The 120,450-nt window shown below is 39.4% G+C and overlaps 3 protein-coding genes across 13 annotated transcripts in view; 1 reads left to right on the top strand and 2 right to left on the bottom strand.

Moving 5' to 3' along the window:
* Nucleotides 1-19,529: 19,529 nt before the first annotated feature.
* Nucleotides 19,530-53,502, bottom strand: LOC121860349 (short coiled-coil protein homolog). 4 transcript variants are annotated; one of them, XR_006087863.1, is made up of 8 exons: nt 53,360-53,502; nt 51,469-51,541; nt 46,357-46,473; nt 45,962-46,048; nt 42,460-42,598; nt 38,672-38,721; nt 26,338-26,370; nt 19,530-20,301 (listed from the first exon to the last, which is right to left on the bottom strand). XR_006087863.1 is itself a non-coding variant. In XM_042357441.1 (7 exons), exons 2-6 carry the CDS (start codon nt 51,521-51,523, stop codon nt 38,694-38,696), a joined length of 426 nt encoding a protein of 141 aa, XP_042213375.1. In that variant the 5' UTR covers nt 51,524-51,541; nt 53,360-53,502; the 3' UTR covers nt 19,530-20,301; nt 38,672-38,693. The 4 variants fall into 4 exon arrangements, 3 of the variants coding, with proteins under 3 accessions (XP_042213375.1, XP_042213377.1, XP_042213376.1); XM_042357441.1 differs by lacking the exon at nt 26,338-26,370; XM_042357443.1 differs by lacking the exon at nt 38,672-38,721.
* Nucleotides 53,503-53,577: 75 nt separating this feature from the next.
* On the top strand, nt 53,578-60,976 carry LOC121860348 (zinc finger BED domain-containing protein 4-like). Of its 4 annotated transcripts, none has more exons than XM_042357438.1 (3): nt 53,578-53,652; nt 58,190-58,610; nt 59,039-60,976. In XM_042357438.1, the coding sequence occupies exons 2-3, from the start codon at nt 58,461-58,463 to the stop codon at nt 60,704-60,706; spliced, it is 1,818 nt and encodes a 605-aa protein (XP_042213372.1). In that variant the 5' UTR covers nt 53,578-53,652; nt 58,190-58,460; the 3' UTR covers nt 60,707-60,976. The 4 variants fall into 4 exon arrangements, with proteins under 4 accessions (XP_042213372.1, XP_042213371.1, XP_042213373.1 ...); XM_042357437.1 differs by lacking the exon at nt 53,578-53,652 and adding an exon at nt 53,774-53,939; XM_042357439.1 differs by lacking the exon at nt 53,578-53,652 and adding an exon at nt 53,774-54,012 and having other exon boundaries at nt 58,511-58,610.
* Nucleotides 60,977-76,337: 15,361 nt separating this feature from the next.
* The window catches only part of LOC121860347 (ubiquitin-like modifier-activating enzyme 1), a 70,201-nt gene continuing 26,088 nt past the window's right edge, over nt 76,338-120,450 (bottom strand). For 2 of the 5 annotated variants that reach the window (XM_042357432.1, XM_042357434.1), the window contains exons 2-8: nt 105,067-105,207; nt 97,146-97,383; nt 93,646-93,830; nt 89,376-89,498; nt 87,143-89,170; nt 78,378-78,562; nt 76,338-77,818 (exon numbers count right to left, since the gene is read on the bottom strand). In XM_042357432.1, the coding sequence (XP_042213366.1) occupies nt 77,680-77,818; nt 78,378-78,562; nt 87,143-89,170; nt 89,376-89,498; nt 93,646-93,830; nt 97,146-97,383; nt 105,067-105,207 (3,039 nt within the window). In that variant the 3' untranslated portion in view covers nt 76,338-77,679. Of the gene's footprint in view, nt 77,819-78,377; nt 78,563-87,142; nt 89,171-89,375; nt 89,499-93,645; nt 93,831-97,145; nt 97,384-105,066; nt 105,208-108,018; nt 108,208-116,203; nt 116,214-116,865; nt 116,929-120,450 lie in introns of those variants that run through there. The other 3 variants (XM_042357435.1, XM_042357433.1, XM_042357430.1) reach the window with 3 other exon arrangements.

Raw genomic sequence — 120,450 nt, 5'->3', positions numbered from 1 at the left:
ATAAACAGGCAGTGTACCGTCACTACAAGTCCATGGTTAACGAAACATAATGAGTGTACGATAAATTTTATCCCTCAATAAATTTTCTGAAGTGCGGAAGCCAGAACTGATGAGCACGCATAAATAACCTGTAGTGTTGATATTTTATGATTATCCTCAGCCTGGAATCTCCTTGAATATTAAATAAATTGAGGGATGATACATTACTAAGCAGTGGCCCTTTAACTTACGCATTTATACAAACATATGCTGATAACCACAAGGAAAGAAGAAAACACGAAATTCCCAAGCGCTTTCGTGTAATTCACATCTTCAGGGGTGAGTACAGACTAAGGAGGGGTTGGTTGGTTATACGGAGAGAAGAGAGCACTAGCTCTGAAGGTGCAAGAAGGGTACAGTACAAGGTAAAGTTAAGAAGTGGGAAATAGAGGAGGAGGTTGACAGCAGGTGGGCTATCCACCTTGCTGAGACGGGTTTTTTTGTCTTCCGTCAACAGTGCTGCCTTAGTGGCTCATGCGGTTAGGGAAGGCCGGTATCAGCCAAGCTAAGCTAAGTTATTCTATTTGATGTTTCCTTGGGGGGTTCCTCCAGGTCCTTGTGGCACTGGAGGGATGATCCCCATCTTTTTCGTTTGTAAACTATTTAGGTCTTTGTTTATTTGTGAGGTCCCTCCAGGTCCTTGTGTGACTGGAGAGTTGTGCCCATCTTTTGGTTCTTTTTTATTGTGTATATAGAGGCTCTGGTTCTTCGTTATCATTTTTCCTGCTTCTAGGCCACCATCTGTGTGATGTGTTGTTGTTTTCCTCAATTAGTTGGTTTAGTATGGGATCCTGTTCTTGATGGATGTTTCCCATATTACATTTGCTTGGGTGTGTATTCTGGTGTTGAGTGGGTCTATGCCGTGTTCTGTGTGTATGTCTTGTACTGTTTGTGTGTATGGTGGTTGGTGTTTTGCCGCTCTTCTGAGGGCTATATTTTGCACTGCTTGAAATTTAAGTTGATTTGTTCTTGCGATTGTGTTCAGAGGTATCGGAGGATATTCTAAGTGTGGTCTGATCAGTGCTTTGTATAGGTGCAATTGCGTGTTGGTGTTTAATTGGCGGGATCTTCTGAGCTTTGTAAGTTGTGATTTTGCCATAGCTATTCTGTCGTTGATGTGGGGGATTATTCCGGTTCTGGATATCTTGAGTCCTAGTATTTTTCCGTTGGCAGCATATGGTATTTGTTGGTTGTTGACAATAATAGGGTAGGGGTTTGTTTTTGCGATGTGAATTATTTTGAGTTTTTGGACATTGGTTTTTATCTTCCATTTTCGTTCATAGTTGTTTATTATCTCTATTTCTCTGCTTGTTCTGATAGCCATCATTTGTTTGGATTTTCCCGGGTACCTGACTATCTGCGTGACATCATCTGCGTATGCTATATACTCTGATTGCCGTGGTTGCGGCATGTCTGCTGTGTATACAGTGTATAATGTCGGCGATATATTACTGCCTTGGGGAACTCCACTATGAAGGTTAAAAGTTTGTCCTAGATGGTTGTCGATGATTAATTTGGCCTTTCTGTTGTCTAAGAAATTGCATAGTAGTGTTGTGATATTGGTAGGCCTGTCCTAAGTAAAACATATTACATTCCTTGCAAGGAACTTTATAAATGCAACCAATTGTGTTGTTGGGGGAGTTCTTGATTAACATTTGTTTAACAGTGCATGAGTTTTTAAATGCCACATTGACGTTCCAGGTTTTTAGTTGTAAAGGAATTTGAGAGAAATTTTTGTGAAATGGTAATACTAAGAGATTCTTATGGTCATAGGTGGACCTGATCTCACCCTCCTCTGTATATATACACCTTGTTTTGTACTTCTCCTTAGTCTGTACTCACCCCTGAAGATGTGAATTACACGAAAGCGCTTGGGAACTTCGTGTTTTCTTCTTTCCTTGTAGTTATCAGCATATATATATATATATATCAAATTTTCAACAGGTGGTTACTAGAGCGCTGGACAGTCCGTGACGTAGGCTAATATTTCCAAAGATAGCTAGTGATTCTTACAAAACCTTTCAAGATAACATCATATAATACGAACGAACTAAGCCTAACCTAACACTCCGAATATCGTTCTGAATGTTAGGATGATTGAGTTACATTTAGTTGATTAATGTACCTGGTTTTCTACATAATTATACTGTACACCATAAGAAACATGACCATCACACATTCCAACCAGTCACAGGCTGCCAGGCGGGAGTCCTCTAACAACGTCTGATATTACGTATGATAATTTTAAACCAAGGCTTCATGCATTTATGGAAAAGGTACCTCATTTACTTCACCGTCGAGTCCATATACTTAACCGATACAACAAATATTATAGTTTAAAAGTTGGATGTTTTCAAACTCTTTTAGTTTAGTTCTGCTTTACTGTAAACGTTTACAGTACACAAGTTTTATGAAAGCCTGTGTGAACAAACATTATTAATACTGAAAATTAATTGCAAGTTTTATGGCAACAGTACTGTATATCAGCTACAATATACACTAATCGCCTGTCTACTTGTTGTCATGGGACACTATCTGGCACTTTGACCCAGCGTTTACATAAGGCTCATGTTGCAGTGAACAGCAAAATGGGGGGTCCAGACACATATTTTTAACAGCAGTAAGCTGGAACCATCACAATATGAGAAACAAATATTTCAACCAAAAAAACTATAGACCCAACCTCCCTCCTCCCCCTACACTCATCCCATAACCGACACTTAACCCTCGCCCATCGGGCCATCCAACACATAGTAACGATCACCTCACGGCTCAACCTACTAATTAATATGAAATTCAGGGCCGGATTCAGGAGTGGGCAAAGTGGGCAGCTGCTCAGGGGCCCCCACAATCTGGGGGCCTCCACACATTGCAATATTTTATTTATTTGTTTATTCATTTGGATTATTTTTTTCATTCTTTAAAATTCATGGGAATTTGTACACTATCAATAAATATACAGCTAATTAAAAATTTCTCAATGTTCTAATTTCCTCAATATAACTGCATATGGCTTCAAAATTCTCCAAAGAAGTGTTCAAATTTCAAAAATTTCCCGGGGGAGCTTACAGCGCCCCCCGGAACTCCCAAATGTTTAGGGTCGCTTCACTCGCCACCCCACCCTCTTGGGTAGTTATAATGAGGGGGGCCTCCACAAAGAGGCTGCCCATGGGCCTCCACAGTACCGGTAATCCTTACATACCGAAATTAATACTGTATATCATAACTCACCGGAAACTTATGCGTTTATCGTTATACAAGAAGTAAGCGTCACCGCAAGCATCAGTGAACCTGTTAACTGGGTATATGGAAAATATTCTCTGAGAATCTTTTTATTGTAAGCTGATTATTGGTAATTAGATGTGACTGACCAACTGCACAGTACCAAGGTAAGGGTTTAATCTGATATGACGGTTACGGACATAGTTCAAAATCCCACAACAAAAAACACAGAAGAAACAATTAATATTCTGTCAGTCTGTTTAGGTAAGGTCAGAGTGGCCGGGAATTTGTGCTATGACATGTGTGCTGCATAATAAACGACCGACTTTTTTTTATAGTGACTAGACTGTTGTAGGGGTATCGAGTCCACTAGACTGTCGTCCCGAGTCCTGTAACCACACAAGTTATCTATGCTATAATGCTTCAGATACAGATGCCAAACTAAACGGTACAGTAAGCAATGCATTTTTAGACAGTGAAGTCACATTTTTCCTCTGCCACAATTAATAAACTAATTTTCAATCTATTACCAAAACAATATGATTTTTTCGTGTCCTTGCAAGCTTCTGACCGTCACTATCACAAAGAATATGCGTCGAGACTTCTGGTAAATGACAAAAGTTTATGGAAACAAGTGAAAATAATAAATAATGAATACTGCATTAGTGCAAATATAATAAGTTTCATGAGTTCAAGTACAACTTTTGATATACAGGGTATCTGTAATTAGTCTGACATGTAACAGGCAATTAATCTTTAATATTGCTGAATGTAATAAGTGTAAGTATTGGATATACAATTAGTAATTTAGTAAATGCACAAAACATAATGAACTTAAAGCATACTGTTAGCAATAAGTTATTTGGTCCCAAGAAATGTACAATAGAATATTTTAGGAGCCAGTAAATATTCACTTACCAAAAATTTACAGACATACAAGATACATCTCTACTGTTTCAAGTTTGGTGGTTGATATACATCCACTAATAGAATATGGAATAAAACCGTATCACCGTTACCGGCAGATTCCTCCACGAACAGTTCACGTGATCTAACGGGAGCAGTGTTGCCACTTTTGAAAAGTTGTGATAAAGGTATGATAAAATGATTCTTGCACCATTGAAGATACAATATTTTATTTTAGATTCAGGATATTAAGTAAAATACAGCAGTCAAACAAAAGAATGAACAAAAGAAAATGAAACCTACAGTACTCGTGGAACACGAAACTTAAGTATACTGCTAACCAACCATCATCAGTCAATCTGATTAAATACATATAACACTTCTTTCAATAAAAGAAGGTGAGAATCATTGGAAGAAAGTATGCATCAAAGCATTTTCGTCTCTACTACTTAATCTGCTGCTTGTAGTGTTACTATGTTTTCTTGTTATATCCCCTGGAGACTCCCAGTGTATCTTCGGTGACATCGTCCTTGTTTTACATCTTCTAGTACACGTTTTAATGGATTCCATGAATAGCACTCAGCCCTCCGGCGATAAATATCCTGCTTGGCTATTAGTCTATTCGTCTGTTTTGTTTTCACAAAATTTAACTGAAAATACTCTCTCCGCGCAAGCGGATGAGTGTGGCAATGCCAATAGTCCATCCATGAATTTTGTGATCATCCCCATCCTTAATAGACCGCCTGTACCAGAAGACAGGTAGTTCAAGGGTGAGAAGAAGACCAACTGCCTCCTTTGCATAAAGTAGCGCATGCCACTCATCCTGTAATTTGTCAAACTGATCCTCAGACACTAATGGTGGGAAGTGTGGCAAGGATGATTGATTTCAGCTGTCTGTTGCTACTAGTTGCTTCATTGGGTTTCATATTGCTTAAAAGAGCATTGTCATTTATAAGTGTCAAAACAGAAGATCAATAAAAATGAATGTATAGAACTTTAAAGATTTTCAAACTTTCCTCCGAATCTTTTAAGGCTGGGTTCAAAATTTCAAGATCTAGCTAAATTTTTCAAGCAGTGCTGCAGTGACAGCTACAGAAAGATCTCAAAGCGAACTGCCAAATGTACGACGTGGATTTATACAAATGGCGGTCAACAAGAACTTGCCCAAACTCAAAAATTAAGTCATTCAGTTATTTTTGCACATTGCTGCTGAACTTACTGGCGACTGCCCCATATGTACAGATAGATAGTATACTGTACACTGTACAGCATACATAATATGACTAATGTCTGTTGTCTGCAAAACAACACATTGTAGTGGATACTCTCCAAAACAACTGCTGGTTGATCACTTTCCGTCCGCTTACAGTGGGCTCGTAACACACGTCTTGCACGCGGTGCCCACCATTTCTCTGTGGATGTCGGTCACACTAGATTAGAATAACCCGCTATAGTACGTCCTTCTTTCCTCAAACAGACAAACTGTGGAATGCTCTGCCTTCTGTTTCTCCACATTCATACAATGTCTCACTTTAAAAAGCTGGTTTTCCGGCATCTTCGTGGTGTAGATTAATATAACCTTTTCCTTTTCTATTTATAATTTATTTTTATTCTTATTTTTTCGCCCCCTAGGCCCCGTTGTGGGTCTATGACCTGTGCCCGGGTGGACAATTCCCCGAAAAAAAGAAAGAGTAAAGAAGGTTCGTTCAGATTTTTTTACGGCCATTAGCCCACCCGGGCACAGGTCATTTTATGATCCACATCAAGGCCTGGGGGGCGAAAATATAATAAAATAATAATAAAATTGATAACATTAATATAAATTATAATTACAATAATAATAATAATAATAATAATAATAGTAATAATAAAGAGCCATATATAAATACAAAAAAATCTAAATATATCAATAGTGAGAAATGATATACGGGGTATGTATGTTGTGTTGTCAATAGTATGAGAAACTATTGAGAGCCTGCAATTGTGTGTAAATGAGGCAGAAAGTCAGATCGGCAACCTGGGACTCAGTCACAATTTTCGTGATGCCATATGGCAGCAGGGTCTACCATTAGACAATACAGTATGCTTCCAATATCTTCCCAGACGGTAATACCTCCCGGTTTGGTAGCTTCCTACTGCCTACTACCCTCGTAACGTTCTTCAAGAGTAGGTGCTTCCCCGTCTGGAGTACTGTCACCCCGTCCAAGCAGCTAACGAGCCGATCAGTGTATCTGACAAGATTGTGAACGAATTCTATTGGTCGGAGTTTTGTATGAGTGACCCCTGACAATCACGGGGTGCCAGGTAACCTGAACACCCGCTGTGGTAGACATGGAGAGCTGATAAGTAGGTCACACAAACATGCCTTGCCCTCAAGTGGTAATGTGACAGAGATAAGATAATTAAAAAATACTCTGACCAATTTTTTTTTAATGTTAAAACCTCGCTAAGTGTCAAACAGAACGAATATAAGAATTTATTCGTGCTGAGGGTGGCAAACTTTTGGAGCAGTCTACAAACAGAAGCCGCGGACACATAACAGTATTGAATTTTAAAATACTAAAAAAGAATAAAGGGATCCTATACAGGCCAGCGACCTCCTTCGCACAAAGTGACTATCACTAATATTATTTTGGAGAACTTTAGGTAAATTACTTAATCATTATACCTGAGAAACAATATCCAAGAGTGGTCTGCAACATGACGTGATCAATCATATGACACGAAATCTGTGGGAGAAGCAAAGGGAGAAGGAGGGTTGTAGATACGAGAAGGTTAAACGGCGGGAGGAACAGGCGAGGAAGGTGGTGCTTCTCTCGCGGCAGGTACAAAGTCTTCTGGGGCGCCGGGTGGGGTGTCTGGGTCCACAGGGCAGAATGCAGGATCAGGAGCAGTAAGTGCCTGAGGGAGAAAATAGGGTGCTGCAGGCGGCAATGGTGACCAGACAGGTGAAGGGGGACGCAAACGTGGTTTGCTGTGGGGAATGTGATGTTTTTTTGGCGGCAGGTGTACAGTCCTTGGGAGCACTGGGTGGGATGTCTGGGTCCACAGGGCTAGGTGCATGATCCTCATCAGGAGCAGTAGGTACCTGAGAATGAAAGGAGGGCACATAGAACTGTTGTGGACAAGGTGGTGCTGCAAGTCACAACTGTGGGCAGACTGGTGCAGGTGTGGTTTGTTGTAGGTAATGCTGGGCTGGGGGCCCATCGGGTAAGGTGGCCGGCTTCACTCGATCGATGCTGACGGTGTCGTGTCTGCCATGGCGAATGATCGTCAGGAACTTCGCTGATAGTGCAAAAACCGGGAAGGGTCCGTCGTAGGGGCGTTGAAGTGGGTTGCGGTGAGCATCGCGCCTGACCAAGACATACTCGGCATTGAGTAGTGCAGGAGGGATGTGTTCAGGGCGATGGGAAGGCTGGCGTAAGGCAGTACCTTTGAATGCAGAAACTGCTTGCCGTAGTGTTTGCAGTAGGTCGTGACGGGCAGCAGGAGTGAAGTGGTCAAGGTCAGGAGTAAATGAGAAGTCCCCGGGTAGGAGAAGGGGCTCGCCTAGGGTGAGATCTGCTGGGCTGCAGTCCATATCCTCTTTGTGTGATGCACGTATGCCAAGGAGCACTAAGGGTGGAGCATCCGTCCAGCTATAGGGGTCATGCTGTGCCTTGATGGCGTCCTTCAGCTGCCGATGAAACCGCTCTACCATGCTGTTGGATTGAGGATGGTAAGAAGTAGTACAGTGCCTGGAAGTGCCGAGGAACTGCAGGACACTATGCCAGAGTTGTGACTCAAACTGGGCTCCTCGGTCAGTGATGACAGTCGTGGAGGACCGAAACGGGAGACCCAACCAGACAGGAAGGCGCGAGCAGCTGATTCTGCTGTAGCACTAGGCATGGGAATGGCTTCTGTCCACCTGGTGAAATGGTCAATGCAGGTGAAGATGTAGGTATTGCCGCAGAATGCTGGAAGAGGTCCCACAATGTCGAGGTGCACTACCTGGAAGCGTCCTATGGGTACAGGAAAGGTTTCTAAGGGAGCCTGTGTGTGTCGATGTATCTTAGAGGACTGGCAGGTCAGACACTGGGCAGCCCAATTCCGAATATCAGCCTTCATGCCGGGCCAGACGACACATTGCGTGAGAAGGCGCTGGGAGGCCCGTACACCTGGGTGGCTGAGACCATGGATGCGGTCGAAGATGGCGCGGCGGTGGATGTGAGGCACGAACGTTCTGGGCTGCCCACAGGACAAGTCGCACCACAACTTGATGTTTGTGCCGGGAACGGGGAGTTCTTGGAGGGCGAGACCTGAGGGAGATGTCTTGTATGCTGCAAGGTCTTTGTCGTTCTCTTGAGCTACGGCGAGCTGTCTGCAATCCATTGGGTGGAGATGAGGGAAGAATGCTGGATATACAACGAGAGAGTGTGTCGGCGATCTCGTTGTGGCTGCCCTTGATGTGTTGGATGTCGCTGGTGAACTCCGAGATGTAAGCCAAGTGGCGAAGAACACGAAGTGCATGTGTCTGGGAGGCTGAAGCAAAGGCGTGGATGAGGGGCTTGTGATCAGTTGAGACGGTGAACTGACGGGCCTCAAGGAAGTGCTGGAAATGCTTGACAGCAAGATATATGGCCAGGAGCTCTCGATCGAAGGCGCTGTACTTGAGTTTAGGTGGTTGATGTGTGAGAAGGCAATGGACATGAGAGTTCCGTTGATCTCCTGTTGTAAGATGGCACCCACGGCAGTAGAAGAAGTGTCTGTTGTGAGAGTGGTCCGGGCATTGGGGGCAGGGTGAGCCAGCAGGGTAAGGCATGTGATGTGTTGCTTGATAGTGTTGAATGCTGTAAAACCCTCTTGAGTCCATATGAGAGGCTTGTGAGACGTCTTGGAGAGTCCCTTGAGAAGATCGTGGAGAGGAGCGAGGATGTTAGCAGCCTGGGCAATGAAGCAGTGGTAGTAGTTGACTAAACCCAGGAATTCTTGGAGCTTCTTTGCTGTTTCAGGTTTGGGGAACTGCTTGATGGCAGTTACCTTTTGTGGTAGGGGTTGGATGCCACTCGATGAGACTCTGTGACCGAGGAAGTCGATGGAGGAGGTTCTGAAGACGCACTTGGCGGGATGAACTTTCATGTTGTTGTTCTGCAGGCGTTGGAGAAAGAGCCGTAGGTGGTGATGATGCTCGGCAATTGTCGGAGATGAGACGAGATATGTCGTCTATGTAGACAGTGACAAAGTCGAGGTCGTGAAGCATGTGGTCCATGTACCTCTGGAAGGTCTGAGCTGCATTGCGTAGTCCAGAACTCATGGAGGCATACCAGAAGAGACTGAACGGAGTGGTGAGGGCAGTCTTCTGGATATCTACAGGTGCCACTGGAATCTGATGGAAAGCACGCTCCAAGTCTCCAAGTCGATCTTCGAGTAGATGGTCTTGCCGCGGAGTTTGTGGTAAAGTCCTGGACATGCAGGATAGGGTACCTGTCAGGTTTGGTGACGAGGTTCAGGGCTCTGTAGTCACCACATATCCTCCAGTCATTGGATGATGGCTTTGGAACCACGTGAAGAGGAGATGCCCATGAACTCTTTGAAGGTCGAATGATACCGTCTTGCAGGAGTCTGTTGAATTCCGCCTTGGCTGCGTTCAGAAGTTCAGGGCGAAGTCGGCGAGGGCGTGAGAAGACTGGAGGTTCTGTAGTCTCGATGTGGTGGACGATTCCCGACGTTGGTGGTGGTGGAGAGACTCGGGGTGAGAAAAGTTCCTTGAACTCTTTGAGCAGGGAGTAAACTCGTTGGACGATGAGAGACAGGAGATAGTGTTGGCGACTGCGGCATGTGTACCCCAGATCGTGTGTACTGTAGGCTCATGGATGAGGCAGAGGTTGCTTGGGTCGACGACGAGCTTGTGGAAGGTGAAGAAGCCGAAGCCAAGGATGGGTTGAGAAACATCTGCCACCGCGAAGGACCAGCACAGAGTCTTGGGAAGACCAAGGTCTAAGGAGAGGATGTGTGCGCCATGGGAGGCGATGGGGGTACCGTTGGCGGCGAACAGGTCATATGGGGGTTGCTTCAATGTGTCTTGTGGTGAGGGAGGGATGATGCTGACCGATGCCCCTGTGTCAACGAGAAATTTCCAGCTGGAGATGTGGTCGGTGATATGCAGCAATGAGACGCCTGACGTGACAGAGGTTGTGGTGTTTATCAATCCCGTCAATGCCTTTTCCCGAGTAGTTGCAGGGAGCCTCACAACCTCTAGCGTTAGCACCGTAGCGTTGATGGTACCAGCAGAGGGTAGGTGTACTGTTCTGGGAGCTGGCAGCGGTGTCCAAGGCAGGACGAAGACGTCGGGGTCGGTGGGACACAGTGCGTGGGGCAGGGACAGGAGCAGCAGCAAGCATGGAGGAGCAGAGCTGCTCGAGGGTGTCCATCATGCGGTGTAGAGACTGTAGCAGGACCCTCATATCTTGTGAGATGTTGCTCGTCTGATGAGCTTTGATCCGGTTGACAAGATCGGAGGTAAGTGATGGTGTGGCCACTGAGTTGTCCGCGGCAGCATGGTACACAGCAGTGTATTCATGGAATACTTTGTCTACCGTGGCTGCGTAGGTCGCCGAGGTTGTACAGTAGTCCAGTGCTGATAGGGCTAGGCCAACTTCTGCGGGTGAGCTTCTGGGCGTGAAGCTGGCGCAGGACAGTGTCAGGAAGCCTGTCGGTGTGGTGGGAGTTCAGTCTACGCATCTCGTCCCAGAGACATGCAGGCGTTGAGTTGCCGAGGGGCAGACTTGATAGGTCTTGCAGGAGACTGGTGCCAGACCGCTGGTATTGCCTCTTCAGAGCATCTCATAGAGCTGCGAATTTGTTGTCAGCTGGAGGGTTGGTGATGACTTCTGAGACTTGCATGGCGACTTCTGTGGGCAAGGAACAGACCAGGGCGACGTACTTTTGCTCGTCTTTAGCTGTTGAGCCGGCGAGAGCTGCCCCCACATGAATTACCCAGTCCTCGATGTTGTGGTTGAAGACTGGAAGAGAGATCTGTTTTCATCCATCCTTGTGCGAGTGCGTCACTCCGTGGGTCACCAATTGTAGCATAGTGTATGTGGCCAGTTGTCCAATTTCTGTGTGTGTTTCTATTTTCTCTTTGTTAGGCTCACATACATACGTACATCCCTGACCACCGTAGGGTCATGACCTATTCAGGCGTTGCTCCTGCTGAGCAGTGGCCCCCCTTGGCCAATGTTCAGCCCATTCCCCAAGTCCCTCTCCCCGACCCATCCTCACCACCGGGATATCAACATAATCAAAAGTGACAATTTCGTTTCGGAAAGAAGTGGGACCAGTGTTTAAGCCAGTGAATTCAGCACTAGACAATACCAGTGAGAACCGTGACCCACCAATGAGATAAGCACCACTGGGAACTGACCGCCATCTTCTGACAAGGAGGTGCTAATCAGTCCACCCTGGGAACATCAGTGGGTCGGCTTCACACCTGACTCCGAAATAACACAGCACCACCCAGTAGGGTGGGGTACTGCGACACCACCCGGTGTCCCCATGACAACGTGAGGTCCTTCATAACAACACCCGAGGACGAGTTACTGCACCACGAGAACACCACACCACCCAGTGTGACCACGTGAGGTCCTTCATAACAACACCCGAGGACGAGTTACTACACCATGTGAACACCACACCACCTGGTGTCTCCATGACCGGTCCAGGCCGGGGCCATCAACTGTAAGCTATAATAATTTGCATGTTCAATTCATGTTCCTTCTTCTTTCAGTAATGAAAGCTTTTGTTAAACGACCCACCCACCCCATGTCTTTGTATGTAATAAGTCATTTTTGTCAAATGTATATTTTCAGTCTTTAGGATGCCGACTTTATCAACAAACCGTTAATTATTATTATTATTATAGATCTCGCACTAAGGATGGAGGTGAGAAAGGAAACTCACAATGGTGTTTTCTTTATATATATATTATATGTACAGATCAGTCTGGTGATGAGAAGTTGCTGCATAGTAGAGGAGTTGCTGTGGAGGAGTTTCTTTAGAGGAGGTCTTCTCTGCTTAAGAGTGTGGTGTTGTCTGCCCTCACGGCTGTGTTGTTGTTGTTGAGATTGTCGGACCGTAGTCCGACATGGGCCTTTGCCTGTAGGCGGCCCGTTTGGTGGTTCCAGCTGGAGCTCTTGGAGCAGCCAGACTGGATTTGGGATGGAGGTTGTCCTACCTGCAGATATGAAAGGATACTACAGGTTGCAAGTGTGAGTGGACCCTCGGTCAGTGAACACTTACCACCAACCCCAACTCTTGGACATGGTTAGTTTTGGAGTGGAGCGCCCCCCGAACTGGGGTCCGCACTTCCTGGGGGAGGATACTTCCTTAGCTATCTGGGTGGTGGGTATCGTGTGATGACCCGGAGAAGGTGGTGAATGTGGTTTGTTTGGGCCTTTCGGGTTAGAGTGGCCGCTGGTATTGTGTTTTCTTCTTGGAAGTTTCGAATTCTGTTTCTGAGACCTTGTGTGACTTCGCAGTCGAGGAGATAGTGTTCCAGTGGGTTGGCCGATGGCTCATGACAGTAGGTGCATTCCCTGACGACATTTCCGATTGTCTGCCAGGTGCACTTGTACCCTAGTCGTAGTCGATGAAGGCTAACTTGGGTTTGTCTTAGTGTTTTTTTGTCCGCGAATGGTGGTTCCCCTTTTGTAGCCGCCAGGTACCATTTGACTGATTGGGAACCAGCGTTGAATGTGTCAAGGAAGCTCTTTTGGATGTGGAGCTTGGTAGTCTTTCTCAGGTGTTTCTTGATCTGTTGCACACTTGCTGGAACTTGAATGTGTACGCTTCTTGAACGTGTGGCTGCCTTGGCTGCTTTGTCTGCCATGTCATTTCCCCCAATCCCTACATGACTGGGAATCCAGTGTAAGACGACTGGGCGATTTTGTCTTTGGAAGGCCTGTAGCTGTGCTAGGATCGAGGTTATGATGTGGACGTTGTCTCTTGGATGACTGTTGCAGTGCCCGCATGGCCGTTTTCGAGTCCGTGTGAATTATGATGGACTTGTTGTGTTGTGTTGCAGTGTGTTGTAGGGCCTTTGAGATTGCTACCAACTCTGTTTGTAGGGTGGAGCAGTCATTAGAAAGTCTCCATCGGAGGGTCTGACCTTGGGTGTAGTAGGCCGCTCCGGATCTGTGATGTTTTGGGTCTACCGAGCCGTCTGTGAAGTATGATGCTGCATCAGCCGGTGTCTTGGTGGCTATGGCTTTCTGAGTTCTTCTTTTGAGGTCCTCCTTCTGGAGGTTGGCTTTGCTATCACCTAGTTCGGTGATTTTGAATGTGGCTGATGGAGGGCTCCATGGTGGTGGAACTACATAATCACTGTCTCGTATGTCTTGGGTGTTCTTGATGAGTGTTTCTGCTTGCAGGTGCCTGATGACCTCGCTTGCCTCGTGCGACCAGGTGGCCCATCACACACTGTGGTGGAGGTGGAGGGAGGCACTGATTCGCATTTTGGCAGCTGTGGGCTTATCTGATCTACAGATTTTGGCGAGGAGACCAGCTGTCACCTGCTTGACTCGTACTGCCAGGGGTGGTAGTTCAGTTTCCATTTGCAAATTGCAAATTCTGGTTCACATGGGTGCTCCGAGCATGGTCCTGAGAGCATTATTTTGGATAACTTCAAGCTTAGTTATCTGGTCTTCTCTCAGTCCAATGAGCGCTGGAGCACTGTAATCTACCAGCGATCTGATGGCGGCCGTGTAGTAGGCTTTGAGCACGTGTATGTTCGCTCCTGTGGTTGTGCTGGTGAGCGACCTCATTATGTTGTGTCTGCTCTTCGTCCTGTGCCTGAGATACTCGAGTTGCGACTTGAAAGTGAGTTTCTGGCCGAACCAGATTCCAAGACACCGGTGGGTGTTGGTCCAGACTACCGGCGTGTTTTGTATGGAGAGCATCATGTCTGGTGTGTCTGTGCAGATGGCCATCGTTTTCAACTTGGCTGGATTTATCTTGAGTCCAAGTCTGTTGCACTCCTCTTCTATAAGTTGGAGTGCGTGTTACGTGTTGCCTGTTCTGTTTGCTCCTCTTACTAGGAGCTGTAAGTCATCTGCATAGCAGAGGAGCTTGGCTGTTTGTCTGAAAGGAAGTCTGACTAGATTTTCCATCAGGACATTGAACAGCGTTGGACTGAGGATGCCTCCTTGTGGGGTTACGTTTTCGAGGGCCCTGTAGCGTGACGTTGCCCCCTAAAAGCATACTCTTGCTTCTCTCTGTGTAAGGTAGTTCTGGATCCATCCCAGCAACCTTCCTTTGACGCCTTTTTCGGCAAGCATCGTTATAATGGCCATTGGATTTGCTAGTTCGAAGGCCTTCTCCAAGTCGAGGAAGACCACCAAAGCAGGTTTATTGTCCACTGTGCTGATTATCTCGGCAATGTTGTTGCCTGTGCCGGTGTTCTCGGTGTAAGCAAAAATGTGAGGGTGTGGGCTGCCTACTTTCCACTTGAGTCTGCTGAGAGCCATTCTTTCTCCCGTCTTCGCTATGCAGCTGAGGAGGGAGATGGGTCTTGGTTTGTCTGGTTCTCTGGGCTTCGAAATGGGCTGTATATCTGCCTTCTTCCATTCTGGTGGAAGTCTCTGTGCTATCCACGAAGCATTGATGACTTGCAGCAAAGCCTCGTGCCCGGCTTCTCCGGCATGGGAAAGCATGGAATGGGTTATCCTGTCGGCCCCTGGTGCTGTGTCTTTGCTTCGTTTTATCAACTTCTGGAGTTCTTGCTGGTTGAAAGGTCTGTCGGTGTCATCTTCACTGTTGCAGGCCTCTTCGATCATCTGGAGTCTGACCTGTCGCAGACGCCGTTGTGTCTCCTCCGCATGTCTCGGGAGGTTTTTCGTCGCTTCTCGGTCGGAGAACAGTTTTGCAAGTCTCTCGGCTTCCTCTTCTGAGTTGGGATGGGTTGGTGGTGGTGGTGGTGTTACCTTCCCAGATGCCCTTCGGATCTGGGCCCACAGTTTACCGAGGGAGGTGTGCTCGTTCAGTTCGGAGCACCACTTGAGCCAGCTTACGCTTTTGATTTCTTCCTTCTCTTACCTGGTATCCTTGACTATATCTTGCAGGAGATGTCTGTTTGTGTCCGTGGAATGTCTTCTGTAGTTTCTTCGGGCCATGTTCACTCTGTGGTTGAGTTCTTTCACCCTAGGACAGCAGTAAAAGTAATCTTTGTACTGTCTTCTCTTGTGATAACATTTATCTGGCCATAAATATGACTTAAATAAGCTGTAACTTTTTTGTTTGAAGTCAGTGTAAAAAAAACTGTACTAGTGTAGTAGGTGCACCGATTTTCATTAAAATCCGCTGCTAGACCCCAAACGGAAAAGACCCCTTCTGCTTTTACTGTAAACTAATATAGTCATTTCTGTAGAACAAATAAATATTAAATGTTTTTAGTACAATATTAGAGCTAAGAGTTTGAGTGTGTTCCTACACCTCCTGAGGAAACCTGTCTCTCCAAATGGCCAACCTATATAACCTATAGCAAACCTATCCACCAATCATGTCGATCGTTAAACGACCAATGTCCCATGCATTGATAAATAATTATAATACGACTGCAACGTTGCCATTTAGAGATACTGTTTACCACAGGGGGTGTAGGAACTTTTTTGTACAAAATAATTAATTCATTTACTGCATCTATTGTTTAAATGTGATGCAGCAGTTTGGAGTCTTTCTGTCCAGCTGCAAAGTGACTAGTAACTGTGAGAAGTGAGAGGCAGTAGCCGATACACCAGAATTATGCAGGAAGAGACATCAATTGACAAACACTAGGCACCTGACAGATATTTAATTTGTAAATTGATGGTGAAAGATTTAAGATTTGTTTTGTTAATAGGTTCAAATCTACTTTTTGCTGAAATTTGTTTAAAGCTACCAACTTTCCAACAGGTTTGAATGGACCAATAAACAAATATAAATACTGTATTAAATTTTCATGAAGACTTTGTTTTGTGAATAATTAGAGGGATATCTACATTCTAACTTGGTTAACTGGGTTCATACTATATATCCTCATCCACTGTTTCTCTTAAATGGTCAGCTCTTTGGCTGGTAAATACAAATTCTATGACCATAATGTATTGTGCTCCAACCTGTTTTTTCTGTATATGCTTAATGCAAGTTATTTGGGTAATTGAAAACTTGTTTGTATCATTACTGTACTGTACTGTACTTTATTTTATCCTCTTTGCCATTGATTGGCCTGTTAGCCATTTGGGCAGTCAGTCACGTGTCTGTTACGCACTGTTGTCAGGTACTGTACAGGTATCCCTCACTTTACAAATATTCAATATACTGTACAAAAAATTTGCTTAAACGAATTTCTTAATTTAACACCTCTTTCTTATCTAACAAAAGTTACCTTTGCTTATACAAAATTTGGTCTGAACAAATATCCTGTATTCGAATCGTGCACCCCCAGGAGTCAGCCAAGGTAACAATCTTGGAGAGATGAGCAGAAAAGTATTCTCGCCCACTGATCATAACCCCCCCCTTCCCGTATCTCCCCCCGGCTCACGTTTATTGCTCTGCCATCCCCCACCTCGTGATGAGCCCCGACTGCCCTACCTTAAGGTAATTACTCCTGCCATTCAGCTCGTTTGTTTGAATTCACAGCGAAGGGCGATAGTGTGCTTATTTGTTACACTTAATATTGCTGGTAACACTGTTACCAAGTTAGACTTGTCACTTGCCACATCCCCCAGCTCTCTCCTTCCCAGGCCAAAGTATGAGCTGTTATGGTTATTTTTCAACTCCTAATTTTGAGTTGATATACGTAACTTACTTCACTTTTTTATTACGTTACATGCACACACAATCCTTCATACATACAGTATGTGCCAAAAAAAGGTAAAAGAAATAAATGTAAGGTCAAATCAAAGGAATAAATAATTCTTCATTTGCCAGCAAGAGTTACCAGGCTGAGCAGGGCAGCAGTGTGTGCTTCCCAGCTGGACTGCATTGCTCTTTGACAAGCCAAGTTTTGAGGCCAAGCAGCCAAGGTCATATGCAAATGACAGTTGTATTAAACTTTCATTTCGCTTTTCCTGAATGGTTTTAGCTGCATATTTTCATCTACATAGTATTTTATTAATGCTTTTAATGTGTAAAGTATGTACTGTAGTAAATTACAGTAGCTGGGTACTATTTTTCATTAGTTGGGCAGGTTTTTGTTGTTCAAGAACCGATTTCATGTTTTTGGGGTATAATTTGGGGTTTTCTTGTTGTTGGGGAACCAAGCCCTATTTTTTTTTCCATTTGTTCTGTTATTTGAGATACAAATATTCACCCAACGAATAGTTTTCCAGGATTCTAACCCATTCATTAAGTGCGGGATATCTGTACTGGGCATCCACTGGCTCGAGAATGTATCAGAACCTGCACCTGTGTTGGTTCAAGCCTGTTCTTCAACAAGTTCACGCTCAGTTCTGTCACAACATACTCTCTGTTACGTTATTCCAAGAGTTTACAAATAACATTAAAAAAAAGTTAACTATGACAATTTGCAGAACTTGAAGCGGTGACCTTTTGTAAAGTGAGCATCAGCTAGTTTTAAGTACAGTACTGTATTTTATAATTTGTATTTGGATCCAGACAAGTACAGTATTCTATTTGTCTGACATTCTGGGTTTATGGTCCCAATGGTATAGTGCACCAGTTGTACTGTAAGTAACTCATTATCTTAACAATTTCTCAAGTTGCTTTAATGAGCTATTTAAAAATAAGTACAGTACTGTACTTATATTCTGCATTATCTTTTAATTGTAACCTACTGTGTTTACAGAGGAAAATCTTTCTATTAATTTAGCAAAATTTATAATTTATCATTTAATTCACTTTCATATTTAATACAGGTTGTACCTCTCTAGTCCGGCATTCTGTGGTCCGGAAACTCCCGTGGTCCGGAACGATTTTAGTTTGTCCAATAAGAAGATAGGCAGTTTTTTTTTTTTATCTGAATTATTATTATTATTATTATTATTACAGGAGTATTAAATTTTTGCCCCTCAGGCCCCAATGTGGGTCAGTGACCTATGCCCGGGTGGGCTAATCCCCTTAAAAAAAAAAACCGCCGCGGGAAATTAAGGTTTGTTTACATCCGGCAGTTCGGCTGCTCTCTCTCTCTCTGCTTGTCTATACAGAGTACAACATTTAACCCTTCAATATATATGAGCAGTAAATAAGTGTTGCTTTCATATTCTTATGTAGAGTAATGACGATATATTTTCACATGTGCGCACTTACATACGAGCAGTCTCACTTTTTTTTTACCATTAATGGTTAGCTACTTATATTGTTCCATTTATTAACATTAAATAACATTACAGGTACTTCAAGCAACCATATTCATTTTTTACATTAATTTTACTACAGCTAAACTCAGGGTCTTATTTTCTTCAGTTTTATATGTAGAACCAATCAGTCACTGGTTTCGTAAGCTTTAACATAAACAATGCCGGCAGCCGTCTCGTCTCCTCTAATATTCCACGTATTATTAATAAATTGTATTGTTAATTTTGCACACACGTACATTAATTCAATAAAAACAAATTCAGAAACATTAATTAAAATATATATGAACAGTAAATAAGTGTTGCTTTCATATTCTTATGTAAAGTAATGACGATATGTTTTCACGTGTGCGCATGCGCACTTACATATGCGATCTCTCTTTTTCTTTACCATTATCGTTAGCTACTTCTATTGTTCCATTTATTAACATTAAATAACATTACTTAAAACAACCATATTAATTTTACTACAGCTACAACCAAGGTCTTATTTTCTTCAGTTTTATATGTAGAACCAGTCAGTCACTGGTTTTGTAATCAACGAAAACAATGCTGTGTCATTTCCTCGTGTGTTTTAATATTCTACGTATTATTAATGAATTGTATTGCTCATTTTGCACACATAAACATTAATTCAATAAAAAAGACATTCAGTAATGAACAATAATGAATCTTTTGTACATAAGAGAAATGACGCTGTTTACACGATTATGCACGTCGTCTGCACGTTGGCGGGCGTTCAAACCCGTCGAAATTCAAGTTTCCGCCGTCAAAATTTTTATTTATTTATTTTTTGTGTTCCAATAAAATACGTTAAGAATTAAAAACTCGCGAAATTTGAGAAGCTACTATACGACATTTAACCCTTCAATATGTCTTCAAAGAGACCATGACGCAGAGAAAGTGGTGCTAGTGCTTCCAGGCATAAGCACAAGTCACTATCTATCCAGGAAAAGGGTGAATTTCCATGGTCCGGCACCGGTCAGGTCCCGAGGTTGCCGGACTAGAGAGGTACAACCTGTATTAATAAATCAATTATATTACTTTTATATTTAACATTTTGGAGGCTTAAGCCACCTTTACAGGTTTGAGTGGGAAAATATAGTAATACAGCACTACTGAACATACAATACAAATAAGAATATGATAGGATTACCGGTAAACACAACTACTTTTCATTTACCTTGAGAAGAATAATAAACTCAATATCCATCACAATAAGACAAGACACTTTAGCTATACAAATTAACATTTTATTAGTCTGAATGTTGCATCTTAGATGGGTATGGAATGGGATGTTCTAAATGACAGTTTTGACTCTACCTTTGAAACTATTGTAAACAAGCTGCTTCACAACCATTATCCAATTAAAGGGCTCTGTTGCAAGTACACTCGCTGCAAAAAGTATTTTGTGCGAGATAATACTGTACACAACGGACGAAGGATTTTGACAACCCTACTGAGACAACAGGAGACACAGCGTGTACACCTTTCCCTAATAAAAGCAGTCGCAAGGGTAAGACAATTTTCTCAATGATTTAATGCTAGAGATTCAAATTTCAATTTGCTCTCATCTTCCTGAAATCAAACAAAATATATGAACTCTGCATACTGTACAGACCAATACAAAAAACACATTTAAAGTCAACACATTGTATTATAGCATAAAATAAAAGCTACCATGTAATTTAAATATTCACACTAAATTTATAGCAATAAGAGTACAATAGTGGCATTTTGTTGTAGGTTGACAGTTGAACAGCAGTGCCAAACGAGCATGGCTGGGAGCTAAAGCAAGCGTTCAGATCTGTGGAGAATATAAAAACATTTTAAATATTGGGTATGTTCTTTGAACTTCAAATGCTGGTAAAAGATTTAAACAAACAGGTGGGATGATTATATTAAGAAGTAAAGTACTAAAGATATATTCCAAATACAGTAGAGTACTGTAAAGTCTACATTAACAATAATATCAATACATCTGTCTCATGATTACAAAGTAATTCTGGAATAGTAGTTTGCATTTAATTGTTTTTTGTTAATTTTATAGGTGTCAGACACCTAAAGATAACAGAGCCCCATTTAATTAGTAGAGTGTGCCACAGAGGTCTGTCATATCCCTATTACATTTCCCCCCGTGGTTATTTATGAATACATTACCATCCTTAAATCATCATCATCATTTTTAAAGTTTTTATATATTTTTTAACAACACACTTTGTTAGCCACCACTTGCTACAGCAATGTCCCCAAGAAACAGGAGGTTACAGTAAATCTCAAGTGATACTTATGTTGAAGGAGTGTGGCATCCAAGTACATACAGCACTTGCTTCTTGTCATATGGGTCACTGGTCTATGACCAGGGCAACCCCAGTTTGTCCAGCTGTAAATGGGTTCTAATCTTAACTTTACATCTGGGAATACAACTAAGGTATTAAAATGGTCATACCTGGTATGTAGTGTGGGACACACTGCTTCCTTATGATCTGAAGGCTTAGTATTTAGTAAACTATATCTGCACTGCCTTTAATGAGCTGTTGGCCTACGAGACCCACTGTAGCACTTTGTTATATCTAACATGTGACAATCCCAACCAATCAGTATTTTCTGACATTTACTGTATAGGCATCAACATGTGTGTGTGTGGAGACTGGAGAACCTGCTGGTGCAAAACATCTATACAGTATTCCACTTATCCAGTACTGAACAGGGGTACTTGTTAAATTATATGAAATTATCATAACTCGTATGTTTTACATGTACAATTCTCTTCAGTAACTCACTCACAATGTTATAGACCAGTGGTTCTCAACCTTGTTTGCCCCATGCACTCCTTTCACCATGTCAGAATGTCATTCCCCCCTCCTTTCCAAGATTGTCTGCCTCAAAAAGTGCATTCCAAATAATATGCATATAATACTGAAAATCCTTTATTTTTTCCATATTAGTATCAGTTTTCCCCCCCCCCCCTGAAAACCTGAGGGGGGGAAATTCCCCCCCGGTTGAGAACCCGTTATAGACATTTTCACAAGTAATGGAGGAAATACAGGGAGAATATGAGTGTGGAGTCAGGGAGAGTGAGTGACCCATGCAAGGTGTTAAAATGCTAATGTTACAATGGAGACCTTGAGACACCACTACACAAAACTTGAGAAAGTGGGTCCCATAGGCTTTGATGGCCCATTAGAGACAGTGAGATGACAACGCATGTACTGTACTACGTATATTAAGCATTTAGTATACAAGTGGGCAGTGTGGCCAGCACTGCACTCAACTACCTTCACTTCCTAACTGTAAAGTTCAAAATACAAATACAGCTGGTTAGTTCCTGGAATACTCCAGGAACTACCTAACAAGTGATTTTAAGGACAGCAGGCAAGTGCTGTATTGCCCCAGTTGCACCACTCCTACAGAAAGCATATATTGTACTAAGATATTAATCTGAAAAACAAATATAGGCAGTTCTCAATACATGTGCTCCCCTATACAGCTCAGTACGAGGCACCGAGTGTGACAAGGAGCCAAGCGCCACCCCCCCCACCCCCAATTATTTTTTTTAATTACTAGTTATGGTATTACATTATCTGGATTCCCAAAACCTTCCTATCTGCAGAAAAAACTATCCTGGTAGTGCAATGTTTGTAAGGCTGAGAGCCATACTAGAGAAGGTAGGTAAAAGCGCCTCTACAGCACCAGATCTGCGCCTTGAGGCGGAGTGTCCTCCAGGGGGGGAGACAAGCGCCCGCAGCCCTCATAGCGACTCATTATTTTTCCGGTTTCTTACCTAACAGAAGTCCATGCTTCTACAAAAATGTCATAGGAATTCTATGTAATAATACTTGAACCTCTTTTTTATTTTCCAACTGGCAAAAAGGAAGGAGTGAGTGCCACAGAGAAAAATAAACAAAACAGAGGGAAAGGAGGGCAAGGAGGGTGGGAGTGGGGGAGTGGCATCTGACAGCCTGTCCAAGTGACGAGTCTTATGACACCAAAGGGGGAAAACAGGGAGGAGAAGGAGGAGGCGGCGGCAGCTGGGAGCGAGGGTAGGTGGTAATACTGTTAATACAAGTCATTGTTTACTGTAATTTTTCTAATAATTACTAAGACTTAAATACCAGCATTTTTTTTATTATACTTTTTGGCACTTGACCCCCGGTCGAAATATTGGTAATACCTTGTATTGTTTGCTTTTATGCAAACAGTATAATGACCTTTGACTTTCTGGTATTGTCATAAAACATTATTGCTTCCATGTAATGAAAATTATACCTCAACAATGCATATTAACGAAACTGCAAACACTACCCATCAAAACAATGCAATTTTTACCATAAACCATCTTTTCAATTAATATCACTTTAGTATCTGTGAAACCAGCTTTAAGAGCTCTACACACTGCTAGTTGAATTAACCAAATATCTTCATTGGTTCAAAAGTTGTATTTTTTTTACTTTTTTCCAAACTTTAAGAACGTTTTTCTCGATTGTGATTTTAGGCGCTTGGCTCCCTTGGTGCACTCGGTGCCTTATATATTCTCTGGTATCCATCCATGCAAATTTAAAAGTCATGCCAAAGCTTCTCTTTCTCACTCACAGGGTATTATCACTACTCCTTTATTCCTGTGACTACATCCATTATTGGCTTGTGAGTAAACAGGACAGGACAGGACAGGACAGGACTTGCTCATGTCTATATTGTACACATCCATCACTGTATCCTCATTTAATATTGTACATGTTTTTGTCTTCCATGATTAGTTTGTAAAGAACACTGAAAGAAACTCTCTTATAGTTTTTCAAGAGAGTAAATTTTGAAATAATATTTTAAAACTGTATTTTCATTTTAATAAAGTGCTCAAAACTAACAGCATTTAATGTTCAGGCATGTGTACGAATGTTGAACTCTGATTTAATGTGCCTGAAAACAAAATTCATCAGCAGAAATCCTGTCAGATGAGATCAAATTTTCTCTTAATTTTCCGGGAAATTACGGCTTTGGGAACGATTTTCCGAGAAAATTTCAACTCTGGCTATCGGAGAGTTCCAGGTTTAAGGGATTCTGGCTAATGGAGATATTACTGTATTTTCTGGAGATACAAAGCTTCCAATACAAGTGCAGTAATTAGATTCATCAACAGTAATAAATTAGAGGATGTTATACTGTAGTGGATTCCTCCCCTACAAACGCTTGTCGCTGAGTAGCCGACTCCGCGAATTCCCCAGTGTATGCCTCATGGTCTAGGTCAACCAGCGCCGCCTTACATGACGGAGGTCAACTATTAAGCCACGCCTACCTCCGCTATATAAGACCTGACCTCGTGGTGACCTGTCTCTTTCTACCTACAGCCAGTCTTCAAGTAACACCACCTCCTCCTCCTCCTGCCTGGCAGCCCTCGCTCCCGCCAGCGACCATGGCGACCCACAAGCTGGTCCTCTGAGCACCCTCACCAACCAGCTCTCTCTACTCAACGCTTGTAACCATGCTGCCTTCCCAGCACCAAGCTGCATTGTACATCCAATACAATATGTATACAGGGAGCACATTGTGAGTTTCCTTTCTCCATCCCATCCTGAGTGTGAACCAAACATCTCGTACCCCACAATACCAAATCTGTGGGTTGTATTAAAGATAATGGTGGGGGTGTTGGCGGTACTGTACAGTGGTAAAACGTGCCAAAAATTTCACCCGTCCAATAGTGATTGGAGGTTGGCAATGGAGTTGAATACTATTTGTTAAAATATCATCTCAGAGAAAATACAAATAAGGATTAATATTATTCTCAACAATTTGTTTACCTAAATTTTTTTAAGAACTTTAGTTACTGTTAATACCGCCTCCACCCTTCCAGTAACTCCAATGCCAGTTCTCACAGCCACTAGCACTATTTCTGGTGAGTTGAAGTCTTATATTACATTACAGTATACAAATAAATGTTTTTTTTTTTTTCATTTAACATGTGTTTGAAGAGATTTTTTTTCATCAGTATTATGTCTTTTGGTTGAAAAATATCCATAAGAACACATCTCCAATTAGCACTGAATACACTATAAGAACTTTTGAACGATAATGACAATGAACAGGAGGAACAATTTATTTATATTCACAGCCTGAGCCTACCACACTGAAGATGAGAGACAGTTTATGTTTCCACTATATCCAGAGTGAAACACACATTGTTTGATGGAAATAGCAGAACACTGTACTCATAACTAAAAACACACGATCACAACTACAGTAAGTCCTCGTATAACGTCGGCCCGCTTAACGTTGTTTTGGAACTATGTTGCCAATCTTTAGATACCAAAATTCGTTTAATGTCCCGATGACTCAATATAACGTCATTTTGCGTCGTCACGAACTACTTTTTACGGCATATCACCCTCTTTCGTCTGGCTGCACTACACTCTCTCGGCAGCCGCAGAGTCTCAGTGACTCACCACCCTCCTCCTCTCCCGCCCTCCTCCACTCCTGCCATCCGCCTCCTCTACTTCACTACCCACCACACACTCACTCTACCACCTCCACCCATCGGTGAGTACCAATACAAACTTAGAAGTTGTACATACAGTATATGCACTATTTTCTATAGAAATGACAATGATTTTCTGTATATGCAATGTATTTGATGAGGCAAAGGGAGGCTCAGGAACGTAACTCCCGTATTTTATCTATTTCTTATGGGGAAAATTGATCCGCTTAATGTTTTTTCGTATAACGACACATTATTTAGGAACGTAACCCTGACGTTAACCGAGGATTTACTGTACAACCATTCCCAGAGCTTTAACAGATACAGGATCATACCACAGCTACAATCATGATCATAAGCACATCCACAACAACACCCACAAAAACTCTTAAGTAATAAACATACCCTCAACAATATCCCCAACTACAAACACATGATCACAATTATACTATGAGACACACAGCTACTAACACATGATAACAATCATATTCACAGCTCCAGCAATACCCACAAACAGGGCTTTAAAATTTTCCCTCCTTTATTGCAGTAGAGTTTCAGACCCAAAAATTTTCTTGCCACGGATCCATTGATATTTTTGCTATTAAAAAAAATCCAGGTAAAACTTGCAATCTACAGGTATAGTAGCAGGGTTTTATTTAATGTTTCTATAAACAGTCTATAGGATTTTTATCAATTTGGCCTAAAAGTTAATTTTAAGATTATTTTTGTGCATTATTTTTATAGTTTCACACACACACACACAGATTATTACCAACAAACAATTTATTCTTGTACAATCAAATATCTTTATCCTCAGTTTCCTTAAATAATGTTTGTGATATTTTGATGACAAAAAAATTTCATAGCAGCATACTGCCATGCTGGCAGACTTTCTCAAGCCTTGCCCTTAACCGCTAGGTTTCGAGTCACGTCATATGATGTCCATCTGTAGAGCTTGGGGTCACATCATATAATGTTTTGATCTCTCTGCGCTTGGGGTTAGGGCTAGAAATACATGGTGAAGTGAGTCAAGTCCAAGGGCGAGATTCCTACATCACAAAAGCTGAGAAGCTTCTGAGAAGAAACTGGGAGGCTGTGAGTGAGTGACAGATAAATAACCTACTGGGCAACATAATCTAGCCAGACCCACCCTTTATATTCAAATAGGCCTACGAGAGATCAAAACATCATATGTTGTGATCCGAAGCTCTGCAGATGCGCATCATATGACGTGACCTGAAGCCTAGGGGTCAATGAAAGCTTATGATAAATCATTAAAAGCACTAATACTAATATCAAGCCAAAGCAAGCAACCTTAACACAAAAATAAATAAATCCATAAGATATAAGATGATCATGGAAAGTGGAACTTACCATTGACCTTAGCAGTAAGAAGGTTACGTGGCCCTGCAATAAAACCAAAACAATTCTAAATAAAACACAGAAATAAAAGAATATAGAAGACCACTGACCAAAGAGTCTACTTCACACTAAGTTGTACAGTATAATTCTTGTAAAAAATGAAGGACTGATCTTGAAATCCTAATTTTTAGCAAATGCCATAACCAGATAGGTCTTATAATAGCACTTGCCTCATTTAGAGTGTCTAGATCAATGTCCACACCCTTATATGGCAGTAAAGCAAATTAGTTAAATTGTTTTTAGATAATTCACCTTGATCCTCCGTTACAGCCAACACCTCCAAATAGAGGAAATCAGATGCAAATATTGTCTGTGAGAGGCGGAATGCTAAGCAGAATCTGTCCAATCAACAATCATCAAGCCAAGGCAACAGTTCTTCAGTATGATTTCTGATCAACCAGTCACTTTGGAATTTTAATTCTGAGCCACCTGGCTAAAGGCTATGCAAGAAAATAGGTTTTCAGGATCAATCCTTCATTTCCAGCATAAGCCCAAAGGTGAGGCAGCTCATGTAATCAAAAGCCAGCTAGACTAGTACAGTACATGGTGATCCATAAGGTTCTCAAAATTAGACAGACAAGCACCCCTTGATATTGAAACCATTTTTCCTTTACAGGGGGAGGAGGGAGGGGGGGGTTGTACTCCTTGAAAAGCAAAAGTTGTAAAAACAAATACAGTATTGTACATACAATGTACAGATGTTGAACAGTGTACAGGTGTTGACCATCATATGATGGGGTTAGGGACTTTGAGAAGCCATCATAAGGTGATTGATTGTACTACAGTATATCAATATTAATTACTTAGGGGGAAAAGAGGTTCTGTTCCCGAAACAGAGAAGAGCCAGAGTTAGCACTCGGAGAGGTTATTTTTTAACTTGTAATTTTCGGTAGACAAATTTTTTTTTTTTTTTACTCTGCTACATGCACATACTGTACACTCATTTATACAGAATATGCAAAAAAATTATCATAAGGTGAAAACAAAGGGAATAAACATTTCTTACCTTGCATGGGAGCTAGCTGTGACTTATGTTATGGGTCTTTTTCAACACAATTTTGGGTAGAAACTGTATATGTAATATCTTCTTTTATTTTTACTTTGTTACATACACACAATCATTCATACAGAGTATGCATAAAAAAAAAAAAAAAATACCATGAGGTCAAAAACATAAATGGAATAAAAATTTCTTATGGGTGTAGGAGCTAGAACAGAGAGTCGGGGAAGGGATGGGGGAGGGGGGAGCGGCATTAAGGGTCTCATGTTCCGTGCGTCGTGACAATTGCCAAATGGCAACTCTTATTATTTTTATTTATTCCTCACATTTACTGGTTCAGTATATATTATTTTATTTACAAAGAATAGCTTCTTCCACACGCAAACCATCTTCTGGGTGATGCGACAGTTCAGCTGCTTAGCCTGGCAGTCACCAGGGATGGGTAGAGCCTCCCACGCATCACACATGGGTTGCACGTGTTACACCATTCTGAGATCGTGTCATCATATCTTGGAATATTTCGAGTTATTGCATATCACTTTTTCATAGCAGTGACAATGCAAGAAAAGCATTCGGGTAACTAGTGACCATCGTAAAACTGATCTTAGCCATCGCGCAATGGTAAATGGTGTTAATTTTTTAACATAGTAAAACTGATCAATCGTTCAATATATAAATCCATTGTATAATGGTCAATACCTGTATATGTTTTCACAGTACAGTCGGGTTGTTCCCAACTGTAACCAAAGTTCCTCCTTTTTACCTTTTTATGATGATTCCAAACCGTAAAATTTTCAAGCAATTATTAATAGACATTTAATAATTAAATACTGTACAGGTTTACTATGCAGTGATATCCCCGTTAGCCGGAAAAATTGGTGCAGAGCACTTCCGGGAATGAGAGATTTCCGGGTAACCAGACGACTTTCTCAAACCCGAAAAAATCCCCATCCCCGGAAATATTTCCGGTTACTGGAAAAACTTTCTGAGTGTCTAAACTATGCATCTTGCACAGACAAACACTAGCCCACATCCTCATAATGTTTCTGTGTGCTGGGGAGTTTTCCAAGAGTCTAGACTAAAAACCTGTATGATATGGTCGTGAATGAAGCTGTGTGTTACAGCAAAGACTGGTATTTTCCACTCCCTTGGAACTGTGGGGGATTAGTGGATCTCATGTAACTGACCTGACCTGACACAATGTCAGGTGGAGGTTAGGGTAGGGTATTGGTGGTCTCATATTACTGACCTGATACAATGTCAGGTCACCAACTGTTGGGTGGGGGATTAGTAGGTCTGAGGACCTGAAGATGTCTTGAATAAACATGAAAGCTAAAATACAGAATTTTTTATACTTACACTTATCACATTGTATCCCTTCAACATTACGTTACATAAGATTTTAAAAGGTGGAATGAGGAAGCTGAAAGCTGTGGGTGATTAGAGAGATGGAGTGGAAAGAAGTGATAACATGTACCACTGTTGCCAAGCACTAAGCTTTTCAACAGCTGATCTTTTAATTCACCACCACGTAGTTAACCATGCATAAATTTGCCATACAATTTGGGGGTGTTTGGGTGTGATGTTGTGGTATTAATTAATAAATAATCAATATTGCATCGTCAATGACAGTCATTTGAAGAATAGCAGCGTGCTACAATTGTCACTACTACTCATCAAACTACTGTACTGTCATTAACAATACAATTGTTTATTATTCATTAATTAATACCCCAACACCACATCATACATAAAATCTTTTGTGTGAGACACTGCAAGTTGGAGGGAGGCAAGAGGGGGAGGCAAGGTGATGGCAGGGAGGCAGGGGGGAGGCAAGGTGCTGGCAGGGAGGCAAGGTGCTGGCAGGGAGGCAGGGGGGAGGCAAGGTGCTGGCAGGGGAGGCAGGGGAGGCAAGGTGCTGGGGAGGCAGGGGGGCAAGGTGCTGGCAGGGGAGGCAGGGGGAGGCAAGGTGCTGGCAGGGAGGCAGGGAGGAGGCAAGGTGCTGGCAGGGAGGAGGCAGGGGAGGCAAGGTGCTGGCAGGGGAGGCAGGGGGGCAAGGTGCTGGCAGGGAGGCAGGGGAGGCAAGGTGCTGGCAGGGGAGGCAGGGGAGGCAAGGTGCTGGCAGGGAGGCAGGGGGAGGCAAGGTGCTGGCAGGGGAGGCAGGGGGAGGCAAGGTGCTGGCAGGGAGGCAGGGGAGGCAAGGTGCTGGCAGGGGAGGCAGGGGAGGCAAGGTGCTGGCAGGGGGAGGCAGGGGGGAGGCAAGGTGCTGGCAGGGAGGCAGGGGAGGAGGCAAGGTGCTGGCAGGGAGGCAGGGGAGACAAGGTGCTGACAGGGGAGGCAGGCAAGGTGCTGGCAGGGGAGGCAGGGGAGGCAAGGTGCTGGCAGGGAGGCAGGGGGAGGCAAGGTGCTGGCAGGGGAGGCAGGGGAGGCAAGGTGCTGGCAGGGAGGCAGGGGAGGCAAGGTGCTGGGGGAGGCAGGGGAGGCAAGGTGCTGGCAGGGAGGCAAGGTGCTGGCAGGGGAGGCAGGGGAGGCAAGGTGCTGGCAGGGAGGCAGCAGGGAAGCAATACACACACCTCCAACACACACTCTCCAACATTTATTATTATATATTCTCGTGTGATCAGTCTCTTATGGTGTATGTTTTATCACGGTTAATATAAAATATTAAACACATTAGAAAAAATACGATGTACAATTATTAATTTGACATCAAAATTACATGACAAGCTGAACAATAAGGCAATTTTTTCACCCAGACCTCTCTACTGTAGGAAGGTAGATGGCGGGTAAGCTTAGCCATAGCCAAATTTACCAGTTTTGTATTTATCTATTTATTTTATTTTTTTTTTGAACGGAGATTAGCCCACCCAGGTACAAGTCACTGACCCACATCAGGCCTGGGGGGTAATAATAATAAAAATAATAATAATAATAATAATAATAATAATAATAATAATAATAATAATAATAATAATAATAATAATAATAATAATAATAATAATAATAAATTGAAAACTATATAATAAAATAATGATAAAAATAATAACACTAATAAAAATAATAATAAAGAACCATAAAGAAATACAAAAATGAAAAAAGATCAATACCTGTAGTGAGAAATTATATACTGTATGTACAGTATGTTGTGTTGTCAATAGTAAGAGAAACAACTGAGACCCTGCAATAATGTGTAAATGAGGCAGAAAATCAGATCAGCAACCTGGGACTTGGTCACAATTTTCGTGATGCCATATGGCAGCAGGGTCTACCATTAGACAACACATTATGCTTCCAATATCTTCCCAGGAGGTAGTACCTCCCTGTTTGATAGCTGCCTAATACCTACTGACCTATGGTCACACAAGAGGAGATGGGACGCCATTGTTTGTTTGTGTTTACATCCGGGAGTCCGGGACGATAGTCTACACGAGAAAATGAAGAAAATAAGACCCTGGTTGTAGCTGTAATAAAATTAATGTAAAAAATTAATATATATGTTTTAAGTAACGTTATTTAATGTTAATAAATGGAACAATAGAAGTAGCTAACCACTAATGGCAAAGCAAAAAAAAAAAAAAGATGGATTGGGAACGCCAACATATACGTGCGCATTTAAGGATACCGCATCATTTATCTTTTTAAGAAATGTACAAAAGATTTATTATTGTTTATTACTGAATATGTATTTGATTGAATTAATCTTTATATCGAAATGAACAATCCAATTCATTAATAATACGTTGAATATTAAAACACACAAGAGGATAAGAGACGGGATTGTTTTCGTGAGTGACGATGGTTCTACATAAGAAACTTAAGAAAACAAGACCCTGGTTGAAGCTGTAGTGAACGTAATATAAAAAAATTTAATACCTGTATGTATGTTTTAAGTAATGTTATTTAATGTTAATAAATGGAACACTAGAAGTAGCTAACCACTAATGGTAAAGAAATAGGCGAGATGATTGGGAACGCCAACGTATGAACAGCAAGTGCGCACATGTGAAAACATATCGTCATTTCTCTACATACGAATATGAAAGCAACACTTATTTACTGTTCATATACAGTATGTTTTAAATAATATTTACGAATGTAAAACAAAAATTCTACTCACCAATGGTGGTAAAGTCGAAAACATAAGGACAGCCAATGAATATTGTGCGAGTTTTTACTCAGATGACGAAGTCATCAGGTTCAACTCTGGCTGAAGCTGTACCTTTCAATAAAGCTGTTGCTGAAACTGTTACTGAAACTGAAGTTGAAGCTGCTTATGATGCTGAATTTGGTGGTGTAGCTGAAGTTGATGGTTTAGGCCTTCGAATAATAAAGCTGTCGAAAGAACCTTGCACAGCTGCTTTCTTTTCTCATTATACATCTTTACGTAGAGGTCATTTGCATTTACCCCGGTATTAAAATTTTAATGCTTTGTTCTGTTAATAGATCCACTTCAGAAAATATGTTCATTGCTTGCTCCATATAATATCCACAGACCACTCACCTTTTTCATATAATTTTAACACATCTAGTTTCTTGGCTAAGCTTATACACTTGCTCTCTTGCTCATGCTGAATAGGGATGCAAAAATGCTGTAAGAAACCTGAGAAAGTTTTTCTCCTGTTCCAATTTCAGATGAAAACAAAAGGCCCGCCAAGCTCCGACTGTTGTTTACCACTCATTAGCAAGGCAGCTTCTTTGCGCAAGCCGCTCTTAATTTTCATTACAGTAATTTTTGTTTTCTGTAACACATATCAGGATTTAGTTATTATTTATATGAAAATGTAATTTTATTTTTAATATATTTTGATCGTAAATACGAATGAAATAAGGACGTAAATTGAATTGGGTCCTAAATTAACTAGGGTTTTAAATATGAAAGTTGTTGGTCGAACTGTTGTTATCGGAGGCTTTACTGTACCGTAAACACCAATAGTGAAAGCATAAAACAAACAAAAATGATACAAGTGAGTGTACACATTGCATCAGACTCATATCACAGATGCTGGCCACCTCAAAGCTCACTTAGCAATGTAGCTGGGGCTGGGATGAAGCATCGCTGACTTCCCTAGCAAAGGTGCTCTACGCTGTAGACCCAATGACCTCCACATATGGTGGAAATCCATAGATACTTAAAACTTTATACCTTATGACACTTTTCCCTCCATTTTCCATACATATGATTGTGTGTGCATGTATATAAAAAATAAAAAATAAATAAAAATAAAAATAAAAATAAATAAATAAATACAAAGTGGGGGGGGGGGGTTAACATTTATCTATCTGAAACTTGGAGCTGAAAAATAACCATAACATATAGCTCAGAGGTTGGTAACAGTTGGAAATTTTCCCCCTTGACCTGATAGCGAGATCTAGGGGTACAGTAGACAAGCCCAGGATAAATAAGAATAGAACAAACGTGGTGAGTAGAAAAATAAATAATGTGTTTATAATGGTAGTTTATTGCTCAAGTTTTTCAATAATTTTCTCCTTGTCTGTTATGCTACAAAAATTATATTTCCTTTGTCTTTTCCTTTCCCTTTTTCCTGATTTGAACTCTTCTTTAATGAGCAAAGATCATGGAACTATATTGGCAATGACCGACAACTACCATAATATTTACAGCAGCGTGTTAAAATGCCAACTGGCTTCCTGAAATTTTTGCTCGAATTCGGTTCGGTTCGAATCAAGATGATTTAAATTAAACTTAAACAAGTGGTTCATAATAGAGACAATCTGTTCAAATTTGAAATTCGTTCAAATTAGGCTAAGTTCATAATACCTGAGCTTGAAATAACGATGTTCTACTGTATCACAAAATATATTCCTTCCATATTTTGGGTCCTTTTGGGTCCTTTCATGTGGTAAGAAAGCATGTACTGTATCTTCTGTAGGAACATTTCCTCAAGTTGTGCAACAACCAATCAGCACTTTATTACCGGTTCTTGATGACATAAGTCTGCCTCTGTCAACATATCTAAAAAAAAACTAAAGTTTTCTAGCACACTTAAATAAATAAAACCAAAAATTATTTGTGGGTTTCCTGCAGCCCTCCATCATTTTGCAATTATCCCTTCACTTTTTGTGCAGCAGCTGTGTCAGCTGATGCAACCTCCCCAGTAAGTCACAAAGCATAGCTTGGCAAATTTAATGAAGCTGTGAAGCCAGCCTTGGCTTACTGTGAATTTGCTGTCACTAACTGGATTTTCATCTCTTAAGCAAATGACCTTGAATTTCCATTGCCTCAGCCTAAATCATTAGATCACTCAGAGCAGCTTTACATATATGTCATTGCATGCTCAATATCCAAATGTTCAGAGCATTTTCCATTTCTTGGTACAGAGGTGGCCTTACCTGTACATGCTGGATGGGCTGGGATATCAATAGCTGTGCTTATGCTGCACAAATCATGTCAGCCTTCACTCTCATGCTGCAAATTGTGCTTTCACATTCAGGTACCAGTACTGATTTAATCATGCCACAATTTATTTTACTTTTACTTTTATCCTCTTCGCCACTGATCAGCTTGTTAGCTGCTTGGGCGATCAGTCACGTCTCTGATTACTTTTCCTTTTCATTTATCTTCTTCACCAAAAGATCAGCTCGCTAGCCGCCCGGGCGATCGGTCACGTCTCTGTCACGCACTGTTGGCAAATACTGGGCATGCACCGGCTCCTGAATGTACCTGAACCTGCTCCAGTGTTGGTCAAGTCTTGTCTTGAAAGAGCTCACACTCGGTGCCGTCACAACACTCTCTGGTAGATTGTTCCAAGAGTTTACAACCCTCACTCGAAAAAGTTTGCCCTCACGGTTTTCTGGACTTGCGGCTTCTTCAATCTTGAGCTGTGACCCCTTGTGGGGCGAGCGTCCGCCAGCTCCAAGTAAGGACACTCAACTGAGTAGTGCCCCCTGAGATGCTAATACACCTTAACTAGGTCTCCCCTTGCCCGTCTGTAGTACAAGCTAGGCAAGTTCAGGCGCTCCAATCTCTCAGGGTAGCTGAGGTGCCAAAGTGCAGGCACCAGTCTGGTGGCCCTCCTTTGAACATTTTCAACCAACTGACAGTCTCTAGCATATCTCGGGGACCAGATGGGGTGACAGTACCCCAGATGGGGAAGCACTTCACTCCTAAAGATTGTTACAAGGGACGTACCGTCTAGATATCCGAACGACCTTCTTATAAGACCCAATAATTTATTTGCCTGATTTACCTTCTTCTCGCAATGGCCCGAGAAGTTCAGCTCATTGTGAATTGAATTGAATTGAATTGTAACAGTTTATTTAGCCAGAAAAATACAGATACAGAGTGTATAATAATAACAATATTAACATGGCTGAGCCAGTTGAGAACCTGAGCTCTCTTTGAGGCACCTGATATATACTATACATTTATCTCAAGGAAGTATTATGTAACATTTAGTTTCATCTGGAATAGTACAATAGCATGGTAGTAATAAGTACATCTCATAGTGTTACCACGGTTATCACTTCAATATTTATTTATTTTATTATTTATCACACCTAGGTCCTTCTCACACAGTTCTCAACTGGTGCAGTTTCTTCATCCCGTTGGGACATACTGTATGATACGCCTCCTTACCGTTGGCACGCCCCAGGTGCATCCTCTTACACTTCGTGACATTGAATCTCAGCAGCCATTTCTTCGACCATTCCTGGAGCCCACAGAGGTCCTTCTGCAGTTCTTCACAGTCCGCTTGGTTCTTAATTTCCCGAAATAACTTGGCATCATCGGCAAACATTTGTATGGAGGAGTGTACAACGTCAGGCATGTCATTTATGAAACAAACAAACAACAGCGGGCCCAATATACTGATCTGTGGTACCCCACTTGTGACAGGTACAGATGACGATTTCGTGCCATTAATAACCACACACTGCTTGCGGTCATGTAGAAAGTCTTCTATCCATGCTAGGACATTTCCCCGAATTTCGTACCCTTCCAGTTTGATTTTCAGCCTTTCGTGGGGTACACTGTTGAAAGCCTTGGCAAAATCTTGGTAAATATTGTCGATATTACCACCCCGTTCCAGAATATGGGTCCAAATATCCAATACCTTGAGCAATTGTGTTAAGCAGGAGCGCCCCGGCATAAAACTGTGTTGGCAATCTTTTACAAGGTTGTTTCGTATTAGATGTTCCATTGCAGCATCTCTGATAATACTCTCAAGTACTTTACATATTATGCTGGTCAGGCTCACCGGTCTATAGTTGTTCGTGGAGTGACGATCGCCCTTCTTGAAGATAGGACTCACATAAGCCACTTTCCATTCACTGGGGACCATTTGTTCATCCAGGCATTTACAAAACAGGATCTTCAGTGGGTCTGCAAGCTCGTTGCACAACTCTCTTAGCACTCTAGGATGCACAATGTCAGGTCCGGGACTCTTATGGACCTTTAGCCTGGACAGTTTATTTCTAATACCCTCTTCTGTGAACACAATGTGGGTCAGTGCTGTGTCGAACCGTCTGTCCTCAAACGCAGGAAGGTTAGTTGCATCCTCTCATGTGAACACCGAGGAAAAGAAGCTGTTCAATGCCTCAGCTTTATCCTGGTCAGAATCTGCGTAACTACCATCCACCAGCCTCAGGTCTGATACTCCTACTCGCGTTTTCAATTTCGACTTTGCATAGAGGTAAAACGCCTTTGGGTTTGACTTGACCTCGCTTGCAACCAGCCTCTGGAACTCCTTTTCAGCCCTCCTACTCTCTATCTTTGCTTGGTTTCTGGCTCTTGCATACATCCTCCTGTGTTGCTCATCGTTTGACCCAACCCACGTCTTGAATTTCTGTGTTTTCTTCTTAATTTTGTCGACCATGGTTCATGTGTAGGGATCCCCTTGTATTCCTAGAAGCACTGGGTTTGGTCTTGTCTTAGGTATATATTAATCGATCAAATGGGTCACTTTACTAGTTATGATATTCAGCGTAGTGTCTGCGTTCTTGTACCTTAATGAGGCAGGCCAGTTGATACCCCTCATCTCTTACCTCATCCCATTGTAATTTCTCCTGTAATATTTGCACCTTGGCCTGGCCTTACCCTGAATTAGGTAACAGTTAAATCTGAATGACAACACTATATGGTGACTGGTGCCAACTGGGGCAAGGAGTTCCAGTTTGGCCACCATACCCTCCTTGTTTGTTATGATGAGGTCAAGTGGCTTGGGTGTTTGCTCCCCTCTGTAATGAGTCGGGTCTCTAACATGTTGGAACAGAAAATTATCTCTCCAAGTTTTTACAAAAAGAGTAGAAGGGTTATTCAAGTCATTCGGGGTGGACTCGTTTCTCCAGTCGATGTTGTCATAGTTAAAGTCCCCCATGATAAGGAGTGGCTTGGATTGAGCATCGCCGCATTGTTTATTAAGGTTCTTAAGTTCCTTTGATTTAGTGGGCCACAGTTTGGGGATCTGTAGATACACCTGACGATAAGTAAGTCCCCTCCCTTTTAATTTAATTTTACACCACTTGGACTTTTCAAAAACATCCTCTCCCTGTACCCTCGCCTGGCTGGCTCTAAGGTCTTGCCTAGCATAGATAACCACACCCCTCTTGCAAGTTTCTTGAGAAAGGTTCGTAAATGAGTCATATCCAGCAATACTGAACTCACATTCCTCTGGGTCGATTCTCCTGTTCTTGTACAACAGTTCTACAACACCTACAATATCTGGATGGTGTACTCTTAGTAGTGTTTCAAATTCCTCTCTCTTATCAAGGAACGTGTCAGTATTAGTGTACATGACATTCAAGCCAGAATTTGTTCTCGGTAACGTCTCTGCTCTTAGTAATAAATCCGCTCCCCCCCCATTCTCAGAAGCTGCTGATGCACTTCACAGTCAAGTTCATCCAAAACCAGTGATAATGGGATGATGACGAAGTTTGCTAATACTGTACAATACTCCTTCCCATCAAACCATGAACTGGAACTTTTCCTATAAAAGTAAGACCCCAAAAGATCAAATCTCATTTCACAAAAAGCAATAAAACTGAGATTCGGAACAGATGATGATTCTATGACATACCAGACTAAATGCTGTCATCCTGCCAAAAAAGAAGGTGGAACACAGTACAGGACACTGGATTATTACAAAACATCATCAGTATTTCTCTTCCAATAGGCAGTATTTTCCAGAGATTGAAAGTGGTGTTTCCATATTAAAGGCCAACTCTCACAAGAAGGAACATGTGGGACAAGAGCTAAATCTCCTGCTACATATCTCCACAGTCTAATGCCAAGAATGACTCTCACTTCCATCACATTATCAGTTACTAGACAAACCTTACCTAACCAATATGTAATGGGCAAGATGCATGCTGATGATATAATATAATGCTTGTTTGGCCTTATACTGTACTTATAATAGCAGTGCATATATCTCATAACTATTTTTATGGGCTATGGTTGTATCTGAAAGATGTTAATATTTGTGGGATAATCCCACCAAATAATACCCAATGGTATCTTGTATTAATCCAGAAAGCTTAGTAACAGTAATGAAAGAGTTGCCCAGTTCAATTGTTATGGTTATAAAAGGCCTATCTAATCCAACAAAGAATGACAAGAACTACAAAGAATGGGTATACAGTACAAAAAATAATTTGCTAATATGTGTCTCTGAGATGAGAAAGGGTTACTGTGCAACTTATCTGGTGATGGTAACAAATTGCTAATTACCAACAGTACATTATAAAATCATCACATGCTTAACAAGCCACTGTGGAACATGCCAAAATTAAGTGTCAACAAGGTCATATGGCAAATACTCTTTGTGAAGATAAAGCATTTTCATGTGAAAGGGCCAGTTTAAAAATTGCTGCACAAAATATAATACAGAGTCCATATCCACAGCAACTATGAATATATATATTGCATTTTACTACAATTAATTTTCTTCACAAAAGATTTAATTCTAATGTCCATAATATTTTTAAGGAGTCCAGCTTAATTTTCTTTTTAATCATGTACCCCAAAAAATGCCTGAGATAACATATACAAACTCAAGGGTTATATAGAAGAACCACACTAATAAAACTTATTCAGTAAAAAAGTAGATATTGTGCTTATATTCAATTAATTAATTCTTTCTATGTAATTCATAGTCCACATCAAACATTCAAGGTACAGCATTTAATTTCCCCCAACAAAAATTAATGCTTTAGAACAAATTCTGGCTACAATAAGATATATGACTCCATACTATATGATGCCACAATTTTGCTCTCTTGCCAACATAGCACAGGTAGTGCTTAGATTATAGTAGCAAGAAAATTTACCTGTTAAAACTTCTCATACATCTCAAGCTTCAAACTGGCGCCACTGTTTACTGTAATGAAACTTCAAATGTATTCCTCACATCATAATACCTAACCACAAGACATAGGTACAAACACTGAATACAATATGAAACTAAGAGCATATTTCTAAGGGAAATGTGAAAGTTTTGCAATTTCAGATATAACCTATCTTTAAAACTTTATCTTCCTGTAATGTAAAAGTTGAAAAATATATTAATAAAAAAGTTTCAAACATAACACACAATAAAAATCACAATAATTACAGAATATTTACTTTCACCTAATTCACAATGTATGATATGAGAATGAGTAAGAGCTTCTGGAAAATTAACCATCGGACAGCTATTTAAACAAAGAAAAAAAAAGGATCACTCCTGAATTCCTGTTCTTGAAGGAGCTAATAGTCAGTCAAAAGGCTCTCATGACGGTGCTTAATTGGTACCTTGTTAAGGATGTCAAGGTGAGGCTAACCCCTTAACTTTTTCTTATCCACTACCCAGCCCTCTGCATCACTTATCACTTCCAAATGGTGGTGGTTAAGTGTAAAGGTTGCCCTGAGAGACTGGAGGCCCTCTGGAGCCGAGTCTTTCTAACTAGCACTCACTGCATTGAAGCTACACAATCCTTCCAAAGATTTTTGGTCAATCCAAGCAAATGGAGGATTGATTCTAAAATCCTGTTTTATGGCTTATGCCCTCTGCAAGACAGCTTCTCCCTCACACCTACTAGGCCAAAATGGTATTATGAGGTACAATACAATAGATGACCTTTATAGACAAGAAGCCATATATGGTACAGTAGTAGCCATACGGTATATGATTTATAAACCTAATTTGTGCCAAAAGCTATGGCTCTGCCCTTTCTTATTCAGTTCCTAACCTAATAAACTTCAACACTCCGGGAAGAAGGAGAATGTCTGCTCTGCCTACCAATAGGAAGCACCCATTTCAGAATTAATCCTCCTTTTCTGGTTTATACCACCTGCTCATCATCTTCTCAATCATATGCCAGTAACACAAGATGGAGGAGGTGCTACAAAAAGCTCCAGAATCAGTGTTAGTTGGATAGAATTGCCTCTAGAGGATCTCCTGCCTCTTGTGGCAACCTTTGCACATGATCTCCATTTGGACGTAATGAATGTGACAGGAAGACTGAGAAATTTATTTATCTAAGAACAGACAGAATGATGAGTAAAATTATGAGAATCACCTGACTTTAGAGCAAAGCTAGGATCCACATGACAACAAGCTAATCCATTTTAGAACTATATGAATACCCTATAAAAAGACAACGTTACTGTACATAGATAATTAAAAATAATTTTCAGAGCTTAAACACAAATAATTTTAAAACAGATTTTGTGAGATGCAATGAAATGCTATAGCCTCTGTACCCCCTTTTTACATAACAATTAAGAAATCTTGTGGAACATTAGAGCACTGTTGAATATTAATTGTGGAAACATTTACATAATCTTATTATACAGTACTGTACTGTGTGTCTATTCTTACATCTGTAAAACCTGTTATGGGAATATGCTAAGTATGAATCTTTGTCCAGTGTGTATTATGTATTTTTTGTGTGTATTAATAAGGTTGTAATCAATAGAATATAAAATAAGCTTGAACTTGTATGCCCTATGATAGCCTATCTTTCCCACAAAATGCAGGGTGACCAGAATCAGGGGTAAAAACACACAAAAACTTCCCAGTCATTTGTTGCCATTCATTCATTCTTACTTATGCATTAGATGTGTTCTGGAACAGTCCTCCCATTCCACATTAACACTGAATATCGATCTGGATTACCCTTGTCATTTCACAAACGCCCAGAATCATCTATTAGCAGCTTATTGTCCTTTCCCAGAATCACTTGAGACCATGCTCTCCACTCATTCATGCACATCACTACTTCCTACATGTTAATTCCTCTTGCTTCTAGTGCATCCTCTACTCCAACCTTCCATCTACTTGATAATCCCCTCTCCCTCCTCCTATCCACATTTTCATTATACATTGTATTGTATATACTCTTTTCACCAAACCTTCACTTCCCATTCTTTTACCCTGTCCATGCTGCCTGAACAAATCCTGATCATCCACTCCCTCTCCAAAATTTTTCTCTTCTTTCCCCTCATTTCTATATTCTCCTTTTCTTTGCAGCCTACTTACCCTGCATGTTGTTTTCAAATACATCATTTCTGCCAGTTATAAAGTGCTCTTTCCTCTAGCATCTTCAGTCATGCTCCACATCCATATAATAATGTCAGCTCAACAATTTCCTTTTTTTGGTACAGATCGCTCTCCATATATTTCTCAATGCACATATTCTTTTCTTTCCATTCAAGTTAACATTTATTTCTTCATCTTTTGTACCTATTTTCATCACTTTTCTTTTGTGCACAATTACAACAGACATCCTCCTTACAAACACTGTTCAACAGTCATTGAATAACATTTATAACTTTTCTTCAAAATCATCCTCTTGAAAAATTTTATCTACAAAATAGCAACTGACTCACCTTTTATTTGCATCTTTTATCATTACATTATTTGCCAAACTTATATCCCTCTCCATTACTCTTGCTTTCTTCTTTTAAGCATTAACCTGACTCAGTTTAATCCTAAAAAAAATAAATATAACTTTTATGAACGGTAACTGCCAGTATCTGCACTCAGAGAATGGTAAACGACCTCCACAACTTTAACCCTTAAGCCCCGGGTTAGGGTGCTGCTGGCAGTAGGCCCCCCTCCCCCCGAACAGATAAATCGAGAAAAATCAACTTTTTCAAAAATAATTAATAAAAACAATAAATAAAAAAAGTGGCGGGAATAGGCGGACGTTCTGGAACGTCACCGGGGGCCTAAGAGTTGAGCATCAAAACACCCTCAAGAATTCTTAAAATAACTTTTAATAAACCCTCTAAGATTTTCTGAAAATCATGAGAGAATCAGCCACCAAATGCTTGCACAAGAAAAAATAAGATCTGCAAAATGACTGAGTGTTAATATAATAAACAAACCTGAAAGTAGAAGATACCAGGAAAAGTAAGAGATAAGCAGAAATATGGGAAATAAACAGAAAATGAGGAAATATTATCAATGATATCCGTGATATTTGCTGCTGTGTACCATTGACCAAGTTACCCTAAAATCGGTAGAAAACTTCCTCCTCCAAGGAATATACAGTAGTAACAATGTAATATTATTTCTATTAGTGCAAGAAAACTCAAGTTATAGTCTGTAAACTATCAATAACACGTAGATAATAAAGAAGGGGTGACTACAATGTACCTCAAGCCAAAACAGGTTAAGGAGTATAATATCTATACAGGGTACTGTACTGTAAGGAAACACATCAGACATTGGTTACAAATGATTTGCCAATCCATAAAATGCTTTGTTATTGTACCTAATACAAAAACCATCTGCTCTATCTTTTTCATAAAAATCAACTACCCAACAACAAAATTACCCAAAAATTTAGATTTGACAATGGCAGTGAAGAAGTAATCAAAACTTGTGAAGTGATGTCAAAAAAAAAGGGAACCAGAATTTAAAGGAAAATTGTAGACTTACCAGATAAAACCATAACTCACAGTTTAATGCCAGTTAAGTACTTTTGAAAACTACACAAGCAGTTTACCTGCTGATACCTATGTCTTTATATTTACTTATGACATACACATTTAACAAATTCCTCCCCAATGTGTGAATAAAATTATGTTAATGTAATCCAAGAAATTAAAATTAATAGTCATTACTCACTTTTTCTTAGTTTTAGGTGATGTAGACTGAAACACTGATGAAGCAGACATAAGATTCTCAATATACTGACCAAGAACCTGGTTCTCTGAACGCAGCTTAAGATTTTCTTCTTTAACACTATCCACTCGTTGAGAGAGATCTGTAGAATTTCATTTATTATAAACTTATTAGAAATTGAGCATTCTATTTAGTTCAATTATAAATTATAGCCTATTATACAGAACAAGAAAAAATTAGTACATTGGAACCTCGATAAATTGGACTAATTGGAACAGACTTAATCACCTGTATCACATTACAATAGTAATTTAAGATTTCTAGTGTACAGTGGTCCCTCGGTTAAGAAACTCAATTTGTTCCAGAAGGTCATTCGTTAACCGAAACCATTGTTTCAATGGGATATTGGGTAATTGGTTTCAGTTCACAGAAAAGTATATACAGTGGGGTATGCTATAACAAATCAAATTGGTTCTAGAACCTCGTTCGTTATAGGATTAATTCGTCCCAGGCCCCCAAATACAACCACTTAACACTGAAAATTTTCTGTGGAAAATGTAAAAAATACGGTACTTTATCTTACCCTAGTGTTGTTCAGCATGCAGGACAGGAAGCAGAGGGGGAGGGGGGAGGAGAGAATTATGGAGAAGAGGTGGAAGGAGAGGAGTCATCCTTCCTAGCCCTCTTTGGTGATTGTCTTACAGGCACTTTGTCTGTAGGGTCTTTTGCTACTTATTTAAAGAAGGAATCCAGGGTTGGCTGCTTCAACTTTGATTTCTGGACCTTCCAAAAGTAGTTCATCACATTGTCATTAAACACACTGATGCCCTTTTCCACAGAACCAACATCAGGATGATAATCCTCAGCAAGCTTAGACAGTTTGCTCCAGCGAAAGAACACATCCTTGAGATCTTTGGCTGGAATGATGCGGCTTTCCTCCTTATCTTCATCCTCCCCTGACTCCTCAGAAGTTAAGCTCCGCTTCAGTGTCTCATTTTCTTCTTTGTGAAGCTCAAGCAGCTCCTCAGTGGACAGCTCCTTACTGTACTCTTCCACCAACTCCTCAACATCATCATCATCAACTTCCAGGCCCATGGAATTGCCCAGAGACACAATTTCATGTACAACAGCCTCTTCCTCTAACTCTTCGAAGCCTTCAAAGTCTCTTTGAAGCACACATTCAGGCCACAATGGCCTCCAAGCAGCACAAAGACACCTCATAGTAACCTCTTTCCAGGCTGACGCAATTAAAAACAGAGCATCTGCTATATTGAAGTGACTCTTCCAAAATTCCTTCAAACTAACATCACTGGAAGAAGTGGATGCAAAACATTTTCTAAACAGTGCCTTTGTGTACAGCTTCTTAAAGTTAGAAATTACCTGTTGATCCATGGGCTGGATGAGAGGTGTTGTGTTGGGTGGCAAGAAGTGCACAGTGATGAAGTTGAACTCCTCTGGCAATTCAACCATCAAATTAGGAGGGTGGGCTGGTGCATTGTCCATCCCCAACAAAGCTTTCAGTGGAAGATTATTCTCCCTGAGGTATTCCTGAACACTGGGTACAAACACCTCAATCACCCACTCAGAGAAAAGACTCCTGGTCACCCAAGCCTTTGGGTTTGACCGCCACATAACACCAAGGCGGCTCTTCCTAATGTTTTTGAAAGCTCTGGGGTTTTCTGCATGGTACACAAGGAGTGGTTTTATTTTGCAGTTACCAGAAGCATTAGCACAAAGAAGGAGGGTAAGCCTGTCTTTCATTGGCTTATGGCCAGGGACAGAAGTTTCCTCCTTGGTAATGTATGTACGGCGAGGCATTGTTTCCAAAAAAGTCCAGTGTCATTACAGTTGAATACCTGCTGAGAAACAAAGCCTCCCTCTTTAATCACATTCAAAAAAATGTCATGGTGTTCCTTAGCTGCTTCCTTATCTGCACCAGCAGCATCACCATGTCTCACAACACTATGTAATTTATTTCTCCTTCTGAAACCAGTAAACCTCCCCTAGGTACCCCTAAACACTGGCACATCACTATCACTTCCACTGGGAGTCTTGGCTTTTAAGATCCTCAAACAATTGTCTGGCCTTCTCACAAATCATAGCTTCACTAATGCTATCACCTGCCATTTCTTTCTCCTTTATCCACATTAAGAGTGAATTTTTCGTCTCCTCAATCACATTACACCTTGCTTTGCTAAGTCTAGAGATTCCCTTAGCCACTTGCACAGTTTTCAACTCCTCTTTATTCTTCAAAATCGTACATATAGTCGATTTAGCCATCCTATATTCATCACAAACTTTCACAATGCTTGTTCCATTCTCACGTTTCTTTATGATTTCTTTCTTAGTTTCAAGAGTTATGAGCTTTCTCACTCGCTTTGAACGATTCATCGTTACAATTGTACACTTGTATAACAAAATATTTATACAAATAACTCGTATTTCCACGTCAAATGACGAAATTTCAACAATAACAGTGGTGCACTGGCTACACAATGAGATAAAGATGGCACCTGACGCTCTTGTTGTGGGTCGCGGTGCAACAATATTCATGCGCCAGACGAATAGTCCCGCATTCATCCGCGTTCATTGTAGGAGTTGCGTTCGTTATAGCATTCTCAATTTTATAGGTAAAACCGTTCATTATAGGAATATTCGTAGTAGGATCCGTTCGTTATAGCATACCCCACTGTACAAAGTAAAGCCAAAAGCGCAACTCCATTATTAAATGAGGAATACCGGTACAGTTGTACTGTACAGTCATGCGCCGGTTAACGTCCAACCAAACAACGTCCAACCAAACAACGTCCAATCCCAGCAATGTAAATTATATTCACCCAGGTCATTTCACTGGCTTTTTATAAGAGAGAAGCTTAGTCACTTAAGAATTGATAAATAAACATACATTAGACCTTGGGCCGGTGCCAACTGTCCAACGTACCACCTCAACTACCGCTCCCCTATCTGCCCAGCATTGCTGGAATCCTTGTAAGACAGTGAATAATTTTAATATAAACGTCATGTATTTTGCACACGAGATAAAAATTAATCACCAGTATCACATTACAGTAGTAATTTAAGCGTAAGAGTGTACTGTATATGTACGTATATAGTATTCCACATACACGTAAGTATAAATACAAAGTTTATGTGATGATCGGACAACGTCCACTTCGGTTGACGTCACGTTTCCAAGAACGTATCTAGGACGTTAACCGGCGCATGACTGTATTTACTACCTATCAGGACAATGTTTGGATTCTTTTAAGACTCCTATTGCTCAGATCCCCTTTCCCCCAATTAGTCTGTGTTGTCAAGGTTTCACTGTGCAGAGTAAATTAAATTGTTAAAGGTAAACTGCCACAACTTATGGGGAACATGTGTGGCAAATTGAATCCAATTAAATCCTGGAAAATTAAAAATTAGTTGTAATCATGAAAGAATCTACTTAACCTTAAAAATAAAAATAAAAAGATTAATAAGTAACTCCATTATGGATACTCACCATCTAGTGTGTTTTGCAGCTCCAGCACCTGTGCAATGAGGCGAGCCTTTTCCTCTTGTTCATCAGGTGACATGTCTGGCTCTAAACCTAAAACAAATTAAAACAAAGGTGAGATTTTTACTATTACCACATGACTTTGGAGGTTCTTTGGGGTTGTTTAAGCCAACAAAGAAAATGTGGAAAATATTTGTCCATGAATGACATAGGTTAAATTAATTGACCAGCAATTGATGATCTATGGGTTAAGTAGGTTAACTGTGACTATTTGATAGAATGGTGTTTCAGTTGTCATCACATAACAAAAAATATGAGGAGATACATAAAAATCAGTGATAAGAAAATATTTGAGATCCAAAATTGTGATCTGGTTTAACAAAGAAATAAAAAAAACTTACTATTATGCAGAGGACTGTTGGAGCCATTTGTGTAAGCTGATGGAATAGACTCCAAACTCTGGCCTCGAGTAGAGTCAGATATTTCAGAAGCTCCAGTCCTATCATCATCCAGAACCACTGAGGAGATACATAATTAGGTAATTATATATATATATATATATATATATATATATATATATATATATATATATATATATATATATATATATATATATATATATATATATATATATATATATATATATATATATATATATATACACAGTAGTACCCCGATTTACGCGGTCAATTGAACCCACAGGGTACCGCGGAAAGTGAAAGCGTGAACAACAGAACATATGGGATTAATTCCAATAGAGACTGGCCCGACCCCCAAACTCCACTTTTTCCGACACAATACCTATGTTGTAGTAAAAATAACATCTAAATTTTATGATGGTATGCTCACACAATTAATATTTAAGAGAAATACAGTCGCCAGGTTAATGTCCATTCAAATAATGGACTCAAATCCCCCCACCCCCTCTTCCCAGCTCACTAGCTCCTACCTCTCTGAGAAATGTTTGGGTGAAAACCACTAGATTTTAACGTTTAGTAATAAATAATACCTCAGACTAAAGTTAGGATAATATAATTGACATTTCTGGATTCCTTGCAGGTCAGGGAATATTTTGAATGTAAACTTCATATATTTTGCACAAAAGATAAAATATTTGCTTTGTGTAAACCAAATTATTACATTAGATCTAAAATTTGTATGTCTAAAGCAAAATGCATGATGTTTATATTCAAAATGATCATCATATTGTAAGATTTCCAGCAATGTAAATTATATTCTGGCCGGGTAATTTGTATGAATTTTATGAGCTAAAACAAATATCTTCAGTAAATAAACAAAGAAATTTTCTTCAAGGACACTATCTGCCAATCAAAATACCCCACCTTAGCCCTCCCTCCCTACCCCCCACCTTCCCTCCCTACCAGAAAAGCTATTGGGAGAAAATAGTAAATTTACATTTTTAGTAATAAATAATAACCCAGACTAAAGTTAGGATAATATAATTGACATTTCTAGATTCCTTGCAGGTCAGGGAATATTTTGAATGTAAACTTCATATATTTTGCACAAACAATAAAATATTTGCTTTGTGTAAACCAAATTATTACATTTGATCTAAAATTTGTATGTCTAATGCAAAATCCATGATGTTTATATTCAAAATGATCATCATATTGTAAGAATTCCAGTAATGTAAATTATATTCTGGCAGGGTAATTTGTATGAATTTTATGAGCTAAATAAAAAAAAAAATAAAAAAAAAATTATACTTCACCATGTATATGAGTAGATGCACCGCGGAAAGTGAAAGTCCGGTTCTGGCAAGGTACAGCGTAAATGAGAAATCAGAAATCGCGGAAAGTGAAACCGTGTAAAGCTGGTTAATACTGTGTGTGTGTGTGTGTGTGTGTGTGTGTGTGTGTGTGTGTGTGTGTGCTGATAACCACAAGGAAAGAAGAAAACACGAAGTTCCCAAGCGCTTTCGTGTAATTCACATCTTCAGGGGTGAGTACAGACTAAAGAGGAGTACAAAACAAGGTGTATATATACAGAGGAGGGTGAGACCAGGTCCACAATGGTCAGGTATTAGGTAATGACCCTACTAATCTTTAAATAGCACGGCAACGGTCAGTAGTCAGGTCAGAGGGTAAGGTGACCCAACCTTCTCACCTGGTTACAAATCTTCTTAATTACAAAATTGTCCAGTTTGTACATGCCATTACTCAAATTCATGTTGAATGCTTCGGTATCTTTAATGAGACTAGATTCTATGATGTTCCTACTATCAATTGAATTACAAGGTAATATTGAGGAGGCATTATCCCAGTCAATGCAATGCTTGTTGTCCCTCAAATGAACAAACAGAGCATTGGATTCCTGGCCTGTCCTAACACTATATTTATGTTGTTTAAGTCTAGTTACAAGATCTTTACCTGTCTGGCCTAAGTAAAACATATTACATTCCTTGCAAGGAACTTTATAAATGCAACCAATTGTGTTGTTGGGGGAGTTCTTGATTAACATTTGTTTAACAGTGCATGAGTTTTTAAATGCCACATTGACGTTCCAGGTTTTTAGTTGTAAAGGAATGTGTGAGAAATTTTTGTGAAATGGTAATATTAAGATATTCTTATGGTCATGGGTGGGCTTGGGATCAGTTCTATAAAAAGTTTTCTTAGTAATGTTTAGGCATTTGTCTATGAAAGATCTAGGGTATTTAAGGTTTGAGCCAATATTATAGATATATTTATATTCCTCATCAATGAATTCCGGACTGCAAATTCTCAAAGCACGTAAAAACATTGTTGAAAATACTGACTGTTTGACTCTATTATGGTGGGCAGAATAATGATGAATGTATGAACACACATTAGTTGGTTTTCTATAAATACTGAACTTAAAAGTGTTACCTATTCTGTGTATCAGACAATCTAGGAATGGCAATTTACAGTCTTGCTCTAATTCCACAGTGAATGTGATCGAGGGGGCTAAGCTGTTAAGTTGTGGCAGGAAAGGTTCGAGTGTGGAAAGAGCTACTCTTTTTACATAAAATATGTGTTACAGTATTGTATTTTATGATATGCTAAGAATTAATTTTATTGTTTATCATAGCAATAAATATAGCAGCTCATCCTGTTGCACACAGTATTCAAACTTACGATTCTAGCTAAATTTTGAGGTATTTCTATTATTTCATTTTGGTGCCACTTAGTTGAATCTACCAGTTTCCCTGATACCAGATAACTGGGGTTCTACTGGATGTAAAGATAAAATGTCCTATGAAGCTAACCGACTACCAAATAAGAGGCATAAATATATAAGTACTTCAATTACAGTATGTTGATGTGGAAGAAATTTATGAATCTATGCCTCTGTCACACACATACCAATAAGAACATGGCAATGACCATAACTCAGGCCCCACACAACAGGAAGAGGAATCTGATAATGAAGGTGATACACCCGATAATTTTTATTGTGACCATGGGTGTGCCACCAACTGATGTGAGTGTTTTACAGGCCCCAACAACACGAGACTGAATGTGATAATAATGATGAGTACAGGAAGATCCTCAGACAGTAATGTTTTACACCCTATCACAATTCACTGTACCATACAGTACTGCTTTATTAATGTTATTATGATTAATACATAAGCTTATAAGTAATGCTTCCCACAAAAAATTGCTTAAAAATGTGAATTTTTATGTTTGGGTGACATTTTCTTTTTCTATATCCCTTTTGTAAACTGAAGCACTCCTGTACTAACAAAAAACACACAAAAACAGGGCAGGGAGACTAAGGTGCAGTATATAAATATATTGCAGGTAGTGTTCAAAACTGGAGAAGGAGAGCACTGACTGGCTCTGAGTTTACAATACTCTCATTGGCAGTGTTGCATTTCTTCAGCAAGTGCTGATGTTCACACTTGAAGCCCTTTATGGATTTTCTTAATTCGTGTTTTTTTTAGTAAAAATTTTCTCCATGACAATGAGCAATATAGTGAATCAGCATTCCAAGGAGTAGTGTTAAGCAAGGTATGAGTGAACAGTACTTAAAAAATAATATGTATTAATAATACTCCTGTACATATACACTATGTCACCAGTCGTTGCAATATTTTGAAAAAGTGGCAAAATTCCTGAAATAACCTGCAAAGTACCTCCAAAATCAAACATGATCTGTATTTTCATATAGTGTGCCTACACATAAAACCTATATGAAATTTCTCCTCAGTCATTCTCTTTTTAACAATCCCAGGGGTGCGCCAGCCATCCCTAAATCTAGTACCATTAAAAAGGCAAGTTTGTAGACTGCAGCAAGTAAATAATATTCATACACATTTTAACTTTTTTTACTACTGTACTGTATTGCCATTCAATCTGCAGTTCAAACTGTTGTGTTTGGACCTGGCATACAATTTAAAACATAAGATACACCGAATTCCCCCTCCGCACCCCCACAAAAAATAAAAAAATAAAAATGGTGAATTTGTATATTAGTTGACTGGAATATGAGTGCTAATGGGCAGAAGCAAATATAAATCAGTAATCATACCATATGTGATTCATTTTGGGTCATTTTTAAGTATCTGTGAGCAACTTGGCATCACATTATGCACACCTGTGAGCCACCTAGCATTATTAACCCTTTAGTACTCCTGGCCAGAGGTGAAAATCTCACCCACTTGCACTCTTTCGATACAGGGTGTGTCTAAAACAACGGTTTTTCCATTTAATGAACATTGGTGTAGAGCGATCAAGACCTAAATTGCACCCTTAAATATGCATCTGCCAGCCCATGATGCTAGTGGATGGAAATTAGGTGGCTGATAGGGCCGGTCTACTGTTCCCACATTTCTGCTTACAGGAGGGGTGCTCTCACTGTGAGATAAAGCTGAGTGGGAGGGGTTGCGCCAGCACAGGAGTGCTTAGTGACGTAATTTGAGTCGAAAAACCACAAGAAAGTTAAGGGCACTTACAAGATACCTGGACCTTTAGGAATATCTAAGTCACTTGGTTTGGAATCATTATGAGCACTTACTGTATGAGCCTCTTGGGGTCATCATTATGACCTGTAGGTCACCTGGAATTATTTTCAGCTCCTATGAGATCCCTGGCATCATTATAAACATTTGTGAGACACCTGGCATCATTTTATGAATGTATAACACCTGATGTTATTAGGAGCGTCTGTAAATTACTTGGCATCATTATAAACTACAGTATTGTGATTCACTTGGTGTCACAATGATTACCTGTGTTGTTGTTATAATATTACTGTACTGTGCTTCAACAGCTAAGGTCTTTAAACACATAACAAAGTTAGTAATTACATTATTCCATCGACATTTTAAAAGTTACGAGGAATAAGACTACCTGTGGGTCACCTAGGATAATTTTTCAACATCTGTGATAAATGAAACACTTGGGGTTACTATATTTTTGAGACACTTGGGGTTACTATATACGTACAGTACTGTACATTTGTTAGGCACCAGCTAAAAAGAAAACAGTCACTATATACCGGTACATATTTGTGAGCCAACCAACCTGATGGGTCATCATCCACTAGAGGTATGCTGTTGTCGTCCTGGTAGTTAGACATGGTTCACTCGTAAACACTCTGAAAAACATAAAAACAGTACAGTACTGTATTATGATGGCAATAACAAGAAAAAACAATTCTTAACTTTAGAGGAAAAATGCTAAATCTTGCATGTTAAAAGGGCATTTGATGTACAGAATATACAGTACAGTAGACCCTCGTTAAAACGAACTAATAGGGGGGGGAAGGGTGTCCGTTTTAGCCGATTGTCCGAATTAACCGATTTAGGGGTTAATATTGCATTATACAGTCATGCGCCGGTTAATGTCCTAGATACATGCTTGTGTTTGTACAACTGCTTTCATTCAGACCCACTAAAGATACAATGTTATGGTAATGATCAGAAACAAACTATATTTTTTGTGGACAATGTCGTAGTTTTGGCAAATGTGTTAAAAAGTGGGTATTTCTAAATTAAACATAACCAAAACTTAGTTGATAAGAACACAAGAGGCAGAAGAGTTGCCATAAGACCTCACCAACCTAACCAAAGAAACCTACCTAACCTAACCTAACTTTCTAGCCATGAGGCTCCACCCTCAACCCCCCCCCCACCCCCGCATATTAAACAGAAGGAATTTTACGTGTTTTTTAGTGGATGTGAGAGCAGCCACCCAGCCCGAGCAGCTCATAAACATACACCGAGCCACCTGAGCGTAGCCATAGACATTGATCAGGTCCCGCCTTACCGATTTATCACTGTGCAAGATGAAGTACTGTGGTGCCACAATATGTGAGCCTAGGCACCTAATTATCTATCAAAAGAAACATTTTCCAAAGAAATGATTATCATATCAGAACTCACTGATGAAAATGTAGTAAGAAAATAAACATCAAAACAAATAACGAGTCAGCGGGTTAGTAGTCATTAGCCAAAAAGTATCAATATAAATGTTTGTGAAATTACCTATAAAAAAAAGGCAAAGGATATTTGGCCGTGACCGGCTAAGTTCCTACTAACGCTATTTTACCATGAGTGCACACCGAGTGACTAAATGTCCATTACCGGCGAACAACATTAGACCTATATTTGACCGTGACTCTCGTGGCATTTGGCAATTATTTTGCCGTGTGTTGATCACTGTGTAGCTGTAAACATACTTTTCCATATTTCTGTTGTGCATGGAAAACTGTCATTATAAAAAAAGGCAAAATTTACTAGAACCTAATATAACCTGACCTAACCAATCAAAGAATCCTACCTTTCCTAACCTTACCTAACTTCCTAGCCGGGAGGGGGGGGGGGTGAGGGATCCCCATCATATTATTAAACAGAAAGTACTTAGCCAATAAGAGCACACTCACGGCATAACAGCGTTAGTAGGAACTTAGCAGGTCAAGGTAAAACTAGTCACTACAAAAAAAAACATTCCTTGGGGTATGAACCTGCTGTAAATAACACTTTCATCAATAAACCATTATGATTGCAGAGGCTCTAAAATACACCTTTTTCCAACTACAGAACTGCATAAGGTTCCAAATATAAGCACACGAGATAATTTGGAATGTATTCTGCTTCACTATTATGAACTATTGACATACACGAGTACAATTCCAAGTTTGTCAGGGTGTTCTAACTTTGTTTTCTCGTATCATAGCTTGAAAGACAATATTATAAAGTTCTATAAAGAGAACATAACATCACATACAATAATAACATTAAATTTCACTGCTTAAAAAGTTCGTCTGTTGCATGCAATCATCACCAATCCATCGATTTTATTCTTCTTTCAACACATAAACAAAATCCCACATTACTAAAAATAACTGAAACCTTGTAATAGTAGTCTTATAATAAATGCCTATTATCTAAGAAAACAATGTGTAGTACTGTACCTGTAGTAGGGAGTAAGACCTCAGCAGACGGCCCTGTGTGTGACACTTGAGGGTGACGTCAGAGAACATGGAGCCCCACCCACATGTTACTGGTGACTCACGTATATTCATCAATTAAATTATGTGTGATTAAAAGTTTGCATATATAAAGAGATAAATACTAGGAATATAATAAGTACTTAACTTGGTTTTATATTAACTAATTATCGACGTTGAGCTGTAAACAATATCTGGGTTATGGGGCCCATAACCCAGATATAAGCCAAACAATCTTAAATTACGACTAACTTAAGGTTTCTGCTTATTCTTTAGTTCGTTTTGAGTACAGTATATCAAAGTTATTTTATTTTAATGAACATCAATTGTTATTCAAAACCTAGACTCAGGACACGACAGGACCTCATCACACAGTCATAATCTTAATAAGCGTCGCGCAATCCAGATTAATTTTTAATAATAAAAATTATTATTATTATTATTCAGTAAAATTTTCATCCACGTTAAAAATAAGATAACCATGTCTATAGGTTATGCTGTACTACAGTATACATACAGTTCAGCATGAGTTTAGACAAAGAAAGTAGGTATACAGTGCACCGTGTACTGTGGCCGTGAAGCATAGAATTACCTGTGTGCCGAGACAGTGTTAAACAGTAAGACAACTTGACCAAGGATAACCGACAGAGCTCTACAGATGCATATATCCAGGAGGGTCCTTAGCTTACTGCACTTTATCCTCTTCGCCACTGATCGACTCCTTAACCTCTTGGGTGGTTGTTACATTTCTATTGTGGACTATAAGCAAGAACTGGGCATGGTTAATTTATAGTAGTGCACCTTTCTTTCTTTGGGTATTTGAAATATGTGTAAAAACCGAGTATAGGACAAAAGCCCCCTAGGAGAAATAGTGAGAATTTTTAAAATAATTATTTAATTTTTTTAGTTTATGAACACTTCTCTAACCTAACCTAACCTAACTTAACTTAACCTAACCTAACCTGATTTAACTTAACCTAACCTTCGGGAATTCTGTTATAGTTATAAAGAACGCAGTGTCTATACGATGATCGGGAAGGTCCAATTGATACGGACTAGTGTACTATATGGGATAATTGTAGATCATGTCTGAAGGTCATACTATTTACGTCTGTAAACGATTAGTGAACATAGCTATCGCAGATATCAGATGAAAATATATGAGAACAATGATCTGGAAAAAGGATAATGTATCAGGCATATGTGACGAGTTGGAAGTGATCCAGAAACTATACTTCAAAGAAAATATCTTGTATACCCACGACAAGAGAAAACGACGCTAGGCCTTTGTTCGGGTTGGCACCTTGGCCGTCCTAGGCTACGGTGCCGAGTAATATTCATATGTACTACCAACTGAGTTCTAGTTAAAGTGTCATGTTGTTCATTCCGAAATAGCATGATGTGCTAAATAATATCTTAATTTGGGATATTGTCAAGTGTGTCATATAACCATCTGTATTGACATTGAAATAATATAATGATTGTTTAATGTTGAATTGAATTGAAACAGTTTATTTAGCCAGAAAAACACAGATACAGAGTGGATAATAATAACAATATTAACATGGCTGAGCCAGTTGAGAACCCGAGCTCTCTTTTAGGCACCTGATATATACTGTACAGTGGTCCCTCGGTTAACGAACACAATTCGTTCCAGAAGGTCGTTCGTTAACCGAAACCATTGTTTCAATGGGATTTTGGGTAATTGGTTCCAGCTCACCAAAAATTAAATACAAAGTAAAAAAAAAAAAATGCAGTAAAGTACTCTTACTTTGAGGTGTGTATGTAGAAGGCTCCTGGTTGATGATGATGATGATGGGAATTAGAAGTGGGGATGGAGGAGAAGGGAGAAGAGAAGGAAGTTGGGGTGGAAGAGAAATCACCCCATGCTTGATGCCGTCATTTCACCCATAAAATTTTAAATTCACTGGGTGTAATTCAAGATTATTTTCTTTAAATCAACACTACACTGCACTATACTGTATATTGTCAATATGTTAAATAAATTTCAGAATGACCAATAATTGTACTGTAAAAACGTAAAAATATTCTGTGTTCAAGAGACCCACAAGCAAGATGTTTCCTCCACTGAACAGAGATACAAACTGAGGCCTTGGTGGGTGAGTGAAGTGGCTGATGGGCACACCAAAAGCTGGTTCCCTGTACTGCAATTATGTTAAATAAACGTTAAAGTGACTAAAAATTTTAATATAAAACTTGGAAAATTATTGAATAGTACAACCTTCTTGATATTTACTCCAATTTTAATGAATGTAAGCCCTAGAACCAATTTCTGTATTGGTGGACTAATTTTCCAGCTGGTGAGCAAGCCAAGCATGTCGAAATATTTTCGTATGAATTTCGTTAACCGAAATGAAGATTCTTATGGAAGGTAATTCGTTAACCGAGGAGATCGTGAACCGAGGGACCACTGTACATTCCTTTTATTCTTCTTTCATATATTATTCTTCAATAATCATACTATTCTTGCTTATACAGTACAGGGATTCTTATACTGTATAAGTATCTGTCTTATATTTCTTTGCTTATATTTTCCAAGTCGATATTCTTTTCTTTACTTCATTTATTTTCATATATATTATTGTATTTTCTGAATTTCTATGTCCTTACCTTTCTGAAGTACAGTATACTGTTTTAATTATATTCTAAACCATGGATTAGTCTGGGGAAACATCATTGTTATTACCACACTTATTATACTTACAACGGTAGCCTGCCACCACCTAGACTTTTATTAGAATAAAACATATCTCATGGAACTGTTAGGTAGCCTGCTAGTGAGCTTCTAGGCACGTGAGTTACAATAGTTATTTTCTGAGAACCAATGGGTAGAAGGAATAGAGCGGTGATACTCAAGTTTACTAATTTCATATTTATTAACACAAGGAGTGAATCAGATGTTAATTAAGTTCACTCAGACAAGACTGGACCACTTAAGTCTTACTTTACAAGTAACAAATTAAATCTTCAATTCTTGGTTACAACATTTAACAATCATTATATTATTTCATTGTCAATACAGATGGTTCTATGACACACTTGACAATATCCCAAATTAACTTATAACATCATGTTCTTTTGGAATGGAAAACATGGTACTTTTCCTTCAGTTCATGTACTCAACTCATATAACATAATTACTGGTGCTATCAATATTTATGGGTTCACTACTCAATGTGGGATAACTATATGTGTGCTAATTATCACCAATCATATACAACAACAATAATACTTTAGCCCATATAACTGTAAGGAGTGCCCCAGCATGTAACAACAAACGAAGAACGCTGTTAAGACCGGTTGCAGTCAGACACACGGCGAGGGAGTTTGGGCCTAGTTCCCAGGGTGTGGACCCGCACAGTTTAATCTTGAGTGTACTTATTTAACATCTTGGTCACTCCTTATGTTAATGAATATTGAATTTATTTTATATAAACCGAGGAGTGTTATATAAGGGTCCAGTCCTATCTGAGCGTGTAAAATAACCATCTTATTTGTCAAAGAAATAATATAACAGTTGATTAATGATGTTATACTCAGGCAGACATGGGGTCAGTTATGAATTTAATTGGAATTGATTAAAAAATTTGTGAATTGGAATTGAATTGGAATTGAAAAAATACAAAATTAATTGAATTGAACTGGAATTGATATCAATGAATTGATGTGAATTGATATGAATTGATGTAATGAATTGATGTGAATTGATAAAATAATATATTACTGTATACTGTTATATGCATCTTCATTATTTTGCAATAATTAACTTAGTGGTCCCTTGGTTAACAAGCACAATTCGTTCCAGAAGGTTGCTCGTTACCAAAAAATTTGTTAACCGAAACCATTGTTTCAATGGGTTTTTGGGTAATTGGTTCCAGCTCACCGAAAATTGCCTAAAATCAACAAAAAAGGTAGAAAAGTTCACTTACTTTGAGGTGTGCATGTAGAAGGCTTCTGGATGATGATGATGATGGGAATTTGAAGTGGGGGGTGGAGGAGGAGAAGGGAGAAGAGAAGGAAGTGGGGGTGGAGGAGAAGGGAGAAGAGAAGGCATTGGGGTGGAAGAGAAGTCACCCCATGCCGCCATTTCACCCATAAAATTTTAGTTCTCTTGGTGTAATTCAAGATTATTTTCCTATAAATCAACACTGCACTGCATTATATATTGTCAATATGTAAAATAAACTTCAGAATGACCAATAATTTGACTGAAAACACAGAAAAAAGGCATTTATGTTGATGAGTCTGAAGCAAGATGTTACCTCCACTGAAAAGACACAGAGACTGACGCCTGTATGGTGTGTTGACAGGCTGTTTGGCACGCTAAAAACTAGTTTCCTTGTACTTAAATTATGTTAAATAATTGTTAAAAGAACAATAAATTTTAATATAAGACTTTTAAAATTATTGAATAGTACAAACTTCTTGATATTTACTAAAATAGTAAGGAATTTAAGCCCTAGAACCAATTACTGTATTGGCGGACTAATACGACAGCTAGTGTGCAAGCGAAAACATGTTGAGGGGGCGCTCGTAAGGAATTCGTTAATCGAGGGAATGCTCGTTAACTGAAGTTAAGAATCTTATGGAAGGTAATTCATTAACCCAAATTTCGTTAACCGAGGGATCACTGTATATTCAAATAAAACCTAAAATATACAGTTAGCTAGCACAAAAAATATGTTAAAATTATATCAAGTGATGTATTAATTTTCATTGAACTGAGTAACTGTTTCCTGCATATTTCATGTATTTCTAATAAATATATTTCAGATATATTTAAGATTCACAACAAGTTCAGTTCCTGTCAGTGGGCCTGACTGAGATGATGTGGGTAAAACACACGTCCTGGCCTACCCTGTCCTGTTGGTCTGTGATTGGCAGTATAAGCTTACCATTCTGCCCTCCTCCTGTCCATATTGAAATGACTGGGGCATATAAGTATTGAACTGTCAGCACTCAGACTCAGCAGTGTGTTAGTCAATGTCGCTGTGACAGGTGACTTATATCTCTGTTTTAAAAGCAGATATCTTATGTGGGCAAAATGCCACCCAAATCAAATGTGTACGGTCATTTCATCATGCCTTCTTCCAGTGAGAGTAAACCAGGAAACCTTAAAGCTGTTTGCCGTCACTGTAACCAGGCTGTTGCTGGATCTATCAAAGCAACATCAAACTTCAGGAGGCATCTAGAGGTGAGCATTGTATAAATTATAATATTAATTTAGAATTTTAGATACAGTTAAAATAGGAAGGTTTAACTTATTCAAAAGAGGGACAGAATTTTTATGTTGTTGACTAGATATAACTTGGAACATCTATGTTAATGGCTTATTTCACATAACCAACAATAAACAAATAATGTAATCTAAAAGAGCAATACCTACAAAATTAATTCTTCAGGTGTAGAATCCTGCCATTTCACAAGACATACCATTGTCATGGAATATATCATGGACATGCCATGGAATTGAGATATAAAAGTTAATGGTTATAGAATTCTGTCAGTGATATGTGTTCTTATGGAAAATCTCTATGAATTCTAAACCTGAAGAACATTGGTGATAAGCTTGTTCAGGGTAATGCATGCTTAATTATATGTATTTTGTGTTTTTCTTTTCAGAAGAACCATCCAGACATCTATGCAAAGCTTGACGATCCAGTAGCTGATCCAAAACAATTCTCCATGAATAAGTTCACAAGAAACAGTACCGGTACCAAGTGGAAATCCACCGACTTACGACATCTGGAACTTACTAACTGTATCGTGGCATTTATTGCCCATGATCTCCTTCCCCTGTCTCTTGTTGAAAGTGAGCGATTCCGCATACTCATGGCAACCGCAGAGCCGATGTTCACAATGCCCAGTCGTAAGCATCTGATTAGTGTGCTTCTACCACAGCATTTAACCACTGTTCAGACGAGGTTGAAGACCCAGTTACAACAAGTCCAGAATCTTTGTCTCACCATCTACCTGTGGTCCAGTAGGGATATGAGGTCATTTATAGGTGTGACTGGTCACTTCATCCTTGACCACACCATGAATAGCGTTATGTTGGCATGTCGTCGCTTTAAAGGCTCCCATACTTCAGACAATATCTATGACATGTATCAAGAAACAGTGGCCTCCTATGATGTTGGAAGTAAAGTAACTACCATAATTACTGATAATGCAGCAAATATGGTGAAGACATTCACCCTATTCCCAGTGGAACAACTTGATGAAGATGAAGAAGATGATGAGTTTGATGATAATGACTGTGATATCCTACCACCTGATGACACTACAAAGTTTGAATGCTTACCCCCAAACCGCAGTCCATGCTTCGCTCATACTTTGCAGCTTGTGGTGAAAGATGGCATGGAGCAAGATAGCCAGATCAAGCAAATTCTTGCAAAGGTATCAAAGCTCATCAACTTCTGCAGGAAATCAACAGTGGCTGCAGAAGTGCTCTCAAATGAATTCAAGCTCCAGATGGCAACATGTACACGCTGGAATAGTCAGTTGACGATGATGAGGTCAGTACTTCGAGTTTTACCTGAAGTGTGGGACAAACTTGACACTCCCTACAAGCTGAAGCAGTATGAGCTGAACACCATCAAGGAGCTCTGTGATATACTCGAGCCATTTGAGTATGTGACTAATCAGATTCGGGGACAAAACATGGTGACATCTAGTCTGGTAGTTAACTGTGTCCGTGGTCTACGGGCTGCTTTAGCTAGTCTTCATGAAGTGTATAAAAGCAAGCTTGTTTCTGTACTTCAGTCCTCAACAGAGACTCGTCTGAATAAGTTTGAGTCTATGGAGGCTTTCCAGCTAGCTGCCACCTTAGACCCACGTTACAAGCTGGACTGGTGTCATGACTATGACAATGAAGTGCAAGACATTCGTGACCTTCTGACTGTGAAATACATTATGGCATGCAGTTTTGATCCTACAACAACAGACACTTCCCCTGCTGAACCACCACCGATGAAGAGGAACAAGTTCTTTGCCCTAGTCAATCGGTCTTCTACACCAAGACCAACTCCATCAGAAACTGAGGTCTCACTCTACCTCAACCAGCCATGTCTACAAGAAGATGGTGACCCCCTTGGCTACTGGAAGGCCAAGCAGCCTGAGTTTCCTGTCCTCGCCAGGCTTGCAGCAAAGTACCTGGCCATTCCTGCTACATCGGCTCCTGTGGAAAGAATGTTCTCCATTGTTGGCAAGCTCTTCAGGCCAGAGAGGTGCAATTTAAGAGATAAAAGATTTGAGCAACTTATGATGATCAGATGCAATCCTCAGTGACTTGGACTCATTCATATTTTGTTTAATACAGTGGGTATGCTATAACGAACGGATTCTGCTACGAATATTCCTATAACGAACGGTTTTACCTATAAAATTGAAAATGCTATTACGAACACAACTCCTACAACTAACGTGGATGAAGACGGGACTATTTCGTCTGGCGCATGAATATTGTTGTACCGCGACCCACAACAAGAGCGTCAGGCGCCATCTTTGTCTCATTGTGTAGCCAGTGCACCACTGTTATTGTTGAAATTTCGTCTTTTGATGTGGAAATACAAGTTATTTGTTTAACTATTTTGTTATACAAGTGTACAATTGTAACAATGAATCGTCCAAAGCGAGTGAGAAAGCTCATAACCCTTGAAACTAAGAAAGAAATCATAAAGAAACGTGAGAATGGAACAAGCATTGCGAAACTTAATGATGAATATGGGATGGCTAAATCGACTATATGTACGATTTTGAAGAATAAAGAGGAGTTGAAAACTGTGCAAGTGGCTAAGGGAATCTCTAGACTTAGCAAAGCAAGGTGTAATGTAATTGAGGACATGGAAAATTTACTCTTAGTGTGGATAAAGGAGAAAGAAATGGCAGGTGATAGCATTAGTGAAGCTATAATTTGTGAGAAGGCCAGACAATTGTTTGAGGATCTTAAAGACCCCGCTCACCTGGTACGATGTCTTCCGTAAACTTCCTGACCTCTCGTACGTCTACGGGAAAGGGTCGCGGAAAGGGGACGTGATTGCTGCCCGTATCATCAATGGGTATGACTTTGCTTGGGAGATTGGTATCCCCGCATCCCCTGAGCAACGCTCTTGTGCATTATGCAGAAGACCCGACAGCAGCACCCTTACCCACTACCTCCTAAGATGTCCCCACACACAACGCTTCCGTGACGCCTGCTGGACCACCACTCCACGACCCCCTGACGGAGACACGATGATCCTCCCCATACTGGCCAGATATTTTGTAAATAATATTGATTATGTGTTAAAGGAATATCCTTCCTTCCTTAGGCTTTAGTAAGCCCCTTTATAATATTTATACTGTATATACTTGTCACACTTGCCAGATGCTTCTTGTGTCATTGTACAGGGGTACCTAGTGACAGCACTAGGATCCCACTTCCTCTATCAAGGAATAAACAATTGAAATTGAAAATTGATCTTAAAGCCAAGACTCCCAGTGGAAGTGATAGTGATATGCCAGTGTTTAGGGGTACCAAGGGGTGGTTTACTGGTTTCAGAAGAAGAAATAAATTACACAGTGTTGTGAGACATGGTGATGCTGCTAGTGCAGCTAAGGAACACCATGACATTTTTTTGAATGTTATTAAAGAGGGAGGCTTTGTTTCTCAGCAGGTATTCAACTGTGATGTAACTAGACTTTTTTGGAAAAAAATGCCTCGCCGTACATACATTACAAGGGAGGAAACTTCTGTCCCTGGCCACAAGCCAATGAAGGACAGGCTTACCCTCCTTCTTTGTGCTAATGCTTCTGGTGACTGCAAAATAAAACCACTCCTTGTGTACCATGCAGAAAACCCCAGAGCTTTCAAAAACATTAGGAAGAACCGCCTTGGTGTTATGTAAAGGTCAAACCCAAAGGCTTGGGTGACCAGGAGTCTTTTCTCTGAGTGGGTGATTGAGATGTTTGGACCCAGTGTTTGGGAATACCTCAGGGAGAATAATCTTCCACTGAAAGCTTTGTTGGTGATGGACAATGCACCAGCCCACCCTCCTAATTTGATGGTTGAATTGCCAGAGGAGTTCAACTTCATCACTGTGCACTTCTTGCCACCCAACACAACACCTCTCATCCAGCCCATGGATCAACAGGTAATTTCTAACTTTAAGAAGCTGTACACAAAGACACTGTTTAGAAAATGTTTTGCGTCCACTTCTTCCAGTGATGTTAGCTTGAAGGAATTTTGGAAGAGTCACTTCAATGTAGCAGATGCTGTTGTTTTAATTACCTCAGCCTGGAAAGAGGTTACTGTGAGGTGTCTTTGTGCTGCTTGGAGGCCATTGTGGCCTGAATGTGTCCTTCAAAGAGACTTTGAAGGCTTCGATGAGTTAGAGGAAGAGGCTGTTGTACATGAAATTGTGTCTCTGGACAATTCCATGGGCCTGGAAGTTGATGATGATGATGTTGAAGAGTTGGTGGAAGAGCACAGAAAGGAGCTGTCCACTGAGGAGCTGCTTGAGCTTCACAAAGAGGAAAATGAGACACTGAAGTGGAGCTTAATTTCTGAGGAGTCGGGTGGATGAGGACAAGAAGGAAAGCCTCATCATTCCAGCCAAAGATCTCAAGGATGTGTTCTTTTGCTGGAGCAAACTGTCTAAGCTTGCTGAGGATTATCATCCTGATGTTGATGCTGTGGAAAAGGGCATCAGTGTGTTTAATGACAATGTGATGAACTACTTTTGGAAGGTCCAGAAATCAAGGTTGAAGCAGCCAACCCTGGATTCCTTCTTTAAAAAAGTAGCAAAAGACCCTACAGACAAAGTGCCTGTAAGACAATCACCAAAGAGGGCTAGGAAGGATGACTCCTCTCCTTCCACCTCTTCTCCATAATTCTCTCCTCCCCCCTCCCCCTCTGCCTCCTGCCCTGCATGCTGAACAACCCTAAGGTAAGATAAAGTACCGTATTTTTTACATTTTCCACAGAAAATTTTCAGTGTTAAGTGGTTGTATTTGGGGGCCTGGGATGGATTAATCCTATAATGAATGAATGCTATAACGAACGAGGTTCTAGAACCAATTAGATTCGTTATAGTATACCCCACACAAAGAATTAAACCATTTGAACTTTTGGTTGGTAAAGAATGTGATTGGTTTGTGTGGTAGAGCACTTTTTTATAAAAAATAAGTTAATTTGAAACCTCAAATTTTTATTTCTTTCCATCAGATTAATGGTAGATTAGAATTGATTTTGAAATAAAAAGCATTTGAATTAAATTGAATGAAATATCGACCATAATGAATTGGAATTGAAAAGCTTGTGAATTGAATTGGAATTGAAGATTTCTATTTTACAAATTAATTGAATTTGAATTAATTAATTCAAATTTTATTCAGAATTGGAATTGAATTGACCCATCTACTAATAAATAATTGAAGATCTATTTTTTGAATTGTAAAGTAAGACCTAAGGGGTGCAGTCTAGTTTGAGTGTAATTATTTAACATCGAGTATCACCGCTCTATTCCTTCTACCCGTTGGTGAAAATAACTATTGTAACTCGCGTGCCTAGAAGCTCGCTAGCACACTACCTAACAGTTCAATGAGATTTGTTATATTCTAATAAAAGTCTGGGTGGTGATAGGCTACCGTTATAAGTATACGGTAATAAGTATTATAGTAAGAATGACATGGTTTTCCCAGACTAATCCATGGTATAGAATATAACCAAAGCATGATAATAAATTGAGAGAAAGAAAGGATATAATTTTCAGAAAATACAATACAGTATTATATATGACAGAAGGAATAAAGTATAGAAAAGAATATTAACTTAGAAAAAAAAATATGATATATACTTATAGACAGAAAGACTTAGAAAATAATATTAATATATACACAAGAAAAGGTTAATATAAAATGTAGATATGAAGCAAGTATATAAGTATTGAAGAATAAAGAAAATAAATATGAAATATAAAAAAAGATCCCCCTTACAGAAGGACCAGGGATAGGTTCAGGGTCAACCTCTGATGCTTGTTCTTTCTAAATTTACAAGGCAATTTACAGTGCAGGCACTCAACAGACATAGGGAGAACACCATGATTATGTAGGAATTGGATAGCTTGATCTTCTTTCTCGTAAAACTCGGCAATAAACTTAGTATAATTGTAGGAGCATGATTTACACCCAACCTCTACCACAGCCATTGTCACACTGGTCATTGAAATTGAAATCCATACTTTGGCCCCTCCCTTTGAAAAAATCGAAATTAAAATAATACCTAATGCTCTCAAGTACGTTACACACTATGCTGGCCAGGGTCACTAGTCTATAATTATTCGTGGAGTGACGATCGCTGTTCTTGAAAATAGGACTCGCATAAGCCATTTTCCAAACACTGGGGACCTTTTGCTCATCCAAGCATTTACAAACCATGATCTTCAGGGCTCAGCAAGCTTGTTGCACAACTCTCTTAGTACTCTGGGGTGCACTATGTCAGGGCCGGGACTCTTTGGAACCTTTACCTTTGACAATTTATTTCTAATAACCCCTTCTGAGAACACAATGTGGGTCAGCGTTATGTCAAACCATCTGTCCTCAAATGCAGTAAATGCGAATGTATTACTGCTTATTGCTGAAACATTCAAGATCCATTGTGAGTGATGTTGAAAGCTTCAACTGTATTTACGTGTAGTGAAATTGTCAAGTAAGTCGAGAAGTTACGAGATTTCTATTCACTACTGATATTAAATTTTTCTGATTCAGTCAGAGAATCTGATGACTGTATTAAAATTATTGTCAGTTTTGTATTTAAGAAAGTCATTAATCATTTGAGAGAAACTTGCCAACTTCTCACTGTATACTGCCCTTTATTGCGGTAACTTAATACAAGGTTTTTCTAAACTTACCTCTTAACTTAAGGTCGCTGTCACCATACCACAGGACAGTATGTGTAGTATTGTTTAGGTAGCTGGCAAGCAGTCTAGGCACTGTGAGTTTCTGTTTTTCATAAATCAAGTTGATGGTGGAAGTAAGGGTGAAACACCAACCAGTATCCTTAACTAATTTATTTTAGACATATTAAAAATAATGCATTCAGTCATAATACAAAAATAGTTGACCTTGCCCAAGCTATTATTAAGGTCTTCTCTCCATACAAAATACCTGACCTGCTTACCTAGGTCACTCTTCCAATATCACCAAGATACTCAATATCACCAAAATACTCGATGTCACCTGAATAAGGAACATTCAATAATGCACCCAATACATACAGGTACAATCGACCCTCGTTAAAACGGACTAATAGGGGGGGGTGAAGGGTGTCCGTTTTAGCCGATTGTCCGAATTAACAGATTTAGGGGTTAATATTGCATAATATTGCATTACATTTCAAAGAAAATGCAGTGAGTTTGTCCTTAGCCTTGCGTATGTCCGAAACTGTTTGCTTTTTAACACCATACTCGTCACAAACTCTAGCCACCGAAGCACCAGCCTCTAACTTCCTTATAAGTTCCAGTTTCTGGTTCACAGAAATGGTCACATACTTCCTATTCAGCGTATTACTCTCCCTTGAAGACATGATGTAAAATACAAGGCTGAAAGATCCCTTATCACCGAAATATCAACGAAAATTGCAGGGCAACACAACACTGATACTCGAATATGGCGCCAAGTCAACAATGACTGGCGGTCTGGCGCGTGCGCCATCTATCGGACAATCCCAGAACCAGAAATTTGATACGGACAGTCCCTCGCTTAGTTCAGATTTCGTCCGAATTATCCGAAATCCGGATTAAAGGGGTCCGAATTAACGAGGGTCGACTGTACTGTAGTTCATTCTTAACACCAAGGTACACACAGCAAGTACCCATCTCACACTCTACTCTTGTTAGGTAGATGAGATCCTTCGCTGGCATTCATGCCAGGACTAGTTCTGCATCAGTTATCGTTAGGTCACTAAAAGTAGCGACAGTAAGCACCTCAAGTAGCACCAACATATCTTCACAGCTAGGGTGCTGAAAGCGTGAGGTATCCAGAGATCCTTTGGGGAGGTTGCATAGCGGTCCCAGGCATTACCCACAACACCAGGTGGGTTCCTCAAAGTAGAACAGTGGATGCTGGGCCAAGTATTCCCTCTAACCCCACCGGTCTCTCTCCATGGTCGTCACTGCTCACCCTCACACACAGGCCGTGCACCTGTTCGTGTGAGATTCCCAGAGTTACTAACATGTAAACAAATGTGTTTACTGGCCTTTTAATTACCTTATTTTATTAACAATAACATTATGCAAGGCTTTAAGATGTATATAAAACTCTAGACATAATACCAATCTGGCACTAACCTGTTAGGAAGAAGAAAGGCTTAACCGAAGGTAGTCCACATCTGTGGCAGTACCGTGGACCAGGGCAGTACATCTGGGAAGTCTCTGAGGAAAAGTCAACCTTATAAACGCCTTGGGAATAAGGACGTTCAGGTAACGGGCAAGCCAAAGGGAATGATTGAAACCCGCCTGTTGACGCATTCAATATTTATTGATGTGTTCAAAACCTGCAGAGAGCAAGGCGTTCATTAGTATTACATGGTGATCTATCTGATACTTAATTAGTTAGTCTCTCACAATTTGTCTTAATTATAATTGATTATTGAGCATAGTGACATGATACAAAGTTCATAACTCTATTAATCTTAGCTTTGCTTCATTCTGCATTGTCTTAGGCAGAAACGAGTAGGCGTAATTAGTCAACAATATTTCAGTACCGAGGGGTATGTCTTCACTTATGCTGTACTTACAAGTGCGGGTCAATGCAGATCAGTATGGTGTTCCAAGAGACAACAGTACTGTGTAAATTATCTCAGCACAAATTCTTGGACAGGATTGTGTGGTGTTTATCAGTGCGAGCAGAAAGCTGCTCCTTACAGCATCACTCGAGGGCTGGTCCTCACAGCATCACTCGAGTGAGCGATCTCCTGGAGTCCAGACGGCCACGCCACCCTTTAAACCATTCATTTTGCAGAATCAGGACCTCTTCCCCGTAAACACCGCCCACCCCCCAATCTTTGTTTGGGTAAGGCAGCAGACGCCAGCACTCACATGCCAGTACTCACTCGCCAGTGGTGATAACACTCCCGGGGCGCCAGCACTGACGCCGGCGGTAAACACCGCCCCCCCCTCCCTCCGCATCTGGCGAGGTCACAGGTCGCATGGGGGGCATCACTCGTCGAGAGGGTGATCTGTGTCATGAGAGCCACGTCACCCTTTACATTCAGCAGAATCAGTTACTCCTTATCCGTAAACACCGCCTTTCCCCTCCCCCAGCCGCCATATCTCATGAAGCAACAGGCTGCATGGGGTGGGGGGGCGCAGAGAGATCCAATGTTTGTTCGGGGAAGGCAGCGATCATCAACAACTGACACCAGCATTTATAAGCCAGTGGCAATAACAATAATGTATATAGTGAATAGGTGTGTTGGGATGTTCACAAGGTTTTAGGGAGGGGTTAGTTATGCCGAGGCATAATTTGGTATTATAATGTTTGTAAACTAGGTGTTTTGATTATTTTGTCCCAAGCAGCAGTTATTTTAGCAAGTTTGGGGAGATTTTCTTGTATATATTGATATATTATTTATGTAAAAATTTTCTAGATTGTATTGCATCATTTTTTTATGATTTACTTCTTATTGTAAGCCTTGATCAGAACAGAATGTACTAAAACTTCCCAGTCCTGTCTGGATTGTGCTAGGATCGTCTGATGAGGTATATACCGGTAAGCGGCAGTCTGGAGAGTCAGTGAAGCACAAGCCTTGTAGGACAACTGAAGATAATTGTTGTGCAAGTATTGTGTAATTGTTGTAAGCAACATAAAAGTTAAAAGACTAAGGAATTGTACACTGGTAGTGTGCTGACTACATATTCGAAGTGAGAAGTCCAGCTGTGAAGGCATTACCCTGTGAACAGTGTTGTGAAGAATTAGTGCTTATTAAATAAGACTACAGTGCACAAGTGTGTTTCTGTGACCTGGTGGAAATCTACCTGCCTGTTGTTTGTCTGTACACTGATACCGATCATCGGGAAATTGACGGAGACTGGCAGGACAGCCAGTGGTAATTCGACGACACTCGTGATATCTACTGCATGTACCTGTATATACAAACTGGCTGCTGCTAACCAAAGGTGGAAGCTGGGTAAGCAGTGAAAGGAGGGTCTTAACACAGTAATTGAACTTAAGTTTTGTTGTGACTAAAGTTGAAAGTGTCATCATATTCAGACTTGTATTTAATACATAATGATTCAGAATACTTGTGTATCACTGCTCATTCCCTCGAACAATTGTCATCCCTGAAAATACACTTCGTAACTCATGTGCCAAACCTCTCATTCATATCACGTTACCGATTTAATTGAGGGGTTCATTGTAGATGTTAAATTCTTAAGAAAAAGCCTGAGTGGTGGCAGCTTGAGAACATATGTACGTACAGTAATAACACGAATGTGTAAGAATAGATAAGGTGGTGGTTCTCCCAGGTCAACCCACAGAACAGAATATAACTAAGTAAATCTGAGAATAGAGGTACAATAAATAAGAGAAAATAAACAAATAAGTAAGAGACACTGAAAGAGACAATTAGAAACAAAAGAAAATAAGATTTAACCAAGAAGGTTGCAGAAATAAAAATAAAGTGGCAAAAACAAACAAAAGTTTGCCCTCTTAAACTAGTTCCACCTACCTGCACCGGGTGTTGGTCAAGTCTGGTCTTAAATGAGCTTACACTCGGTGCCATCACAACACATTGTTCCAAGAGTTTACACAACTCACTCCAAAAAAGTTTGCCCTAGCAATTTCTTGAACTTTTGGCCAGCTCCAGATATGGACACATGACTGAGTATTGTCCTCCAAGGTGTTTAAGACTGCAATTAAGTCACCTCTTGCCCACCTATAGTAAACAGACTGTGAAGAGCTGCAGAAAGATCTCTGTGAGCTTCAAGAAGTTTTAGAAATGGCTGCTAAGATATAATATCACGAAGTGTAAGAGGATGCACCTGGGTCGTACCAACAGTAAGGAGGCGTATCATATGTCCCAATGGGACAAAAAAACTGCATTACTAGATACAATGTGAAAAGGACCTGGGTGTGTATGTACTATGTTAACAATGAACTGAAGTTCTCGGGCCATTGTGAGAAGGTGAATCAAGCAACTAAAATATTAGGTCGTATAAGAAGGTCATTCAGATATTTAGTGGTCTGCCTGGAGTACTGTCACCCCATGTGGTCCCCGAGATATACGAGGGACTGTCAGTCAACTGAAAATATCCCAAGGAGTCACCAGACTGGTGCCTGCATTTTGCACCTCAGTTATCCTGAGAGATTAGAGTGCCTGCAACTGCCTAGCTTATACTACATATGGGCAAGGTGTGACCTAATTGAGGTGTATAAACATCTGAAAGGGTACTACCCAGTTGAGTGTCCATATCTCGAGCTGGTGGACGCTTGCCCCACAATGGGTCACAGCTCAAATTTGAAGAAGCCACAAGTCCAGCAAACTGTGAGGGTAAATTTTTTTTTGAGGGAGAATTGTGAACTCTTGGAACAACCTGTCAGTGTGTGTTGTGGCGGCACTGAGTGTGAGCCATTTCAATGACCAGACTTGACCAACACTGGAGCAGGTTAAGATACATTCAGGAGCCAGTGCATGCCCAGTACTTGCCAACAGTGTGTAACAGAGACGTGACCGACCACCCAAGCGGGTAATGAGCCAATTAGCGGTGAAGAGGATAAAAATAAAAGTAAAAAGTATAAGCTAGGCAGTTTCAGGTGTTCTAATCTCTCCAGGTAATTGCGGTGCCATAGTGAAGTGGAGGCAGGTAAAAATTCGTTTTATCATCCCCTTCGTTTTTTACAGGGAAATAAATATTTCTGGCATATTTTGGTGTGCTTTGTTTAAGTCTGAGCTTAATTTTCTTTGGAAATCCCATTTGTGAAAATGTCAGATATATATATATATATATATATATATATATATATATATATATATATATATATATATATATATATATATATATATATATATATATATATATAACCCACAATATTAAACAAAAAGTACTTATTTTTATATTTGGTGTCATGCTCAAAGTGGCAAGGCTGGTGTTTGAAACCTGATGATTCATATTATGCTTCCCCCCAAAAAAAACGTGGACAACTGGTGAGTTACCCCTAGGAAGAAATGAATTTTCCCTAGCTTAAGGGCCATCCAACTTCCTGAAACCAACCTCTCTATAAAGTAAATTTGACTGAGAGAACACCGCTGTTTTGCGTCATCTTAGATATGTTTGATTCCAGATAAAGCATTCAAGATCTTTTGTGACTGATGTTGAAAGCTTCATTTGTATGCACTGTTAATGAAAGTGTCAATATAAGTCAGGATAGAGTCTACCGTAAGAATGAGGTATAATTGATGTCATCCCTAGAAATGCTGTGAGCTGCCAACTAATGCTGAAGCTACCTCTTTGTGATCAGTGAACATCAGAGAATCTGATATTTGTATCGAAAGTGTTGTCAATTATCTAGTTTAGAAACTAATTAATTTTCTGAAGGGAAATGTCAACCTCCTATCTTTACCATCTAACGGGGTGTAACCTAATACTCCTAGTCTTACGCTCCCCCCTACCAGAGATTGTCATCCTGAAACTTGAAAATCATTTTGATTCTTCTCTGTGAAAACTCAGTAGTTTGAAAAGTTGACATGAGTGAGGCATTCGCTCTCTTCTCAAACTAAGATCTGCCATTGCCCTATTCACAGGTATGTGTTACTACGTCTTACCCAGACCTATTAAGTGATTTGGCGTAGTTGTGTTTTGTTTGAATATACAAGTGATCCAGTGACTTAACTTTGATGTGTTGTTAGGCCTTCAGCTTGTAAAAACGTAAGACATTCGTGTCATCTCGGACTAAGATCTGCCATCGCCCTATTCACAGATTCCTGTAGGTCAAGAGTGGTCGTTGTATGTTAGGAAAACATCAAACCCTAGTAGTGGAGATGGATGAAACCACCGAGATCGAGTAGCGTCATATCCACGCGGCCCAGCCAGGCAGTCTGTGTTGACACCATCCACGATGATCTCATGGGTCATAGTAAACACGGCCAGCTCTCAGTCGCACAGCTCTCAGTCGCAGTGTCGTGTATTTTGAATCCACCGCTAAGTAGAGTGGGCTGGGGTTGCGTTATTCATCTGAGTACCCATATACAGTATGTATCTCCTCAGGGTATGAGCATGGGTTGATATAGGCCAAACAAGAGCTAATAGGTACAAGTGATGTTCACGAGTTAACATGTTGGAGGTCGGGGGGAACTGGCCAATCATATTTGTTTTTATTTACAGTATTCATTATTATATTCTCATAAAATCAGCTTATTATGGTGTATGTTTCAACAGAAATAATATAACATACAGTATTAAATAATAAAAGAAAATGACACAGTTCAGTATATAAGGGTCTTAAAAAATAAAGACGAGCCGAATCACAAGGAAATTCTCTTCCTGACCACACACCCCCTCCTACTGTAAAGGAGGGGATGGGTGAGGGATGGGACTGTCCATACCGCATTTGCCAGCTTATTATTCATCCATTATTATATTTTTGTATGATCAGCCAATTATGGTGTACGTTTCTTCATAAATAATAGAAAAAAATATGATACAGTATATAATTTGGAATTTGGCTTCAAAATAAAAGGACAAGCTGTATCAGAAGATAATCTCTGCCCTGACCACTCTTCCCCTCCCGTCGACAAGGCCAGCATTCCCCAAACTACAGCTCAAACCGAGTTGATGTTCTATCTAAGTAATCCTGACTATCTCGCTAACCTTCCACAAAAGACTCTCTTTGGGGCGTGGCTTCATAAAAGTGTTGCAGATCTCTTGAAACTGAATGTCCCAATCACCCCAGACGAACCAATTAATGCCATTCCTCCTTGGCTGGATATATCAGTTCCTATTGATTACACTCCTGTTGGTAGTAAGCAAATGTTAAACACCGATGTGATGAGATGTGTAACACTAGAAACTATTAACAGACACATAGAGAGTATTAAATCAAGTGAATGTTATGCTGGAATCTACTTTGCAAGACTACCTTAAAGAAGATGGAGGTGGGGTGATATTTTGTGACTCAAAGTGTTTTGAAATCAATGAACAGCCCATCAGGTTCTACAGTATGTCTAAAGTTGTATGTGATATTAAAAGAAATGTGATAACTGTTAATGAGAACAACTTTCGTATCGAATTTGTGTGGATTCCGTCCCATGTTGGAATTAGGTATCATGACCGTGCTGATAAGACTGGCCAAAGAGGCATATAAGAAAGAAAATGTTGACCTTGATATTGGCCTGCCCAATGCTGTATTTAAAAACATTTGTCAGAATCAAGAACTCTTATCTAGAAGAACTGAGAAATGCAGAGACCTGGTAGTTGTAGCATTAGTAAATATGACAAATTTTGTGACGAGAGGTACCTGTATGGCCAGCATAAGGACAGAACCAGACAATGTGATGGAGTCGTGGCCAGAATCAGGGTAGGAAACATGACACATCTGGCAAGTTAGTAATGCTGTGCCCATACCAGAACACTCAGGCCACCTGGCTTATTGTATCATGAACTTTGTAATTACAATATTGAATTGGGGATGCTTGGGGATATTCTTGCTGTTTATCCCAAATTTGCTAGCCCACACTGATTAGTCTTCAATTAGAATGACGTCCAATGTATATGAACCACTGTCTTGCATGGCAGCGAACCATGACATCACCCACATGACTCTGACCTATATATACTGCTAATGAATGATGCATTTCTTTGTGTATGAATCTGTCCTGCATGGCAGTGTACAGTGACATTACCCACAGAATCTGAACTATATATACTGTCAATGAATATGATGTATTTCTGTGTGAACCTCTGTCCTACGTGGCAGTGAGAAGTGATACCACCCTCAGTGTCCAGACCTGACTGAATTACTCAGAATAGGCAAGCTGGACTCCAAGCTTTGTCAATATATTTGTTAAACTAAAAAAAACTAAGCATTCAACCTCACTTTTATTGATTTATTATTATTATATATTTTACTATGATCAGCCTTTCATAGCATATGTTTCATTGTAAATAACAAAATCAATAAAAAAAATAATTATTCATAATTTGTATTTTGACTAGAGAATAAAAAGATACTGTATGTTGTATCAAAGATGACACCTCACTTTATCTTCTCTCCCTCCCACAACATAGAAACCTAACAAAAAAAAAATTATGAAAAGCCATTTATGATGATGAGAAAGATATCAAAATTAAGTTATTTACTATATGTACTGTATAATTTATCCTTTTTATTTTAAAATACTCTAATAGAGACACTTGCTAGAGCATGACAGAGATCAAGGGTAGGTGAGAGTTTTTGGGGGATGGCTGGTACCTAACCTCCCGAATGTTATAGTCCTTATGGGATTTATTGCTTTGAAAACTGTTAATTCACTGTTAGTTGATTTTTTTGCAGTCTGCATTTGCATTGGTTATCAAGGTATACCTGTACTGTACTCCAATTGAAAAATAACATTGGCTTTCTATTGACTAAACAGGTGTAGAGGAAAAAATTAAAATGAAATTCATGTCAGAAAAACAACAAATTTGGGATGAAATGGAAAGAGTTTCTTCATAGGATAACTGATTGAAGGAGAAGAGACAGGAAGAGGACTAGGGGAGGAAAATGGCAAGAAATAAAGATGAAAGAAGATAAGCTATGGTGAAGGGAGGGAGAAATAGAATTAATGGAGCAGCTTGCCAAGATTTCAGTCATGTTGAGACACGAAGAGGACTTGTGCATAGCAACCACCCCCCCTATGGCACTTGCACATACAGTACATATTGGACATTAGTAAAGTAAAGAATAAAAATTTATAGTTTTTGTAAAATTGAAATATGCACTCTCTTACCCTTCTTTTCACTGGATTTAGCACTCACTTAGGCATGGTGACTGACATATTTGCTCACACACTGGGAGAATACAAAAAACCTGGGAGATCACAACAATGTGTGGTTAGGACTGCTGATTATTGCAGGCTAGCAGACACCCAACAGCAAATCTTTATTTTGTATTCTTCCTTTTAGATAAAAAAGCAAGTTAAAAAAAAAATTATTTATGCAAGGAGATATATATGATATGTAGAAAATAATATAGAAGGTAATACTTAACTGATATGATGGAGGAAATTGTTTATAAAGGGTACTCAAAGTAGTGATGGCAGAGCACAAATTTTGAATTTGTCAAAACTGTCAAATTAAAATGATGCAGTTGAAAATAGTAATTTATAATATATTAATTTAATAAAATGTACATAGGGAAAATAAATAAGATGTTTAATTTTTTATATATACTGTACTGTACAATATTCATCACCATACAAGATGATCATTTTGATTGGTGAGAATAAGTGGGAAAAGGAAACCTTCCCCTTAATGAAATTTTCCCAATAAAAGACAGGATTTGCACAAATGAGTGTTATTTGGGGGGAGGATGTAAAAATTTTTATTTTGCGGTCCTCTATTATTCGCAGATGACACTGGATGTACCCAGGAATGTCTGTGGGCAGTTTTAAAACTGCCAGCTTTTTTGCGGTTGGGAGAGAGTCATTTGTTCTAGAGACAGTAAGGCAGAAGCGAGAGTATGGGTGTTCTTGGTTCAGGGCAGGTGGAGGAGAGGTGAGGTATTGACCAGCCAGCAGGGAGTTTACTGACCCAGACATTATTATCAGTCATACAGAGGGAGTTTAAAATTTTAGTATATAAAATGTCACTGAATTAACATGGGAGAATATAACTTACATTGCTGGGATTCTTGTAAGTTAGTGATTAATTTGAATATTAAACATGCTATAATTTGCCATAGAAATTTTATTTAGTTATTATTTAGTGCATTTGAGTACAGTACAGGTTTGCCCTTAGGACAATTATTTCTTTTAATTTTCTCACAGTATGTATTTAGGATGGTGTGTGCATGTTTATGAGTAAAAATAAATGAAGAGAGTTACGTATATCTACCCAAAAATACGTGTTAAAAAACGTGTACTTAAATGTACTACACTATAGGACTAAAATTTTTATCTCTTGTGCAAAATATATGATGTCTATATTCAAATTATTCGCTGTCTTGCAAGGATTCCAGCAATGCAAGTTATATTCTGCTGAGACACAACTGATGCCTCACACCTGCGTGGGTCAAGCTTTGGACGCGTCGGCATCACTCTGGGTATGTCTTTTTAATAAATTTGTTTATTATTATTTGTGAGAGTATTTTCCCATTATTATTTATTTGTACAGTCTCTCCTCGACTTACGACAACCCGGACATATGACGGCCATGATAATATAAAAATATTTTTCACATTTCGTATTTTCGAGTCCCGAAGTTTGTGATCGCGCTGTGTACTGACAAATTTTTCGTTTGTAATTCCCTTTAAAATGGCTGGCAAGCATAAAAGTGAGAGTTCTCGTGGTGCTGAGAAGAAAAAGAGACACCCATTTTAGAATATCAAAGTATTATTTTCGCCTTTTCGGCTTGCAACCTGGTCGTCAGGACGGAACCCCATTGTAAGTCGAGGAGAGACTGTATATGTTTTGTGTGTGTGTCTACACACACACACTCACATATATACAATACAGGTAAAAGAAATAATTGTCCTAAAGGCAAACACAAAGGGAATATAAATTTTTTTGAACACAAGTAAAAATGTACCCCCCTCCCACCAGTCAGCAAATGTTATGAAATTTAGTTCAATTCTTAAGTGGAGAAGTGACATCTTTCAGGGGAAAGCCTTGACATTTGCTGTACCTAAAGGGTTAAGATTGGAAAAAGCTGTCGGAAGGATTAACAAAACTAAAACCAACTACTTGTGGAATCACAGTTTACTAGTGTGATCACTGGTGTTAAGCGAAGATGAACTTACAAAAGTTAAGCGACACTCGCTTTAAAAATTTTGCAAAATAATTAAACAATATTTTAGTTAAGTTGTTCTGATTAAGTAAAAAAAAAATCTTTGATTTTGGTCAAGTGCTTTCATTTCTAATACAAAATTTAAGAAATAACTATAATAGCCTAAAAAAAGTAAAAATTTTCACAAAGCCTTGAATGCACGCAACTGAACATTACTATTACTCTGATGCCTACTTTGAAGCCAACCCAGAAGATTCTTCTTTTTGGCATCCCTTACTCCAGATATCTGCTCCTCTGATGCCAACCTACATGGCATACTGGCTCTTAGACATCACATGCAGGAAGCAATCTCAGCTGAGAAGAGTGATGAAAACTTACACAAGACCAGACCAAAACACCAAAATATTCCAGCTTTGTGTATTTAACATGTTATTACCTACAAAGAATTTAAATGTATACAATTACATGCCAGCAAATTAATTCCAAAAGAGAACTGGATTAATCGGTACCAATATCTGGCTCCAACCAAAACTCTTTTAGATCAAATTCTCTCTGAACAAATTTTGATTAATATCATATAATGTTGAAAAGGCTGGCATTAACCCTTTAAGGTTCTCTACACAACCCCTAATATATATATATACAGATATGCCAACAAGTTTCTTATCTATCACCTGGAAAAATTTAGCGTATATACCTAAATTAAACCTCTTTTTATAAAGGAAATTCATCAGAATTACTTGGAACTCTACTCTGGGAAAATAACATGATTTCAGATCTGTTTCATGAAACTAATGCTGTTCATCAAATATGATGAAATACCAAGTCGACCTTTTCACTTTCATAAACTATAAGTGCTCACACTGGAAAATTTTACTACAGTGCATAGTTGTCTTTAGACTTACACCAGTCACTCACTTCCTACTTTTTTATGATCACAGAAACTTCTATTGCAAAGAAATTTCACAGAAATTTCATTTGTAATGAATTTTCAGTACCCTCTTAACTGTTCATAAATAGAGGATGACATTATATCAGTACTCAGGGTTTGAGGTTTTGTTTGTAACTCTTAACAGGTCAGAGGCATGATGACCTGAGTAAATTATTTTAAACCTTTTGAAAAATCCTGGCCCCCTAGAATGGAGAAATCACTTGCTCACACCAGTGTTAAACCAGCAAGAGAGGGCCAACACTGGTTTACATTTCTAGTGGCTGATTAGTCACAAGCTTTAATAAGATTCTCCCATGCCATGGGTGCAGATAATGATGCTTGGAATTTCCACCAAGAGGAGCACAAGATTACTGGGGTAGATTGTACTTCACGTAAGGAACTTCTACATCTTCTCCATCCTTATCATTTGCACAAAGTTCCAAAACTAAAGCTCGCACATGAGGTTCAATTTTCTTCTTGCTAACTTTCTTAACCACCTCTGACATTCTGAAATAAAACATTCATATTAGTTTTTACTGTAAGATAAAGCCAAGTGGTCCATATAATCTATTCCTAAACACCTGAAAAATGGTTACTGACTCTACATTTATGGATGTTTAAAGTCCATAGACCAATACTTTAAACTTATTTCGAAGGATTACTTGGAAATTACTGACTAGTCCACAAGTGAAGCATTCATTAGCTTCTTACTTCTTACTACTCCATTAGCATTTTTTCACTGTATCAAGCAGCTTTACTTCTGCTCCATAAATATTCTTCCTCTTCTATTTGTCAAATATTGTCCTTAAGTAACACGCTTTCTGGAACACAATGAAACTCAACAAAATATTTAGCTACTAAAGCTGCAAAATGCTTAGCTGCGTGTTTGAGAGGATAAATATAGAAATTGTAATTCCAGGTAAAAATTTGAAAGCACTGCTGTTGACGTACATCAATACACTCTTACCCCAATAGTTAAAATTAGTGAGTTTTATCTAGTACTGTACACATGCCAACTGTTCATTGGGGGAGCCCCTCAACCATTAAACAATTAATTTTGACTTACGGGAGAGCCATTCTCTCATTCCTCTTGGCAGGTGGCATAAAGAAGGAGTAAAGCATGGACACCCCCTGGCTCAGCATGGTAATCTCCAACTGATGCTTCTCCTCAAAGTATCTGATGAACTCTTCAAGAGTCATTTCACCATTGACCTCAAACCTGTCCCACAGTGTCCATTCCTTGTCATAGTACTGAAAAGAGAAATTTTGAAAAGGGCATCAACATAAAAGGAAAAGCAATACATAAATCTCATCTTCCTTAGATTTAAATTGTAAATATTTCACTCTCTAATTCAGCAACTTCCATTCTCTATTAACCCTTTGGACATGCTGTTTGACTGCAGTCAAATGAATCATGTATGCAATACCAATGAATGTAGTGTTAAGACTTTTTCCACGTCTCAAAAAAATGTGCCACTTCGCTGAAGCAGGTTTCAATTCTCCCTCTCATGTGTGACAGATGACAGACCCAGCAGGGCACATGTTATCGACCCACAACAGGGCCCAGGGGGCAAAAAAATAAAGAGTAAAGAGAAATTAAAAATAGAAGAGAAAACTGTATTAATCTACACCACAAAGATGCCAGAAAACCAGCTTTTTGAAGCGAGACAGATTGTATGAGTGTGGAAACAGAAGAAAGCAGAGCATTCCACAGTTTGATTGTGTGAGGAAAGAAGAATGTACTATAATGGGTTATTCTAGTGACCAACATCCACACAGAAACGGTGGGCACCGTGGGCAAGACAAGTGTTACGAGCCCATAGTTTTGCCAGTGATACACAGAATGCCAACTCCACTGAACATTACCCGTTAAAGTACCTATAAAAGAGAGAGAGAGTGAAGCAACATTGCAGCAAAGAGAAAGGAAGGAGAGATTATCAACTAAAGGAGGAGAATTAATAAGATGAAATGCCTTTGATTCCACCATATTTAACAGTTGGACAAAATGAGAGCCACCCCAGATATGAGAGCAGTACTCCAAGTTAGGGCAAATAAATCCCTTATATACTTGAAGCAACTGCTCAGTAGTGAAGTAGATACGGCATCTGTACAGCATTCCCAGCTTTCGGGAGGAAGCTAGAGCAATGTTGTGGATGTGTGGCTTCCATGACATATTAGAGGAAATGTTGAGGCCTAGTATATATCTGTTTTTGAATTTGGCAGAATGATTGCCCTGAAATGTGATTGGTGGGAGATCATCTAATTTGGAGTGTAATTGGTAAATACCGAGTTTTATTAATATTGAATTTAACCAAGTTTCAACCTCCCACATCTATATGTCCACATTTTTTTTTTACGTTATTTATCACAATGCATGAATAAATACCTATACAGCTACTCCCCAACTTATGACCTACTTGACCTACGACCTGTCTTAGTCAGTACGACCACCTGCACATATGACCGCCGCAGTCAGTACCAAAATTTTTTTCAAATGACGCGCGTATTTTCTATACCGAAACATTTCCGTCCCATACGAGACAGTCGCGTGGCTTGGATCGCCTCGTGCCTACAGCACCCACGCCGTAGAGCGCTTAGTTGGTGTTTGGCTGCCGTTGTATCCGCAACTGATCGCGCTGTGTACCAACATTATTTTCGTATTTAATTGACTTTAGAATGACTGGCAAGCATACAAGTGAGAGTGCTGGTGGTGCTCAGAAGAAAAGGAGACAGTAAATTACTTTTGAGACAAAAATGAAGATAATAATGCAGTATGAAAATGGAAAAACAGTAGCAACCATTTCATGCGACCTAGGCTTCTCGCACTCGACCATATCTACTATTTGGAAGGACAAGAAACATATTCGTGAGGTAGTTAAGGGATCAGCACCTATAAAGGGAACTATAATAACGAAGAAAAGACAAGGTCCCATTCATGAGATGGAAAACTACTTGTAATATGGATGGAAGACCAGATACAAAAGCATGTACCCTTAAGCCTTCTAACCCTACAGGCTAAGGCAAAAAGCCTTTTCAAAAGCCTGAAGGAGCAGGCAGGAGATGAGTGCGACCAAACCTTCACAGAAAGTCATGGGTGGTTCCGAAAGTTGAAGAACCGCTACTGTTTGCCTAGTGTAAAGGTGAGTGGAGAAGCAGCAAGTGCTGATGTGGGTGCTGCCGAAGCTTTTAAGGAGGAGCTGGATCATGCCATTGTGGAAGGAAATTATTGCCTGAGCAAATATTTAATGTGGATGAAACTGGATTATTATGGAATGGCATGCCTGAGCGGACATACATCCACAAAACGGCGAAAACAATGCCAGGATTCAAGGCATTCAAGGACCGAATTACACTTCTGTTGGGAGGGAATGTAGCTGGTTTCAAGATAAAGCCCTACATGATATATCAATCACTGCCAGTGTTTTATCGAAGTAACAAGAAAGCCTGGATGACCCTAGTATTGTTTGAGAATTGGTTCATGACTTGTTTCATTCCACGAGCCAAGGAGTATTGTCCGCAACAAGGGAATGCATTCGATTTTGTTAATTTTGGATAATGCTCCAGGACACCCACCACACCTGGACGACATGCACCCTGATGTTAAGGTAGTCTACAATTCCACCTAACACTACCTCTGTCATCCAACCCATGGATCAAGGTGCTATTATTTACGTACAACCTTCGCTCAGGCTGTTGCTGTTACTGAAGGTGAAAAAATGCTCAGACAGTTTTGGAAGGACTACAACATTTTGAAATGTATAAAGAACATTAGTGCAGCATGGGATGACATTACAGGACAGTGCATGAATGGAATATGGAAGAAAGTCCTGAAAAGATATGTGAACAGTTTCAGAGGATTTAATGAAGATGAAGTAATTTCTGAGATTAGTAACAAGATAGTGGAGGTGGGTAAACAGCTCGAGTTAGAAATTGATAATGAAGATGTTGAGCAGTTGGTTGAAAGTGTAGCAGAAGAGCTCAGTAACGAGGATCTTATCGAACTGGAAGCACAGAACAATGAAGAGGAAGAAGAGTCTAAATGTAGAAGAAGAACCTGCACCCCCCAAAAATTTTTCAGTGAAGCAAATGGCAGAGGCATTTGCTACAATTAATAAGGAGATGCAAATGTTTGACGGAATGGATCAAAATGTTGAGCGTTTTGCCAAAGTTGACAGAATGGTCGAAGATGCACTTGCTTGCTACAGGGAGATTTATAATGAAAAGAAAAAGCAAACTGTGCAATCTAAATTGGACATCTATTTTAAGAAGTCACCCATTGCTGTCTCCTCACGCCCCACCAGTGCTGCCTCTTAACTCCCCAAGATGATCCAAAACCTTCAACCAACAAGTTTCCCCCATTACATAAACCTGTCTGAAGAAAGCGACATTGATAACCCACCCAGCCATCTCCTCCTCTGCTTCACCCAATTAATGTAGTCTCCATATATACCTGAAATAGAAAATTATGGGGGCCCCGTGCGCATTCAGCTGACTACATTAAAGGGACATGTACAGTAACACTGTATCCATTCTTCATTATTGATTACTTTTACTGTACTGTATTTCATTTTAAATTTTATATGTACATGTATTATTTTTTGCATTTTCGAATTACGACCTGGATTTGGGTACCTTACCCCGTCGTAATTCGGGGAATAGCTGTATTATAATTACATACCCGGTAATACAGCAGGGTCTCGGAGTAAGTAAGGGTTATGTTCTGGGATCCCAGCGTAAGTGCAAATTCGCCTCTATTCAGGTCCCACCTGTATTTATACCAAGGTAACCAACTTGCATGGAAGCTACTCCTAAACTGCCAGCATAATTCTTATTCTTGTCACCCTTTCTTGTAATTCACTAGAATTACTATTTAAATCTCAGGGAAAGTCACAATCTTCTCTTATATCACTGTCACTGCATGAGGTGCCCTACAAGACCCATGGTCCAGCCATTACTAATGGACAAAAAGCTACACAAATATGCTCAAGTAAAGAGAGAGAGAGAGAGAGAGAGAGAAAGGGGATATCTGATTTGTTTTGCAATGACAATTGGTTAATGAAGTTGTCATATTTGGCTGTCATTTTTTTCAAGTCTGAATGAACTTAATTTGAAGCTACAAGGGAGAGGCAATAATTATTTTTTTTTTAATATTGTGAACAAGTCCAAACATTTAAAAAGGTCATTACTACTCTGGCAAGTCAGATTTCATGTTGATCACCCAAACTATTACATGTTCCAACACCAACAAATTGAAGAGAGCGTCAATAAATAAAATCTGAAATAATGAAATGTGCTACACAGTTACAGACCTCTGCTTTGTAAGCCAATTTAGTCACTATTTTCCAGAAGAGAAGTCTGAAATATTGAAAGAAAAAGCAATGGGTGAAAGATCCTTTTTCCTTTGAGAGTGAGTCCTATGAAAAGAGGCCAAGTTGTACATGGAAATAACTGAGCTGACATTACCATATGAATGTGCAGTGTTGACTCTGAATGCTTGGCAAAAACTATATACCTACTTGAAAGCAATAAAGCAATATGTGGGTTGAGATAAGAAATAAGGATATATGAAAGTGAAAGAAGTGTTGGATAAGAGTCTTCTCAAAGGAGCACAGTTTGGATAAACTCTACAGTACAAGTAAAATGTTAAGTTACACACCTGGGAAAAAATTTAACAATTTGTGGATGGAAAATGGTGTGAGAATGCACCAGAAATGAAGGAAATTGATGAAGTTTCATAAAGCCTCAATAAATTGGACTTCAATATATTGGAAATTGCTTTTATTGGACTCTCTGAGGTGCTTTGATCACCAGAAACACATACGGGGAGGTAGAGAATGTAATCAGGCTGGTGCTGATCAGATGCTGCCGCATTCGTCAGGTTTATTTATTTATTGATCCAGTATTATATTCTCATATGATTAACCTCTTATGGTTTATGGTTAATCAGGATTAATATAACATCTTCAATAATAGAGAAAAAATACAGTATATAATTTGTAATAAGACTTGAAAATAAAAGGATAAGCTGTATCAGATGGTATTCACTAAAGATGCGTTCGTGTGAGAGCTTTCAGCAAAGCAGCTTACAACAGGGGTCACTATAACATAATGTAAAGTATTTGATATGAAGATACCTTCCTAACAATGTTATTACCTTTGAGTGACACACGATGGCTACTTGTACTTAGACAACTGATTAATGAATAAACCAAGGTATATGCAAATGCACAATACAGTAATATTTCCGTTAGCCGGAACTGTCTGATAGCTGTCATTGAAATTTTCTTGGAAAATCGTTCCCAAAGCCAGAATTTTCCTAAAAATCCTGCCCTTCGGAACGATTTTCTGGAAAGTTCTGGGGTTTTTTTTTTCCGGCTTCGAGAGTCGTCTCGTTACACGGAAATCTCTCATTCCAGGAAGTGCTCTGCACCAATTCTTCCGGCTAACAGATATATCACTGTACTGTACACTACAATATTATTAAGTGATGATAAATACACTAAAATAGTATTTATTAAGTTATAATAAATACACGACTGTACTGTACTAATTTACTAAGTGCTGAAGACATGTTACAGTAAGCAGCTAAGCCTATCAGCTGTTTGCCATTTGTAAACATACGACTCATGGTGTTGTGTGGGATTCTTTTTTCAGGAAAATTTATTCTTTTAGGACAAAATCTTATCAACCTGGCACCAAATGAACTTAAATTATGGTGAAATTGCATAAAGACGTGTTAAAGGGATCTTGGGCGAGAGAGGGGGAGGGAGACACCCACCCGCGCTACCTCCCCTCCTCACCCAGCCGCCTGCTGCTCCCAGTCCCAGATATATTCATACACTCGCCTTCCACGTGGTACAATATACTCCTACACTTATTTTTATCTTTGTAGTATAGTTTTCTCTTCATTCACAAGACAAATTCTGTGGTTACTTGCATATAACACTTTACAGTAAATAATCTTCCGTGACAACCAGACATGTGTCTGAATTTCAACCCAGAGAGTTCCGATTCATAATTTTTTTTTATTATTGATGTAATATTCTTGTTATAACCTTGTTATACACTTAAAGACCTTAGTTGTTGAAGTGTAGTATTAACATAACTGATCTTCTCTAAGCAGTTCAGATAAGCAGTGTTATCTCCCCCCCCCCATAGATTTGCTTTTTAGGACTTTCCCATTTTTTGGAGTGAGGTCTGTTCCACTTAGTCCAATTTATCGAGGTTCTACTGTATCTAGGAAGCAAAGGTGCACATGAAAGAACAGAGTGAAAGATGTCAAATTACTTTTAGAAAGGAAATGCTACTGCTGGGTGAAGCTACATTGTGTTAAGTGACAAAAGGTAAACAGATGGATATCTGGAAACTGCATTGTAAATTGCGAGCATTACAGCCCAATACAGTAATAAAGTGACATCCCTGTTAGCCGGAACAATTGGTGCACAGCGCTTCCGTGGATGAGAGATTTCCAGCTAACCAGATGACTTCCTCAAACCTGGAAAAATTCCTTATCCCCGGAATCTTTTCCAGTTACTGGGAAAAGTTTCCGAGTATCTAAACTAGACATCTTGCACAGACAGACACTAGCCCACTTCCCCAGAATGTTTCTGGATGCTGGGGATGTTTTCCTCGAGTATCAACTACCGGAGTCCTTAAAGCACTTCTAATTAAGTTAGAAACATATCTTTACTATAATAATCCAGAATAGTTTCTCTAAAAGTTTAGCTAAATAATATAGTGGTCCCTCCATTAACGAGCACAATTGGTTCCACACAGTCACTCGTCAACTGAATCTATTATTTCAATGGGATATTGGAGAATTGGTTCCAACTCACTTTGAGGTGTGTATGTAGATTTTCGGTGGATTTGTTTACATACCGGCAGCGCAAACAGCTGATTGTAGACACAGTCGATGATGACATGCCATATTCTTTCCAGAGTGCATTGGTTCTCGTGCCTTCTTCGTATTTCTTAAAAATTTCTTGTTTCACTTGAATTGAAATCGCCTCCTGAGATTTCTTCGGACCCATGCTTGATAATTTCACCAAAAAAATTTAAAATTCACAATAATTTCTTTAACAAATTCCAGTTTTTTTTTTATTTAAACCACTGTATATTATAAATATGTTAACTAAATTCCAGAATGACCAATAATTTTTATGTAAAAATGCAAAAATATTGCAGAGCACAACTTTCTCAATGTTTAATCCAATGGAAACAAAGTTAAACAGAGAACCGATTATTGGTGGACGAGTCAATCAGTTGATGCGCGCACCAAAATGTGTTCCTCGTAAGGATGCCGTTAATAGAATTTGTACTCGTTAAAAGAACTGAAAGTCCTTACTGGAGGTAACACGTTAACTGAAATCTCGTAAATTTAACCGCTCGTTAATGGAGGGTCCACTGTTACAACAAAGACTTATTTTCCACTCCCATGGAGCTGTGGGGGATTAGTGGGTCTCCTGTAACTGACACAATGTCAGGGGTGGGTGGGGTATTAGTGGTCTCCTACTACTGACCTTCTGATGGAATGTCAGGTCACCCTTTCTTGGGTGGGCAATTAGTGGGTCTCATGACCTGAAGATATCTTGAATTAACACAAGATTGTGATAAATACAGATTAAATATAAAAGAGCAAAGTTGTATCTCTTCAACATTGTTACATAACATTTTAAAATATGGAGAGAAAGCAGAAAGGTGTGGGTGATTAAGAGTTTTTTGGAGTGGAAAGGAGTGTTGCCAAAAGTTCCTCAACAGCTAATATTTAACTCGCTATCATACAGTCACACACACATTTGAGTGAGGAATGAGGGGAGAAAACTCATTGCACGACCCTCCCAACACTACCTCCCACCGGCACCAGGCATCCGTGTGAATGCGTGGTAGAGTTAAATATCAGCTGTTGACCGATTGGTAGCACTCTTTTCCACTCCATCTCTCTAATCACCCACACCTTTCTGTTTTCTCACTCCATATTTTAAAATGTTACGTAACATAATGTTGAAGGGATACAACTTTGCTCATTTATACTTACACCACTCTCCCTAAAAATACTTCAGGTTTCCTGCTTATTCAAGACATCTTCAGGCCATGAGACCACTAATCCCCCACCATTACCTCCACCTGAATTTGCATCAAGTCAGGTCAGTTACATGAGACCCACTAATCCCCCATAGCGCCATGGGAGTGGAAAACACCAGTCTTTGTTCTAACGGCCATGAATGAGGCTTCATTCATGGCCATATCATATACATTTTTTATTTTTAAATATATTTAATTAAACTATTCTGGATTATTATAGTAAAGAAATGTTTCTAACTTAATTAGAATTGCTTTAAGGACTCCGGTAGTGTCCGTCTGTGCAAGATGTCTAGTTTAGACACTCAAACTTTTCCCAGTAAAACAGAAAAGATTCCGGGATAAGGAATTTTTCCAGGTTTGAGCAAGTCCACTTGTTAGCCGGAAATCTCTCATGCCCAGAAGTGCTCTGCACCAATTGTTCCGGCTAACGAGGATATCACTGTACATTTATTAATGGAGTAAAAATTAATGAATGAAAAATAAAAAAAATTGTGTGTAATGGTATTTTCTTCATTTCAGCTGCTGTGCATTGTAGCTGGAAAAGGTTTATAATTGTGAAATATACTTACTGGTATACATTAACTTAAAAATATATTCACACTAAGAATACTGTGAAAGGAAAACTGTGAACTTCGAGAATGCCAATTCAATCTCCACACTCTGGTATTAAGTTTTAACATAATAATTAGCATAATACAAAGACAACTCACAAGACAATATAAATGTGTTTGTTCCTATAACTTAACTCACCTTATTAGTTGGGGCTGGAATCGGTTCTGAGAAGCCAAAGAATGGCAGGGCCAGATTGACAAAACCATTCTTGAAGGTCTCTAGTTTATTGTGCCCCTGAACTAATTTGAGTAGCTCTAGACACACTAGGCCAGAGACCAGTGCTGTGGTGGTGGCAATGGCAGGGATAATCTTGCCAGCAATAAGTTTGCTCTTGTGGCGATCGGCAGGGGCAATGTCGTAGTTTTCTGCACGTAGATTGGATGCAGCAACAATGAAATCCATGTGGAAGTTTGTGTCATCATCCTTTTCAAAATCCAAAGGAGATAACTTAAGAGTACCAAAACTGGATGCAGCTGGGATAGCTGCCTGAAGGTTTGAAATTCGTTCACTATCTACTTGATTACTCTGAGCCTCTGCTTCAGCATCTGTAACAGCAATCTTAACACCTGATCTGGGAACAAACTCTGGAATATGAATTTTATTAACAATGTCAGCAATCATTTGCCGATCATGCACCTTAGTTAGGCCATAAACCTCCGCTTTCAAATTGGCAGCTGCAACAATATAATCAAGGTTTAAGTCATAACTGGCATCAAATGCAAGTGCATGAGGACATCTCTTCGGACCTGACCAGAAAGGTTCCCCACTGGAAGTGGTTTGGTCTTTTGGGAAGTTATGAAGAAGTTGTACTATCTGATTATGAAATTGTTCAGCAAAATGTTTACGGGCCCAAAGTACACAATCCTCAAATGACCGTGGTCGATCATCCACCAGAGCACGCTTAACACTGTCCAGTGTTTCCATGGGCTGTGAGCCTGGTAACTTCAAGGCCCTTTCCATAAAACGGGGATCTTGTAGGTACTGAGCTGCATTTTCAGCAGCTTGTCGAAACTCTCCCTCAAACATATCACGTGCCCACTGGAGGGTGTGCTCAATGGCATTGGGGAAGTTCTTTAGAGTACAAATGGGAATGGATTTCTCTGGAGGATCTTGTGATGAGCCATATGACTCAGTCAAATGTGGTACCACAACTTGAACATTACCTTTAGTGCCCAAAGTACCAGATTCTAAAAGAGGCTTACGATAGTAAACACAACGTCTGTCCATGTACAAACGAGCTTCCACATTATCCAGAGCATTTGCTACCCCGTTAAGGGGTTCAAAGAAACTGTCATCATACACACTTTCAGTTTCAGGACCAACTCTGTTCTGATGGGCAATAATGTTAACCTCAGGATTCATTTTCTTTACTGCTGCAGCAGCAGTATCTGACTTAGGTTTTTGGACATCCCATGGACGGAAAAGGAATTGCCTATTCAAGTTACTTTTCTCAATTAGATCCATGTCAGTAACTACAATCTGACCCCCCTCACCAGCACCTAGTCCCAACATGGCAACATTCTTCAATAGTTCACACCCAATGGCACCAGCACCAACCACAAAGTATTTTTGGCCACCTAACTTCTTTTGAAATTCTTGCCCAAAGATAGCAATTTGAGTATCATATCGACTGCCAGTTGGGGCACAAGCTGCTTCGCTGAGAGCAGACGTGTCTTCAGGTAGGCACTCAAGAGCATCAAAATACAGCCATTGTTTAACTGGGCTGAATTTTCCAGAACATGCCTTCATCACCTCCTGTGCCACAACACCACCAATAACAGCATCAATGGGAACAAAGCCTCCAGCAGAAATCTTGGCAAACTGCTTTATGAGTTCTTCATCAAAGTCTTCCACCTTTGCAGGGCTAGCTGAATTTATCTCCTTAAAAAGATTCAGGAACGAAGCAGCATCGCCATCACTCCATGGCTTGGGGGCTGACCCATTCTGCTTCACATAAGCATGCAAAGTCTGGAAAGCAATGTGTAGTATTCCAGGGCGATCAAATTTACCAAAATCTGTCATCACAAATTCTGGTTCTTTCATGGACTCTTCTAAAGACTTGAAATTTACTTTCTGGGGCATTTTCACCTGAGTGACAATACCCCCACGAATGTAGCCTGAGTACTGGGTAGTATCACCAATGCTAAAGGTGAATGGTCCCAACACCTGTTGAAATAAAAATGAAATAGTAAAATTATCTTCACTTTATTTTACATTAACAAATTAATGGTACAGCTTTCATTTCAACTAAAATCACAAAACAAACAATATCAATGTATGTAGGATCATATTACTATATGACTAAATATCAAGATGGACCTAGGTATGCTGAATCAAATATAGTATACACTTTACAATATGGTAATCTCACCTTAATCTTGAGAGGCTTGCAACCATTAAGTTCTGTCATCCCTTGCACTTCAGAAAATGTGACATAATTCCCATCCTCAAGTCCATGACGGGATTCATCCAGACATGTGACTACACTGTTCTCCTATAAAAAATCAAAAAGAAAAAAAGAGAAATTCAGCTATATTACTATTACGATTCAATCACTGCCAAATCATGATAATAACTGGGTACACAATTGTAAATATACGAAATCTGCATCAAACCTTATTCGTGTGCCATATCATAACACAGATGATGCTAAATTATAATTAGGTCAAGAATAACACTGTGAGAGGTTGTAATAGATGACCTTACAGGGGCAAATCCAGGAAAATCAAAGGGGGGGGGGGGCTAAAAGGTGTGGTTGGGGGAACATGGCAAGCACAGCGGGCCCATCCAGCTGGGGGTTAGGAGGGTGCTGTAAAGCCCCCCCCCTTTTTTTAATCTGACTAATATTACAGGCATTTTGAGGCCATGTGCACTTAATATTAGGAGACAAGAACTTGATAGAGGCTGCAAGAGACTGCACAGTATGGATAACTGCCATCAGGTCATCGAGGCTAACCCACACAAGCATTGCAAATGGTTAAAAACAATCATGATGATGGTACTATAGTACTGTACTAACATATACAGTATATGTTATACTGTACAGATATCTGGACTGATCAGCTGCAGACTACTGATATGTATTGAAAATGACTGAAGGCAGTTAGGTTTCCAAGTGGTATTCTGTATATTTAAAGTTGTACACAAGATGAAACTTCAAAATATTCAGTAAATCCCTACAAGTAAGGTACTATATTTTATTCATCAAAACTGGATTTATTATTTAGAGGATAATGTTTTAACTTTATTGAGAAGCTGCATGTTTATTGGGGTGGGATGCACTATGAATGTGTGAGGGCAGTGGCAACAATCCTACTTGTACCTCAACTAAAAAAATATTGAACTACCCTGAGATATTGAATTAGTCAGGGTTCAGTGTGCTCATGGGGGTTATGAATATTACAGCCTTCTTTCCTGTGTATTGTACAGTAGAGTCTTTACAGAGGTCTACTGTATAGATATTCTCAAAGTTAGGTAATTGAGCCATATTAATATTATAATACATGCATTATAAGGCTTAAATGCATAGAAATGTACTCTGATTCAGTGAGACTGTAGGATCAAACATGTCATGAATGACATACTGGGTGTCTGAAAAGTGTATGATTGGTAGTTGTGAGGGATGGTGAGGCTCTCTCTCTCTCCCCAATATCAAATACACCATCAAATTCAGCATAATAAGCAGCTTCAGGTTCAGTAACAGTTTCAGCAACAGCTTTATGGAAAGCTACAGCTTCAGCCAGAGTTGAACCTGATGACTTTGTCATCGGAGTAAAAACTCTGTCCTGATGTTTTAGAAAAAACTTTACCACCATTGGTGAGCAGAAATTTTGTTTTACATTCGTAAGTATTATTTAAACTATACAGGTAGTCCTCAACCTACGACCACCCAGACATACGACCGCCGCAGTCATATATAAAAATTTTTCAAATTACGTATTTTAGAGTCCCGATGTTAGTGATCGGGCTGTGTACAGACAAAATTTTTGTTTGTAATTCCCTTTAAAATGGCTGGTAAGCGTAAAAGTGAGAGTTATCATGGTGCTGAGAAGAAAAAGAGACACCCATTTTAGATTTTCTATGTATTATTTTCACATTTTCGACTTACGACCTGGTCATCGGCCCCTAACCCCATCGTAAGTCGAGGACTGACTGTATATGAACAGAAAATAAGTGTTGCTTTCATATTCTCATGTAGAGAAATGACGATATGGTTAGCTACTTCTATTGTTCCATTTATTAACATTAAATAACATTACTTAAAACATACAAATTCATTTTTTTTACATTAAGTTCACTACAGCTACAACCAGGGTCTTATTTTCTTCAGTTTCTTATATAGAACCAGCGTCACTCACAAAACCAATGCCATCTTGTCTCCTCTTGTGTGTTTTAATATTCTACGTATTATTAATGAATTGTATTGTTCGTTTTGCATATATAAACATTAATTCAATCAAATACATATTCAGTAATAAACAATAATGAATCTTTTATACACATTCTTAAGATGAATGACTGTTTCCTCGAGTGCGCACGTACCGTATACATTGGCGTTCCACTATCAGTCTCACCTTTTCTTTAATATCAGTGGTTACTTCTACTGTACATTAAATAACATTAATTAAAACACATATTTTTTACATTAATTTTACTACAACAACAACCAGGGTCTTATTTTCTTCAGTTTCAGGTGGATAACTGACATTATGGGTGTAAACTGACAACAACAATGCCGTCTATTATCCTCTTGTGTGTTTTAATATTCCACATACGGTATTATTAATGAATTGTATTGTTCATTTCGCATACACAGGTAACTCGCGTTTGATTCAAGCATTTTTTTGGAATAACCCGATTGTTCAATTAATACCAAAAGCTAATTTACGCACACCTATTGTTGAAATAACGCACTCAAGATGGTTTAAATTTGCCGTGCGTATTCGCCTGGTCGCCTGGCAGTGGAGTCGCGTGTGATGCCTGGTGAGGTGCTTGTAAGTTACAGGTACTCCCCGACTTACGACGGGGTTAGGGACCGACATCCAGGTCGTAAGTCGAAATGATCTTAAGTTGAAAATGCTTAAATAATACATAGAAAATCTAAAATGGGTGTCTTTTTTTCTTCTCAGCACCACAAAACTCTCACTTTTAAGCTTGCCAGCCATTTTAAAGTGAATTACAAAAGAAAATTTTGTCTGTACTGACGTTGGGACTCGAAAATACGTAATTTGACAAAATTTCGATATGACCGAGGCAGGTCGTAAGTGCAGGTGGTCGTAAGTTGGGGAGGAGCTGTACTTAAAACATATACAATACTGTATATTAATTTTTTTTTACATTAATTTTACTTCAGCTACAACCAGGGTCTAATTTTCTTCATTTTCTTTTGTAGAACCACCACCCCGGACTCCCAAGTTTAAACACTAACGAAAACAATGGCATCCCATCTCCTCTTGTGTGACCATATTATTCTTCATTTATATTGTATAAGGTGCACTTTCTGGGCACTGGAAAATTTTCTTGGGATTTTCCAGAAAATGTGCCCCTCGGATAATTGTTCCCAATCCAGAATTTTTTTTAAACTCCAGCTTTGGGAAAGATTTTCTGAGAAACATTAAATTCCGGCTATAGGAGACTTCTGGTTAAGAGGGATTCCGGCGAACGGAGATATTACTTTGTGCGTGTGCGTAAATAAATAAATAAAAAAATCATCCTACAAGTCCACGCCATTTCACAATAAAAAAAAACAATAATTCTGCACTGCCACAGTCAACAATAGAACACTTCATCTGGAGGTAGAGAAGAGTTGCAAAAGCCTCATTTTGCTGGAATTACAGTAAACCCTCGATAACTCGAAATTTCGTATAATTCGGCATGGATATGGTCTCGGAATGTATTATAGTATAACTTGGGGAAATGCCAAGAAATATAAAATTCTCGGGGCAAATCTTGGCATATCTGGCCACCTGCATCGCCTACCATGGCTGTGACACCTACCATGTTGGTGTCACTTACCATGATGCTTCAATCTTTACCTTCAGTGCTGGTAAATGTTACTTTTTTTACATTTAGTAATTACAGCTGCTCCTCGACTGACAACGGGATTAAGGACCCAAATCCAGGTCGTAAGTCGAAAATGCTTAAATAATACATAGAAAATCTACAATGGATGTCTCTTTTTCTTCTCAGCACCACAAAACTCTCACTTTTAAGCTCGCCAGCCATTTTAAAGTGAATTACAAACGAAAAAAATTTCAGTACACAGCGCAATCACTAACGTTGGGACTCGAAAATGTGTAATTTGACAAAATTTTGGTACGACTGAGGCGGTCGTATGTCGAGTATGTCGTAAGTCGAGGAGTAGCTGTACATGTACGCATATATGGGTCGATAATTTTCTATTGTTGTATTTTTGTAGGAGGGGGAAAATGCCTCGATAAGTCGGAATTTGGGATAACTGTGCAAGGCCGGAGCGCCATATGTGCCGAGTTATTGAGGACTTACTGTACTTATGTTCCATCTGATTAAATGAAATAATTAATCTGATATTGCATCATACAACCATACTGTTCAGTAGCCTCACTGATGAATGACTATAAAACTAACAATAAAATGCAGTGATTAAAGGAAGAAGATCTTACCTCTTTGGTTATTCCAGCAACCATGGCAGACACAGGATTCTCACCATTTGCATCTACTACTTCAAAGTTCTCACCGAAGTCACAGAAAATTTGGCCAAATAAGCCCTTCGTTGAGGCCACAATGAAAGCAATATCATTGGCGTGGCAAAAGGATGACACTTGTAGCTGCTCCTCCAGCGACGAGTCTGAATATAAATCATTGGTTAATATAAATAGCAAACCTACCGGTTCAGCTTACATTCTTGCACCCCTCATGATGTAGTTTTTTTTAAAAAATCTCCGCAATGAGAAGAAATACAATAGTTTAGTTTAGAGAGGTCCCTCCCCAAACTTTGCTTTTATTCGTATTTTAGGTAATGGTGTAAAGTCTATACAGGTGCTCCTCTACTTACGAATGAGTTACGTTTCTGAGGCTTGTTTTAAGTCCAACTTTACTCTTGAGATACCAAACATATTGTAAAAACTGAAAAGGTTATGGATATTTAGTACAGCTATACCCTTTAATACAGCCTTAAAGCCTGGATCACTCTTCTCCTCTTAGGTAATGTTTGTTCTATCTGGAATTTTCTTCAAAATCATCCAGTCTCATCCACATTAAACACCTGTTCTGGCAGGTAACCCTCCCTCAGTGATGATGTTTGTATCTCTGAAAGTTTGTAAGTTGAACGTTCGTAAGTAGAGGAGCATCTGTACTGTCAAGGACTTAACATAATATACTGCTTATTTAAAATATAAAACAACATAACATAAAACACAGAAGAAAACAGTACAGGATAAGAAAGGCATAACAGTACAGCCCCCCCCCCCCCCCAAATTTGGGGTGTGTGTGTGCTGCTTACCAACCGTCTCCACTCTTTCCTGGAGAATATATGGGAAAAGGAGGAAATCCCCCAAGCTCTTAAAGACGCCTCCATTGTCAATATTTATAAAAACAAGGGAGACCTTTCAGACGGTGGCAACTACCGTGGGATCTCGCTGCTCTCCTTAGCTGGCAAAACTATCACCCAAGTCATCCTAAACAGACTTCTTCCCGAGGCGGAAAATTTCCTTCCAGAATCTCAATGTGGTTTTAGACCATCACGTGATCTTCGTTGCCTGTCAGATACAGGAAAAGTGCAGAGAACAGCGTCGTGACCTGTACATGGCTTTCATCAAACTAACCAAGGCCTTCAACTCGGTCTACAGGGAAGCCCTCTGGTGGACCCTCAGCCATCTTGGCTGCACACCAAAATTCATAGCCAATAAGAAGCAACTCCACGATGGCATGAACGACAATGTCCTGCACAACGGCACCCAGTCAGAGTTCTTCCCCATCCAAACAGGGTTAAATAAGGGTGTGTACTGGCACCAACTCTCTCTTCAATTTTCTTGGCTGCCTTCCTTACTCGTGCCAGTGCCAATTTAGCCAGAGGTATGAGCATCAAGTACCGGGTGAAGGGGGGCCTTTTCAACATAAGACTACTCCAGGCAAGAACACCTAAGCTGACGCGTATGCACACTTCGGCCTTGAGGTGAATGTACGTAAGACTCGGATTCTCTTTCAACCTGCCCCTGGTTTCGGACACACCGCCACCATCCATCCAGCTTAACGGTACTACCCTCTCTAATGTTACCCACTTTCGGCATCTCGGCTCCCACCTGTCCACCACCGCAGATATCGATGAGGAGATTCAGCATCGGAACAGATGTGTATTTCAAGCTTTTGGCAGACTCCGAAACCGTGTAGGGAGTTGAAATTATCTACAAAGCTGCATGTATATCGAGCAGTGGTCCTCCCCACCCTGCTATATGGCAGTGAGACATGGGTCACATACAGGAGGCACCTCAAGGCACTTGAAAACTTTCACCAACGTAGCCTACGTTCCATCCTCCGAGTTCTATGGGAAGACAAGAGAACAACTGCCAGTATTCTTGCCGACACCAACTGTAGGAGCATCAAGGCTACCACTATCCATGGACAACTATGTTGGACTGGCCATGTTACCCAAATGGACAACAGTAGACTGCCAAAGCAGTTACTTTACAGTAACCTAACGATTAGTAAACGTAATGCAGGTGGGCAATTGAAAAGGTATAAGGATAGTCTTATGACAAATCTGAAAAGTGCCAAATCGACCCCCTCACCTGGGAGTCGATTACTCCACATCGTAACGCTTGGAGGAGAACCGCACGAGAAGGTGTCAATACTTTCGAGTTAGCCCGACTGCAAACCGAGGCAGACAAGCGCCAACGCTGGAAAGACGCTGCCACCACCCCTCCTGCAGTAGATGGAGCCCTCCACCTGTGCAATGAATGTGAACGACGCTGTGGGTCCCATATTGGACTCTTTAGTCACCGCAAAACTCACCAACCTAGGTGACATCCCTAATAACGCATATCATTGTATCATAGCTGGATGATGGTCATACTCGATTGCGAGTGACAGCAAAGTAGTAGGTAGGTGGGTAGGTAGGTGGGTAGGTGGGTGGGTGGGTGGGTTTCCAGCCTCACAACTGTTGTAAAAGATAATGGTGCAAATTAAGGAAAATGCAACAGGTTCCAAGCTAATAAAGCCAATAAATATTGCATACAAGTTTGTCATCCTTCTTGTCTTCTAATGAAGACTCCATCCCCCTCTCGTGTCACCAACTTCCGATGTCAGTCATCAATTAGATCTAAGGTAACGTGGCTTATTTCATCAAATAATTCATAATTATTTAAAACAGTAAACCCTTACTATTTGCAGGGATTAGGTTCCAAGGAATGGTGCAAATTGGCAAAGCCACGAATAGCAACTTAACCTTGATGCACTACTGTATACCTATACTGTGTATGAGAAACTTAAGTCACCAATACTAATCTCCTTCATATGTGAATTTTGGAGCTCGTAGAAGTGTACTGCACAGTAGGATAAAATCTAGTTACTGAAGCACAGGGAGATCATCAGGATCATTGTTGCAAGAGGGTGATGCAGTAGTGGTCGGTAGAAAAGCACATGGCAAGGAGGTAGGTGAACAGTTGACCAAGTAGGTGAGGGAGACAATTCAGCTGGGTGAGCAGCTGGTTCTTTCTTGAAAAAACATCATGATTGGTAATTGTTTCCTCATGGCTTTGAGGTCTCAACCGTTTCACTCCATTAGCACAGACACTAGGTAGTCTTTTAGGGGCCTTTTCATGAAGAAACACTAAAGTTTCGAGTACAACACAAGACATATTCCGTCGCAGGCAATGGTCGAGCACAAATAAAGGGAGGAGGGAGAGAACACACCGTGGGTGTGTGGGGGCAACTTGTTGCGCTGCAGGAGAGGCTCGCAAGCTAACTCCCATCTGGTTACCACAAAGTCGAAATCGCAAACAGCAAGAGTTTACTGTACTGTATATGCATTTTATTTTACAGTACAGTACTATATTATTTATAATACCAATTTATTCATTTATGTTTAGATAACACACACACACACACAATGTACACAGTAGTTATAAATAAAAGCACTAACACTCTCACCTACACTTATTCTTACCTGTAAGAACAACCACACTATAGTTTTTGAGTAAGTCATCTGTGAGGGAGCTAGTTGATGTTGTGATGGGAACGTAGGTATTAAGTTCAGCTAGCCTGCGGTGGCATGTTGTGGCTCGGTTGGCACCAATATCAACTGCAGTCAGGAAGAACTGAGTGCTCAGATCAGTAATGCTTGCATCCTTGATGTCGTGGAGTGTTACTGATTTTACACCTCCCAAAATCAAATTTTTGGCAATCTGTAGGTAAAATATATAATGTTACATATAAATATACTGATACTAATTTAGGAAACACTCAAAATTCCTTAAGCAATAGCAAAACCCTTTGTCTTGGACATTTCCACCTTTATTCATCTCCTATGATGAATTTTCACCTTTTTATTGTGATTTTTAGCTACACATTAAAGTAATGACAGGCAGCCCTCTTATAACAGAGATCTGCCTAACATATTTATTTTAAAGACATACAGTGGTCCCTCGGTTAACGAGCACAAGTTCCAGCAGGTTGCTCGTTAACCGAAAACTCGTTAACCGAAACCACTGTTTCAATGGGTTTTTGGGTAATTGGTTCCAGCTCACCGAAAATTTCCTAAATTCAACAAAAAATGTAGAAAAGTACACTTACTTTGAGGTGTGTATGTAGAAGGCTCCTGGATGATGATGATGATGATGATGATGATGATGATGATGATGATGATGATGATGATGATGATGATGGGAATTAGAATGGGGGTGGAGGAAAAGGAAGAAGAGAAGGCATTGGGGTGGAAGAGAAGTCACCCCATGGCACCATTTCACCCATAAAATTTTAGTTCTCTTGGTGTATTTCAAGATTATTTTCTTTAAATCAACACTGCACTACATTATATATTGTCAATATGTAAAATATATTTCAAAATGACCAATAATTTGCTTGGAAACACAGAAAAAAAGCATTTAGTTGAAGAGTCTCAAGCAAGATGTTACCTCCACTGAAAACAGAGAGAGACTAACACCTGTCTGGTGTGTTAACAGGCTGGATGGCACGCCAGAAACTAGTTTCTTTACCTTCAATTATGTTCAATAATTGTTAAAATGACTAAAAAAGTTAATATTAAACTTCTAAAATTATTGAATAGTATAAACTTCTTGATATCTACTAAAATAGTAAGGAATTTAAGCCCTAAAACCGATTACTGTATTGGCGGACCGCCAAATGCAAGCGAAAACATGTTGAAGTAGGCTCGTAAAAAAACTCGTTAATCGAGGGATTGCTCATTAACCGAAGTTAAGAATCTTATGGAAGGTAAATCGTTAACCGAGGGACCACTATAAGTGCATTTTTCAATACACCTCCAGCTAATTTGTTGAGACAAGGTAAAATGCATAAATTCAAGCCACACAATTCAGGGAGTGTATACTGTATGGATGGGTGATTATGAACATTCTTAATTATGAGACCATTCAAAAGGCAGATGTGGTTGTAAGGAAGAGTCAGTAATCATTCTAGTTATAAGGCTTGTCATTTCTGGTGGTAGCAACAGCAGCATACATCATAATTATATTAAAAAATCTGACAAGACGTCAAGCTTTATACAAAAATGTTAAAATGTATGGTGTAGATACTACGGTGATAAATTATACCAACACCACCACAGAAGCTCACCACCACTTCTTTCCCGAGAAGTCCGTCAGATCACACCCAGCTGACTTGTCCTGGATCACACCTCGGATCAAATGACTTATACACCTGCGAAGGGTCCCTTCACAACCAAGTCATCAGTGAAATACACACTGCAAAGTAGTCTCACTACCTAATGAAGTTGCAACACCAGTCAGTGGCATGGTAAGCTTAAAGAACTGTGTGGACTAAACAATAAGACGCACCCCCTCCCCTTCCTTATTCATCTCACTAATGTTGACAAAGCTGAGCAATCAAACAACCATTTCGCAGCTTCCCCGGCTTGACACAACCAGTCTCCCTGCTTACCTACCAGCTCCTTTTCCCACTGACTTAGTAGAAGAAATTGAAGTAGCAAAACGTCTGGACAAACTGAAGTTCAAGCGCTCCACCACCCCCATTGACTTACCAATGAAACTCTACAAAGAGTCCTCCCCGGAACTAGCTAAACCCCTCTGCTCCATCATCAATGCTTCCCTCATATATGTCACCAGTGCCCAAGTCAACCAACCCATAATCCTTAAATGATCTACGACTCATTGCCATCACCCCAATACCCAGCTTACTCTACAAAAATTTAGTGTTTGACTGAGCTTATGATGATATTGCAGGCACCAGAGATCCTCAACAATTCTCCATATGAAAACTTCCTCCACCACTCACTAACTTGTATGCTTTCTCGACTACATATACCGCCATCTGGAAAAACCTTGGGTTTCAGAGAAGTCTTACATGGCTTACAGACTTCCTCAGCGACCAACGCCAAGCTGTACGCTTCTGAGGGGGTGTCTCCACTTTTCAGTCACTCACATGTGCCGTCTCCCAATGAACCAAGATGGAACCGATCTGCTTCCTTATGCTTATTAATGATGCTCTAAGAAAAACCTCTGCTTGCTGGAAATATGTCGACGACTCCATTGGGATCAGTGTCAACATCTCGGTTCTCAACTACACTACCCTCCAGGATTTATTGAAAAGTCTTCAAAATTGGGCCAACAACAACCACGTCACCGTCAACCATATGAACACCATGGGTATGCGCATCAACCTCTCCTCTAACCTTGTCCCACCTCCCTCCATTACTTTAGGCCCCAACACACTCCAGGTTGTGGACTCCACTATGCTCCTCGGCATTACTATTGATAAACTAAACTGGAAAACACACGTCAGCACAGTTGTCAAATCATCCAGTTTTCGTCTCCAACTCCTTCGCTGATTCAAGTCCCTCGGAGTTCCTGCGCTCGAGCTCCTCAGTGTTTACTCAACATTCATACTTTCCGAGCTCACGTATGCCTCCCCTGCCTGGTCTTCCTCCCTAAATGCCACACAATGTAAACACCTAGAAAGTGCAAAAGAGGGCATAAAGATTATTCTCTCCCCTTCCTACTCAACATACCAAAAAGTGCTCGACACTCTGACCCTCTCAGCTCTCTCTGACCATCACCACGACCTCATCTGCAAATTTGGTGAGAAGCTTCTGCACCATCCTCGACACCGGCTCCTACTTCCACCCGAGATCTCTCCTCCGTGAACTGCTGTTCGACACCACAACCGCATCCAGCCCCTATGAGCATGTACTGATTGCTATAAGAACAGCCCAGTCCCAAATCATTGTAAAAATTATCAACAACTTTTAATCAACCAGTGTGTTCACTCCCAGCCTTTTGCACTGTCACTATGTTGGAATGCCCTGTAGTATAACCTTCTCCCCACCTTGCTATTATATATCATTTTTGCATCACTTTGCTATTATATATCATTTTTGCATCACTTATGTTACTTGTATATTATTTGTCAATCAAGTAACCCATTCCCCAATTAAGTAACTGTATATTTTCAGCCTTCCGGCTGCCATACTCCTTCAATACAGTGGTCCCTCGGTTAACGAGCGCCTCGGTTAACGATTTACCTTCCATAAGATTCTTAACTTCGGTTAACGAGCAATCCCTCGATTAACGAGTTTTTTACGAGCCGACTTCAACATGTTTTCGCTTGCATTTGGCAGTCCACCAGCTGTAGTATTAGTCCGCCAATACAGTAATCGGTTTTAGGGTTTAAGTTCCTTACTATTTTAGTAAATATCAAGAAGTTTATACTATTCAATAATTTTAAAAGTTTAATATTAACTTTTTTAGTCATTTTAACAATTATTGAGCATAATTGAAGGTAAAGAAACTAGTTTCTGGCGTGCCATCCAGCCTGTTAACACACCAGACAGGCATTAGTCTTTCTCTGTTTTCACTGGAGGTAACATCTTGCTTGAGACTCTCTTCAACTAAATGCTTTTTTTCTGTGTTTCCAAGCAAATTATTGGTCATTTTGAAATATATTTTACATATTGACAATATATAATGCAGTGCAGTGTTGATTTAAAGAAAATAATCTTGAATTACACCAAGAGAGCTAAAATTTTATGGGCGAAATGGCACCATGGGGTGACTTCTCTTCCACCCGAATGCCTTCTCTTCTTCCTTCTCCTCCACCCCCATTCTAATTCCCATCATCATCATCATCCAGGAGCCTTCTACATACACACCTCAAAGTAAGTGTACTTTTCTACCTTTTTTGTTGAATTTAGACAATTTTCGGTGAGCTGGAACCAATTATCCAAAAACCCATTGAAACAATGGTTTCGGTTAACGAGTTTTTCGGTTAAAGAGCAACCTGCTGGAACGAATTGTGCTCGTTAACCGAGGGACCACTATAAACCATTTACAGTCATCCCTTGGTTATCACGCCTAATTGGGACCACACCGAGTGCGTGATAACGAAAAACGCGATAACGAAAGTACAGAACCTATGGGATTTATTCTAATTGGTTCCAGGCATCCAAGACCCAAACCCAACTTTCCCATTTTTCGACTATTTTGACCCACTAAATATATATATAATGTTATGATAAATATCAGAAACACACATAAGCATGGCTAGGTTGATTACAAAGTGATGAAAACGGTACGCTCAATACTGTAGTCCACAAAACATGTAGCTATGCTTTCTTTATTTGGTCTCCATCATAGGAGTCCGTTTTCTCTCGCTTCAAGACGCCTGAGTCCTCCGTTTTTCTCAATCTTAGAGTGCACCAGAGACTTCGTTATTCCTTAGTAATGACACAATTTGAAATTGCAACCCCAATTTGCAATTGTTGAGGCAACTAGATATGTCTAATTACAGCAAATGTGTTATTGTCAATTTGTAGGTGAAAGATTTTATCCTCAATAGATGTAGGTGAACCAAGGGGTTAACATTACACATGGAGGCAAATGCGTGATGACCAAATTCTCGGCCTGAAAAATGTGCTATAACAGCAGGTGTGCAGATTTTGATGGAGGCGTGATAACGAAAATCGCGATAACCAAGTGCGCTATAACCAAGGGATGACTGTATTATTATTATTACTATTATTATTATTACAAATGCACACATGAGAGGTGATCATAAAGTTCCAAGTCTTAGCCTTTATTTTAAATAATTTTGTACTGTACATACAACATTTTTATCAGTAAGCCCCTTCAAAGTAATCTCCCTCTAGCCTCTGATGATATGCAAGTGTCCCAACACTCCTGCCACTGTTAGAAGTCTTCAACTTTCACATTATCTTGAATGGTTGGAATGACATTAAATCTTCTACTTTTCAGCTTCATTTTGATAACAGGAAAAAATATCACTTGGGTCAAGGTCAGGAGAATACCCTCCATAGGTAGTAGGCAGCTATCAAACAGGGAGGTACTACCGCCTGGGAAGATATTGGAAGCATAATGTGTTGTCTAATGGTAGACCCTGCTGCCATATGGCATCACAAAAATTGTGACCAAGTCCCAGGTTGCTGATCTGACTTTCTGCCACATTTACACACAATTGCAGGGTTTCAATTGTTTCTCTTACTTTAACAACACAACGTACATATATTGTTTCTCACTCTTGATTTTGTTTTCATTTTTGTATTTATATTATTAATTTCATTTACTATGAATTATTATTATTATTACATTTCCCCTCAATTGAATCAGAACAGCTTTATAAAAGGCCTGGTTTACTGCCCGACTATACAAATTCATGATGAATGATACCCAGAATGTCAAAAATCACGATCAACATTGCTTTTACATTTGACTGATACTCGTGCCTTTTTAAGAAATGGCAAGGTTGGTGAATTGTCTCATCACCAGTAACAATGCAATTAATGAAATTAGGGTCGATTTCCATCCTTCCTTTCAAATCCTCACGCTTCTCGACAGAGAACCTTTTTCAGCCAACAAAGTTTGAATGTGGACAGGAGTGCTAAAGGTAAGAAGAAAATGACACGAGGGAGATGTGAGAAATGACCTAAGAGTTACGTACCTAATGAAAAAGGATGTGAGAGAATATGCAGCTTGGAGAACTTCCATCTAGTAACTATGGCAAACCCACATAAGCATGCAAACTGGTCCCTCATAACACCATCTGTGAGGGAATTACTACACCACGTGATGCCCCTCATAACACCATCTGTGAGGGAATTACTACACCACGTGATGCCCCTCATAACACCATCTGTGAGGGAATTACTACATCATCAGGCCCCTCTTAACACCTTCTGTGAGGGAATTACTACACTATATCAGGCCCCTCATAACACCATCTGTGGGGGAATTACTACACCACGTGATGCCCCTCATAACACCACCTGTGAAGGAATTACTACACCACATCAAGCCCCTCACAACACCACCTGTGAGGGAACTAGTACTCCACGTGATGCCCCTCATAAAGCCATCTGTGAGGGAGTTACTACACTATGTGTCTGCTGTTCAAAACCTCAACTCACATGATCTAAGTGTGTAAACACTAATCTGTATGTTCCTTCACCTCTCTCTAATGAAGGCTTTTGTTAAACCACCAATCTATGTAATAAGTCATTTATGTCCAATGTATATTTTCAGCCTTCGGGCTGCAAACTTTTTCAAAATAAACCGTTAATTATTATTGTTATTATCATTAAAACAATGATGATGATGAGTAACCATACACAAGAACCATAGCAGCAGGTTACAATAAAAAATAAGATCTTTCCTCCCTCATGTTGGTCATTACAAAAAACTATAACACTCAACACTAGAAAATTAAAGATAAATAAATTTTAGAATGAGCCAGAACAAATAAACCCTAATCTGTCTCCCAATAGCAGCATCTAGAGCAGAGGTGAGTGATACCAGTAGATATCAATGATAATGTTTAGTAAGCTATTACAACAATTAACTATAATTCATCACCAAGTTTACTATAATTTACCCTATACAATAAGTGTATTATAATACCAGGAACCAATTTGTGGCATTAGATGTTTGAGGGGCGATTTAAATCAAACTGTATATTGGGTAAATGCAAAATAATCTTTTCACCTGTTGTGTTTGCTGTTAAATAGTAGCATTGTTTTGTTACCCTCCTAAAATGACTACTAAGAAGCATCATGCATTTAATAGTTGTATCAGTGCAATAAAAACACACACACTATTAGTCTTCATAAAAATGATGTGTTAAGCAATGGGATAATGGACAAGAGCCTATTGATATTAGTAAAGCACTTGGCCTGGCATTCATATAAGTAAATACAAGTGGGCAAAACGTGTTGTTTTATGATACAGGCACTCATAGTTATGAACGAGTTGTATTCATGGACACACACACAGTAAACCCTCGATAACTCTGAATTTCATATAACTCGGCATGGGTATGGTCTCGGATTGTATCATAGTATAACTCGGGAAATGCCAAGATATACTGTATAACATTATCTGGGAAAATCTTGGCATATCTAGCCACCTGTGTCACCTACCATACCTCTGTGTCACCTTCCATACCTGTGTCACCTACCATGCCTGTGTCACCTACCATACCTGTGTCACCTTCCATACCTGTGTCACCTACCATGCCTGTGTCATCTACTATGATGTTTCATTCTTGGCCTTCAGTGCTGGTAGGTGTTACTTTTTTTTACATTTAGTACTTACATGTACACATACAGTATATGGGTCAACAATTTTTTAATGTATTTCGTATATAATAAATAAATAAATACTCTTGGTTCCAAGGCACTCTACCAAACTAGAAATGGTAAATACAGTACTGTACCTTCATAAATATCACTGAGAAACAAGATGTAATATGGTGCCTAAATTTATAACACACAAAATCAATTTAACGAAATGGAACCAAAGAAATTACCACAATTATTATACTATAATGTTTAGTTGAGTAGAGTATACAGTACATATACACACCTCTACGCCAAGTCCTCCTAGTCCTGAAATGAGGACATCAGAGGATGCCATCCGCCGCATGGCATCATGACCCAGTACATAGAGCTGGCGTGAGTACAGTGACTCATCAATGTCCTGCCCAGAGCCATTTGCAGCCATATTCTGCAAGATAAAATGTTACAATTAGCTTGACAAGAGTAATGACAACCAAATATTAATATTCATGAATACATATACAGTAGCCTTATATAATACATATTGTATTACATCACCAATACACTAAATATTTACAAATACTGTACTGCACAGTATAAGTTATAAACTTCCATGCAAAACAAAAACTCCATAAAATGTCATACATGACATTAATTTTCTTTTGTAAACATTACTTCATACACTGAACTCCAATATCCCTTAAACTTAACAATACTGTACTTTTGAAGACAACCACATTAACCCAGTGTTTAGTGCACTGCTCTATACAGTACAGTAAAAGGTGCATCAACAAAAGGGTGCAAATAACAATTCAACTTCTCAATTACCAAAAATGTGAAATGAAAAATCATTAAGTAAATACCAGTTTGTTTTAAATTCCAACAGCTGCTCAGGTGGAATTGAGCTACAGCAGTTGAACAATAAATCAACATTGTTCACTATGTAAGTTACCTCATATCTTGACTAGACACCAAAGTCAATTTTCTTTCAAACTCGTCCAAATTTTGTTGAGACCCTTCCTCATGCCAATATTTTCAAGCTTTAATGGTCAATGAAAATTATCAATGTTGTGCAGTAATCATTGCTGTAGTACAGTACAATCTTTAGGCCTGGCCTTGGATTCAAGTGTCCAGTTTTTATGGACTTGAACACTGAAGACTTGGACTTGACACAAGCAATATCCAGTTGAATCCATCACCAATTATAAATGAAATATTACCAGTTCTTTATGTAATCACCATTTCTATGAGCCAAATTTCAACAGCCATATGTACAGTACAATAGTGTATGAAATATATCAAGTTAAGTGGCTGTAAACAAAATAACTTCCTCCAAGATTTACATAATTTAAGATACTGTACACTGTTGCACTATGTGGTGCTCAATAGATTAGTAAACCACCACCAGTTTAATCTTTTTTTTATAAATGATGATGCATGAATTGGCAGCAACAATGATCACTTGTCATGCTAATAGAGTATTGTCCTTAACTAGTTTTATAAATTTTTCATACTTTGCAACTGTTGCATAATGACAGCATAATTATAGTCATTAATAAAGAATGGGCAGAATGTACAACCATTTAAAATCTTGGCATTCTTTTTCGATGACCCTGTCTGTATTTGGGTGCCCAGATTAGGACCGACTCGGCTTTGAACAAGTTGGAGTTGGACTTGGCAGTATACACTACAACAAAGTTTTAGCTACTGTGTTATCCATCAATATGGGTGCAGCTGCAGTATGTGCCGTGTGATCTTCACTTCTTTTCATGCTCATTCAAGCTATAAAATATGAAGACCCTATGAACTCACTAATGGAGTGGTCAAGTGCATGTGCAAAAGGTCATAATATTGTATTTTGATAAAAAGCTGGTAGCAGGAGAGAGAGACAGAGAGAGAGAGAGAGCAAGCACAAGTTCATTGTATAAGCTTGCCTAGCCACGAGGCACAAAAGTGCAGTCTATAAAAATTACCAACTTCAATTATGTTCAGACTGCTTGATAATTAATGAATTAAAAAATATTAAAAAACATACTATAATGTACAGTAGATGAATAGTGAGGGAAAGGAGAACAAAAGGCTTATCACCTTGACACTTAATACCCTGATCTAGCTTTCATTTCATATTTTTGTTCCCCTTAAGTAAGCTAACTGCATCTTATTACAGTACAGTATTGTATATAGTAAGTGCTGAAATCGAAGCTTGCAAAGTAAAAATTAATTATATGTGCACAACTGCATCAGACTGTTACAAGTGCAGCCTGAGTTCCTTCAGTGGTGATGTGAGATTGCAATACTTGATCATAACTCAGATGCTTGTGTGCTACCAATCAACATCAATACTCAAGCTAAATGGCAAACATTCATTATGGTTCCAGTGCTGAAACAAATGTTACAGCAAAAAATTTCTTCAGCTAAATTCACTATCAGAATCATGGTTGCCCCATCACTAGGGCTCAATGTTCATGGTTATTACAATTAGTAAAAAAGAAAAATCTAATATTCTTTACACTACTGTACTGGTATAAAATAAAAATCACACTACCCATTATATGGAAATGCAGAAAAAAATATTAAGTTCTTTTTAGTTTTAAAATGCATCTGCAGTGCTGATGACTGCACTTGCTAACTGCTTAAGTTTGTTTTGAACTGTAAAGTTTCATTGGATATTATCTATTCGTTATCAATATTAACAACAACATTATGCAGGAGAATTTGCAATCAAAATTCAGTCAGATTGAAGGAGGCTCTTCTGAACACCATACTGAATCGAGTTCTTAATGTGGTTGTCTGATCACCCAAACTGCATGAGCTTGTACTTAGTGGACTGAGCAACATATCTGCTACAGCTTATTTAAAGACTGTTTCTTAATGTCTATAGTTGCAATTTTAGTGCCCTATTGCAAAAAAAGCTCTAAATCTCCTAAAACATTTTAGTACTATACCATACTTTAATTTTAGGATTATACAAAGCTCTAAGAAATAGAACAATATTTGAGAAGTTTATGAATTTAGTCCATTAAGTGATCATAGTTAAATGACCAAATGCATACAATTCCACAGAAAACCTCTGAGCAACTCAGTATCACAAAAAGGTAAAAATAAAAATAAAAAGTGACTCCTGGTCACCTGTCATAGCATTTTCAAATGAATGAATCTTAAGTACATTTAAAATAATGTAACACTAAAGCTGGTATAATGCAAGCAAGAGTGATGCCATAATGAAAGTTGCCATAGCAAGGATGTAAGGGTACTCAACCCATGGTGTACGACGTTGAAAGACTGGGGTACCCTTTAAGTCAATAGACAAAAAGCCTGAATGAGAAATAGGATATTTTGGAGTGGGGCTGCGTTGGTGGTGGGATTTTTTTAACTGGTAGTGGGGCTCGCTGAGGTCTTCAACTGTAGTATAGGAGCTGCAGCACGACCCCATCTCCTGGGCCAGGCAACACTTGGGAGGTCCCAAGTTAACCTCCCCACAACAATTCATTCCCTACACCAACACTCCTCTGTAAAATAATAATTACCTCTCACTTTAAACTGGCAGTGCAATACTGCATGCCAAGAAAGTGTCAACTGAAACCCTTTCACTAATATTAAGGACCCACTGAACAACATCACACTGGAAAACACATACATACATAATGTGGCTACAAGTGATGCTAAATGATAATACATCTCAGGTGTCTAAATTATTCATTTCTGTATATACAGCATAGTCTGCATTTACTCGGTCAATTGAACCCGTGGAGGTCCGCATAAAACGAAAAACGCGTAAACGAAATAACAGAACATTTGGGATTAATTGAAATAGAGACTGGGCCGACCCCCAAACTACACTTTTTCCGACACAATACGTACGTTGTAGTATAAATAACATCTTGATTTTATGATGGTATGCACATATAATTAATATTTAAGAGAAATATCAATAATATTAGGTTTTTTAACACTTACATTAATAGAAAAGATGGCTGGGCACACGGGGATGGTTCCGAGGTAGAGGGCAGATTATTGGCCCTCACCTGTATCACTTGCATCAATTGTATCACTATCCACCACAGAGGTGTGTAGGGCCTCTTTGTCAAACCCCACAAAGTCCATATCCTCACTATCACTGACTTGGGCCAGCTGTGGTGGGTGAAGAACTCGGTAATGTTTTGATGAATGGGCGACCTAGTGCGCACCCTGCCCACACCGCTTCCAGCGTAAATGATGAAATTTACCGCGTAATTAAAACATTTCATTCTGGCAATTCTGGCAAGGCACCGCATAAATGACCAAACGCGTCAACAAAATCCACAGCACACAAGCCTATGACTGTGACCGGGGAACGCTAACCGCTGGACCACCAGGATACTAAAAGCAGTCCTAGACTTTGTTATATTTCACACAAAGCCTGTTCAACGAGCTTATGGCGCCGTGAACCTCTAATGGGGACCACCCGTATCACTTAGGTGGTCAGAGTAACGTTTTACCAAATCCGGCTTCGAAACACGAGGATCCATATATATTTCATTAGCCCAATAAAGCACGCGGACTTCTACACACAATCAACACCTCAACCCGCCAGGATTCGAACCCACGGCACACAAGCCTATGACTGTGACCGGGGAACGCTAACTGTATATATATATGTACAATACAGTATATATATTACCCCCCCTTACGGTAATCATCTCCCTGAAAAAGAAAGTACTGTAGTAGCTAAGTTTTTCTTTCATGACACACATGACAAGTCAAGTGCACATCTTGCCATTCTGCTCAGAATAGCCATGACAGGGTTTCAGCATCAATCCCCATTCAATTCCAGCCGATTTACATAATAACCCATGGGAGAAAGGGCGAGTGTTTGAACTGCCCATTTTGGGCTCATCCATAAAATGGGATTTCAGGATCAATCTTTAATTTCTGGCCAATCTCCCTTCCTTAGAGGCGGCTTGAGTAACTGAATTTAGCTACAAACAGGAGGAAGTACTACAGTAAATGCTCCAACTACTTTTATGTGATACTGCACCCTAAATGCTCTACTCCAGTATTAATTTTAACCCTTAGGCCCTGGGTGACATTCCAGAACGTCTGACTAGCGCGCCCCGGGTGACGTTCCGGAACGTCCGCTCATTTTCCTGCCATTTTTTTTACTTATTTAGTTAATTTTTTATTTTTGGAAAAGTTGATTTTTTTTCTTGAATTAACCTCACCGGGGTGTGTGTGTGTGTGTGTGTGTGTGTGTGTGTGTTACTGCCAGCAGCACCCTAACCCGGGGCTTAAGGGTTAAGAGACCTTACAAACTTTCCAAGGAAAATACACACAATATAGTGGGTCATAAAACTCAATTTTTGGACAAGACCAAATGACCTAAGGATCACACTGATTGATCCACTCCAAATTCAAACAAATAATAGACCCTGAGTGGTTCCTCCAAATTCTTACATGAAAAAAAAGAGTATCTAACACCCTCTTGAATGAGGATATCATATGCCAACCTGTTAACTCCTGAAGTTGAAACATACGAGTACCCTACCACTTCTGAAATATACAGTAAATTTCCAACATTCTATTTCAGCACATACAAAAGAATTTCCTCCAAATTTCAGGCCCCCAGTGACAAGGAAAAACAACCCATCTAAAGAGACCTGATTACTAACTGGGAAATTAGCTGATATCAAGACACAGAGCAACTGGTACCTGTTCCCAACTTGCCCATCACAGCTGCATCTAAATTATATTATTAGTTAACCATACACAACACTTGTACCATAAATTAATGTACAGTAAGCTTTTGGCTAAATACTTAACACTGAGGAAGTTGTGGTCCAACCCCCCAAACTTTATTATTATTATCATAGAGATAACAGAACAAGATCTCTTCCGTGGAAATTATGGTTGGGACTGAATGGTTTAGCACAAGGAAAATGATGAAGATCACAAACTGATGAAATATCACCTGCTCATTCAGACCTCCTCCCATAGTGTCAACGAAGAAAAATACTCAACAAATGCTTCTACTATCCTTTCTATGGCAAGGATTCCATTTCATATATAATGATTGTAAAATTCAGGGCCGGATTCAGGAGTGGGCAAAGTGGGCAACTGCCCAGGGGCCTCCACAATCTGGGGGCCTCCACATATTACATTATTTTATTTATTTGTTTATTCATTTGGGTTATTTTTATTTTCATTCTTTAAAATTCATGTTTATTTTCTACATGTGTGGTAGTAGCTATATCAGGGCTGGTCGACTTGAAACCACATGAATGACTCCAGTCATGTCTCACTTTTGTGTGTGTGTCTGTGTGTGTGTGTTGGGAATTTGTACACTATCAATAAATATACAGCTAATTAAAAATTTCTCAATGTTCTAATTTCCTCAATATAACTGCATATGGCTTCAAAATTCTCCAAAGAAGTGTTCAAATTTCAAAATTTTCCCGGGGGGGCTTACAGCGCCCCCCGGAACTCCCAGATGTTTAGGCTCGCTTCACTCCCCACCCCACCCTCTTGGGTAGTTATAATGACGGGGGCCTCCACAAAGAGGCTGCCCATGGGCCTCCACAGGTCTAAATCCGGCACTGGTAAAGTTAATCCCAGCCACTAATGTCAGGTCCCCACAGTCTAATCCAAAGGGTTAGTGTTGCACTAATATAGTACTAAAAATGCCAAGTGAAGGGTGACAGGTCTAATAAGAAAGAACACACAAATACAATACCATATTTATTCATCTATATGCATTGGTAGTACAGTAGTATATAATACAAACTGTATGTTGTATATAAGGGGGGGGAGGGGGATCAAGGGTCCCACCATACCAAAGAACCCTAATAACTACATAACAAATCTCATATATAGCTACCAATTCTGTGTGTGGTGTAACATATAATTTATATTTAAATATTGTTCCTTAACATTTTGTTTATACTACTGTATACTGAAAATTCACTCATCCTTAAAGCCAGGTACAGTAGCACATATACAGTATTTAGAATTCACCCCTTCAAAGATTCGTGGGAACAAAAGTACAGTACTGTACCGTACTCATAATTTTCAGTCTTACATACAGTACCCGGTACTTGAAAATCAGTGGCAGCTACCATGAACCACGGTTGAACAAACTAGTGCACATCACTCCACCAGCTTCCTGCATCATCATCATACTTTAAGGTTAGCTTTACTATATAAAAAAAAATATATATAATAGTAACAGGCAAACAATTCATAATTTCTGTAGTTAAACATATACACTTGCTTACCTTGTAATTCACTGTGATATGCACATACACACAACCAACATACTATACGGTACAGTCATAATGAAAAAGAACATGCTTTCTGAACAAAAAAACACACAATGAAGAAGCAAACTGATGTTAAAGATACGTATTCATTAGCAATGCATATACCTATACAGTACTGTATTCACAAAAACGACTACTGTACATGCCATTGGTTTCCATTAGATTAGCACTTATGGAATCAATATCAGAGACAGGAACACTCAACCTTGAAAACAAAGGAGAGGAATACACCTTCCAACACAAGCCAGGTGTGCACCAATAGTCAAACAGCTTTCTGGCTAAAAAAGGTTATTAAATCTACCAGAAACACCCATAAAAAGGGGCCACATCACTTTAACCAACAAGGCCAGTAGAGAAATTACCAAACTATCAGCTTGCAGACCAAGACGGTGAGGGAAGAGTCCAACCTTTATAATGTTTCAATTCAACTATGCAACTGGCTAAAGCAAACCCACCATGGCACCACAACACCCTCAACGAGTCACAGGGAATAGCCAACCCGGGCACAGGTCATTAACCCACAATGGGGCGAAAAAATAATAGTAAAATGAAATTAAAAAGAGAAGAGATAAAGACTATTAATCTACACCACGATAATGCCAGAAAACCAGCTTTTTGAAGTGAGACATTGTATGAGTATGGAAACACAGAAGTCAGAGCATTCCACATTTTGGCAGTGTGAGGAAAGAAGGAGGTACTATATATAACAAGTTATTCTAGTGTGACTAACATCCACACATAAACGGTGGGCACCACAGGCAAGACGAGTGTTATGAGCTGGCTTAGCAGGCGGTGGGGAATCGGCAGCGGAGGTGGTGTCACCGTTATGGTAAACGGAATACAGATGTACAGTATATGCAAATGGAAACTGTATTAAACTTTCATTTGGCTGTTATTTACTGGTTTGGTAATAACAGTATTTTTGTTGTAACTTATTTATTGGTACAGTATTATATTTAGTCATTCCTCACATTTACTGGTACTGTATATAATGTTTTAAGAAAACCATGGATTCAGGAGGAAAATACAGACAAAAGTTTTTCCCTAAATACCCTCTGCTAAAATGGGAGCTGCGTTTTATATGGCCATGCGTCTAATATGCCGTAAAATAAGTTATGTTGACGACTCCACCATTGGGATCAGTGTGAACAACCCAGCTCCCAACTACACTGCCCTCCAGAATATATTGAACAGTCTCCAAAACTGGGCCACCAACAACCACGGCACCATCGACCATACCAAGACTATGGTTATGCACATCAACCTCTCCTCTAACCTTGTCCCACCTCCCCCCATTACTTTAGGCCCCAACACACTCCAGGTTGTGGACTCCACCAAACTCCTTGGCATCACTATTGATAAACTAAATTGGAAAACACTGCCAGTCCAATTGTCAAGTTCTCCAGTTTAAGTTTCCATCTCTTCTGGTGACTTAAGTACCTCGGAGTTTCTGCGCCCGAGCTCCTCAGTGTTTACTCAACTTTCATACAGTACTTCCCAAACTCACCCCTAATGCCTCCCTTGCTTGGTCTTCCTCCCTAAATGCCACACAACATAAACACCTAGAAAAAGTGCAAAAGAGGGCATGTAAAATTATTCTCTCCCCTCCTCCACAAATCAAGAAGAGCTCAACACACTGACCCTCTTGGCTCTCTCTGACCATCACCACGACCTCATTTGCAAATTTCGTTAGAAGCTTCTGCACCATCCTCAACACTGGCTCCTGCTTCCACCTGAGATACCTCGTCCGCGAATTACTGTTCGACACCACAATCGTATCCGGCCCATACGAGCACGTACTGATCGCTATAAGAACAGCCCAGTCCCGACCACTGTAAAATTATCAACAACTCATAGTCAACCAGTGTGTTCACAACCCAGCCAATCTTACCTTTTTGCACTGATACTACTGTATGTTGAAATGCTCTGTAGTATGACCTCCTTCCCACCTTGATAATATATATCATATTTGCATCACTAATGTTACTTGTACAGTGGGGTATGCTATAACGAACGGATCCTACTACGAATATTCCTACGAACGGTTTTACCTATAAAATTGAGAATGCTATAACGAACGAAACTCCTACAACGAACATTATTTAAAAATTAATTTTTTTTTTACTAATTTATTGTTTTTGTATTACAAGTATTAATGATATTCTTTATTTCAAGGGGTTTAGATGCATATTTATGCACTTTTTTTACAATTTTTACAATTTTATATTATATTTTTCAGTGTTAAGTGGTTGTATTTGGGGGCCTGGAACGGATTAATCCTATAACGAACGAATGCTATAACGAACAAGGTTCTAGAACCAATTAGATTCGTTATAGCATACCCCACTGTATATTATTTGTCAACCAAGTGATCCATTCCCTGATTAACTGTATATTTTCAGCCTTCTGGCTGCCATGCTCTTTCAATCAACCATTAATATTATTATTATTATTACAGGGTATTACACACACACACACCCCCCTAGAGGATTTATAGTCATTAAATCCTAGCATTCTGTATTGTCACTATTTTATTGTGTATTATAGTACAGTATTCCCAATTTCACCACTTTGATGTGAGCAATACAGTACTGTAGTAATGGTGCAAGGTAAAAAAAAAACACTGGTATACAAATATTGCTTATAAACTTGAATAACTGGAGTAAATTAAGTAAATATAGGCTAATCATTCATTGATCTTTAAGACATTTTTGGATCTCATGAAAATTAGGAACTACACAATTTTTTCCTGATAATTAAATACAGTACTGTACCCTAATTCTAACCAAACATACTCTTCTCATTTAACATTGGGGTGTTTTAATCTTGTGGTGAAATAAGCAGGGTTGTTAATCACCAGGATACAGTTCTATAAAAAAAAAGTTAAATTATCAAACAAGTTCATATTAGTTTAGCATGTATGTAGTATACTACAATGCTGTACATGTACACAAACACTGGTAAAATGTAAGTTAATTAATCCAAGGATAACTCGAGAAAGCTACAGCAATATCTCCCTTAAGCCCGGAACTCTCTGATAGCCGGAATTGAAATTTTCTCGGAAATTCATTCCCAAAGCTGGAATTTTCCAGAAAATTCCAGCTTTGGGAACGATTTCCAAGGGGCACACTTTCCAAACAAATTCTGAGAAAATTTTCACGATACCCAGAAAATTCCTGGGATTGGGGAGTTTTTTTACGGGGTTGAGAGATGAAAATTGGGCACAATTTCTGGAAATTCAAAGACAATTTTTCCGGTACCTGGAGAATCCCGCGGAAGGGGGACATATTTCCAGGTTCAAGAGATGATGTAATGGGCAATTTGTGAAACTTCCGAGAAATTTTTTCCGTTACCCAAAAAATTCCTGGGACGAGGGATTTTCCCCCCGGCTTTGAGAAAGCCACCTCGTTAACTGAAAATGTCTCATTCCCAGAAGTCCTCTGCACCAATTGTTCGGCTAATGGAGATATCACTGTATTTGCTTATGTCCACTGGGATCGATAAACATACAGTACAGTATATGCTTTTGTTTATGTTAAAGTTAACTAAATAAGTCAGTGAGTAGGGATGAGGATATACTGTACTGTACATGGTATCAAATATTAAGTACAATACTGTACAGAGACGATCTTGCTCTTGCTGCAAACAGTAATGACGCATTACAAAAACTGCCCATAGTGTTTATAGAAATATACAGTACATGTACTGTATTTGAAAAAAAATATAGTATGAGCTTAAGTGATACAACAGGTACTGTACTATAAAGATAAAATTAATGTTTATAATTAGAATAAATCCTAAAAAAAAAAATTCTGATAAGCAACAGGGAAATTAAATGGGCAGAAAATTTTGTGCATAGTACAGGCAAGTAAGTTTAGTTGTGATGGAAAATGTAGGAACAGTAAAAAGAAATTAAAACAAAGTTAAAGAACAGCATTAAATAAACTTGAAAACCTGCTAACCTCTTCACAAAGAGGATATCACTTTCCACATTTTATTTGGCTGATGCGATGCTAGACAATTTTATTCAGCTCAGAGGTGACCCCGTACACAAGTGGTTAAAAGTAAAGCACTGGACACTAATTTCAGTTTGAGAAAATGGTTGCTGATAAAGCAACAAGAGAATGCTAAAAAGAAGAAGTACTGTACCTGTCCTGTCCTAGGATTGATTGCAATAATGAGAAAAATTCTGGAAATTTAAGGATGGAGGGATAATGGTAGAAATATCAATGGACAAAATTCAGAATAAGAGTGTCATGCTCGCCAACCCTCACAAAAGGATGTTGACTTTATTGACTGATGTTAATGTGAGTAGTTATTGTTTGCTTTTCATGTTCAACAGTACAGTTGTGGACAAAAAGAATTCTGCTGGGAGTAAGTTTAAGCTGCAGCTTCCTCGGTTATAAATGAAAATAGCATATTTGAGAAGAGGAAAGAAAATTGCACACTTTTATTCACCACCTCTATGCAATGTTGCCAAGTCTCCACCCACCCCCACCCTTCCTCCCCGCTGAAGTGTGATTGTCCACAACTGTACATGTTTCTATACCCAGTAAGAGTAAAAAGTGTATACTGTACAAGGAATTAAAATGGATTTGTCCCATATTCCAGGAAATAATCCCCAGGAAAATCTAGAAATAAACAAAATCTGGACCTACTTTCCTCAAAATAGTTTATTTTAATTAAAGGAATTACTGTACATTATATTCATTATTTCCTACCCTTGTCATCATAAAACCCAAAAGGCAAAAGTAAATACATGTATTATACTGTAATGTAATTCTAAGCATAGAGCCCACACCTTAACTTACCTGATGGATATCTTGAGACTGCAAGATACGACATCTGGCAGGTTTCATAACTCTTTTATCTTTAAACTACTGTACAGTACCACCACAAGTGTTGTCTTATCTATCTGCTAGTGAATTCGTATCACATTCCTCTACTTATACAATCCATGACATTTATCTACATGATACAAGCTGATAAAAGGGTGGGGGGCAGCTCACACTTTCAAAGTTATGAAAAAATTATCATGACAATGTATTGTAATTTGTTCTGGGGTCGCAAAATACATTTTTATCACACAATTACTTCTAAGTATATGTACACATTTATTCTTTAGCTATACAGTACAGTACTGCACACTGCACTTTACTTAAATTTACTATTTTGCATAATTTGTTTAAAACTAAATACAAAGGCTCCTAAATTTGCAACTCTGCAATCAGTGATATTCTCAACATGAGGCCCTTGCGGGTCTCAATGAACCAGCTGGAGTTTGACTATGCAGTAGTTGCAATATAAAACCACGCTTATAATAATAATAATGGTTGCCCGTCGTGTAACAAGGATGGTCGGCCCAAGGGCCACCTAGGGGTGAATTTCTTTGAGGTATAAAAGCTGTCGTCAACACAACAACCACACACTGAGTTAACAAGCTGCATGACCCAGTGTCAAGGAATAATCCGAGTCCGAGAAGAACAAAAAACTCGCCAACTGCACTGGCTAACCATTACTACGATCCTCTGGGTTGACAGTGGCAAATGACAAAGAAACTTGCCCACAGTTTCACCCTGCCCAGGGCTCGAAACCGGGCCCACTCCCTTGCAAGGAGAGCATTGCACCACACTTAAGTTGCTGCCAGCAGCCTCCTTCCCACCTAACATACTGTACTACACTCAATGGACTGAAAATCATACTAATAACCGATTAAAAAAGTTTTGCTAAATAAAATTTTAATATAAAATAGTATTGTACATATTGAAGCCATATTTTGCATACTTTATATTAATTAACAAAATACAGAACAGGTTCAGTTCTGTAATCTGCTCACATTCAATGACCGTAATATAAACTGCAGTGTAGTTCTGTTAATATACAGGTACTCCTTGACCTACGACCGACGCAGTCGTACTAAATTTTTTTTCAAATTACGTATTTTCGAGTCCTGACGTTAGTGATTGCGCTGTGTACTGAAAATTTTTTTGTTTGTAATTACCCTTTAAAATGGCTGGCAAGCTTAAAATGGAGAGTTTTGTGGTGCTGAGAAGAAAAAGAGATACCCATTTTAGTTTTTCTCTATTATTTTCGCATTTTCGACTTACGTCCTGGATTTGGGTCCCTAACCCTGTTGTAAGTCGGGGAATATATATATATATATACAGTATATATATATATATATATATATATATATATATATATATATATATATATATATATATATATATATATATATATATATATATATATATATATATATATATATATATATATATATATATATATATATATATATATATATATATATATAGTTATATATATATATATATATATATATATATATATATATATATATATGCTGATAACCACTCATTGTGACCGGCGCCATAAGCATATACCTGGATCACGCGCAACTACAGTGGGGTATGCTATAACGAACGGATCCTACTACGAATATTCCTATAACGAACGGTTTTACCTATAAAATTGAGAATGCTATAACGAACGCAACTCCTACAACGAACGCGGATGAACACGGGACGATTTCGCCTGGCGTATGAATATTGTTGTACCGCGACCCACAACTAGAGTCAGGGAGGATGAGGACAAGGAGGAAAGCCGCATCATTCCAGCCAAAGATCTCAAGGATGCGTTCTTTTTGCTGGAGCAAACTGTCCAAGCTTGCTGAGGATTATCATCCTGATGTTGGTGCTGTGCACAAGGCCATCAGTGTTTAATGATAATGTTACGAACTACTTTTGGAAGGTCCAGAAATCAAGGTTGAAGCAGCCAACCCTGGATTCCTTCTTTAAAAAAGTAGCAAAAGACCTTACAGACAAAGTGCCTGTAAGACAATCACCAAAGAGGGCTAGGAAGGATGACTCCTCTCCTTCCACCTCTTCTCCATAATTCTCTCCTCCCCCTCCTCCTCTGCCTCCTGTCCTGCATGCTGAACAACCCTAAGGTAAGATAAAGTACCGTATTTTTTACATTTTCAACAGAAATTTTTCAGTGTTAAGTGGTTGTATTTGGGGGCCTGGGACGGATTAATCCTATAATGAATGAATGCTATAACGAACGAGGTTCTAGAACCAATTAGATTCGTTATAGCATACCCCACTGTACAGTGATTTACTTGTATGTATGTATGTATGTATGTATGTATGTATGTATGTATGTATGTGTATGTAATAATAAAATAATAATAATAATTAACGGTTTATTGAAAGAGCTTGGCAGCCAGAAGGCTGAAAATATACAGTTACATATTTGGGGAATGGGTTACGAATTACAAATAATATACAAGTAACATAAGTGATACAAATAAGATATATAATAATTAGATGGGGAAAAGCTCAAACTACAGGGCATTTCAACATAGTGACAGTGCAAGAAGTAGTATTTATGTATGTATGTACTATATACATGCAATAAAATCACTGTAGGTGCGCGTGATCCAGGTATATGCTGATAACCACAAGGAAAAAGAAAACACGGAGTTCCCAAGCGCTTTCGTGTAATTCACATCTTCAGGGGTGAGTACACACTGTATGTAATGTATATATGTATGGAATGTATGCATGTATGTAAGCATGAATGTGTGTGTGTGTGTATATATGTATATATATATATATATATATATATATATATATATATATATATATATATATATATATATATATATATATATATATATATATATATATATATATATATATATATATATATATATACACACAATCAACACCTCACCCTGCCAGGATTCGAACCCACGGCCCATGACTGTGATGACTGGGGAAGGCTACCTCTAGACCACCAGGGTACTAATAGCAGTCCTAGACTCTGTTATATTTCACACAAAGCCTGTTCAAGGAGCTTATGGCGCCGGTCACAGTCATGGGGGGTGGTTCAAATCCTGGCGGGGTGAGGTGTTGATTATATGTGGAAGACCTCGTGCTTTATTGGGCTAATGAAATATATATATATATATATATATATATATATATATATATATATATATATATATATATATATATATATATATATATATATATATATATATATATATAATGATTGTTTATCAGACCACAGTATACAGCCCATAGAATTACAACACATATAACAGTAAGTAGAGGCCCTGGTGGTAACTCATGTAAGTTGACAACCTACAGTCCCAGGAGAGCTGATGGCCACTAAGTACTGGAGTTAACCCTGTGATATGACCGTGTTAAAGAAACCATGCCCAGCCAAGACACACCTGGGCAGTTATAATTGGGAAGCATTACTGACATGGACATGATCACGCAGCTGGGCAAACACAGCTGTCCTGATCTAAACAGTTTAGTGTTAATTGGGAGAGGTCATCTGCCGGCTCTCCTCCAATATAAAGGCCC

The sequence above is a fragment of the Homarus americanus genome, unplaced genomic scaffold (genome assembly GCF_018991925.1).
Source record: "Homarus americanus isolate GMGI-L3 unplaced genomic scaffold, GMGI_Hamer_2.0 scaffold48088, whole genome shotgun sequence".
Taxonomy (NCBI): Eukaryota; Metazoa; Arthropoda; class Malacostraca; order Decapoda; family Nephropidae; genus Homarus; species Homarus americanus.
The sequence above is the reverse complement of the archived record's forward strand: the minus strand, read 5'-3'. Positions and strand labels throughout refer to the sequence as shown.

What these genes read in the sequence shown, in the direction of transcription:
- LOC121860349 (XM_042357441.1), bottom strand. Translation starts at nt 51,523, where the DNA reads ATGTCTAACTACCAGGACGACAACAGCATACCTCTAGTGGATGATGAC. An exon ending in CAACAGTCCTCTGCATAATA is followed by an intron (nt 46,049 to 46,356) that starts GTAAGTTTTTTT and finishes AATTTGTTTTAG; the next exon opens with GTTTAGAGCCAGACATGTCA. An exon ending in GCTGCAAAACACACTAGATG is followed by an intron (nt 42,599 to 45,961) that starts GTGAGTATCCAT and finishes GAAATTCTACAG; the next exon opens with ATCTCTCTCAACGAGTGGAT.
- LOC121860348 (XM_042357438.1), top strand. Translation starts at nt 58,461, where the DNA reads ATGCCACCCAAATCAAATGTGTACGGTCATTTCATCATGCCTTCTTCC. An exon ending in ACTTCAGGAGGCATCTAGAG is followed by an intron (nt 58,611 to 59,038) that starts GTGAGCATTGTA and finishes TTTTCTTTTCAG; the next exon opens with AAGAACCATCCAGACATCTA.